The 144,179-nt window shown below is 38.9% G+C and overlaps 2 protein-coding genes and 1 long non-coding RNA gene across 4 annotated transcripts in view; 1 reads left to right on the forward strand and 2 right to left on the reverse strand.

The window, feature by feature from the left end:
- Positions 1 to 4,160: 4,160 nt before the first annotated feature.
- On the reverse strand, positions 4,161 to 50,315 carry ASPG (asparaginase). 2 transcript variants are annotated; one of them, XM_071557414.1, is made up of 16 exons: positions 50,051 to 50,294; positions 44,433 to 44,562; positions 41,134 to 41,245; positions 38,346 to 38,471; positions 36,795 to 36,878; positions 35,574 to 35,700; positions 28,864 to 28,976; positions 27,202 to 27,387; positions 24,226 to 24,336; positions 21,262 to 21,381; positions 20,074 to 20,169; positions 19,076 to 19,239; positions 12,719 to 12,805; positions 6,451 to 6,550; positions 6,077 to 6,135; positions 4,161 to 4,657 (listed from the first exon to the last, which is right to left on the reverse strand). In XM_071557414.1, the coding sequence occupies exons 1-15, from the start codon at positions 50,223 to 50,225 to the stop codon at positions 6,082 to 6,084; spliced, it is 1,785 nt and encodes a 594-aa protein (XP_071413515.1). In that variant the 5' UTR covers positions 50,226 to 50,294; the 3' UTR covers positions 4,161 to 4,657; positions 6,077 to 6,081. The 2 variants fall into 2 exon arrangements, 1 of the variants encoding a protein (XP_071413515.1); XR_011697984.1 differs by lacking the exons at positions 4,161 to 4,657; positions 6,077 to 6,135; positions 6,451 to 6,550 and adding an exon at positions 18,627 to 18,789 and having other exon boundaries at positions 12,721 to 12,805; positions 50,051 to 50,315.
- A 136-nt stretch (positions 50,316 to 50,451) lies between these two features.
- LOC139673607 (uncharacterized) lies at positions 50,452 to 63,505 on the forward strand. The gene is made up of 3 exons (XR_011698152.1): positions 50,452 to 50,604; positions 54,448 to 54,502; positions 62,568 to 63,505. It is a non-coding gene; the product is annotated as an uncharacterized lncRNA (long non-coding RNA).
- A 10,021-nt stretch (positions 63,506 to 73,526) lies between these two features.
- TDRD9 (tudor domain containing 9) overlaps positions 73,527 to 144,179 on the reverse strand; it is a 79,411-nt gene continuing 8,758 nt past the window's right edge. The window contains exons 2-36 of the mRNA XM_071559380.1: positions 136,015 to 136,121; positions 120,426 to 120,523; positions 119,788 to 120,009; positions 117,916 to 118,038; positions 115,678 to 115,758; positions 113,768 to 113,932; positions 108,841 to 108,938; positions 107,261 to 107,319; positions 103,049 to 103,100; positions 102,810 to 102,894; positions 102,038 to 102,095; positions 101,288 to 101,392; positions 99,070 to 99,167; positions 98,545 to 98,676; positions 97,776 to 97,935; positions 97,629 to 97,692; positions 97,091 to 97,154; positions 94,737 to 94,781; positions 93,222 to 93,275; positions 91,605 to 91,721; positions 90,704 to 90,811; positions 88,565 to 88,665; positions 87,795 to 87,968; positions 86,432 to 86,543; positions 84,888 to 85,100; positions 83,130 to 83,219; positions 81,940 to 82,200; positions 81,340 to 81,489; positions 80,221 to 80,291; positions 79,739 to 79,848; positions 79,480 to 79,576; positions 78,725 to 78,863; positions 77,498 to 77,607; positions 75,097 to 75,164; positions 73,527 to 73,849 (exon numbers count right to left, since the gene is read on the reverse strand). Of these exons, the coding sequence (XP_071415481.1) occupies positions 75,119 to 75,164; positions 77,498 to 77,607; positions 78,725 to 78,863; positions 79,480 to 79,576; positions 79,739 to 79,848; positions 80,221 to 80,291; positions 81,340 to 81,489; positions 81,940 to 82,200; positions 83,130 to 83,219; positions 84,888 to 85,100; positions 86,432 to 86,543; positions 87,795 to 87,968; positions 88,565 to 88,665; positions 90,704 to 90,811; positions 91,605 to 91,721; positions 93,222 to 93,275; positions 94,737 to 94,781; positions 97,091 to 97,154; positions 97,629 to 97,692; positions 97,776 to 97,935; positions 98,545 to 98,676; positions 99,070 to 99,167; positions 101,288 to 101,392; positions 102,038 to 102,095; positions 102,810 to 102,894; positions 103,049 to 103,100; positions 107,261 to 107,319; positions 108,841 to 108,938; positions 113,768 to 113,932; positions 115,678 to 115,758; positions 117,916 to 118,038; positions 119,788 to 120,009; positions 120,426 to 120,523; positions 136,015 to 136,121 (3,769 nt within the window). The 3' untranslated portion in view covers positions 73,527 to 73,849; positions 75,097 to 75,118. The remainder of the gene's footprint in view (positions 73,850 to 75,096; positions 75,165 to 77,497; positions 77,608 to 78,724; positions 78,864 to 79,479; positions 79,577 to 79,738; positions 79,849 to 80,220; positions 80,292 to 81,339; positions 81,490 to 81,939; positions 82,201 to 83,129; positions 83,220 to 84,887; positions 85,101 to 86,431; positions 86,544 to 87,794; positions 87,969 to 88,564; positions 88,666 to 90,703; positions 90,812 to 91,604; positions 91,722 to 93,221; positions 93,276 to 94,736; positions 94,782 to 97,090; positions 97,155 to 97,628; positions 97,693 to 97,775; positions 97,936 to 98,544; positions 98,677 to 99,069; positions 99,168 to 101,287; positions 101,393 to 102,037; positions 102,096 to 102,809; positions 102,895 to 103,048; positions 103,101 to 107,260; positions 107,320 to 108,840; positions 108,939 to 113,767; positions 113,933 to 115,677; positions 115,759 to 117,915; positions 118,039 to 119,787; positions 120,010 to 120,425; positions 120,524 to 136,014; positions 136,122 to 144,179) is intronic.

Consider the following 144,179-nt stretch of genomic DNA (forward strand, 5'->3'; position numbering starts at 1 on the left):
TTAAAGAATCATGGAAAGACTAGTCTTACTAGTCTAGAACATGATTATACTGCTGATAGAGTCCACTTGGAAGAGACAAAAACATATCAGCAATGCTTGTGATAGCATATGCTGTGCACATTGATCAGTTCTTTATAAATTTCTTGTCTTCACCCATCATACAATTACTTCAGGTTTATCTCAGTGAATAACAAATTGTGTTGCAGGAAACTAAAAGCATTTTGTTTCTTAACTGTTGTAATAGGTCCTATCCAAGACTCAGCATAGGTACCTGGAGAAGGGGATCACGCCCGTGGCTACATTTGATCATGCTCTGGGTCCATTAATACTTTGTGACTAAGTGGAACTGGGTGCACTTTGTCTTCTATGCACAAGAGATATATTTCTCTCCTCAGCTCATCTCACTACTTGAACAAGCCTTAAAAATGGAGGAATCTTCCAAATAGATCACAATCCTTTTGGAACCATCTCAGTGGATCACACCATTCAGAAGACTGCAAATGAAGAAATTCTGATTCCAGGAGGGGTTTAGTTCAGATGAGAGATTTCATTATCACTCACTGCTGAACAGTAAAATCCTTGAATGAGACAACTGAATCATGCTACAGTATAGTAATTCTAAGTTAAGATGTGAAGAACTGGAGTTCAGCAATTTAAGAAGAAGATACTGAAGCTTGCAGAACAGCTAATTTAATTCAGCAAGTACTGATCAGACACAGTCAATCTGCCAGGGGGTCAGCCAGCTATGTCAGATGTTAAGAGTTTACCATGAGGATATGCAATAAGAGAGAAAGGACAAGCTGATTTTTTAAATAATTAAGAACGCCCTTCCATGAAAAAAAAGCTTTATAGCAGAATCCCCAAACAAAAACTTAGTATTTTCAGCCATCGGTAAAAAAGAAAGTGCTTGCATTCAGGAAAGGAAAGCTGTAGCTCATATCAGACAGGAACTTGGACATGTTAATTGTGCAAATCTCTGCTTTCTGCAGTTTTAGAGAAGTGCTGACATAGGCCAAGTAGTCCTTATCCCTTGGCAGTATTAGCTGGATCATTAGGAAAAAGAAACAAAGTGGAAGCTGGGTCTTGTCTTTCAAGTGAAGAAAGCTGTAGATTGATGTAATGTTTGACTTTCAGCGAAGGCATTCATAGTGTCTCCTCTATGGAGAGGCAGCAGAGGTTCCAGCACCACCATCCATTCCCAGAACATCCCTTCAACTTAAAAGATTCAACACTGGAAATAAATCCAACATTTGTGCAGCAGTTACGAGTCTCACATTATTGATTATGCCTTTATGTTGTTCTTTAGCCACTGCTGAAATTGCGTCCAACGGGACGGTCCCAGACCCGCAGGAGCCTCTCTGATGCTCTCACAGGTGCAGGCTGTCTCTGGAGCTTGTGCAGTTTTCTGGCATGGCATTTCACCTGATGGTGATTCTGCAGGGCAAGGAAACTACAGCCTGACCACTTGCATGATTAGATTGAGGCTTGAAAAAAAATGTGAGCCACTGCCATAGCAGAAATTAAAATGTCATCTTGATGTTCCAATTAAGACTGATACTAAAAAATATCACAAGCTTTTATGCATTAAAAAACAAAAAGCTAAAGTAACTATCCAGCTTCCACCATGCCATTCCATTGTGTATGAAATACCAAGCACAGATCTGCAGATGATCCTCACAGTATGTGCTAGATCTCCCAAACTAATTGGATGTAGATATGGAAGGGTAGGTGGACCTTGTGGGTGACTGGAGTTAAAGCTGTTCGACAAGTTATGAAATGGACCCAGAGTTAATCCTGGCAATGGAATGAGTGTGTTTGCATTAATAATGGCCCTGTACAGCTGCTTAATCTGCAGCCCTTTACCGAGCAGAAGATTGCTGGATAAAAAGATCTTTTCAAGATTGATCTGAAGGAGCAAAATTAGGATACTTTAAAAAATTAAAAGCTGCCTCTGGAATGTCTAGCATACTTTAACTAATGAAAGACACTCTGCTGCTTACAGAAACTGAAACAAATAAGTAGAAACAAATAGGAACACTTTCCATTCCTTACTAATATTAAGATTTTACTTTTGAGCAATACCTATGCAAAGCTTAAAGGTTACTACATACAAATAGATTCATCATAAGACTGAGAGTTATCACAGAGTATAATTATGATTATTAAATTTACTGCATGAAGCAAAGGGTGTTGTAGACGAACAAAACAAACACAGGTTCTCCAAAGTGTTACTGAAGTTCGTCCACAACAGTGAATCAAGAGGTGAAGTTTTTGGCCTTGGGTGGGTGATTCTTGCCGCTTTTTAAGTCACAACACTCTATACACAGTTTCTCTTAACACTTGTAGACTGTTCACAGTTCTTGAACGAAATTTTGACATATATAAAAGAGATCCAGTCTTCCTCAAATAAACATTAAATTAGCGTTCCTATGTCTACCATTAAAACACATTTATCTATTTATAAGGCAAATTACAAATTTTCTAGAAAGTTGCAGGAACTTAGCCAAGATGACATATTAATAGGATACATGTTTCTGTAAAGGTTTGTCAAGAAGAAGGTAATACTGCTTTTTCCGTACTGTAAACATGACACAAGCAATTTCATTTTAGCATTATGACCTAAATAAAAGTTGTCTTACTGGATCACATCTGGAAATGTCTTTTGTGTCTTTATCTGGCTTATATGCAGGACCAAAATGGTTGGCCATTTCCTTCTCTCTCTTCAGTTTTACTCTTGAGTCCTATTATTTCAGAAATTCACACCAGAATATCATTCTTTGTTCAAAAGAAAAAGAAACTATGTTTTGTACGTTAGATGGGTATTGTATTTTAGAAATATAAGAAGTTCATGTTTTAGAAAGTTTTCTGTAGATCAGATAAGCCTGTATTGAAAAGTATGAGGAAGATACTGATGCTTCTGTATATGCTACAGTCAGTCATTTTGGTACAGAAAGAATGGGTGCTGTTTGTGAACAAATGATTGCATCTGAGAATTGTTAAAAACCAGAAAATATTCCAATGCCAAGAAAGTCACTTGCAGAGAAGTCTGTCAAGAGATTGACTAGTTCAGTGCATCAACATCTAGACCACTGACAAGGCCAGAGTTGAGAGAATAGGTCTGAACACCACAGGAGGAAGAAGGACTCCTGATCGTAAGAATTTTCACTTACATTAGTTTGATACATACCTAACCTCTATGTATTTACAGATAAGACACCAAAAAGATGATAAATTTGATGCCTGATTTTGGATGGTAGATCTCATTTACTTAATTCTGTATTCATTTTATTCAATCTAAAGCGTGTTTATTATGATGTAATGTCAATTATTTAATGATGAGATAGCATAGTTATAACTTTTGTGACTGTAGTGAAGAGGTGCACTACTCTTCACATTAATCAAACATTTTTATGGTTTGGTTTTGTTTTTAGCTGGGGTGTATACATCATTTTCTCAGACTACATGCACAGTTACCTTTATTTTAGTGAGCTCTGACATGCAACATACCCTGGGAATCTTTTAATACTAACAGGCTCAGCAAGTAGTCCATGCAGCTTTTCTCCATGATAAGAATAGCTGTGGGAAGATTGAATATTATAAAGAGGAAAAAGAAAAAACTATCTGCACTTCAAAGATTGCCTTCAGATGAAGCAGATAGAAAATCCACATAGATTACTGCAGAAGCTGTAGGTGAAATTAAAAGTTGCCATCTCCAGTATATGCATTTGCCTGAAGTATTCTCTATGTTTACATATTCTAGGGCCGAAACAGCTGTTAAGGATATGTATTGCCTTCTTTCCTTAGTCTGAAAGTGTTGGGACTTTAAACTTGAGGTCTGTTAATACTGAGATCCTTTTTACAGTCCAAAGAATTATGTGTCCAGCATGTAGCAATCTTGATTATATTCCGGTCAGGATGTGGGAAAGATGCTATTAGAAACAAAACAATCAATTCACTTAGGCAGTCCCACAAACATGCTTTATGGCATCTGCCTCCTACTCATTTCAAGTGAGGTTTTATAGTGACACATTGGTGAAGATTAGTACACAACTGCAGGCAGATGCCCATGACTGATTCAATTGTTTGCACTGACACTCACAATTGCTTTAATTGCAACTGAAGTGATACAAGTCATTGAAAAAAACAGACAAAGTCAAATCAACATTGTTCCTCAGAGATTTTATTTGTTGAAACTCAGAAATGGACAATCCACTGTTTTTTCTTGGTATGAATTCCCAGTATTTCCATTTGCTATGCCTGCAATGCTGTTAGTGATCTAACACAAGAATATTCAGAAAGCCTCTTTAAAAACAGAACTTGTACAGGAATGGCAATATATTCCAGCCTCACTTATTTAAAAGAACTTATCAAAAAAGTCATAAAAGATTACAGAACTTGTACAGGAATGGCAATATATTCCAGCCTCACTTGTTTAAAAGAATTTCTTCTCAAAAAGAGTGATTAAAAGATAAAGCAGCAAATAATTATTTGCAAATCAATGTGATCCTAAATAAAGAATAATTCTAAGTGCTAGCTTTCCTGTATGCCTCAAGCACAGTTACCATTGTTCCTTTCCTCTTTTTCTCCCATAACAGCTTAACACCATCAATGTTTCAAGCTGGTATTCCTGATGAGGATTGACCATCTTCTGCAGCCTCTGCAGAAAGAGAAAATGGATGCTTAGAATTAGGCAGTATCCAAAACGTTCCTGAGAGCAGATTACCTTGTAGCCTGTCAAGCCAGTTCTTGTGCGGTACTGAAGACTTCCTTCAGTCCGCCTACACTACTGGTGGCTCAGTCCAAAGAATTATGAGGTGATCCATGGTAGAGTTGAAGATTTAACACATTCACTCTCCACTTACAAAAGAAAAGTAATTTTTACAGACCTATTCCAAAATAGGTCTGTAAAATGGAATGGAAAATGGAAATGCCTTAGCAACATAACTTATATTCTGAAGGCATTTTAGCATAGTCATCCTGAACACTGGAAAGCTTACGTTTAAATGCTTGAGACTGTGATTATATCTAATCCTTCTATATCAGCTAAAACAAAACACCAAAACTTTAAAGGAAAGCAAAAAAACCCTGCCTGATTGCGTGTGATGTTCATTTAGGCCAGTACACAGTAAATAAAAATGCTGTTGTTCCAGTTGCAGTCCCCACTAACATCTTTCAAATGGGGCACACAAGTGGTCAGATAGCCATTGATGCAGCAAAAACCTTTAACTACATTTTGTGTTAATTTTAATAAATACAGGATATCATCTCTGCCCAATATTTGAATTTGGATTACACTTGCCAATATATTTTAGGAGAGATACCTAAATCAAAAATGTTGCACTAGAAGGTAGCTCTGAGAAATGAAAGGCAAATATTTTAAATGCTTCCAGTTACAGTACAGCACTGGAGAAGGTCAAATGCCCAAACCAAGTCTCTGTAGAGATATTTGTCAGATATGATGCTTTGAACATGAGGCACACACCAGCCTCACATGTACATAGCGAGGGAAACCTACCTTGGGTTGAGAGCAGCACAAAAGAGATCACTGCTGTGAGTCCATGCCAGAGACAACCAGGCAGTTGCATCCAAGGCCTGAGTAAGAGGGAGACCTTGGCACTGCCCTGTGCTGTACCTGGAGCTGTGACCTCCTTACAGCTGTACTAGGGAAGGGAATGCTTTTTTTTTTGCACTGGGGGCACAGCACCCTGAGACCCAGGACTGGCAAAGTGCCTGATAAAAGGCATTTCCTCTCTAATGCAGGCAGGACAGAAGAGCAATTTATTGCAACAGGCCAATGGGACAACTATTCTTGTCCTCAGTAGTTTTATTTTGGTAGCTTTTACATTCCCAACCAAGTTCAGAACCACACTGTGGAATGCAAAAAAAGCACTTCCAGGTTCAGGTGGAAACATCAGCCCCACCACAAGGAAGGACTGAAGTACTGAGAGTCCTATCAGAAACCAAGACAGCAGCTGAACCCCGATGTCCCAGGATGAACTAGGGTGAATCCCTCTTTGTACATGTGTATGTTGATCCGTACACTTTGGAGGTCTAGCACTTGAGAACAAGATCTTACCTTCTTTATTGCTTTTGTCTAAGGAACTCAAGAACCTCCTTCTGTCCTGTAGCCTCTGCCTGTAAGCAGAAACACAAGTAAGTCTTGCCATCCTGTGCACCAGGACATGCAAATACTTATTTGTGGGAAGTAAGAAGATGTTACCACAAAATAATTAAAATCCAATTTAAATTTTAATTCCTCTGACACTGGTGAGAAAATTCTGGCTCCAGCCATTTATTACTTCACAACAGCACCAGATCTGAGTTTGTAACAAATTCTAATCCAGTTTATAGTCCACAAAGCAACATTTACTTTTCCCAAATTAGTATTATCCGTCAGTGTGTGTTATTACTCATTCAGCTAGCACACCATACAGAGTACAGCACACTTACTACTTCTAGGGGACTCCTGCCATCATAACCAGGTTGCTCCAGGTCTGCACCAGCGAGGTACCAGGCATACAGCCCATCCACATCACCTTTAGCTGTAAGGCTGGAAAAAGAATAAATAATATTGGTTCTAAATCTTTCCACTTTGGTGAATTCCTGGGTCCTGTCAATTAACTCAGCAGGCAAATGCTGAACCAGAACTGGCTCAACATGGCTGCCAGGGTAGAGAGGTAAGGAACACTATTACAACAGCTTTGAATAGCTGAGCAAGCAACACAGCTTGATGAATCAGTTCCTTAAATTAATAGGGCTGTGCTATAAGTACTTACAACAGGCTAGTTTCACAGTGGGTGTGACTATGACCAAAGGGGAAAAAAAAGTCATGCAGTTTCATATTTCACAACACAATATCTCATGAAATGAGTTGGGGGGAGGGCAACAGCTAACTCAAGATGCAGCTGAGTGAGAGCACAAGCAGATAGGCCTACGATCCACAGGACTTATTTAAAAGCACTAAAAAAACCCCATAAGTTTGCATAACTGTGTTTGCTATCAGAAGTTATGACAGTAGATTTATATGATACCATCTGGACAGTAACACAGTTACATGTTTTGAGTTTTACAAGATAATTTGTAAGGTTTAAATGGGCAGCAAGCAAAAAAGAAGGCATTTTGATGATGACCTCTATCTGCCACATATAACAAGCAATAGAAAGGATCAAAATGGGTTGTATAAAAATAACCGAGTTCAAGTTTTCAGAGGAATCTACACCAGATTATTTCTTCGCACATTTGCTGGGAGTCTAATCCATAATAATTAAGGTTACTTTTTAACTTTCATTTTGGTAAAAGGGCTAACAGCCTGTTCAGATATAAAAGCATGACAGTCTGTACCAAGCTGAAGATAGGCTGAACTGATGGGGGAAGGCTGGGAGGAGAGCCTTCAGTCCTCTCAGGATACCAGCATCTGTGAGGCTTCAGACCTGAGCTTGCTGTAAGCTTGCACAATGTTTCAGCAGGACCACGCTGATAATCATCAAGTGAGGTTGAATCTCATTAGGAGAGGGGGAGCCCTCCTCAGCCTTATTAAGTTCAGAGTTTGCTTTCTTAGACAGTGCTCACTGGGGCTGAAAGGCACTGTGCTGGCAGTAGGGATGGAGGTGGTGTTGGGCTCTTGGGTATAATAACCAAGCCAGGCAGACCTGGTGAAGAGTGGAGATGGCTCAAAGATGCAAGGGGCAGACAGGTGAAGTCATGGAAGAAACCATGAAAGCCGAGCTGCAACATTCACTTCTCTGCTAGGTTGAAATCACTTCTGTTGTTGATTAGATCTCTCAAGTACCTGAAAATATGTTTTCAGGGAAGTGGAAGCCTCTAACTGCAGAAGTCTGACCAGAAAGTCTGAGAGAGGCTTTTTCTTGCAGCAGTCCAAGAGGCTGGGCATGAAAAGGGAAAGCAAATAGTCTCTGTGTTCCTCCATGCAACCCTCCAGATGACCTACAGCCAGGGCCTTTGGGGGACGGCGGAGGGGTAGTAAGAGGTTTAACAGTGCTCCAGTCTGGCATCATGAAAGGGTCAATAAGTCATTAATGAAAACTGCTATCACAAAAAACGGCCCCGCTCAGAAGCAATAAGAAAACAGAGGAATGCAAAGGAGGTCCAACAGGAAGCTCAGTGGGAGGTTGGTAAGGAAACTGCAGGAAAGAAGTATTGATAAAAAAAAAAGTGTAAGCATTAGTAAACCAAAGAAATTGCTCAGCAGCCACTTCTGGAACACATGAATTACCTTTATTTACAATAACTAGTCTCTCGCTGTTAACACTATAAGGCCACAGATTAAGGAATTATCAAAAAACAACAAAAAGCCTACCTAGAGAGTCACGAGCATCACCAACACTGGACAGGAAAGTACTCTATTTACTAAACAGAATCTCATCATTCAGTCACATACGAAGCAGAAACCCCTTTGGACAATGATCAACACTTTCAGAAATTTTACCACTGTAAGCAACAAACAAGGACTGCTGCACTTACTTGAAAATTAACTGCCTAATAGCACGTGTTCTGAAGGAGCAATTTGACCCACACTGCCATAGATCAGACCTGTGAAGTGGTCTCCTGGCATGACATTAGAGCAATCCAAACACATAGAAGTATCTTCAATTTTGCAGCAGCCATTTACTGATCAAGTGAGAACTGTATTCTATGAGGACTGTGACCCAGAGAACAAAAGGTGATGTAGCTTGTGAGAAAATTTACATACCACTCTAAATAGAAGATACGTACTATTTACCAAATTGATAATCACCACAAAACATTTTTTCCAATTCCAGAATTCCATAGTCAAGGCATACACATCTGTATTTCCTTTACACACTGTAAATGTACTTCATGTACTCAAACATATACAGAGGACTTCTCAATTTACACTATAGGGACCACTGCTTTGTATTTTTCTCAAAAGATATTTATGCCAGCAATTCCAACTACAAGTGCAACCTCTAAGCAGCAAGTCCTTCACTTTTATATCATGAAATGGAATAAAGATAACTTCAATATACACTTACCAGGATGTCTAAAACTTGCTTTGTTGATAAAGAACTACCTAACACATTTTACTAAACTCTGACTGATACTTTTTACAGCAGATAATCCCAGGCGTGCTGCCTATCATACTCTCACATTCAGAAAAAATTATGTATGCATTTCACAATTTCAGCACAGCTAATGCAGCCATGATGATTACAGAGCTGAGATATGAGGCATTGTGACAGTGCAATTACCCTCTCTGATTCTGCTCCTCACACCGTGTCAGCATCAAACTGCAGATTAAGGGGTGGTCTGTTACTGTCAAGGTTCCAGGAGTGAAGCTGATCAGTTTTCAGAGGGTTTATAAGGATAAGGGCCAATGCAGTTCTAGATATGGGAAATAATAAATACAGTGAAATGCCACCTTGGGGTTCCCTCCTGCCTCCTCAGGTTCTAGGATTTCATCTTTCCCAAGGACAAAAAGCTGTGATTTTCAGCAATTCTCCTTTATTAGTGTCAATATGAAGTGATTAGGAAATACTTTCTTTTCTTTGGGTGTATCATCACCCTGACAGAAGAGAATTTTTTTTAAGATGAAAATCCTTGAAAAAGAAGTTAAAAGTTCAGCACAAGGCATGGCTTGCCCTATTTTGAACACATTTGGGAGTACTGCTCTTAGCTAGTATCTCCACATATCTCTCATTTGAGACAGATAGATTTCTTTGACAACAGGCATTAGAAACTTGGTCCTAATTCCTGCAGAGGCATATTTATCCTTCTTTCCACAGTCTTACCCTTCAAATTTATGTCAAATTGAAGAGGTATCTTATTCTGAAAGGTGCTGATTTGAAAGGTGACATCCTTATATATAATTTTATGCAATCTAAGAATATGAAGGAAAAAGATTGTTTGGTTTTATGCCCCTGTTTAATTTTTTATACTACAGACTTGAACAGTGTGTCTCAATTCTATACAAGCTTTTTCCCTTTAAAAAACAAACACTAAGCAACTGTTTAGCAACTCTAAAACTCCACCAGCTTTCAGAATAAGTCTGAATGTTCCAATTTATCTCATCATGGTTTGGTTTTGCAGAGAGATGACAATACTACTGCAACATGAGAAGATATTCTGACATTTTTAATAGATTACTAACACTGAGATCTCATTTCGAAACAAAGCCATGAACCAGATACCAAACATCAATCAAGTGATTCTAAAACCAGACAAACACCTCTCACTGAAAAAAAAGACACCAGCAAATGAAACCATGAAAGAATTAATAACTAGATCATGTTGGCTGCACCTAAGTACGTCTCCTCTTCCTACACAAGAGTTCCCACTGATACTGTCCAACTCTTAGTTCTGGCTGGTACTCCTTTCTCTCTCAAACATCACCAATGCCAAAGGAACACATTTATTTTTATCTCTGCAATCTTCCAACTGAACTATTCTATTCTATTCTATTATAAAATCGTGAGTCTAAACAGAAGGAAGCTGAGAAGACACAAAATCACTGTTGGTCTTCTGTGAAAGTCAGTTTGATTGAGGAGTGCTCAGTAACAAAGTGGAAAAACATTTTTATAGTTTCTGATTCAGACAAAACTGTAGGGACAAAAAGTTAAGTTAGCTAAGTGCAGGAACCCACAGCTTATCAGAAAGAAAGTAACTTTTTCCTTCTAAACACCAAGAAGCTGAAATATTGCCTTGGTGACATATTCAGACTGGTAAAAATTGCCGATTAGGGCACATTACAAGATAGAAGAGATGTAGGAAAACAGTTCAAATCAGACAGGGGAAAGATGTTATAAACAGTTTGTTCTTTAAGTAGCCTGACCATGTGAACATGTTGACTGTCATGAAGGTGCAAGCACCTGCAAAGAAAGGGCTTAAGGAGGTAAGAGGTAGGAGAGAGGTGAGCCTGAGCATGTGGGAAAAATGAGTGTATCAGTAAGGTCATCTGAGGATATTGCAGAAGTATCAGAGACATTTTGTTAAGAGAACACCAGTATCTCAGATTTAATTACTTTTAGGCATCTGAATCAAGTTATGTGGAAAAAGTCCATTTTGGTGGACACGACTATGCCAGGCTCTCTAAAAGAGTAAGAGCAAAGGAAGCACTTAAGTTCTGCAGGAGTGGTGTAGGGAAGAGAGACTGTTCATAGACTGCCTCTAAGCCTGATCAGTGCCTGGCTGTGCTCCCGGTACAAGCCATGTGGTGATGCCTGTCCATGGACATGCCTCTGGCCATGGCCACTACTCCAGCTGCCAACCAGGAAAGAACCACAGCCCTAGCTCCTGATGCACACCAATGTGGGAGAGTCTTTTCCTCTCTCATCCTGAGTATGGCACTCTGTGCTGAGTCCTCATTCAGCCTCTGCACATGTGCACTCCCACCCTCTGTTTGGAAGAGTTACATTATTTTATACTAAACTTACCACAACCAATGCAAGTTCAAAATATCTGTAGTGTTGATTACCAAAATATCAGCTTTGAAGAACAGGAGATTGTACGATGTTCCCTAAATGCTGTAAGAAACTCTAGCAGAACCACGCTTTGTTTAAAGTACCCTTTTTCTCTTCCTTTTCTTTTTGGATGTATACTGCCAGGTCAGCTAGCCAAACTGGTTCTGCATGTGGCATCAGGTCCAAGTAAGGTGCCAATTTATTTGCAGAGGAATATCATTCCCTAAACCACTCCTCTCGCCTTTTGGCAGATGGAAACTACACAAACCAAGGGTTTAGTTCTGTGCTATCACTTGCAGTGCTCTGGTAAGTGCATATTTTAACTTCCTGGTAAAAGGCCTATTACCCAGTCTCCTCTGAGCATGTTATGACAATGGACACACTCCAGCTAGTGTTTCTTAATTCCAGGATTACTCAAAGGACAGAGTCCAGTCTCCACATAGAATGTACATAAGCTTTACCTTGACCTTGTGTTGTAGACATTATACAGCACTGGCTGCTCCCTGCAAATCTCATGGTTTCCTGCCAAGTCTCGATACAAAGGCCAGTACTGTGGGGGATTTGTTTTTGTTTCAAAAATAGAAGAAGAAATGAAGTAAAAACTGTATTTTAGGAAATAAGTGAAACTTTCTCATGATTTTCAGAGTAATTTGTAATTCCGAACAAGTACTGGAAAAAATTGAATCTAACATATATTTGTTTTTATAATACATATACACATTGTTATATATTAAAAGCAACTTTAACAGAGAATTAAATCATCTTAAAATTAAATACAGTGACAGTGAGCAGTTGTTCACAAGTTTTGGGATTAAATCTATTTGTCCATTTGATTTAGTTATTTTTAAGAACAGTATTATATACAAGTTAGAACAGAAGCCGCTCTCATAGAAGTGAAAAGTAGATTTTAAGGCAATAGCACTGTGTGCAGCTTTATTTTTAAACAGAGATGTTATTAAGTCACACCTTAAATAGCTTCCTTCTCACCCTTCCTCAGCAAAACACCCTGGAAAAAATGGGGTATATATTTGCTTTCAGTTCACTGATATTCACAATACTCTACTTTGGAGGTCTCTTGAGTTACCAGTGCTTTCACACAGAGTCAAGTCTTAATTTCATCACCTCACTTTGCTTCTTTATTATTTGTCCAGCAGAGAAATAGCCACCTCATGTGCCAGGGACCCAACTTTTCTTGAAAGTTCTCCATTCAGGAGTCTGCTCTGAAAAAACATCCCACTCCATCCCAGTTTTCGGGCCACCTCACCTTGTATCACATTTACCTGCAGAGTGTTGTTCCGATGTTCTCCAAGTCCTGGCTTGAAAGGTGTGCTCCCGTTTCCCGCAACAAATTAATCACTTGTATGTGCCTTTATGAGAGAAATAGAAGAAACAGAGAAAGTATCTTGATTGGTAGGTTTTTTCCACCTAAATTCAGCATTGCCATATACACAAAGAGTCAGCTAAAGGTCTTACATCATATTTTTCACAATTACAGAACCAATGAATCTTCTCCAAGGTGACAGAAGTAGTAAACAGAGCTTCCCTCCCTCTCAAAATTCATTCATATACCAAGCTCATGGAAGTGTTAAGTTCAGCTCCAAAAACTTAAAGGGATGCATATTCTTCTCTTTTAAGAATTCTTAGTATCTTTACCTTAGTGGTAGCTTAATTTAACAGTAGAAGTATTAGTGATTGAAACACATGCAAGTAGTGAAAATACTTATTGCAGAGCATCATTCCTGTATTTTAAAGAATACATTGCCCATATATATTGATTTTCAATAAAACATGTGTATTGCAGATAAACAATGAATCTTTACATTAATGTGGAAGCTAATCAGGTTTTTAGGGCTTCGATGGTAAGTATTCCTACGAACTTCCATCAAAAGCTCATCTTATTCTAACCCACTCCTCCCAATGCCTTTATTAATTATTTCCACCTGGAGGGTTTAGGAGGTCTTCCTTGTCCTTTCCTTTGAGATAAAGGGAGAAATAGCACTACCAGCCAATGCCTACACCTTAGTCAGATGCTTGAGAAATTCTGTGGGAAAGGTTGCTCTCTAAAGGTACTGTTGTGGGTAGAAAATAACATGACAGATGTAAAAATGTGTAAAATACTTTTTTCGTAAGTAACCTAGTGAAAGATTTAGAACTAGGTTTGAAAAGGACGCGACAGAGTGTTTCTCTGCTAAACAACTGATGTAGCTTATAAGTAAAATCACAGGGCTTTTTCCTCCAGAAAGAGCATGATGACCCAGTAGATCAGGAATAGTTTCATAGTTCCTAATTTAAGTAAGTTGCTACACTATAATACTTCAAAAGAAAGAGGTGGGCTTATCATTTAATAGGAAATATAGGAGCTTTTCCAACCCATTAGCTAAAAGCTCGCCTGTAGTAATTAAAAATAAAAAATAAGCTCACACACAATTTCTGCTTAATTACTTCCATTTTCTTGGTGATAACCATGAGCCTTTTCATTTTTGAACTGGATTAAACTGCCTATCTAATCCTGCTGCCTCCTTTTAGGAAACTCCATCTTCAATTAGAAGATCCCTTGCAGTTATCCATATAAAGCCTATGTAAGCTTGCATGTTTCACAGAAGATCTTTAGTTTATAAACTAACCAGAGAGTAATTTTGCTTTTCCAAACATATGTTATTGAACGTAGCAGACAATTATTTTTAAATTGTGCTTTGTTTCAATTGACAGCCAAAAAAAATTTAAAAATCTTCCTCTGTTTCATAGCAAAGCATTGCTGGAACAGCACATGCTTCAAGTTTGCTCAGTTATCTAAAATATTTTCTCAGGTGGGTGCCTTACGACATGGCCAGTCAACTATCTACAAGCATCTCCTTAAGCCAGCAAATAATGGCATGGTTTCCTATTTTTCAGTGTGTGGTGAAGAACAAATTCTACATGTATGGGCTTTTTAATTCTTAGTCTTAAGCAAAACAGTAATTAGCTGAAATGAAATTTGACCTAAAATATATTAAAGTAGAACATGTCTGTTCACTCAAGCTCTCATTGGGTACTACTGAACTGAACATGGGGAGTGTCTGTTTACTCTCCAACAACTGCCATAGAGTGTTTATCATTTCCCACCTTATATGGGAAATCACAACATGAAAACAGCACTTTTTAAAATAAAAGCTGTTATGGGACAGCAGTAGAAGATAAAAGGCAGCAAAGCATATAATGTTGTGTGGTATCTTCCCTTGGTGTGTCCCCCCTATGAGGTTCTGTATCTCTGGATTTCAGTGAAAAGCCAGGTTTTCTCTTCCTCTTATAGCTATTTAGTCCTCACTGGAAGTAAAATTCCCTCCAGAAAGCATTTCATATTATATTTAGACCACATAACCAGTACTAATCTAAGTGACTATAAATCTTTGGTGCAGACAGATTTGGGAGCATTTACCCTGCTTGTTTAATACAGCAAGTTTAAATAAGGAAAAAGAAAAGTGACTTGAAATAAAATAAATCTTTAAACATTGAAACTAACATTGTTAGCTAACAATAAATGCTTACAATAAAGTATTTCTAGATAGAAATACAATGTCCCATTGACTGGAAGTCATTCAGAATTATGTTTATTGGTATGGTGGGAAGAAGAGGAAGTGTTTTGCACTACTGCTTGTTAGAGAAAGTGTCCAGAAGAGGTAAAGAATAGGGACAAACAGTAATGCACAACTTAAAAGTGTTAAATTTAGTACTGTGTCTTTGAAGTGCAGATCTGTCCAAGAAAGCAAACAGACCACCTCTCACATTCCCATCACTCAACATGAAAACTATGCAGGAGGTGAGTTGCACTACAGCTTGTTCCTACTTGCACCCAAACACTATCTGCATTTTGAAGAATCTTAAGCCTTATCTACAGCACCACTTCTGCTGTCTTGTACCTACCACAAGGGCATTATTCATATTTCAAGAGGCTGGCTGTGAATTTTCTGATACTGTTATGTCTTAGGCACATGAGAGATATTTGTCTTTAGAAATTGTTTCTTTAAGTGCTGCTCTCCTATAGCATTACAACAGCCTCACAAGGGTCACAGTTTAGCTGATCTGAAGTTCAGGTCATGTCATGAACCATGAACTTCTTGGGAACAACTCAAAGGCAATCCCTGTTCCAAGGTGACAGCACAAAACCAAGAGCAGAGGAATTGCTGGACAATGAAAGTTCACGGTGTAGAGGGAATGCCAACATCACTCTGTCAGCCTGGGGTGCACGGCTGCATGTCCAGTCTAGCTCCCCCTGGCACCAAACTATGGTTCTTGGTCAGACACAGGCTATTGATACAATGCTATTCTGCACATGTTACTTTAGTTGGCCTTTTGATAGTACTACCACTGTCATCATCCCTCTCTAAAGGAAAAAACAAATAGAGAAAAGATGTTTCTAGTGTCTCCTCTCTGCTAGGTTCCATTATTGATAACAGTGGGCATAAAAACTGCAATGTATACTCTTTCTTAAGGTATTAATAACAAAATATATGATTTGCTGCAGTCTTGAACACTTAGTGCTATGAGTGAAGTTTGAGTTCCAGGTAAAGAAATCTGAACCCTTACCAGTTTGTGAGGGCTCTAGATTGACAGCAATCAAGGTTCTGTACAGTATGTATCATCTCAGGCCCTCACTTGGCAGACACATATTAAGGCGAATCAACTTCAAAAGGGATGAATCATACATGTGAAATTAACACACATGTGAGAGTTTGCAGCATTGGGGCCTTAGGGTGCACACCTTCCACCAACTCTCTTTAACAAAATGCAGGTGTAATGTATATCCAAACTTGACTGGCTTCATTCTTTTTCATGCTTGCTCCCCATGCAACCGGAATGGTTATGGCAGGATCAGCTTGGTTTCACTGGTTCACTTTTCTCCATGGTATCACTGGGAATTTAGGCTCAGGGACAGGCTTCAGTGTACTTCTGGAGTCAGTGGTGGTTAGATTTTCACTCTGCCTTAGATTTCCTGAAGTAATGTAAATGTAACCTTGCAAAATATCAAGCATTTAAATTCATATTTACGTGGGAGGTAATTTTACTGCCTCTAATCTGATGTTCTCACAGCACTGTATGAACAACTCCCCATTTTCAACCTTTTACCACTGCTCTACACGTAAATGGAAGTGCTTTTACTACTTAAAATATACGCCATTTTTATTCAAGACATTTTCCTGCTTGGAGAGTTTCTCTTATTAAAAAAGTATTATTCTATTGTTTTGAAAATGAATTATCCCTTGAGGGCGCTGTAGGAAATTAAAGGAATGCTACTTATTTTGATATGTCAAGCAACTGGCCTAAATTCAGAGTGTTCTGTTTAGCTTCATGCATAAAGTGAATAAGACTACAAGCAAATTGCAGAGTTACAAATGAAAAAGCGGAAAAGCAGTAGTTTATTTCTTATTTAGAAAGAAACAAAGAAAGAGTCACTTAAAGCAAAAAAATTTTAAGAGACTGTCATTGACATAGATCAAGTTGTTGGTGTATCAGCTGACAGTGCTATGTTAAGAAGCTTTTAAGAAGAGACATAACTCCTGATCATTACAAATTATTAAGTGGAAAAAAGAAATCAGTCATCTTTATATAGGTTTGCATGCTGAATAAAAGGCAAGCCACTGAGAAATGTAACATAAAAGACTGGAAGAAAGCTATTTTTAAGATGAGTGGATCCTGTATTGCAGTTAAATGCCAATTAAACAAATACTAATTCTCAGAAAATGGGATTAAGCTGATGCAATATTCAGTAAAATTGAGAAAGTTACAATATTAAACAGCTTAAAGCATTGACTACTCATTAACATCAGTTTTCCCCCTTCCCTCTCTGCCACTTTGTATGCTGCATCAGGATAATCTCTCCACTTTCAGCTTGAAACTGTTTAATAAATGGAATTTAAATATTTCTGTAGCAGAAATCTTTTTAGTGGGTATCTAATTACACACATATACAGCTGTCTGCTCTTTAGCATTCTCCTTTATATGCTTACCAGTGTGAAATGCAGTGTGAGTACACAGCAGATCATAAATACACATTTATGAGATTAGTTCTAAGTCAACTCTTCCTCTCATTCCAACAGTAGAAACAAAAAGAGAAACTGAAAATGGTTATGGTGCAGTTTCCTTTTACAACTCCCTGCATCAAAATGGGTGTGCAGTTTTAAAGAGCTTAAGAGTCATAGTAGGAGTCTAATATAGGAGTGGCAAAGCTAAGGAATCCAAACAACAAGCTCATGTGAAATTCCTCAGGCGGTAGATGGGTGCGGTAAAAAAAGTAGGTGCCTGATTTGCAGGAACATCTAATAGTATCTAATGCTTTAGCATTTTCTCACATTGGACCAGAGCCACCTGTATTCAGCTGCAAGGTTATTTGTTTGATTTGCTGTTGGGCTTGTTTTTGCTTTAAGACTTTAAGGGTTTTCCAGTGAAGGGCTTATATATTCATGAGGTAAAGCAACAACTACAAAGCGGTAAGGGACCATGAAGTAGGTATGGCAATAGCATAGTGTGGCCATGCAGGACTTCAAGTCCTACATTAATAGAGCCCTTTAAGTTTTCTACACCTGAGTTTTGAGACAGAAGAAGCCTTCAAGTTACTCCTGCAGCCAGTGGTAATCCTGGCCTGTCAGACCTCCCAGGAAGGTAACTCCAGCTTGACAAACCAGGTGAACCTGTCAACATTAGAAAGCTGTAGGAATATTTGGGGACATTCATCCATGAAGACCATAAAAATTCAATCATTCCAAGCTCCTCTACAGAAAAAAAAGACTTCTCAGCTGCCACGATACAGTGTGAATATGAGATAAGGAGCTGAAAGTGGATCAAAGAACCAAGGAGAGATTATGTTATGCAGCTTCTAACACGTTAGAAGACCAATGGCTCTATGAATCCCCAGGCTATACAAACTGTTTTAAAATTAAATTTTGATTACTGATAACTATTATACTCTGGCTATGGCCATTCCTTAGGACTATACAACATGGAACAGACTGGTAAATCACAAGTCCATGGCTACCATTCCAGAACTGCTGACACTCCTAACAGCAGGAAGAGGAAATCCACAAAGCAGGCAGGGCCATGCAGCCATCCCATATAATTATGAGTGGGTGGAAGGAAAAATCAAAAAACCAGTCATCCAGCAAGAGAGTCAGGAAAGCACTGGTGGAAGGGAAAGATTAAAACATGTCAACCTACCGGTATACTTTGTGCCAATTGAAACAGTCTGGTCTTGATGAGAAAGGGAAGGGTAGAAAGAAAACAGACAGCCCATGGTCCCGCACTCTCACTTCTGACAGTCAAAAGGAGGGATCAGTTTGACTCTGTTTTATAAGGAAGCCTCAGAATAAAGAGCGGAGCCCTGAAATTATGGACAAAGTCTTGGCAGGAAGACAGCAATAGGTTATCTTATGCTAAAATTTTGCATGCATACCAAGCAGTTTGCTTTCATTTCATATTATTTTAAAAAAACTTTTCATTTAGGCTAGTCACAGCCTTTGAAATAAAGCTGGATGTGTTATTTTAACTGCTGTCATTTACACACGACTGCTGAGACAAAATAAGAGCAAGACACATGAATGGACTTGAAATTCAAAATGATAGAAAGTCTATACATTTTACATAGACTGGTATATATAAATTGTTACCTGAACTTGATGGCATTCATCAGTGGGGTAGATCCATATCTGTCTCGAGCATAAACAGTCGCACCAGACGTCAACAAATACTCAACTAATGGTAAATGCCCTTCAGAGGCTGCAATATGAAGTGGAGTTCGGCCATCATAGTCTCCACAGCTCAAGTTTCCACCCTATGAAAGGACATATCCTTCACATGCTAAAAAGATAATGGCTGCACATTAAGTTGTTGCACACGTCACACAGTAGCTGCATACTTCACATTTTAATTCTGCCACCAAATTGTTAGCTTGTCAAACTTAATTTTGTAGGATTGTTTCAGTGCCAATAAAGATATTTATTCCAGCTTCTGCATGTTTCCCCCTCAGATATGCTCTTTGTTTCAGTATGCCATACAGCAGCTTTGTGTCTACAGACTGCTAGTTTTACTTGTCTTAGTTTATTCTTACTTTTGAGATATATTTATCCTTTCTCAAGGCCCACTACCAAAGTCTCAAGAGTAGGGTGAACCAAGGCAAAGAGAGAAATAAAAGATAAGACAGGGAAATACCTGTTTCTTTTTCCAGATATAACCCAAGTCAGAGATATGGGGAGAGCCAGAAATCCTGAATTAGCACTGCACTGTGTTTTGCTTAAATATAATTTTCCAGTTCTTTTTTTTTTAATTTTGACAGATTTACATCCAAAAGCTGGATACTATGAATATTCATAAAGAAAGTTAAGTGAAAAGAAAGTAGCACAAACCATTTTAAAATGATCCAAAGTTAGCAGATAAGAACATGCATTTTAATCTACCTCTATTTTCACAGTTCAAAAGAAAATATAAACAGCTGAAAAACAAAGAGGGGAAAGAACACACCAGTCTTGAAAAGCAAAGACCTTGTAACAGTCAAAGCACCTTGAATCTAAGATCTAGGTAGCCAATTCCAGTGAGCATAGCTTCCTCCCTACAGTTACAGCTCTACTTAAAAATTAGTGTTTTGTACAAACTGTTAATTTTACATTACCATTTCTGCTATGGCTCTTAGTGCATCTCTGTCACCCAGTTTAGCTGCAGCACAAGCCAAAGTTGGAATTAATGCATCTCTTACGGCTTCTAATTCCTGAGAAACAAATAAAATTGAACATTTATTATCAGATTTGCCTTTAGTGGGATTGATAACCAAGTCATAAAAACACTGCCCTTGCTTTCATGTAAAGTTTCCAAATTAGTCATTTGGGTATTTAAAAATGATATAACTTAGTTCTTGGAAGGAAAGAAGTCTCATGTTTATTTTACGTTTTGTTAGTCTCATGTCCATAAGATTTATATTCCTCCCTGGCAACACGACAAGTACCTGATATCTATGTGTACCATTTAAGGTGCACACACTAATTACCATCTCTCTACTGCCATAGCTACACATCAGTGCAGTAAGAGAAACAGTGCTGGTGAGAGTTGGAAAAGGCCATATAGTCCAGTCTCCTCAAGTCTGGATCAACTTTGTTCCTATGATTCCTCAAATACTTGTGTAATGTGTACTTGCAAACCCACACCGATAAGCACCCTAGGCTCCCGGAATGTCCTCCCATTTCTCATGCTCACTAAAGAACCATACATTTTCATTAGTTTATAAAAATCCCATCTTTCCTGAAACCAAATAAAGAGAAAAGTGAGTATTTGTACAACCAATACTGCATTTTCTAATTTTCCAATTGGGAGGGACTAATACTAAGCACCACAAGTGTCTCTACACTTCTGTAGTGCTTCCTTAATATCATGCAATAATACAATTCTTCTATGACTGCGTGTACAGTTAAGCTGTTTTACCCATTATTATTTGGATGGCTCCAAACTGTCAATACATTTGACCACAAAAATAAAAAACACTTCTTCATATCACAGATACCCAGAATTACAGCATCTGTCTGAGGCTTGTTATTGCAACCAGCAAGCCAGGAAAATAAACCCAAGATGGTGCTACAAAGAAGGGGGGAGGAAAGTTAGTATGTTTTTAATTAAAAACATTTTAGTGTCATTGTGTCCTTTCTCCCTAACCCAACTGGTTAGCTGGGACACTCAGAACTAAAGAAAATAATATAAAAAGCTACAGTATTCCACTTTTCTTTCAGCTTTGCTGTTCATCTTTAATCTGGGTTCATTTAACTGATTTGCAGCTTTACATGATATCAATTCTAAATACTTAACTATGTACCTCCTTGCTGCTGATACTTAGAGATTTGGCAATCACTTGAATAAACGTGCTATCTCTCAGAGATATCTTGGCTCCTGTGGGTACAACAGTCATTTCTCCTCTTAGATTCTCACTCAGCATCTGAAAAGCAAGCAATCAAACCCTTTGTTAGCAGAGGAAAAATATGGTGGTAGTCTAATGAAAAACCTTAGGATCAAGTTAGAAAATTGTTTGCAGGAATTATGGAAAGTAATTAAATGCAGACAAAAGATTAAAGAAATAGTTACTGTCCCATGAAGATTGCACGTTTAGAAAGACAAAGGAGGGAGAGAGACAGGGAAACAAAACTTTCTTCCAAAGCAAAGAAACCAAAATAAGCACATAACAAAACACCCCCATTTTCAGAGCATGCAGACAAAAATTCCCTAGTGGGGTAAGCTGCAGCCTACTTAAAAACACAAAGATAGTGAGTAATGAGCAGAGTGAGGCTTGAAGACCAGAATATTCTGAAATGCTGCCTTTTGCCAGCATTCACAAACCTCAGGACTCCGACACACTCTGTGTACACAGGCCTCAAAACAAAGCCCAGTGCTGTCTGTGGACAGTCGTGTATTTCCATGGGTTTCCAAACTGCCCCATTAGCCCTGATTTTGTTAAAATTTGGCCACAGATCCAGCTCTGAATGCAGAGGGTCTACAGTAGTACTAGTCATTCAGTATCCAAACAGACATGTAGCAGTTTGCAGGATGGGTGCATCGAATATAACTTGGGAAAAAAACCCAAATCAAAATGTAGAAAGGTCAGCCAATTCATGTGTAGAAAGTACTGGAATACAGCAATAAAGAAATGAAAAAACTCCAAAAGACAGATTCTGGGAAATCTGGAAAACACAGATAGAAGCCAGTCAATAAGAAAAAGCAACTGGTTTCCTCAATTCTGACAATTTTACATACTGGCACTCTTTCATGAAAGGTTGCTGATGCAGCTATAAAGCATATAGTTATTTCAATTAGAATTTTAAAAAGCAGGATTGTGAAAGTTTGCAAGAAACAGATGTGATGCTGGAAGGAGGAATGCCCCAGGTTTACTTATGTCTAGGCATGCCCTTTATTAAAAAAAACCTCCAAGAGCTGACAGCACCATAGCTGTCTGCTGGAAGAGTCCCATCTGCGTGTAACTCAGAGGATACCAACAGCTTTGGCACACTTTTAGAATTTGACAGGTTGAGATCATTGCTTTACACAGGTAACCTTAGCAATTGGCACCTGTGCTAAATGCACCCAGTGCAAAGCCCTACATGCCTTACTCAGTCCCACCAGCTCTTCACACATTTGTATGTGTCTGGGGGCACATTCCTTCCTTCTTCATGTTGAAAGAGAATCCTAAAATAACCACGCCAGCTTCAGGAAAGCTTCCGTCTCTTGGGAGACTATTGTTTGGTGATATGTTTAGCTGAAGATATTGCCACAGACAACATATTTCCAGGCTTTCCTTCTTCTCCTAGTCTTTACCACTCATTCCTGCCCAGGCAATGCAGCATGCTGCTCCCACAGTTGTGCCAACACAATTGTTTGTGGGTCTGTACAATGAGTCAAATGGGGAAACCAATCCTGCATAACTCAAAGACATTACATAAGTAATTTTGTTTTTCAAATCATATAAAGGAGGTCCAGCACATCACCACACAAAAACTTTGTAGCACATTCCAAAGGGCAGCACATGAAGATGTAGAAATACTGTGTGCCAGTGGTACTAAACTATAACACCTGTAACACCTTATCATCAAATCCTCACCTGAGTAAGTCAGCTATCTCACCTCAGCAAACTGGATCTCAAATTAAGTTTTAACTCACACACCTGGGCAGGAAGCCAGTTGGGAAAGTTTCTCCTGTTCCAGGTCAAATAATCCTTTGTGTTAGAAGATTAAAGTCTGCATTAAAAAAACCCAAGCTGGTGCATGTATTTTGCAGGGTCAATGAATGTGCCAAAGGGCACCAGTGAAGAGCTGGTTTCTAAAGTCTATATGCACAAATACATGCGATACCACCACTTCACACAGCACTGTGTTGGCTGCCAAGCATGTTCTTGCACAGAGTATGTTCCTGACATCCTCACTGAAGGCACACATAGCTCCTCCTCCTCCCGTTTTTCAGAGCCAGTGCTTTAGCAAACAACTGAAAGCTCCAAAGCTGAAACTGTTCCTAAGCACAGTAAGTGGTACTTCCAGCCACCAGGTATGATCACAGGTATCCAGATATGTTTGTCTAAACAGCTGCTACTGGTTGGAAGATATGGAGCATGAAATAATGATCAAATTTGTTTCAGTTTAAATAAAAAGAGAGCACCATGGTGAGATACACATGTGCATGCAGTGTTAAGTCTGGAGAGTGACTCATCATGATGTCAGCTCCCAAAGTGTCAGGATTATGATCTCACTGCATGCAAGCACAGAAACTCAGGCATTCCTGCAGACTGCTCCTCTCTTATCTAATTCATAGCTACATGTTTCTTGTACAAAAGGAACGTAATAAATAGCTATATAACTTGCAGAAAAAAGCCTTGATTAAGCAACCAGTCAACAGAAAGAATACTGTTAAACGAGTTCTGAATTTCAAAAGCAGGTGGTTCTTAGAATAAACCTTTATTTTTTTATGTATTTTAAAGTGTTATCTCCTCTTAGAGAACTAAAATTTAACATTCTAGACTACTACCACTTAAAGATGGCTTTTTTATGGCTTGGTTCCAATCTTCACCTGACTTATGCAGAGAATTTTTTTCTCCTTGAATCTACAAACATTTAGTTGTCTAATAGTATTTTCCTTAAAAAAGCCCACACAACTTGGGGTTTTTACATTATGGCTCTTTATGGCTCTGGAAACTATTGCTTTTAAATGCAAGAGAGAAGCTCAGGGCATGAAGCTATGCAGAAGTTAGCACAGTGGATGAGAAGCTTAAAGTCTTTCAAGGTCACACTGAAATATTTACCTGCTTCTTCTCCTCCCAGCTGTTTCCCTTGCTGAGTGTGTATGATAGTTTAGTTAGGGCTGCCTCTGGTGTCATATCACCTCCAGAAATTACTCCAGCATCAGCAAGAGTCTGAATAAAGAGGAATAATGATTCCAATTAGCACAGCACTCAGAAATACCTGTATGTACAGAAAAGGCATATAAATGATGAGCAGCTACAGAGAATACGGCCACTGTAATTTTTGTAATTTTAGTTATCAAATACCAAGCAAATACTAGAGCAAGCAGAATAAAGATGACTTTTACTTTAAATTCCTTTTCATGCAGTAACACTGAAGAATTCCACCAAATGCTTGCCACGGTCAGTTACTATGCTAAAAGGGAAAGGTTACAGGTCCGTATCAGCTATCTGCAGAGTTGTCAGATTCCCTTTATTGAAAAGCTGCAGTTACTACGTTTTAACCCAGTGGCATTTTGAACATTGCCAAGTAGGCTGTTCTCACACAGACATATTTACCATTCTTTTATGGGGCATTGCTTTGGATGAATTCCAGCACTACAGTGTGCTCACAGCGGGAGTGCTTTCAGATCCTTTTAGGCTGCAGGAGCAATATATGATTTAGGAGATGCAACTAAAATATGTAATTTACACAGTTCTGACAACAACAACTGAAAAAGATGACCTTTTAAACTTATCTTTCTGGTAGTTAAAAAAACTTCCACAATCTGAACAGAAGCAAAAAGAAGGATCTTTGCTTTGATCAGCAAGCCTCATAAGTGTACAAAACAGTAAAGACAAAGCAGATTTCAGATCTCTTGTCACTAAACTATACCTGGGCAAATCATGGATCATCCTCTTTGCTATAATGTGATGCCTCACATTTAAGCATCTTAAACTAGGTTCTTGCACTGCATTTTACTGTTAAGTACCTTGTGTATAAACTTCAGCTTGAAAACTTCTTGCAACTTAACTAATATTTTCAGCAAGATACAGCGCCTTAATTAGCTCATTAACCATCTCCAAGAGACCCAGACTAACATTTTTTGAAGTCCCATGGGAAAACATACAGAGAAGGTGAGAAATACTTTCTGTACTGCAGAACTAACCAAAGAACAGTTAGGGCTTTTTCAGCAGGTTTTAGAAAGAGGAGGAGGAAGTGATTTCCCAGCTTACTTCCTATACCTAAAGTCCCCTCAGTTATAAGTTTCTACTGCGTAGATGGATCAGAGGCCAGACATTCAGTTAACTAAAACAAACACTTCGGGGAAACCAGGGACTCAGCTGACCAACCTGGCCAGCTTGTATGAGTGCAAACTGGACCAGCCATGTGCAAAGACCTTTGAAATAATTAATTTAAAGAAAAATCAAAGTTAACATTACAGCAACTTTACAGCATTCACCCATGAAACTCTTTCCATTGAGTGGTTCCTCATGAAAAGAAGGCAATGAAAGAACAAGCATGAAGTAATTTTGTAGGACTTGGCTCAGTCAGTGTTGTCCTCAAAAGATGCCAAGAAAACAGGGCAGCCTCCATCAGTTGATGCTGAAGCAACATAGTACATACTCCATATAAAAAGTGGAAAACAGAAGAGAACACATTTCCACACAGCCTTACAGTAGTTCAGCACAACCTAAGCAGAATCTTTCAATTCAGTGTATCAACAGGCTGGATCAGACTGCAAAAAGCCATTTTAGAGGTGTCTACTTGGAGAATCTTTCAACCACAGCATAGAAAAGGAGTTTTCTTCCTTCCATACATTTTACTAGTTTATTTCAAGCAGAAGATCAAATAAAAGCTAGGCTTTATTTCCATGTTCTTTTTCAAATATAAATTTCATGTCTTTTATTGACTTTACTGCTTTCTTTCTTCCAGATGAACTGTTCTATCTAATCCACGTATTCCTGCAGTATTTGTTACAGAGCACAGCATCTTTGCAAAAATCATTAATTCTCAAAACATCTTCATTAACTTACGGAAAAGTTTTACCAACATCAAATAACTGCCTATATCAGAAAATAAAAAGTTTGGATACCAGGGAGGTGTGTATTTGCAAGTATAATCCATGTCAAAACCAAAGTTAAAAGAGACAGGTTTCAGCACCAGACTAGAGTATTTAGGTTTGCCATGCATTCAGGGAAGAGGCTGGCTCTGCCAGACGGGTGGTTGCTCCCAACAAAACCAGGTGTCTAACGCAGCAGGATGAGTCACTCTCTGGTAGAGCTTCTTGGCTATTTAATGGCTGGTCTTTTTCTAAAGGCCAGCTAAACCAGCTTCCTTCACACTACCACATGCCAACACATACTCTTATATGGTTTTGAGCTCTTCTTAGTCCCAGTGTTGTTGTATTTTAATACAACATTGAGAAACAGTTGAGAAACTCATTATAAAATGCCCTGAACATTAACAGCATGTACACAAAGCCTGCTTTAAACTAGCGCTCATGGGTTAAACTAAACTGATTTCCATTCTTCAAGACAAACATTTCCTTACATACTTTTCTCCAATCTTGCACTGAATTCAGTTGTGCTTCCAGTCAAATAGAGATCTGGGATTTGGAATATTGCTTGCATGTGCAGGCTTTCTTGATGCTCCCACATTGTAGCTAAGGAATCGTTATCCTGTCAAGTACTACTTTATTTGATCATCTGACCCCTAAACTACCTTTTAGCTTAGTGGAATCCCTTTGAGAGAGATACTACCAATCTAATGCAAAGTATCCTGGAGTGCTGCACCTGACAGGAGTAAGTAATCACTAATTTGGGATCTGAGCTGACTCTTTCCACCATTCCAACCAGGAGTGACAGGATCTTGTTTGTAGATATGCATTTAAATGCTTCTGGATTAAGATTTTTCGGATGCAGTTATTTTATGAGCAATAACCTTACAGTTAATAAACCTGGTTTTATACATTGGGACTACTAGCAGTTTACAATCAAGTTGTATCAGTTTCTTTTACACAGCAGTGAAGTCTGAAGTCATTGCAGAGTCCTCACCTGCCCTGTTGCATAGACAGTTTTAACAGACCCCCTTAAGCACTGGGTGCAGTTTAGAATCACTACTTTTCGTTCAGCTGCTTTCTTCAGTTCTTCCAGCAGGTCCTCTCTGTTGTTTGGGGCATTGCCACTTCCATAGGTTTCAAGGACAATGCCCTCAATTGGAGGTTGAAGAAATGCTTTTACCTGTTTAAAAACAAGATAGGGAAGAGAGACAGAAGGTATGTTTAAGTCACCATAAAATTTTCATGTATGGCACAGCAGTTTTAAAAATTATCTATTCCTGCTATAATCCTACAGGCTCTCATACCTTCCAATCTTCTTATGCCCTTCTGTGCTCTCCATTTGCAATAACTGCGACTGTAGAATAAGCTTTAAAAAAATGAGAATTTCCTTCTCTAGCTTCCATTAAAATTTCTAGAGGAATAGATTTGAAAATAAACTATTTTGTACAGTCATTACCTGAATGTGAAGAAGGATGCTATTGTTCAAGTGCCATTAACAGGCTATACTGTTGCACCACTGTTTGGCAGAACAAAAATGTAGATTTATGCTCATGAAATAAAGGTAGAATTATTGAGATTAGAACTCCCCACTCCTGCCCTGATTTTTTTGCTTTAGCAGAGATTTTTTTAACTAATCTCTGCCTAAGAGAGAGAGTGTTTAACCTTTCAGGAAATAACTTTCTAACGAAGCCTGGAGTTTTTTAACCCAAAACTCAAGCGATTTAACTCAAGGAGTTAAAAAAAAAAAGACACTAATATATTCAGGGCCAGTTGATATTGAGTTAGATATTTTGCCTCAGTATAAGAGAATGCCTAGCAAAGTCCTTTTCCTAGAAAGATGTATTCTAAATAACCTAGATGTTTCCTTGCTGATCACATATGCTAAATGCAATACACTGTAAACCCCCATGAGGCTAACTATGCAGTTGGAATTTTATTGCAAATATACCACCCCTCTGTCTTTCCATCTGTTCACATTCACCTAAAAGAATGGTGATATAATTGAGGAGTGCTGTTTAAACTACTGGATTCAATTTAAGATGGTAAGAGCCACAAAAGACCTGTCAGTTTAATGGAACTGATATTAGACAAGAATTTAAAGACTAATCTACCTAAACCACAGTCTGTCAAACAGTTTCTAAAGGAAAGAAAAAATCCCACTTCTCACTTTCAGCTCTCTGTGAACATTAGAGGGTCATGTTAACTACCAGTGTGAGACAAAATGAACCTTAAAAAAGAAGCATGAGCTGTAGAAATAATCACACTCCACCCACCGTATATTGTATTCTTTGACAAGATATCTATTAATATGCCTCAATATGCAGCAAGAGAGGATTTGCCTGGTCATTGTAGCCTACACCTGTCTACAAAACCACACTTGACCTATTTATGAGACCTGATAACAAATTAATTTTAAGTTTCAGAGCTCAGTTTATACAAAAGATATTTGAAAAGATTTTATCAATAGTTTATGGCATATAAAAATAGTCTTTGAATGACTTGATATTTTTAAAAAAAATTATCAGAAGAAGAGAGATCCCTTTTCCTCCCAAACCCCAATCACTGCTGCAAACAATGCAGCTTTCCTACTTTGGGTAACTAATCAGGTATTTGAGTGTCACTTCACCCACTTCCAAAATGAAGTGGGAACACTTACAGCAGCAGCAGTGATCCCTGGGAAGATTCGCAGAAGTCCCACATTCCTGTTCATATTGGTGTGAACTCGAAATTTCTTTTTGGTATTGGCTCTCCACACTGTTTCCCAGTTTACTATGAAGAGAAATGGTCTTTTTAATTTAATATTAGACATACTATTAAGTACATTTGTAGTACTTCATGATTGCAACATGGTTTTTAAAACTGTTATTATGTAGGGAATTCTCAAAAGACAATGTATTTTTAAAGAGGAAATGAAAGCCCATTTAAGACAGCAGAAATAGCAGCTGATTTAATACACCTTATTTATTAGGTGCCACAAATTTTATGTTCAGGACCACATCCAAGTCAGGCTCATCTGTTTTATATTTTAGCTTTAATTCCAAAATAATCTAGATTCCGAGCTGTATCAGTATTACTAGTCAATATTCTTAAGGTAGTGCCATTCAAGGCTTGCTTCAATTAATAGCATTTTATAGCAAAGACTTCCAAAATTGATATTTATTCAATGGCCACTGGTGAACAGGATCACCTGTCACACACAAAGCTGTATACCTCTACTACAACCTCTTCAAAAGAGAAATCTGGCTGCTGTGAAAAGCATATGAGTGCTAAACCTCATGGCTACTTCATGCTGAATGTGTCCTGTTAGTGCCACCTCTCTCAGTTCAGAGTGCTCAGAAAGCCTCAACCAGCAGAACATCATGCAGGTCTAGCACAGCTGAGATATTTACTTGTCATGCACTGACCTGAACTCCATTGTTATATACCTGGCCTGATACCAGCCTGGATTCATATTTAGAAAACAGACCTTGATCTCCTCAGACATGAGAGATGACAAATACCGTTACTGTTGCTTCTAATCACCTCCAGAGTTTATTAGGTAGTTACTAACGATTAAATAAAATAGCAAGGATTCAATTAACTCCGATTATATATTTAGAGCCAGAAGCCAGCTGTTTAACTAATAGTTTGTTTGTGTTGCATTGTCAGAATCCAAGTCATGCATTATTGATTTCAAAATTTTCCTACTTCAGTGTAGGAGCACAGCATCAGTAGCTCTGACGGCTCCTACAAGGCAGTGGAAGAGGTTTAACAAACAGCAGCCAACAGCTCAGAGGTCATGCTTCAATGAAAAGATACCATGCTGTAAAGCTGCTGTTTCTCCATCATGAGTTAAGCTTTTTAGATTTTGGAGAAACTCCCAAGCAGCGAGACAGATAAAAGATCTGCATGCATAATACTGGCTTGCTGTCAGCCATGTGGAGAATTACTCACACCAATTACTCGCAATCAGCAGACAGGCACTTGCAAAAAAAAAAGCCATCAGAGTATATTTAAAGGCCTCCATTGAAGCCTTCTCTATCGCCCCATTACCAGAAATACTAAACACTACACAATCCATTAAGTCAGGACAGAAAATAGTAGTCTCCTACAAGATTTTATGAACTTTCCTTTCCTGTTGTGGTGCCCTGTCAGCAACTAGAGCCTGTGTTTGTGCTTTCTAAAAAATACCACACATCATTAAGCAGGTCACAAGCAGTTGGCTTGGCTTCATGTTGGTCCAACCAGTCCCAATTCCTAATGGATTCCTAATGCCCTGGGACTGGGAGAATGGAAATATAGATAACTTCTACATTTTTTTCTTTGTGCTAAGCTTTCCAGCACAATTCTAAAACCACCTTGCTGGTCTTAGCAGTTAGCCAAGAAGCTCTCAAAGGCCTTCATCTTTCCAGAGTGAGTTAGAAACCTGCAGGTTAAGTGCAGAAGCCATGCATTTGTTCTGTGTGAGGTTCATAGGCCTGGTTAACCATGTTAAGAAGCACCAGTGTTTAGCAATAAGCCCATTCCTCTCAACCTTCTAACGCACAAGTTAATTCTTTCAAAGCAGCCTCCTCTATAAGCAGCAATGGCAATAAAATTGTATCACAGCTTGCTTTCTTTCATCCTCCATAAGGTAGGAGTCCCTGCCAAAACTTCTCAAATGCATACTACTACGTTTGGCAACTGTCAGCATCCCTAATGCCTGTAATGAACTTGAAGAATGAACTGAGGAAACCTGCCTTGGCATGGATCACTAAGATATTGCCAAAAGCAGAAGACCAAGGAAAGAGATCAGAGGATAGGTTCAGAAGTCAGACCTATACCAGGCCTATACCTGTACTCTTGGAGTACACTCTACCAAATTATATATCATCTCCAAGATAAATTTAATGCATGCAGACATAGTATAGTGATGTAATTCCAAATTATATTAAAAAAAATAAAGATTGCCTCTGAGTTAACATTGGCTTGGTCATGAACCTCGTCAGCCTACATAACGTGTTTGGTGCTGCAGACTCCACAGATGTCAGTTTTCCATTAGCCAAACAAGTCTAAAAGGCAGAACAAAAGGCAAATGTGATGCAAGAGCTGAAGACAAACAAATATACATAAAACCCCGGCTTCATCTCACATTTATTCACTTATATTGAGTAAGTGAGGCAGAGCACCATGCAGGGGAAAAGAAATCTAAAACACACCTTTTGTGCAACCTCCATCTCAAAAATTACATCCCCTAAAAGGAACAGTATTTATGTCCCATAATTTCAAGCATCCCATAAGTTTAAGCATCTTCATGATACTGAATAAACCAACTGTCCCGCAGCCTATGGTCATACCACACAGCAATCTCTTTTTTTTGTTAAGTTAAAAAAAGAAACAAAAAAACCAGTCTAAGAATCATTAAAAATTCTTAAGTAAAAAATTCATGTACAAGCAAGTGAAACAAAAAAAGCATCTATTGGTGGTTGTAACAGCTTTTTTTCTTATGGATAACAGAGACTAATTAGGGATACTCAATTTTAGCACTGCACAGAAAATAGTAACCTGTTCTGACTTGGATGGACTGTGCTTGTAAAGAGTTTAACTGATACAGCGTACTGCATTATGTAAACCTCGATGCAAAGCTGAGGTACAAAGGTAAGGTAGTTACTGGTGTGGTACAGCAGAAAGAAAGTTTTTAAAGCAATGCACATAAAATAAAGATGTAATGGCTATATAGTGTATCCCAAATGGCTTGGGATAGATTGCATTATTCAAGGAGATTGCATTCAAGATATTAAGACCTTTTGTTTACTCTTCCAAACCATCTCATAAACAATAGTCTGATATTTCCAACCTCTCTCTCCCTACCAAACACTGTAACCTTTAAAATTTCAGTCAAAAAATCACAACCTTATCGCATGCAGCTTTATTATCAAACACACACACACACACATGGAGAAATATGGTGATAGGGTTAGTGCACAAAAAACATCAACCTGGAAAAACAGAATAACAAAGAGAAGCAGCTCAACACAGATCAGAAAGCAGCAAGCCCCCCAGTTGTTTAAGGGTGCCTATGCCACAATGCAGTTTTTAATGGGAGAGCAGCAACTCAGAGCGACACCTCCCTTAGGAGTGGTGACTGAATTCCAAGTTATGAAATCAAACAAGAAATACAGCTTTTCTTGATTGCAGAGCTCCAGACAAACAGCAGCAAGGCTTTCTTCTCATCCTTCTCTGCAGGGCTACGGGCAAGTCCTACCATTATATAAGCTGCCCCAGCACTCATTACAATTCATGGTGCAGCCAAGGGGTGGGGAGCACAGACCAGCCTATGGCTGCAAACTCCTGAAGGAGAAAAACAAGCATAGTCCCCTTTTTTGGAAGTTTGTTAAAAAAAGAAAAAATCAACATACATCCTTTGAAATGAATATTTAAATGGACCGGTGTCGTTGCAACAATCAGTCTACCCATTTAGAATGGAGCAGGGACAAGGATCAAAAGCACTCCAGTGAAGAGAGCTGGCACTTCCTTTAATACATACATGACCTGGGCTTTTTATATAAATTACCAGAACTGCTAACCAAGATGCAGACTTGGCCAGTATAGCTTTTCTCTCATGAGACTGCTGGGTAGATGAGCCCAAAAGGGCCTTCTAATGTTCTGCTGCTGTACCACATCTGCACACACAGTCACATGGGCTGCTTGGACCCCGCACAAGTTGTTTCTCATCATATTGTCCTGTACATGTGCACCACTCCCAGAAGTTACATGCATCTGTGATGAAGAAAGTCCAGCCACAGTAACCAAGCAAGTTTCATGTGTGCTTCATTAGGACAATCAAGTATAGAGGAGAGTCATCAGTTATAAAATATACTGAGAATCTTTACATATTTCAAGTTAAATAGTCCTTCTTGTCTCTCCTGTTTCCAAAACATGGGAGAAATAAGGCAAGGTCTGTTATTTGATAGGCTTTGAGATTTTAGAAATATTTTTGGTTATTTCTATATGTACCACACCTGAAATGTTTCTGTGATTCGGTGGTTTCTGATTCTACTGCAAAAGTGTTTCCCATTTGCATTGGGTTTCTTGCTCAGTCCAGGAGTAACCTAGAATTTTTCACTTCTTACAGGAGTTTCTTGTGCTAGGTTGAAAGTCTTGAGGAAGCTGACACGCTTGCCCATCTAACACTGGGTAATGGGACTCTTAGGTGTTGCTAACATAGCTAAGGATACAGCCAAGAACACAGCCAATTACAGGATTAGAAATCCACTGAGAACCTCACCTGAAGAGGCAACAGGGTTAAAAATGGATATAAAAAGTGAAAAGAGTTGCAAGGGTAAGGGAGGGAAGAAGATTTAGCTTCTTTCTCTCATCTCTAGCTCTGAAGTAGATTGTTGCTTTTGTATGCTATGCCCAGCCATGAACAGCATGTCTTCTCATTCCTGTGTACCAATCCATGATCCCACAGTTCCCACTTCCTCCATCCTGCCATTTCTCCCCTTCTGCTTCTCTGGAATTTTCATTCCCAGCTTTGTTAGAATTGGGAAGCCCGAGGAAGGGTTTCTGCACATGGCCTACTCCTTCTGGCATCCTCAGGCTGTTCTCCATAGTGCTGAATAAGCAAGAGTCAGCCCTGTCTACAGGAGGATTAAGACATATTATACAAAATCATTTGGGGAAAAAAAAGAAGTTAAAAGATGCTAGATTTGTTTTGTTTGTTTTTAAAAGCCCAAGTGGTTCCTTGTCTCCACGAAAGCTTTACACAAGGACTGTACAAGCAAACTCAAGAGAGACAGCAATGTTTCAAATAATTACTTTGAACAAAATAAAGCAGCACTAGTAGACTGCCCATACTATAAATTATGTTCTTTCAAAACAAAACAATCCTTCAGTAGTGACACCATCATCTTGGATAAATGATGCTACTCTAACTGGGTAATCAACTGAAGCAAATAAGACTAGAGCCTATCACACCATCAGTTTTTAAATCAGAAATCCCCACTGATCCCAATGAGGCATTTACTGAAGACATAATGGGACCCAACATGGGCCAAGGGAAGCGCTTAATAACTTTCTCATTTTTCTACTCTAGACAAGGAATCACAAAACAGTTTGTTCAAATCCAAGAGAGAAATGGTGTGCAATTTGCAGCTTGATTTCATTATTGATTAGTCAGTAAACAGAATTTATTTATATCCTATTTGATGCAGTTCATAAAAACCTTAGAAAGAAAATTCTCCCCAGTTCACTGCAATCAACTGACACCATTTCCGTTGATTTCAGGTACATCCTGTTTGACACAGCACAGGAACAAAACAGCTGCAGACTCTCTACCTAAGAGATCTCTTACAGACACCTAGAGTATTTCACAAGCTTCCTCAGTTTGTATCTGGCTGCTACAAACACAGCACTTTGATCCTGAAACTTTGTTAAGCTACTCCCACACGTTAGGTGGAAAGGCTAAAGTTTATTTTTCCAAATTGCAAAATGTCTTTCTCTAGTAGCAGAAACCGTTCATAATGGCACATTGCATGGCACAGGGCTAGACCTCCTAGTGCTGCTGACAGCAGCTCCCAAAAGAATTCAGGAACATCCTCCTGTTCCCATTTTTTTGTAATAATGAATATTTTCATCAAGTCCTGCTCCTATTTAATACCTAGTCTATCCAATAGCGTGTTATAATTTTTAAAACTGTCCTTTAGCATGTTTTTTGGCAGCTCCTCATGTGGCTAAATTCCAAATGTGTCTCTGTTCTCCCCTCTCCATCAATGTGTTAATGACTTTGCAAATGGATACTGAAACCTTCACGAAGTTTTTCACTTCCTTAAGAAACAGATCCACAGAAATTACAGGGAGTCTGAGTAAGTCTAGGGGAAAAACTTCACACAATGTGTATTTTAGGTCTGTTGTTTTCTATGTGCTTGCAGTTCAGACAGGTCTTAAATATCCAGTAAAACATCTTACACAATGACATGCATCAAACAGAGAATCTGTTGAAGTTGGAAGTACTCTACAATGACTTCTTTGCCTGATTTCAGAGCCCATCGTGGTCATTAATGAGATTAAACTCTTTGTTCTTTCAGTCCTCACTCCCTCATTTTTATCTTTAGACAAAGTATTTTCATGACACAGGGGCAACATTCCCTCTGGTTAGTCTGGATCTTCAGTCAAAGTCAGTCTAGCTCACATCTATATTCAATAGATAAATACAGTTGAGTCACAAAATCTCAGTGTTACTAATATTTAAACAGATACATGGCAGATGGAGTCAAGCTACAGGGCTTTCAAAGATATTTTTGAGTTTGAAAACAACATTTCGACTACATAGACACAGCTTCTTTTCAGCTACAGTTCTATTGCATGTGGCATAAATTACACAGCTTAAGAGATGATGTTGCTTACTTGTAATATCAACCTCAGCATTTGCAAGTGGAGGCAGGTTAGGTGAGGAAAAGGCATTGAAACTCCCAGCATCCACCTTAGTCACCCTATTTCCCCTGTACAGTTTATTATAAAAATACAGGCACACCTGCAAGACAAGTAAAGAAACAGGTCTATGAATAAGGCAGTAATTAAAAGATGCAGTAGATAAATACTGTAGTCCGTCCTTTATAAAGTGTTTTCTAAATGTTTAAAGCAACTCAGAGGCTAGTGGATGTTTACAGGTCTAACCCTTTCAAAAAGAGTTGGCACATCTGTCACACGCTGGTTTAAGAATTTAACAAAACAAGTTAAGAGCTAACTAGTTTCATAATCCTCTCATGAGGCATAGTCAAGGAGACAGAAATTTGCCTGCATACTCTTCAGAGACAGAGGAAAGAAACAGTGTGGAGTTTTTATTAAAGTTATCAGTATGTATAAATTCAGAGTCCAAAACACAACAAAAGGCCTGGTGAAAATGAGGATAACTTTCAAAAGAGTTACCATACATAAATAATCACGTTCCTTCTCAAATCTCCTAAAGTTTGTCAAATGGAACGTGAAGGAAAAGAGATACCTCAAAGCTATTATCTGTTATTAAGATCTGGGCCAGTCAGCTATTGTTGTCTTACAAGAACTGGCTTTGGGAGCATGGCAGAAGTGAAATGATGTGTAACCTGACCCATTTTCTCTCTGATTTTTGGGCTGCACAGCACAAATATCTTTAAAGGCAGGGTGCTGAGACTATGGAGATAGGGTGCTGAGACTATGGAGATACTTCCATGTCCATTAGATGTATCTTTCTCGACACTTAAAATCTTCAGAAGCTAGAGCTAGAAGACACTACTACCAGTTCTAGATCAACTATAGAACTTCAAAGCAACATTCAGTTAAAAAACTGACTTACAAGTGTTTCAGATCCCACATATTTGCAAGAGAACCTTCAGTTTCAAGTCTATTGCAATATATATTGTATATTGTAATGTATAGTCTTTATAGATGGTATATGGGCAAATGGAATATTTCCATGTGAAAAAAAGCACATGCTTTGCCATGCAAGCACTGTTACCTTAGTGGAATCCATTCATCTTCCTGTTTAAATGCAATTCCTTACTGCCTACCAGATATTTTGTGTACATAAGTATGTGTCCTGACTAGAGGGAGAAATGCAGCTCCTGAGATGATCTTCCCAGGCAAACAGACCTCAGGAATCACGAACTGCCCAGCCAACAGCAATGCCCCCAGAAGGTTGTCTCGGCCGTCATTCTGCAACTCGTATATGGGCACCTGAAGAGCAGAGACTGAAATTACACCCTGGCTCTTATGTAAAGCCTACAGAGCAGAAAAAATCAGTCCAACTTATGCAATACAAATACATGAATAATTTATGTAAGAATGATTTATGACAAAAAAACTTTTCTTCATCCAAACTATTTTAAACTGCAGCAGATGGCAAGATTTCTCTCTGTGCTTAAGAGATTTTTATAATTTAACTACTTAAAAACTAATACAGAGATGACTCTAGTGTGATTAAGAATATTAAGACTGGCTCAGGAAAAATATAAAACTGGAAAGCAGTCACAGTTAAAGTGACTGAGCATGAGAAAAGTGATGATACAGAGAAAAAGCAACAGCCCCAACCATGCAGACCTGTGACTATGGGCTTCACAACAGCTCTCTTGCACCACCTTTCCTCACAGTATAGAGAAACTGAGCCAGCAGGTTATTACTGCCAGAAAAGGGCAAGATTAAAAAGAAGAAATTTGGTCTGCTCACTGATGACATCCATGCCTTTTCAGATTGCCTCTTTATTAATGGGGATTCAGAGCTTCTGTCAGCAATGAAAAAAAAAAATCACATGCTCCCTTGCTAGATCACATGTCAGGCAGATCTCCAAGCAATAAAGCCAAAAAGAAAGCAAAACCTTGACTGTGATGTATCACGACTAGACTGCCCCATGTCAAGATGGTAAGTGGGAGCCTACTCCTTCCTAGACTTTGGTATTTTGACTTCAAATAGACCACATGTGAAAGGGAAGTTATGAGACTGGGGAGGGGAATTTTACAGTGTGATGTTTCATCTCTCCTTTGTGATTAGAGCTGTATTTTACACTCAAGCAAGCTATTCTAGTAAGGCAACCCCTCCCCCTCAGACAATATGCAAAGGGCTGATCTCCAGCTAAGAGAATGAAAATTAATAAATGTAGTCTTCAGAGGAAAGGAAAAAGACCATATTAGATGCTTTGTGGAACAGAAATTATCAAAAATGCATCTAATGCTTAGAGTTTATTGCAAAAAATTATAAAAATGCAACAATGAGTAACACAAGTCAGGATAACAACTGATGAAGTAAAAAGCAAGAAGATCCAGGGCTTTAAAAGAAAAAAAAAAACCAGCTAACAACCAGTGGCCACCTGAGGCTAGAAAGATGCTTCTCATATAAACCGATTAATACACAATGGCCAATGACAGGCTCTTATATCTTTTTCTGAAGCATCTAGCCCCAGCCATAATGAACTACTGGTCTGATTTGGTACAGAGTTGTAAAGTCATTAATGATAAAATTATGGGGCAGATGCTCAGCTGGTGAGCCCATTAGTTCTCACTGATTTCTATCAGCACTGTGACCATTCACCTTGGCATGGGGCCTGCCCAGACTACTAAGCTGGTCAGTGATAATCAGGATACAACCAAGTTTTGCACATAAAACCTGAAAATGAGGCTTCCTGCTTCAACTTCAAATTAACTCCATTACCTGCGATCCTGTCAGAACAACAGTTTTACCCAGGTTCTCACACATGAAGGATAAGGCTGAAGCTGTATATGCCATAGTATCAGTACCATGAAGGATCACAAAACCATCGTACTTTTCATAGTGCTCCTGGAGATGGAGAGACAATTTTCACAATGTTAGAGCAATACACTGGCACCAGCAAGTGAGGTACACAGGGCATTAATTTCACTGATACAGGCAACAGCATAATACTTCGAAGGGTACAGCATTCATAATTCCTCCTAAAGTCATCCTGTTTCCAGTTTAAATACAATTAAGGGTTAATAGGACACTAAGCGCTAGAGCCAGTAATTCTAATTACAGAACAGTCAAAGAGATTCTTCCATGTATACATATTAATGCAGCATTTTTAAACCAGAAGACTGCTAATTAGGAAAAGCTTAGCAATGGCTTTAAACAGGAATGTTAACATATGCAAATTAGTCATATAGTCTGATTTCTTGTTGCTGCTTTTACTTTAGGGATTACACCATTTACAGGAACAGATTAGGCAAACCAAGGCTATCATAACATACAGAAAAAAACAGTCCATTTAATCCAAGTGGCAGACAGGCAAACTGCCAGTGTCAGAGTGCCCTCTTCTGATGGAAAGTCATCCTGTCTATAGCAGAAAGCAGTGAGGAGGCTTCTTGTTCATTAATGTATGTTCATTTGCTGGTTTCTGAGAAGCCCCTTAAGACTATGAGGCACATGCAGATGTAAAAGAAAAATTATAATAATTTTAATCTACATGCAACTGCACACAGAACGTTTTTTTAATGCAAAGCCATGAATCTCACAGCTCATCCTGTTAGAAAAATGTCACCTATTGGCTTTTGGAGGGAAAAGGAATTGGTTCTTCTATTTTAAGAGTGATGGGACATAATAAATGCTGTAGTGAGAAACATTGATTTGGTAACCTGGGAAAGATTACATGGAACTCTTAAGCAGTTGCATGAAATGCCAGTGTGGTGGGAAAACAAGATTTCTTCTTATTTACACTTCTTATATTACAATAGGAACACATGCTTGGCATGTCCTGATAACAGGTCATCTCCAAACTCATGTCTACCTGTTGCTACCTACTGGAAGTTTCAGGGGATTTCTGCTCATCTCTAACAACTGAGCCAGCAGAACAACTGCCAGTGTTGCAAGATCTTCCTGTAGACCCAACTACAGCCTGATGCAGAAAGCCTGCTGCAGCTACTCACCAGCACAGTAACAAGGACAGCAGGTTTCAAGAAAGGCCAAGCTCACAGAAATAGCCACTTGTCCCTCTAAATCGGTATGCTCACAAATATTTTCAGCCTTATAAACCTTATTAGATGCAAAAGAACATAGTTTGGTTTAAGCTTCCTAATGTAAAAGATCAGACCAGTAGTTAAGGGGATATCCCACAGAAACATCTTGGAATATTTCAGTGTGGAAAGTCATCAGCACATTACAGCTGGCCAAGCACATCATATCCATGATGAACACAAAGTGGCAGTGTCTATACACAAGCCAGAAAGTTGAAGTTTCTTTTTTTTCCTTCTCAGCACTTTTAACTTGGAATACACAAACTGGGCCTTTCTACATAAAAGAGGATCTGTGTTCTGTGCACAAGAAATAAACACTTTTTTTTAAATAAAAACTAATATGCCTGTATGGAAGAAAGGTAAGTTCTTTCCTGTTCAGCATGGGATTGCTTCCTTCTCTTGGCTCTAGGCTTTTCCCAGTTGCACCCTGCTCCATCCTAGAGGCTTTCCATTTACACACCAGCTCCATCTTTTCTTTGCCCTGGCAAGATCCATTTCATAGAAGCAACCTCTCCAGTTTGATAGTTTCAGGATTAGAGAGCCTAAAGGTGAAAGACTGTTTCCTGGATCTTCAGTATTATTCCCTGCATTATTAAACTATTCACGTGCATTGCTAATGTGTGGTCAAGGAAGGGAATTTACAGTGTAAATTCCCACTATCACAGAGAGAGCAGGAGGGGAAGAGCAGTATCTTCCTAGCCCCATGCTTATTTATATCTAACAGCTATGTATGAATTCATGGTGTGAAGCATTTGAAGTGGTTTGCTTTTTTGCTTTCTTAAAAGCACACAGCTAAGTTCAGACACAGGGACAGGAACAGAGAACTGCAGATTTTTTTTAATTCAGAGAAGGATGTAATGAATTTATCCATATATGCAGAACTATCTAGGGCTTTAAACATCTCCCACTGTGGAAAAGCCTAACATTCTTTCTACTAGTTGCAAAGCCAAAGCCACTCAAGTCCATATGAGTCCAGTGTAATAAAGGCATAAAGACATGAAATTATTTTCTATGTCAATAACCAACTATGAGGCTATTTGAACACTCAAATGATGGGTAACTAAGCAACCTTCAATTAAGTTACCAACACTTAAGGATTTTATTCAACATTTTTGGACAGTGAATTTGAGTCAACATTTTAAAATACATCAACCTAGACGTTACATACTTTATTCAATTATAGCTGCAATTTTTCTATTTATTTTATTGTATTAAATTATGGCATGGCTTATCATTGGAAGAACTATATAACTTTCAGAGGTTTGCAACATTTTCAAAAGAAAAAAAATGGCAAACCTTGCAAGCACGGTACTTTGTTATTTTGCAAGTAACTAAGTAGGGCACTTAACATTTACATTTAAAGAAACAAATATATACATATAGCACTATTGAATTGTTTTATCTTGTTAGATAGAGATATACTGCTGGCTTTGTTTAATTGACGAACCAATTCTTATTCCAAACCATAGTACCTCAAGCTTCTTTGCAATGTTGCCCCAGTCATTTGGTGTCATGTTGGAAGAATCAAGCAGTGGTGAGAGCTCAAGGATTGTGTAGAAGATTCTTTTGTTTTGCTTAGAGACACTACGAAGAAAGAGAAGTAGAAAATCAATTCTGAGAACTAGTATCATCTCATCATTTCTTTTTTCTTTAAATCGGTAGTTTTCACCCTTTTCCTCCCCATCCCCTAAATCTAGGCAAAAAAAGTCTTAGATTTGGTAATTAAATTCCAAGTTTAGAAGTTCATGGCTTTATGTGGTTTACAGCACAAACACCTAAATTTAATTTAACAATAAATACAATTTGTGAGGCAGAAAGAAGCTGTCAAAACTAAAGTTAGAAAAGAAGAACCCAGACCTACACTGTTTCAGTTCGGAACTGACTTCTAGCAGAAGTCAATACAAAGTCTTAAGCTATTGAGAGAAATCTGTAAAGCTCCCCATGTATACAGGGGGTCAACTGAGGAGTTGCAACAACTTTTTCATCCTTTGATAAGTGTAAATAGATACTCCTTCCTGACACAAAGGGTATCTTTAAAGACTTATGACTAAGATCCATTTTTGTCGCTTTTAGAAGATCCATTAATTTTCTCTGACCTCAAATTTCAGAATAAAACTCTTTTAGTTCTTCAAGTGAACTGTTGCCTTTGCTAGCAATGTGATAACTTTGTAAAAGCCCAGTTCTAGGCTATTAGACCCGCTGTCACCTTATTATGGAAGTCTGCTCTGTGGTGCCAGGTGTACCTTGTTATGTGGAGTTTAAAGATGGGATAATAGCAAAGATCCTAAAATGCTGGCATAGGCTGAAGACAGACCACTGAACAAGTGCAACCTTGACAGCTGAGAAATGACTGCTCCCAGTGTAATAAAAATAAGCCTTAGCAACTACGCATGGGGAAAAAAAACCCAAACCAACCAAATCCAGTCAATGGGATAAAAGACCTGTGGGACTGAGGAATATGACACACTCAAACACCATGCAGTGTGTATGCAGCAGATAGAGACCGAAGATTAAAAAGTGTCTAGATACTTGAACATTTTACAAAAGTACACAATCCCAGACTTGGAAAGGTCTTATCAAAGGCAGTGATGGCTATAGAATCACAGTGGGATTGTCCTAGCAGCTGTCTGCTCTCCCTGCCTCCAAGCTCTGATCCCTGAGGGACACCATTTGTTTCTGATGTCCATCATAACTTTGAGCTGTTGATCACTACCCTCTGGATGTAACCATCCAATCAATTCCTCATCCACTAAACAGTCCACCTACCAAACCCCTCTCCAGTTTAGAGAAGGATATTGTAGGGGACCATATCCAAGACCTTACAGAAGTCCAGATAAATGACATCTGTAGCCCTTCCCTTGTACTCTGATACAGTCACTCCCTCATAGAAGGCCATTGGGTTGGTCAAGTAGGACTTGCCCTTGGTGAAGCCATGCAGGCTGTCCCAAATCACCTTCCTGTTCTCCATGTGCTTTAACATAACTTCTAGGAGGACCTGTTTCATGACCTTCCCAGACACAGAGGCTGGGACAGGTCTGTAGTGTAGTGTACTGACAGGTCAGTAGTGTTCACAGTACTCCTTTCTACCCATTTTAAAGATGGGCACAATATTTCCCTTTTTCCAGTTACCCGAGACTTCTAATAAATTCTGTAGACCCACTCCCCTTGTGAAGCCAGTGTGTTACATACAGCAGAGAAAGAATTTAAACAATGTGTTTAAACTGAGATACTGTACCTAAGAAGTTAGATAATGACATGAAAAATTGCCTTGCTAGATATCACATTTACACATGCTAAGAGTAAATTGGAAGTCAGATTGAAAAGAAAGCTCTCCTGAGAATGCACTGTTTAAATAAAACACAACATACCAACACAAGAAACCAGCCCTGTCTATGACTTTTGATGCCTTTCTCTAAAAAGAAATCATATAATTCCTCTTACATTGACGTTACACACAGATATACAAAGTTCACAAAATACTCCTATTTTCTCCCTTGGGAACTCACAATATTTCTCAACCGCCTAGTTAAAATATCACTTGGCTAACACAAAAGACAAAATGGCAAATTGCCATGACTAACCTCCAGAAACAGCACTCAGCAGTGCCAGAAAAACAGGACAAGATTGGTTTTTAAACATCAGGGGTATTATGTGAATGATTGTTTTAAACTTTTCTGTTCTTCATGTAAAAGATGTGCCAGAAGTATATTTAGGACTCAAATGGGTATATTAGTGCAGTTTTGGTCTGTTTCTAATCCCTTAAAGGATTTAAAAGTTATTCAAGTACAGAATCATAACAGACTTCTATCTTTCTTAGTGTAACACAAACTGTATGTTCATATAAATACTACTGCACCAGGAGTCCATCAGTTTTCCCTTTACTCCTTTTCCTGCTATCTGCCTTTTAAGTGGTTACTTTTAAAAGCTTCACATACACACCTCAACATAAAGTAAAAAGAAATTACTAAACCTTACATTTTCTTTTAATATCTGGTTTTCTCTTTAAAGATTAATGAATATCCACTTTTACTCCTATAGCAAACCAGCTATAGTCTCATTTATTTTTGAATGACTGTGTAAAATCATCCTTTGTGCAAAGCTAACATGTTTACAGGGGTACAGTCATTCATCACAGCTGGGGAATATTTCAAATTAGCATACTGCCCTCTAAATAAAACCTATAAGCTTATTAATCATTGTCTAATAGTTAAGAAGAAATGCAGATTAATTATAAACCCATCACTTATTATCATAATGTTGCATAAATTTGGGAAAAACAATCAGCTTTTAGGGCTTTTAAAAACAGAAGGCCTGCAGAATTAATGCATGAGGTCTATTCACAGATGCATTAATTACATGCTACTTTTTCAGACATATGCTGAAGATAATTCACACTGAGCTGTATATAGTTTTCTTAGTTTCTGCAGAATATCTGTATGTTTGCACAGCAGCAAATTAATATGAAAAACAAGGACAAAAAGCAGGACCAAGCTGCCCAGAATGGTTACTTGTTGACCAATTTAAAAGTTATTTCTCAGGCAGTTTTAAGGCACTTCATTGCAAATATATCAAAACACACATTTTCTATCACATCAGACATGGAGGACTTTTTCTTTTTAAGCCAATAGAAGCATTTTTGCTAATCTCATCATGGATTCCTCACATTAAATGTCTGGAGATGTAATTATCTGAAAATTATCTGAGATGTAAATATCTGAAAATTAACACAATACTTCCTAACCCTCCCTCTCCCCAAGGAAATTGTACTTACGGGAGCACCAATGTGTTTTCTGGAAGTTCACCGGAGTTGTTCAGTTTTGCTTCCTTGGCATATGCCCTATCATGCAGCATTGGCATTTTTTTCAAGCTGTGTACTAATTTATTGGCCTCAGGAGCAAGTCCTTAAAGATAAAAAATAAAGGAAATAAATAAAGGAGCAGGGATGGAAGGAAGCAAGTGGCACAGGAAGGAAGGAAGAAGTCAAGTTACACAGCAGTTTGCCCATCCTTCCAAATTAAATTTAAATAGTCTACTGCCAGTTTAAAAATATGAAAACTGAATATAACTAATAAATCTCCATGCAGTTGTTTCTTGAAACAAATGAATCCTTTATTTAAGAAAAACAATGTTTCAAATCTCCTCCTTATCAAATATTTATGCTTTACCTATTTTTTATTGTTGCTTGTCTGCAAATACTGATCAGCAGCAGACACAGGGAGTCAATTTTTGCAACTGTTGCAGAAAGCTCCACTCTCTTAGACATGCCATAGCTATTACTACTATTACTTCTTAGTGTCAGAAGACTTAGAAAGCACCGAGCATTATTTTCTACTATCAAGTTATGATACATACTAGAGACTTTCCACTAGCAAATTTAGGACTGAACAGGTAAAACTTGGTTGTAATAATGCCAAGGTCATGAGTTCAATCCCCTATGTGGGCCATTGGCTTAAGAGTTGGTCTTGATGACCCCTGTGGGTCCCTTCCAACTCAGAATAATCTGTGTGAAATCCATGTGAAATCTGAACTGACAAGATGTAGAGAAGGTGCACAAACTGCTGAAAGGAAAAAGTTAAAAACAGGGATGCAACTCAAGCTCTGCTCATCCTCTCCCTGAATGTGATGGGGTCTGTCTATCTCTGGCAGGGGCCCTAAAACAGCTGCAGTTCAAACAAGCCTAAGAGTCCATTTGATGCATGGTGGGCCTGCAGATATTCTGGCTACAACCAGGTATTTCAAAGGGACTCTGCATGCCATTCTCTACTAGCCGGAAAGGCACCTAATTTTCTGATATTACAATCCTCAGCATCATAGAACTGAGTTCACTTGTGAATCTAACCTGCAACTGATCTCCCAATACCCTGTTTCAGGAATGACAGCAACAGTCCTGGCATCAGAATCAGAAGCCACCCTGTTTTTCTGAAGTCTGACTTTTAGAGACGTTTTTCATTCAAGGAACTTCCATAAGAGGTACTTCCCGTTAGACTTCAAGATTCCAGTGGCGTTACTGTCAAGCTCAGTTCAGTCTCGCTGGATGAGTTTCATTACCACCTGTTCAGATGGCAAATGAACTACCAAGCCTCATCTGAGGCCATGCAATTCTCTCCTGCTTCCCAGTTCTGTTTCTTTAAATGTGCCTCTCATCCAAGTTAGCATCTGTAAATTTTTTGCCTCACTTTCAAACAGCAAAGTTTATTTAAATTCTCCAAAACTCAGAGAGTATTTCCAGTAGTATTTCTACATTTTTCCATTTATTTTCCAAGCTGATGGAAAAATCTTTAGGAACTCCCTAATCTCCCTCTTGGCTTTCCTTAAATGAAGTAGCAGGCCTCTTCATAGCCAACTTCCTCACAGGACAGCAACAGCATTTGAGTGGATTTGTTTGGATTCCTACCAGAACACTTTGTTTTACAAAATATACTTAACACACTGTCAAGCTTCGGATGTTTCATTCATTCAGCTATAATCCCTGCTTTTCCTATTAAAGATGTTCCTAGCTTAGTCACAAATGGCCACTTCTGCTGTGCGTGGGCATTGAGTCATTTTGGCTCAGAAATGCAGCCCACTTTCAAGTGGTTCCTGGGTGTTTCTGATTATTCTTCCAGTATTATCTTGCTCTGAATATTGACAATGGATTAGACTGTTTATTTTTTGTATTTGTCACAACAACTGGAGAGCTGATGCACCTTAAAATTCTTTAATCCCTTCTGTATAAATGGCAGTGCCTCATCTCCTAAACACTAATCTGTCAGGATTTTTCTCTAATTGCAGGCACTAAATGTAAACGTTTTTTTAAGATGTTCTAGAGATGTATCCAAGATGACCCACTTACAGCCTACATAGTTGCCTACAAGCGTTCCACATCTAGCAGTGCTCTCTGTTTAACAGCTTCAAGAAGCAAACATGGGGGAACTCAAGTGCAACTGTTTTAAGAACACTTCTGCTTTATTATGCATGAAAACCAACTTTTGTGAGCCAAGTTTGTTAACCAAGTACTTGAAGCAACTTCACCCCTGCAGAGAAGAGACAGGCTGTGTGACTTGTCCAAATAGTCCCATCAACTTCTGTCCTTTCCCTCTTTAGCTGGCCAGCCCCAGCATCAGAAACCAGGCAGAGGCAGAACAGCAAAAAAGCACCTCTGGCCCAGGAAAACAATCATGGTTCTGTCCCACTTAGAGCTGAGGACTCTGCTTTTCACCCTGGTGCTATGGAAAACACAGTTAAACATCTGCCAAACAACCTGTGCTGCTTCAGAGGAAAGGAAGCTGAAAAAGTCTGCTACAGTGGGGCTCTGCACCCAAGAAGCTGCAGGTGCCTGGGGGGAAGTACCATCCTGTACATCAGCATGATGAATTTACCATTCCCAATCCTAACAAACTTGACAGGCTGAGGAACACAAAGGATGCTAAGCCAGTTTTGACCTATCTAATATCAATACAAATGGCACATACATCTATGGTGCCACACCCCAAAATTAACAACTATGTCTTGCAGCAGAAAGCATTCTCCAAAATATCCATTTCAGCTGCTGTAGTCCTTGGAGCTTTCAGAAATGAGGTGCATTGATTTCAGACAGAAAAATGCTTGGACTACAGCAGCCCACGCTTTGGCAATCTAGAAAAGATAATTAAATAACTAAGTTACCTAGGCAAACTCTATTTCAAGCTCAGTAATCTTTCTAAAGGTATTTAGCTTAGTTCTACTTGGATTTGCTGAGTGGTTTTTTCCTTAGTATCAGGTAAAAGTCAGGAAAGAGATCCAACCCACACACCCAAGGAAAAGATCTCCATGAAGGCACCAGCCAGAAGGACCATGAGCACAAACCTTATGGAAAGATCAGTATCACAGTAACCTCACTATGAAGTGCAGTGAGATTGTCTTTTTGAAATGAGCTCCTGATAAGACAAAAGACACTGCTGGAGGAGGAAACAAGCAGGAGAAAGAATTTTTAACATGCACTGCAGTGGTTTGATACCAAAACCTGAACACTGAGAGAGCCTGCACCCGAGTGTGGTTGTCATCCAGCTCACACTAAGAGACACTGACTATTCATCCTCCGAAAATGACTCATGCGCAGGTAACCTGTAGGTGTGCAAAAAGTCCAACAGGTCCAACACATGCTGGAGTTGCCAGATGTGCACAAGTCAACTGCAGAAACTCTGCAGGAGGTTTACAATCAGATACCATGCTGATAAATAACTGCTCCATACATATACAATGAGGCCAAGGAATGTGATCATTATCAGTCTCATACATGGGGGCAGTTCTGCCCAGAAACACATTCCTTGCAGAACACATTAGGCCTATCAAACCTGCCCGATTTTAAAAATTAATCCATCTCCTCTCAGCAACTGGAAAGGCCACAGAAAACCTTGTAAGCCTAGACAGAAATTAGGTAGAAACCTAGCTGGATCCCTTGACTTGTAGCAGTTGCTGCTACGAAAGGCTTCAGGCAGCTCAAGGAAGCCACTTCTGTTCACTCTGCTGCAATAGACACTTGTAGCTCGTGGTAGGGTTGTAAATAGGCATTTCCCATCCACAGGTTAATAAAAGAAATGAGCATCTATCGTTTTTTTCCCTTAAAGCACGCTGCCTTTCCCATGCCCTTTCACCAGCCCCTGACCAAACACTAAAGACTGCCAAATATTCTGAAAGAGGTACTCTGGCTGCTCTGCAGCTAGATCAGTGTATGAAAAGCAGGTCAAAACCCTCACCAGGATACAGCAAGTCAGCATAATTGGATCATAACTGTTAGATTGTTTGCACATGCTTTAATGATTGACACTTGTTAAGCAAAAGAAAAAAAAACGCACACAAGATGAGAAGCAGTTATAGAGTTCATTTATAAAAGAATGATGTGATTATAATTTATTTGCTTAAAGAGTCATTTGGGAAGCTGAGGCAATAAAAGCAGGAAATTATTTTAGTATAAACAATGCAAACTGAGAAGGGAAAGTCACCACATGTCATTTCAAAGATGGATTTTTTTTAACAACTTTCATAGCTTAAATGCAAAGATGACAGCCATAAAACACCAAAGCAGAGCAACACCTTAAAGCATCTTTCCTACAATAATAATGATCAGCCAATCACCATCTTCTGAGAAGAAAGGACGTGTATGAGAAAAAAATCAAGTCCAGGATGCTCCAAGGTGAAGCCCAAATGTACTCATTCTGCAGATGAGTAGCAGAGACAGTATTTCAAGCAGGGATATGAAACTGTAGTAGGGATCACAAGTACCCACACTTCTGAATCTAGACAAACACAGGCTCTGGAAGCCCTGGGATACTCCACTGCCTTCCAAGTGAAAGAGGAAAAAATCTAAATAGATATTCATCAAAACTGGACTGATTCCCTCTCACTCCCACTCCTTACATCACATTGTTTCCCTTCAAAACAATGCTGGCAAAATGCACAGCCCTACAGCAAGTCAGACCTGACTGAAACCCATTCTTTTCCCTGGTCACAGTAGTTATTTGATACTTCTGGCATCCCTTAGAATCTGTGCCTACAGAGTGAGAGTCTAGGGGTGCTTAGGTACCACTCCAACAAGACTGGGGGCCCGGGAAGCTTTCAGGTGAGTTTGGGCACCCATTAGCTGGCATTTAGGGGCACCCGAAAACACACAGCATATACCTGTAGGTATCTAAGAAGCCTTCAGATAAAATGCCGGCAGTACACTGACACATCTGAGTTCAGCTTTGGATTTAAACGTGTTTCAGCTGGTGGGAGGGATGTTGGCACATCCAGCCTTTTCATCAATGTCAGTCTCTCCCTCCCTCGGTAAGGTAAGGCAGAACTGTTCAGTGATTTCCTGAAGGAAGACAAGAGCTGGTGGGAGAGCAGCAGAAACCTGCCTCAAGGCAGGTGAACACTGACGTTGCATCTGATCTCGCCCATTCTGACACTTGGCAGCATGTTCGCTGCCACGCTCGCATCGGCTGCTGCCAGGTCAGCGCCGGAAAATCCTTGTCACGGGCACGGGCTCCAGCGGCCCACGCTCTTCCCAACAGGAATGCCAGGCACATGCTCTTTGGGTGGCAAGAGACAGTGGCTCATTTAGAGCTAAAAACAGACTGCATGACTAGTTACGATTAGGTTGGTTTCATTTTCAGAGCGCGAAGCAGAGAAGAAAGTACTCGTGCTTCGGGAAGCACACTGTGTCCTGCCACAACCCGCTACAGCCAGCCGTGAGCGTCACAAGGATGCCCATGGACTGAGCTGCCGATTACCAGCTGCCGGGAGCAGGGGATTACAGGAAGCCTCGCACCTCTCTGGCACAGCCTCAGGAACGCCGGGATGCTGCCGTGCCGGGATGCTGTGCCCGCGGCCCCAGCCCAACCCCGCTGCCCTCGCCGCGCACCCCGCGGAGCCGCAGCCGCCCCTCACCCTTGACGTCCTGCACCATGCCGATGGTGCCGCCCGTGTTGATGACCAGCACCCGCGCCTTGGCCTTCTCGGAGGCAGCCGAGGGGCTGCCGCATCCCGCGGGGCGCTCCTGGGGGCGGGCGCCGGTCAGGGCTCTGCTCAGGGAGCGCGGTCGTGCCGCCGGTGCCGCCTCCATCCTCGGTCGCAGGAACCGCTACCTCCGTGCCCGGGCAGCGCGGAGTTATAGGGCGGGCGAGCGGCGGGGCCGCCCCTTCCCAGGGGCGGAGAGAGCGGCCGTGCCCGCCCGCCGGAGCTGCGGGGGCTCGGGCGGCCGTGCTGGGCCGCCGGGGAAAGGAGAGGGCACGGGGTAGCCCCGGCACCGCCCCCTGCACTTTGCGCCGGGGCAGCGTCCGAGCCCTTCGTGCCTGAAGGAGAAGCGAAGAGCGGCGGCTCTTTCCGGGCCGGGGGACACACAGGGCTCAGGGTCAGCCGCCGAGACCACCTGCGGCGTCCCGTTTTTTCCACGCCCCGGGGAAGAAGGTGCGACCTCTTCCCCTGTTTCCCTGGCCTCGGAGGTGAGTCGTGCCTCCCAAAGCGGTCAGCGAGGCGAGGGCAGCACTGCTGCTTTCCCTTTCAGGCTTCCTAATCTGCACTCGGCTTTCACCCAGATTTTCTCCTAAGAGAGGAAAGAGTTTCCACCTTCAGGCTGCGCATCCAGCCCTGGTCTAAAGTGTGGACAGGCAGGTGGCATAGTGCCTGCTAACACCTGTAACATGGAACATAAGTGTTGGGTGGAAAAGGTCTCATTGGGCAAAGATGAGAGACCCGGGTTTTTCTGGAGCCTGCAAAACCACAGCCTATTCAGACTGATCTCTTACTTAATCAAGCATCTATATGCAGTCCTCTCCCTTAATCTGGCCATATTCTCATAGGATGATAGAATGGTTTGGGTTGGAAGGGACCTTAAAAATCATCTAGTTCCAACCCCCCCGCCAAGGGCAGAGATGACCATCAGATCAGGTTGCTCAGCCCACAGACTCCTTCTGTCTGTTGAGGGACATTCCCCCTCAAGGGTTTTTATTTCTTGGAAACATAAGACCACAATGATTCTCGGTATAGCCAGATCCAGTCTGCCACTGTGAAAGTTAACTTCTGTTTCTCAACAGTCTTGCCAAAAGTGCTCAGGGTAAAAGAAGGTAACAGTCAGCAGAGATGAGTAGTGCATAGGATGATAACCATCACTACCTGTGTAGCTGGGACCTCTGAAAAAGAAATAAAAGAGTAGGGAGAGGCTTACTACACCAACCTCAGAAGCTCTGAATATTTGTCTGGTTTATCCTGATGATCACCTCTCCTGTCATTTTCCTCGTCTGCAAAAAGCTGGTTATCACTTTTTCCATGCAGCAGGGATACTTTAGAGCCTTTGCTGATGCAGAGAAGAACATAAAGGGACAGCTTTAGGAAACAGGGAGAAAGTATACACACCTACTTTATCTTAGTGCTCCATGAGTAAGGGCAGCAGTATTATCGCCCATAGCCCCGGTGATGGCAACAGTGTAGTAGCATCAACAAAATAGATGGAATAATGCTGACATTTGTATGGCTGTAGAAAATATTAATATCTTCTGATCTTACCACACCAGCAGTTCCTCCAGTCCTTAGCATCTATGCAGTTGAATGGGTGAGAGAAGTGTTTATTTGTAATAAATATCCTAACAGAGAGAGTGGTGAATGACCAGATGAGGGAGCAGGAGACTCATCTCCCTCCTATTTAAGACTATAGGCATAACTGAGCTCCAGTTTATATTTCACTTGTTTGTTACCAATGATGTGCTGGGCATTTCTCAAATCTTCCTCTCTCTCTTGTAACAGTCTTCCTAAGCTTTGAGACATACAAAGCAACAACCTTCAACTCAGGTGCTTCAAAACAGAAACATTAAATCTTCAAACTAAACACAAATTTAGGGTTTAGTGTCTAGGTAAGAATAGCAGATACATCTGGATTAGCAAGCAATTTTGCAGGTAAAGGAAGCAGGGAAGTGTGATGAAAAAGGTGATAAGTATTTTAGAAAAAGCTAGAAATGTGTACCTTATAGACTAGAACTTGAAGAGTTAATTATGGGAAGGGGGGCCGATTAAGGTCTGATAAAGAACAAACTGTATTAAGCCCTGTATTGGTGTCAAGTTCAGCTACTGGTTTTACTTCTAAGAGTCATGTTTGGAGAGTATTCGGTAGTTTCTTTTAAGGATCAAGTATTAGATCACATATAAGGAGGCTGAAGTTGTTTTCGAGGCACTCTGCTAAGTCTTGAGGTCTGTTGTCATGAGATTTGCTATTACTGGCCAACTATAAAGCAAAATTAGCAAAGAACTAGCTAAAACACAATGAACCAGTTACTAAGAACAGCAACTGCTGAGAAGCACAGTCTGCATGAGCTGAGAACTACCTGCCACACAAAAATCCTGAGGCTAAATGTGTCACTTAAGTGCCTGAGTTACTCAGTAAGTCAAAGGAAGGACATGCTTCCTGTAGGGAAGTGGCAGATATCTTTGGCTCCAGGTCATATGAACTTAATTTGTACCCTGTACTGCAACTTCTAAATAAAATTTAACTCAATTTCAAAGTAAAAATAGATATTATGGGATGGTCCAAGCAATTTCTTCTGCTTCCAATTTCTATGAGTTATTACTCTAACAGAAAAAAAATTTAGTTACTCCTTCCAAGCTGTTAATCTCTCTCAGACTGGGTGGCCCAAAACGTGGCACAGAATTCCAGCTGTTACCTTACTAGTTCTAGGTAGAGGGAAGTATTCATTCCCCTGTATCTGCTGGCTGTAATTGTCCTGCTAGTGCAGCCCAGCCTGTTGCTTTCATTGCTGTAAGGCCCTTTTCTTGCCCCATATTTGACTTGTCCATAGAACCACGAAGCCCTTTTTGCACAGCTGCTACTTAATTTTTCAGTCTCCAGCCCAAACTGATTTATGCAGCTGCTATGTCTCAGGTGCAGGATTGTGCATTTGGCTTTGCTGGATTTTACAATTTTTCAGTCAGCCCATTCCGCCAGCCTGCTGAGATCCTGCCTTGCATTTCAGGTTGGTCCATTACTCTGCTTTTAGTTTGTCCCTAATTATCAGGTTGCTCTCCTGGGCTCCTCTGCACTTCTGAACAGCTTCCCAAGATATCCTGACATTTAGACCACTAAGGAGGCCAAACTCTGCTCCTCAAAAGTCAGAGCCTTCAGCTCTACTCCATCTCTTCCTCACTTCTGCATTAGGAAGGCCTGTTAGTAAAGAACATCTTTTTTGGTTTGCCTCCAGATATATCACAGAACCACATGATTGCAAGTAGCAGATATTTTGTAATACCTGTTTGCTTTCCTTGGTTGCAAGAAGACTAAGAACTAAAGATGGCAGTAACTGTAGCCAACCACTCAGCATCAGTCCCATGGTATCATATGCCCAATACAGCTTGACTAATGTTTGATTAATGCTTAATTTTTAGTTAGTAACAGATGGATTACTTAGTAGCTTCAGCATAAATCAATGCTTGTTTATTTGAGTCACCTGCTGAGTCAGAAAAATCCCCATCATGGTAGTCCCTGCTTCCCCAACTAAGAACTGTACCTTTTCCTAGGGGACCCTAAGTGCTGCTATCTCAGCCACCACTGCCCTTGACTGTCATTCCCTGACCAACTGCCACTTGTTTGTGAGTGGCAGATCCAGGAGAGCATCTCCTGTATTCAGTCTGTCCAGCATCTGTGTGAAAATAATTGTCCTCAATGTCTGTAAAAATCTCATAGATTGCTCATCCCTTCTCCACATTGCCCTCTCAGATGCTGAGGTTGTAGAGTTCTCCAGGATAAGCAGGACCTGCAATCAGGAGATGGCTTCTCCCTAGCCTAAGGAGGCTTTACCCACCTCCTGTCCTCGATGAGTTGGCCTAGAATAGGCACAACTCATGATGTTACCCTCACAGTGATCCTGACGAGAAAGCTCTCAAAGTCTGTAAACAAAGTCCATAGCACTCAGTGCATTCCTTCACAGAGAGCACAAATCCAGCCCTCACCTTGCTATCTCTATGAAAACGCTCTTGTATCCATGCATTATAATACTTCCTTCACATGAACTCTCCCATCATGTCTCTGATACCCATAGCATCCCAACTCTTCAGCTGCACACAGACATCGAGTGTCTCCTGTTGGTTTTCCAACCTGAGTCCACTAGAATACAGGTACTTGAGGCAGGTCTTGGTTGTTCAACTTTCTTGGATGAGACAGAATCTCCTCTGTTGCCCTCTCCAGTGTATGCTTCCACTAATAGACCTGATTTAAAGGCTCCCTCAATAATTTTGCAAGCCCACTGACAGAGATGGGTCTGTCTGTCTCATGGAACCCATCTCTGCTAGTTCTGTTTCCCCAGGTACTGTCTTCTGGCTACAGACACCAGAGTCCTGCCAGCAACACCTGCCACACAGGTGAGTGTTAATCTGCAGAAGGTTTGCCCTAGCCCAGGTCATTCTCTCTGCACAGGAGGAACAAGAAAAATGTCATCCAGGCTCCCATCGCTGCTGCTGATCCTAAGAAAGCTAAAGGAATTTGGGGTGGTTTAACTATGACAAAGGAAAAAAAAAAGGGGTTAATGCAATATACAGGATAAAATATGTCTGTAAATGTAAACTGGGGGCTCAGTTCCCCCTGGGTATCACTACAATCATGCTGAAACTGAATTTTAGAAGTGAAGATTAACACAATTGCAAATAGATGGCTTTAGGACACTATATATTTGCAATAAATTCCAGTATACAGAACCCTTTCGAAAACACTTCATGTGAAACATGTATTTCCCAGATGTTTTATATATTTAAATGAGTACATTCCACCAATACATTCCAAATCATGTCTCTCATAGAGCTCTCAATGAGCTTTAGCATGAGAAATTTACAAAACCATAACTAAGGGTACTATTAGGATATCTGAAATTTAGCTTCTGCTCAAGAAGCAAGGATAGTTCTAGCATAAAATAATTGCCTTTTTCACTGGATAAGAATTCACAGAATTCCTAATAATTTAGGAAAAGGATATTACAAAAAGGGGGCAACAGCATCTATCTCATGAAAAAATCCAGTCATCTATTTGGAATGGTTTACATGAAATAAGTACCTGGTAGTCTTAAGTCACTGCTGTTCTCACTCTTCTTCTTGTTCATCATTTGACAGCTGAACTTCCACCTCAGCCCCCTAGTTATTCACATGTTGCCCCTTAGGACATGGTTCCCTTGGAAGTAGTGCTTAATTAAACAGGTTATGGACCTCCCACTTTACCCCCACCTCTTCATGCACATCCCACTTCATCTGCAGCTATCCAGATGGCTGAACACTGAATGGTAATTAAAATTAGTGGAGTTTAAAAAATAATCCTGGGGGAAAAATGTTGAAGTGCAGAGTGTTTTCAACTGGGCTAGTTTTATCATCCAGCTTAGTGCAAAGGCCCGGCACTTGTTATATAGGAAAATCAAAAGCGGCAAGAATAGAGGTGAAAGCAAAAGGCTGAGGATGGGAAGGTCTTAACTCCTCCTCTGAGTGAGCTGCTGACAGAAATGTGGTCTTAATCCCAAGTCCTGGGAGAAACTGACTGGAGAAAAAGAAAGGGGAAAGTAAGGCATTTCTGGAAGGCAGAAACACTTTGTTTCCTTCTCCCTAGTACAGTATAATAGAATAAAGCTGTTTCCCCTCACATTGATATAGACATTTATCAAGATGCAACATTTGGTAATTTTTCAATACTGCCTCACCTGTGTCAGTGCAGAAAAGAAACGGCCCAGCCAGCAGTTTTCTGCCACATTTTACCTAAACTGTAGGCTATTGAAAAGAACCCAGCAATGTCTGAAGTCAGAAACAAACTATGTAGTAACTCCAGCTGCTGCTGTTCACTCTGTGTATGGACACATCCACTATGAAATTTTCTAAATAGACAAGCATTCTGGGTCTGTTGTAGAGAAACATTTTTTCAAAAGAATGAAAAATGTGCATCTAATTCTTGTTATGTATCAAAGAAACACATTTCCCTTCATTCATTTATTTCTATCATAGATCTCAAATCACCTTAATGGTTGTACTTTTTTCCCTGTACTACTCAGAGTAAAAAAAGTAGTGAAAATCACGTGAAAAGAATCATTAAACTCTACAGAAAGGTCATTTTAGGTTCTGCAGGACTCCCTCCATAAAGAAAAAAACCTGAAATTCCATTAGAGTTGGTTAGAAATTCAACACTTTCTTTCACAGAACAATCAGCTTTTGAAAACTATTCTGGCACAAAAAATGGTAATGTTTTTATCCTTTTTAAAAAAGAAAAAACATTCCACATTGCTTATTTACAGTCGTCTTTTCCATATAAAAATAAATTTCATTTTCAAAAATCAAAACTGAATGCTGTTAAGTGGATACAACTGATAATCCCTTCATATGTTGGAATACAGAATTCCAAATAACATCCCTGAATTAGAGAAGTAATATCAAGTAAGTTGCACAATGGTATCTAGGAATGACTCATTACACAAACAGAAGGTTGGAGGGCAGATGACTGTCTGGTACCAATTCTAGAGAAAGCACTAAAATAATTCACAGGAACAGAACTTACACATGAGCTACTAGTAATAGATAAAGAAACATAACAGATAAGCTCAGAAAGTCGCAACACATGCATTTCCCTGAAATGATTCTACAGGGTACAGAATATTACCTAGGAGGGTAGAGGACTCAAGCTAAAAACTTTCATCTCCAGGAAGAACTGATACCAGCATTTCTAAAAAGGCCCAGGCTGTGCATCTTGGAATGTAAGCCTGGAAGCAACAGAAGTACCTCAGAAAACTTAATTGGCAAGGCTACATCCAGTTAAGTGATTTTCTTGCAAACAGAGAGGAATGATGGCTTTGGATGACTTAATGGACATCAGTTCTCAATTTGTTGCAATTTTGAAGCTGGGAGTTTTGGAACCAGAATAGCAAAGTGGCATTTAATAGATGAAAATGGTATCTAATGTTCTGTATCTAACAGCATCTCATCCATGAGAAGGAATACGATGGCACTCACTAGTTGGAAGGAGCTTCTGCCATTGCAGCTGATTCGTTCAGTCTCCCACAGCCAGACACCAGCCATACAGTCTGTCAGCATGACCCTTAGCTGTAAGACTGAGGGAAAAAGTGTCTCACGACTGAAATTTCTGCCGACTAACACTGTCACAGTTGTTGTGAACATTGTGTATTAAACAGGACCAGAAGGACTGCAAAGTAGGTGTAAGTGGGAACTGAGTTAGAGAAACAAACAATCCAAATGCTCCAAACTCTGAATAAACAGGTGAAAAACACTGCCAAAATTTCATACTTGAATGACACAATGCTTTTTTAGCAACTATCAGCCAATTAATGAAGAAAGAATTTTATTACAATTTTCTCCCTAAAAATATGTTGCTCATGGAGGATTTTCATGGGTTACCTTATTCTGATAAGTAATACACAGTACACTGGTTTGTTACATGCCAGTTACAAGGTGGGGGTTTTTTCCTGATTTACACTCAAAAATATTTATGCAAAACTCCAAGATGTAATGCATGTCAGTATTTTATTTCTTGCACAGTTAAAATGCTTTTTACCTGCAAAGTTCTGTCTCAGGAGTCTCTACTATTGGAAGCTGAGTTCCACTTCCACAAAATCACTGTGTTGCTTTCGTGTGCCTTTATAAAAAACCTCCACTCTGTCAGCAGGGGAAAATGGTAATTTAAAAAAGGCAGGTAATGAGTTTGTAAACCTCAGCTTTTTTAGTGAAAAGGGAAAGACATGAAGAGAAACCTGTTGGTCTGGACTCTCCTTTCTACAAAGGTAAATCTAACAGTCAGGTTGTTTTGGGGACACTTTCACAAAGGAACGGCATCAGAGATCATAGGTTCTTAGAGTTATATTGGATTATTAAAAGCTGTGTTATTTGTGTTATTTGACTCACTCCAAAAGGCTATTTTCTTTAGAGGCAATTTTTTAAATTGGCCAAAGAATATTTACGCATATATGAAACTACAATACCTGAATTTGGTACTACCACTGTCCCACCTCTTCTTCACAAACTAGTGACCTGTGAAACTGAAACCTACACTTTGTCAATTTATTCTCCCTTCTGCAGTCTTGTAAATGGCAAAACAAACTAACCAAACCTAATTTTTTCAGAAGTTAGTTGGACTTCATTCCTCAGTGGGGTAGTGCCACATCTGCATTTCACGTAAAGTGTTGCTCCATACTTGACCAACTTTAAACATCCTTTTCAAAATGCAGTGGGACAATGAGTTCTATGATCTTAGGCTTGACAAGTCAATTTTCCAACCTAGAACATGAAGGCACTTTATTGACTAAGGAACACATAGCAATAGCAACAGCATACAAGCAAAGACCTCAGGAGTCAGTCTACATCAGGAGAAGGATAATATGAAGACATTTCTACTTTGTCAGCTTTTAAAGGGTAACTAAACTTCATTAACATCTGATGGCTGCTGACAGACTTAGATAAATTAAATAGGTGGTGTCAGTGAAACACTATTAAAGAGACATGGTTAGTCTTCACGACACTTAAAAGTATGATTTAATATGTATTGATGGAAAGATTAAGAAGTAATTTCTGTAATGGCAGAAACTGGCTGTGATGGCAGAAACTCCTTCCAATTCATGAGTGACACTGTATTTGTTCTAATGTATGGGATGCTGCTAGATACAGAACATTAGATAACCACTTTTCTCTATGGAATGCTGCTTTGCTATTCTGATTCCAAAACTCCCTGCTTCAAACCTGTAACACATCCAGAACTCATGTCTGGTAAGTCATCCAAAGCCATCATTCCCCTCTGCTTGCAAGAAGATCACTTCCTTGGATGTAGCCTGTCGTGGTTTAAACCCAGCTAGCAACTCAGCCCCACAGAGCTGCTTGCTCAGTCTCACTTGGTGGGGTAGGGGAGAAAAACAGAAGAATAGAAGTGAGAAAACTCAGAGGTTGAGATATTTTAACAGGTAAAGCAAAAACCATGCACACAAGCAAAGCAAAACAAGGAATTCATTCATGCCTTCCCAAAGGCAGGCACAGGAACCTTGTTCAGCCACCTCCAGCAAAGCAGGGCTCTGGCACCTCTAATGGTTAATGGGGAAGACAAATGCCATCACTCTGAATGTCCCCTCCATCTTTCTTCTTCCCCCTACTGTATATGCTGAGCAGATGCCATAAGGTATGTGGTTAGTTGGGGTCAGCTGTCCCACCTGTGTCCCTCCTCCTTGTGCACCCCCAGCCTCCTCGCTGGTGGGGTGGTGCGAGAGGCACAGAAAAGGCCTAAATGTTGTGCAAGCACTGCCCAGAAACAACTAAAAACATCCCTGTGGTATCAACACCGTTTCCAGCACAAATCCAAAGCAGCCCCATAGTAGCTACTGCAAAGGCAATGAACTATATCCAAGCCAAAACAAGGGCAGGTCTCACCAATTAAGGTTTCAGAGGTATGGAAAGGCTCCTAAGATGCAGAGCCTGGGCCTTTTGCTGAGCTATTAGAAATGCTGCACTAAGTTCTTCCTGCAAATGAAAGATTTTAGCTTATCTGCAATCTTAGGTTATCTAACTCTCAGATTATATACACTCTTCTCTAGTCTGTAGCAAGAAAAAGAAAATATCTGAGCTTCCTCATTTTTTTCTGTTGTTAACTTCTCTTATTTAGGTTCCTTTCCTATGAATTCTGTCAACAGTTTCTCTCTGGATCTGGTGCCACCTGATCTTCTGTCCTCCACCCTTCTGGTCACACAATGAGTCAATTTTCAAAGACTGAGTAGTCTTTGAAACAAAGTTTTGAATTTTTAACCAACTCACATTGAACTTCAGTTTTACTAAAACAAAGGTGTCTTGTTTTCTTTCACATTTTTGAATTTTATCTCTTCGATAAGAAACATGAAAGAAAATAGTATATGACACACACAACTTAGTATTGGCAACATTATAGGTCCTTTTAGTTTGGATCCCATCATCTACCAGAAAGGCAAAATCATATTCACTGCAATATCCGAAGTTCTTTCTCTTAAGGATTCCTGCAGAACAGAAATGATCTTTCTCTATAGTTCAAAAGTAATCATTCTTTTCATGTGAGTAGCACTCCAAAGGGAACAAAAATACAACAATCAAAAATGCTTTGAGATCTCTGTTAGAAGTATATGATGCAAAAATAGGGAGTTTGGTACATAGTAACAATTAGCTACAGAGGCTGTGGAGGCTTCACCCCTGAAAATACTCAAAATCCATCTGGAAATGCTCCTGGGTAGCAAAGGATGTTGGGGATGATGACCCTCCAGAGGCCCTTCCCACTTCAGTCTTTCTGTGATGACGGGATAGAGAGGCTTTACCAAAAGCACATGTAGACAAGACTGAGGCTGCCTGTTATCCCTTACCTGAGAGACTGGTGCCTGTAATGAGGGCAGGAGGATTTCACAAATGAGAAGGGCTTATGCCTCCAGCATTTAAGTGCTTGTCAAGAACTGAAGTAGCTTAATGTTCCAAAAGGTCTCAAGATGTGCTTCTGAATTTATCTAAATTTGTGGTGGTCTGTCCGTAGTGCACAATGTCCCCTACCTGTGAGGCGTGTTCAAGGCTGTCAGTGTGTTCTCCAATTTGGGGTGTCTGGTATTATTGGGACCATTTATAATCTTGAAATTCTGATGTATTTCACTAGTATTTATGAAGGTAATGGACTCTCCATACCTGGTGACTGAGCTTAGGCCTGCTTTAAAGAATTCACAGTGTCATAGTCTAGAACACTGAACAGGAGAAGCAGCAACAGGAGCAGACCCAAGGACTACATGTCCCCTCTTTGCCTGCTGCTGGTAGCATAATTCTGCTTTAAGAAAGACAAATCATGCACATGTACCAAAATAGGAGACAACCTTCTATACCTGGGAGAGGATTTGGGGAGCTGGAAAGGTTGTGGTTGTGTAGTAGGTAGATGGTGGCAGAAGATGATGTTTGAACAGGGAAGACTGTTGAAGACAAGGGAAAATGGTGAGAAACAAAGAAAGCAGGAAGAACTTGTCACTTTTATCCTGAGCTGGTGGTTGAAAAAGGGAAAGGGCAGAGGAACGGTCAGGATTGGGCAGAGACTGACCATGGAAGCTAAGCTTGAAGGCTCTGTTTAGGGGCTTCTGCATCCTTAAGGGCCACCCAAAAAGCATTTTGGAAGAGGGTGGTAGGGGAGCTGAGGAACAGAAATGGATCTGCTGTGGGTCTCAGGAGAGCGATGCCGATCAAAGCAGGTGGTGCCTGCCATGCCCAGACTAATTCCAAGATCCAGCCACTGTCTTTCCTTCTTTCCAAAGGGCAGGTGACCTACAACATAGAAGGTGCCTGTGAGCTGTGGCAGCTGACATCATGAGTGCAGAGGCTGCCAGAAAGGGAGGAAAATGTCACCTCTGGTTCTTAGACTGAGTCTTGAGATAGCTGGGGAGCACTTGCTCTGTTCTTTCCGTAGAATCACACTGTTTATGATGAACACCCTTGCACAGGGAAAGGGAAAAGGATGTAAGCACAGGTAGGAGTTTCACAGTTCCTTCCCCAAAAGGTTGTTTGTTGACATAAGAGTGGTTTGAATGACCCCAACAGATTCCAGCTGAGCCCATGACCACTTGCACAATGGCACAGTGCTCTCTGCAGGGAGTGTGAGTGGGAAAATTAAGGTGGGTGTGGATGCCAATGTAAAGTCATCCATTTCCAGAGAAAATAGGACTGTCCTTTTTTGGCTGCACAGGATTCAGGGAGGTACAGGTGAGCGCATGTAAGTCCTGTAGAGCTGTTGATCTTTCTTAGCAATTGTTCTGCTGTAGGAGCCTGAGCTATCTATTCCTAAAGCTTGCCCGTGGATTTTACAAGAGCTTTTGTTGGCAGAGAAAACAAAGGGAGAGTTGACAGTTACCAGGAAAAGAAAGGCTGGCAATGGAGTTTGAATAATGAAGGGATGGAAGCCTTAGAGTGACTTTATAGAGAACAGGGAGACTATGGAGTGTAGTTACAACAGGCTCTGCTTGGCTTAACCCTTGGTCAGGTGTCTCAGGTTTATTTACACTGACCACCTCCTTCTGCAGAACTCTTGACGTACCCAGACTGGTAACTGAGGGAGAGAAAAGGGCTGTTCAGGCACACAGACAATGGTCCAAGTGAGCAGAATTGCCTTGGAGAAACTACAGAATATCTGTAGCTTGCTGAGCAAAGGTGAGACTTTTCTCTAAAACACATTTGTGTATTTTATATAATCTTGGGAAAGAAAATCCCTGCTGTATGCTGTCAATAGTGAGATGTAAGTACGGGACAGCTAAATACTGCCTCAAAAGGGAGTCCAGCTAATAGTCTTCCTGCAGTCATTCTGTAAGCTCTGGTGAACCTTTATGTTGATTCACAACAGTTGAGATAATGGCTTAGCTAAATCATCCATCAAAAATAATGAAGCTCTTACGTAATCTTCACATGTTTTTGACCTGTTCTCAAGGATCGCCACCTGTGAGCACAAGAAGAGTCCATTCCATTGAGGAGGAAATCACGCAAAGGCAGAAGGAGGCCTGCAGGATGAACAAGGAACTCAAGATCAGATTCAAGCATAAAAAGAAAGTGTTCCAAGGAAGAAAGAAGGGACAGGTGACACACGAGGAATGTAGAGATACTGACACAGTATGCAGGGATATTATGAAAGGCAAAGACCAACTTGGAATTGAATATGAAGGTTTAACAAGACAGGTTTCTACAGGTCAATGAACAGCTAAAGCCTGACTGTGAAAAAGGTGGCTCCACTGGTGCCTTCCAGGGCATCTTGTGACAAAGGACATGTAGAAAAGCTGACAATGCCACCTTTGCCTCAGTCTTTAGTGGTAGTATTTAGATTTAGGAATCCCAGGCACCTGAGGACACAGGAAGATACAGGCAAAGGAAGACTCATTGTTGCTGGAGAAGGATCAGGTTAGGAAATACTTTAATAAACCAGACCCTGGGACTTGATGGGCTGCACCCACAAGTGCTCAGAGAACCAGCTGATAACATTTGATAATTTTCAAAAGGTCACAGAAATCAAGGGAAGATTCCTGAGGAGTGGAAGAAAGCAAACATCACTTCTACCTTCAAGAAGGGCAAGGAGGAAGAGGAGATGGGAAACCAGAGGCTGCACAGCCTCACCTCAGTCCCTGGAAAAATGGCAGAGCAAATAAACCTGGAAGCTATTTCTAGACATATGAAGGTAAAAAGGCAGTGTAGAGCAGTCACCACAGATTTGTCATGCTTAATCAACCTGACAGCCTTCTCTGAGTAGGTGATGAGCTCAGAAGTGCGAGCAGAGCAATGGATGCTGTTTGTTATTGACTTTATGATGGCTTTTGATCCCTGTAACATCCCAATAGACAAACTGGTCACATGTGGGCTAAGTAAATGGGCAGCAAGGTGGGCTGAAAACTGGCTGAACTGCCACAGTCATTGCCATTAATGAGCTGGATGATGGGACAGAGCATGACTGGCAGACAACACAAAACTCAGATGAGTAGTTGGTACATCCAATGGTTGTGCCACCATTTAGAGGGAGCTGGACAGGCTTCCCCAGTGAGTCCACAGAAAGCTCTGGGAGTTCCATGCAGGCAAGTGAATGCCAAGTCAAACTAGCAGCTCCTTAAAGAAACTCTAATTGATCAGAAAAAAAAAGATATGATGGAAATAATAATCATAGTAGCTAATCTCATTCAACATCTGATTTTGTATGTAATGCCAGCCCACTTAGAGCTGTCAGCCCTTACAGGATCTGAAGGCAGGTAAATTAAGTCTCTGGCAGGTCCTAGCTGAACCCAACTTCCTATTATATGGCCTAACACACTTCATAGTCCGAATGAAATCCTAGGGAGATTGTCTTATCAAGTGCTCTGATCCAGATATTATGTCTTTGTACTGGAAAAAAACTCAAGCACCACACTACTTGAAACACTCAACTAAATGATTGTCTTTTTTTCCTCTTTGTGGACAGTTACAGTCAATATACCTCAGAGATTGGATTCATGCTCTTACTGAATTCAGTAGTCTAGAAGAGAGGCATTTAATCTTAACTAATTAGTTTAATTGTTAATAATTTAATAGTAACCAGAATTTTCTGAGAGGCATAGTACACATCCAACATTCAGAATGGTGGACCATGAGCTAAAAAAATATGGTTTTGTTTGGATTTTTTTTTTAGTTCTTCTGTGTTTGATCTGCTGACAGAGAATACCCAGGTCAGAGATCATGCTGTGCCATCAATTCTTCTCAGCCTGCAGCCCCATGATTCACAGATTACAATGACAAGGGACATGAGGATGGGAAGCAGATGCTGTGGGGCTGTGTACTGGACTGTGCAAGTTTAAACCCCCCTTTCTTTGAGGGGTGGATGGGACCAAAACTTTTCAGCCAAAGTGGAGTGCCCGCTGAGATAACAATGTCATTGAAGTATTTCCATGTGAAAAGGTGGTGAATCCACTGGAACTGCATGTTTGCCATAGGTGTCAAGTCTCAGAAACACTCAGTTGCTAAAATACCAGTGTAAGTGTTAAGACAAATCCTGATATGACATTAAATAGCAACAGAACTAGTAAGTGGACTGCTCTGCAAGAGGGGCTGCACACCCCTGGGTTTTTTCAGGCTTCAGATTAATTCTTGCCTTTTTTTGGTTCTGGGAGAAGGCAGAAGTGTTGGGCTCTGTACAGCACTGATCACCATTCCAAGAACAGGGAAATCCCATCTCGAAGCTGGCTGTGTTGGCAAAGGCACTGGGAAGGTCAGTGACTGTCTGACCAAGAAACTCTTCTCTCTCAGCCTTGGAACTGCAGCTCAAGAAAAACCATCAACAGCACAAAACATGCCAATCCAGACACAGTAACTCAAGAGCAACACTCCAGTGACTCAGTAGGAGAAAATTCTGCAGTTACCTCTCCTTCACCTCTGGAATGAGCTGGCAACAGATCCTGCACCTGGTGCTCAGCACAGTCTGGCACTGGGCTGTAGGCATTGGCAAGGACAAGTTGAATACAGCCTTAGGCAAAGTCAGAGAAGTGACCTGGCATCAAGAAGGAAAACAGCACTGGAAGAAGGCAGGCAGGGTGCATGAGCACCAAAGTGCAGCACAAGTCTCAGGCCTCACAGAGGCTGCAAGCAAGATTAAATACTGATGTTTTTTAAGGCTTTAGAAAATGAAACAAAACTAATAAAACCCATCCTGACACACAGGAAGGAAAAGGGAACAAATGCCAGGATGAGTTAATAAAGCTTGAGCTGTGATCAGCCCCACCAAGGCTGCTGTGATGCATGCCCCAACTTGTCAGCAGGAGGTGAAGGCAAAGGGCAGAAACCTGGGTACTGATGAGGTCAAAAGTCCTCCATCTGGAGTACTTGTGGCACAAAAAAATGCTATAGCCTGTGGCTTGTTTCCTTAGTTCTGCAGCCTGCCCACCTCAGGCTTCACAGAGTCCCACCAGCTCCAAAAGCCCCTTGCCTGCTGTGCCCTGAGGCACAGCGACCTCACATTGCAGATGTTCTTCCTCCCTTCTCTGGGGAAAGCACTTCCAAGGAACTGTCTGAAAGCAGTGTTCCTTTTCTTCTATTCATAGCTGTCTTAATCACACATTCTATTTTTCCCTGTGTGGTGCTCATTATGCTGGCTCACGAGTTTCTTAGCTCATCAATTCTGCACTCTGTTCAAACTCAGTCAAAATGCCAACATAACTCAATGTACTGGCTGAGCTTAAGTTACAATAACAATTATTAGAACAAAATGACAGTCATCACACCAAAGTGTTACTAACTGGGAGATGGGAGACATAAAAATAACTTTGTTGCTCTAAAATCTTGTTTGTTTAGCAAGTAATTTTTCAACCTTATTGTATTTCAGAAATTCTCTGAAACAGAAGGGGTGTGTTGTCAAATGTGGCTTCTTTGCTGTAACCAAGGGAATAAGATCCTTCCTAAGAACTGCAATAAAAGCAGCATTGTTAAATTCAAGCTCCTTCCTACCTTTCTGAGGAGCAAGAACTACTGAAAAGTTTAGTGAGGGAGACAGAAATCATGCAAGTGCCAAATAACGCAACCTGCCTTCTGAGCTGCTTGGTGTCCAGCAGTGTCAGAGCCTTACACGGCACCATGGACAGCCTTAAATGTGCAGCCAGGCGTTCTGTGGGAGTTCACAATTCCTTATTTTGCCCAGAGTTAGAAAGGACCAATCAGCTCTTCACGGAGGCCCTTCAAATATTGTACTTTAAAAACTAGCTGGGTTCTATATTGGTCAGAGCTCTTAAAAATTATGTTCAACTGCAATTGTTAGGATGTTTGCTACAGCCCTCAGTATTATGTGTTTCTAGCTGGAACTCAAACTTTTATTTTTACTATTGGGTATTTTACTAGGTACTGACAATTCAGAGTTGCATAAGTTAAAGACCACAGCCCTTGCTGGAGGATCCCCATATTCTTCTGTCAGATATCACAGGAACCTGGACCACATCGTCCAAATTCATGTACACTGAGCCATGTCTGTTTGAATCACAAATGTTCTAGCCAAAATCTCCTTTTATTGATATATATTTATTTATAAACCATACTGCAGCCACTTTTACAGTGCAGCCCTAGATAAATTTCCCTTGGCCTCTAACATCCTTTCAGTATCTATGAGCGAACAAGACAAGCCAAAGGTTGTTTTTCTCTAAGTGTCTGCTAGAGCTAACAGCCTCTCCAGCCCAAAAGGTCCTTTTTATTTCAATCCCATAAGTCACTAATCCACAAAAAGATAAAATACACAAGATATCCCCCTTTAGCCCCCAGCACCAAATAAAACGAGAACTGAAGACCATGTGCAGTATGTCAGGTCACTTGGCTATTTTAGCCAAGTCTTCTACTGTCACATTATATGGATCAAGCAGTGATGCATATTCTGGGATTACACAGATCATCCTTCTTGTATTTAGAGAGACTATAAAGAACAAATTTATATAATAAAAAAATTCATTGTAAACTACTGCAATTTAACTGCTTCTTACAGCAGAGAATGTGGGCCCTAAGTTATAATATTCCTATGTTTCAGAACAGTTTGTGGTAGCTTTTTTCATTTGCTTCAGACAAAAGATACTTCAGATTACATTAAAACTAGTTATTGGAACTGGGAAAGCTTTTATCAAAAGGTAGACAGCTCAAGTTGACTGTACATCAGCATGAGATAAATATAAGAGTTGTGTGATATTATGCTAGAAGATCTAAATGAAATATTACTGGATTTCTAGTTGTCAAGCAATCACATGAAACTATATTGTTATAGCAGAAAAGCAGAGAAAAAATTAAGAACTGTTTCAGTTCAATTAAATTGAACAAAAACTTAATGAAATGTCAGCAGTAAAATTAATACAAAAACTTACATTTTAATGGGAAAATAAAAATCATAGCATCATCAGTGAATGCTTTCTTGCATATAAGCACAGAGGAAGTATGCAAGAAGTCCTTTCCATCCTGATTCCAGTTTGTGGCACAAAGGTTCACAACAGTGTTACAAAACATCCATCTCTCACGGATCATTTTGCTGTTGTTCCTATCCTTCAGCTCAAAGAATCTATTTAGGATGTGTGAAATCTTCCTTCCAGAAGCACTCTGAAAGCTCCCTAGGCTCATAGACTGTGCTTCCCTGTGTAGATTCCTCATCCTGCAGCCCTGACATCCTATGGAACATCTCTACTAATGTATTAGCTTCAGTAGCTATTCTAATTTTAGGACTTGCTGTCAGCAGTAATCACTTTGTTTTTTTCCCGGTGTGTTTTCTACCTCCTTCTCCTTCATAAATAAAATCGAAGCAATATCTGTTCCTTAGAGAACATGTCAAATTATCTATTGTAATGTGTGTCTCTTCAATTCCCATCTTACCTGGCACATGGGCAGGAGGAGACTGTTTGCACAATTGCTGCTGAGACCAAGTGAAACTAGTTCAAGACAGAGCTAACATTTTAAACTACAGAGAGCAGAGGAACTCCCTGCAGCAGTGTTCTGTGATCTCCTGAAATGTGTGCTGTGGAAGATATTGTCTGTATAGAGAAGTTTAATAAAATCGTATCTATTTTCCTGTCGTTTAAATTTGGCCTTTCTGTCCTTATTAAAGATAGACCAAGAAAGCCCCAGAGACACATATGCCTTCCTCTGTGCTGTTCATTTCCTGATTATGCACTCCAGATTTTTGTTACTGACAGACCAAAAAGAGAAAAAAGAGCTTTGTGAATGTTGAAATATTGCCAACAGATCTACTGTTCCTTTTTCAATCACAGGTATCCAGGGAGAAAGGTATCCCTGGGTGTTTTATTCGCAGTTCAGGAAGAAAACAAAATAAGAGAAGTGAAATATTTAAAACCCCTCCATGGAGTACATGAAGAACAAATACAGGAGGGGAAAAGGAAACCCTCATAGTGGTGTGTCTGTGGAGCACCTGGGGCTCATCGCTCTGACTGGCACAGAGACAAGTTTCATTAGCATTGCATGCAAGAGACATGAACTCATCTAACCATGAGTGAAGAAGTTTTGATTGCAGTTTTTTGGAGGAAAAAGCAGCCTCTGCACTTTTAGAAGGGCAAGAGGAAATGAACACCAGCATTTCAAGCATCCTGTTTACCTCCCTTCTTTCCCTGAACCACTTCTCTCTGTCCCTAGGGTGATCCAATGTGAGGAAGGGAAGGCCATAACTCATGAGGGAGGCATATGGTGTGTGCAGCTCACTCCTGCCCTGCTCACCAGTCTGATCGACAGCAATACAGTGAGCACCAGTACCCACCCTCACTGAGCACCAGCACCCAGGCTCAGCTCTCTGCTCCCTTGCAAAAGGCTTCAGGGTGCCCCACTGGCTCAAGAAACAGCCAAGAGTTGCCAGGACTTCCCCAGCACGGACCTGTGAAGTCAACAATCGGGTGGCTCTCCTGTAAGAGGGGACCTCAGGGAAGGGGTCCTGTCCTTGTCCTAAAGGAGAAAAGAGCTCCCTAAGCAAAAGGAGCAACACCATACCCTCTGTTTCCCAAAGGGATCAAAGTTGTAGCTTCTGCCAGACCAGACAGACATGCCTGGAGCTTGAGTGAAAGCTAAATTTAGGAGCATCACACAGTGATGACAGAAACACCTACCCATGGGGCTGTGCTCAGGGACTGAGAAAAGAGCAGTCTATCCTCCTACAGATTCACCAGGTAAGCTCAGAGGTTGCCTCTTTCTTCAACACTCCACTGGAGGATTAAAATATATCCAAGGAGTAGAAAGGTGTATCTCTTTGCCTCAAGTTTCTGTTATTTATTAACCACTTTGGAGTTTCACCTTCTTTTTTCCATGTATTTTACAGAAGGGAAACTACAAATCAAACTACGCAATGATGGTAGAGTTTTTATTTGTTTTTCTATTCAGTTCTATCACTTTTTAAAGGCTAAGGTAGACAATCCCACTGCAAACCTCTATATTACTCTGGCCCTTGAAAAATCTACTTATGATTTTAAGCATGGAATGTTGCTTTTGGGAGAAAGATAGAGGGGAACAGAAGTTTCAAGGACCAAGTCAGAGATCTCCAAAGCTACAGTTCTAAATTTACCCAGAGATGCTTCCCCTTCCCTATCTGCATTTCAGTGAAGACTAACTACTACTTATTCAATGAACTGGAAGAAGAAGATTGAAAAAATCCCACCACTGATTGCACAGGGTTTTTCTTTCCCAAAATGGTACAAAATCCACAGATCTCTTTTAGAGAAAAGTCTCATCTTTGCTCAACAAGCTACAGATATTCTGTAGTTTCTCCAAGGCAATTCTGCTCACTTGGACCATTGGCTGAACAGCCCTTTTTTCTCCCCCAGTTCTCATTCAGGGCATGTCAAGAGTTCTGCAGAAGGAGGTGGTCAGTGTAAATAAACCTGAGACACCCAAGTGAGAGTTAAGCAAGGCAGAGCCTGTTGTAACTACACTCCCTGTTCTCTATAAAGTCACCCTAGGGCAAAGCCTCCCTTCATTATTCAAACTCCATTGCCAGCCTTTCTTTTCCTGGTAACTGTCAACTCTCCCTTTGTTTGCTCTGCCAGTAAAAGCTCTTGTAAAACCCATGGGCAAGCTTTAGGAATAGATAGCTCAGGCTCCTACAGCAGAACAATTGCTAGGAAGGATCAACAGCTCTACAGGACTTACATGCGCTCACCTGTACCTCCCTGAATCCTGTGCAGCCAAAAAAGGACAGTCCTATTTTCTCTGGAAATGGATGACTTTACATTGGTATCCACACCCACCTTAATTTTCCCACTCACACTCCCTGCAGAGAGCACAGTGCCATTGTGCAAGTGGCCATGGGCTCAGCTGGAATCTGTTGGGGTCATTCAAACCACTCTTATGTCAACAAACAACCTTTTGGGGAAGGAACTGTGAAACTCCTACCTGTGCTTACATCCTTTTCCCTTTCCCTGTGCAAGGGTGTTCATCATAAACAGTGTGATTCTACGGAAAGAACAGAGCAAGTGCTTCCCAGCTATCTCAAGACTCAGTCTAAGAACCAGAGGTGACATTTTCCTCCCTTTCTGGCAGCCTCTGCACTCACGATGTCAGCTGCCACAGCTCACAGGCACCTTCTATGTTGTAGGTCACCTGCCCTTTGGAAAGAAGGAAAGACAGTGGCTGGATCTTGCAATTAGTCTGGGCATGGCAGGCACCACCTGCTTTGATCGGCATCGCTCTCCTGAGACCCACAGCAGATCCATTTCTATTCCTCAGCTCCCCTACCACCCTCTTCCAAAATGCTTTTTGGGTGGCCCTTAAGGATGCAGAAGCCCCTAAACAGAGCCTTCAAGCTTAGCTTCCATGGTCAGTCTCTGCCCAATCCTGACCGTTCCTCTGCCCTTTCCCTTTTTCAACCACCAGCTCAGGATAAAAGTGACAAGTTCTTCCCACTTTCTTTGTTTCTCATCATTTTCCCTTGTCTTCAACAGTCTTCCCTGTTCAAACATCATCTTCTGCCACCATCTACCTACTACACAACCAAAACCATTCCAGCTCCCCAAATCCTCTCCCAGGTATAGAAGGTTGTCTCCTATTTTGGTATCTGTGCATGATTTGTCTTTCTTAAAGCAGAATTATGCTACCAGCAGCAGGCAGAGGAAAAGAAGGAACAATTCTTCTTCCAGCTTGCTCCTGTTGCTGCTTCTCCTGTTCAGTGTTCTAGACTATGACACTGTGAAATTTTAAAGCAATCCCTTCAGCAGATATGGAGAGTCCATTACCTTCATAAATACTAGTGAAATACATCAGAATTTAAAGAGTAGAAAAGGTTATTCTGGTACTATTAGGTGAACCAGATACCACAAACTGGATAAAAATAGGCATTATTTTAGTCTGTTTTCTGAGTTTGTGGCATTCAGTAGGGTAGGCTGTTCAAGTTCCTCAATTTTAACAGTTATTGAAGGATTTGCCTTCCCTGGAGTTTCAATTCATTTTTCTATTTGTTTAATATATTTGATTTCTAGCACAGCCTGTGGCAGTAAATTTAAAAATTAATTACATGCAATGGCTAAAAAGCTCCTTTTGATTTAAAAAAATCAGATTTCATTGTAGCTGTGGGATGAATTATGAATAATAGTCATTGCACATTGTTTTGGACTTCAGAAACACCTATCAATTCAATAAGAGCATTAATCTGACCACTTACAGATTGAAATATTTTTACATTGGGCTCACTGATGAAGCACATAAATGCAGATCATCAGTAATAAATTGCATTGAATCTCACACTGCTTGATGTTGATGTGCATCTGAAGATAAAAGGAAACCTGACAAGCAGTAATGGTCCTTTTTCTTATTGCATGAATTTCCAAAAGGCACCAGACTTACTTGCACCATGTTGATAGCCACAGAGACACTGCTATTTACAATGCTTCTTTCTCCAGTGCAACATACTATTACTGTTGAAGGTGGAAATCCTGAAGCTGCTTATCTTGTTTAAATGGCTTTGCAGTTCTGCTGAAACCTAAAACAACACAATACAACAGCTGCTCTTTAAATATTAGTACTATATATTCACCTGGCAATAAATACAACCCAGCCTTGCTGAGAGATGTTAAGATGATGTTTCCTTCAAGGGTCTTCTGTCACATATCACATCTGCAGGCGCTTTATGCACCCAGGACTAAACTGGGAGCTCCTGAGAGTTCTCAATACACAGTTCTCATTTCTAAACTGACCAAGGGCAGGTTATGGGTTATGGACTGGGGTGTGAGTTGGCATTATCCACTCGTCTTGCCATAAGGAAACCTTTCAGCTGTGCAACTGAAGGAGTCAAAGTACAGCAGCAGCACAGCAGCCCCCGCCTGGTGGCAGCACTTGCACATGGGACAGACCCAAACACAGGAGAAACAGTTTAAAAAAATTTAAATTTCAGTGTTGCTTATGTGGAATGAGTTCCATTACTTATATCATGTTTTTTTGTATTGTCAAGTTTCCTTTTTCCAGCAGAAACTCCCATCTTAACAGGTAAAGCAAAGACTTGAAATCCTACGTGTTTCATTTACCCCTAAAAATGTTCAACTACAACACATAAACAGTGTAAAACACTCATCTGAAAAATCCTCCTGTCTAAACCACTCGAGATGCAGTTTTTCTGTTAGACCTGTCTCACTACGTATTATGTTTATAACTCCCAAGGATCAGTAAAATGGGTCTAAAGGAGTAATGCTCTAATAAAACTAAAATTGCCTGTTATACAGTCATCCCTCTGTTCAAGTACAGCTTAAAGTAATTTCTTAGTTTAAGCATTCCCTTACTTTCCCCAAATCTGCCCCTTCTTTATGGTGACCAGTTTTGCTGTCCTTCAGAGGATGACTGGATATTACACAACCTTCAAACAGTGAAGATGAATACTTTTCCATATACTGTTTTTGTATTCATGTATTTTGTGAATGCAATCATATACCATTAATAACTAAATTTAGCTTTTATTAAGCACGACTGCACAACAGAAGAGACAAAAACATTTTATTTCACTTCTGCATTTTATTCTGAAACCACTGACCTCATTCTCAGAGCTAAAGATCTAAAGGTAAAACAAAGAGGAAAGGATGAAACAAAGTGCCATGAATCAGTAATCCAAAAGCATTCTTCTGCAATACAGGAAAATACATCAGGTTATGTTTTGCTGTATGAAAAGTTAATGAAAAAATTGTATCCTACATATCAAGTTATAGTTTGGATCAGAACATAATCGAGATCATCAGTTTCCTCTGATTTCTAGTTTTTGCTTAAGGAAAACCCCAAGTGCCTTTGTTGCATATTTTTTGGAAAAGCTAAGGACAAAGAAAACAGGAAAATGAAACTTGCAGTTAAAGAAAGGAAAAAAAAGTCATGCTCCTTGACTTATGAGCTCTTAGACAGAAAATGAACAACTAAACCTAGATTTGCTTCATCTTTCAAGTACCTTGTGATAAACCTGCTCAAAATATTGTTAAAATGAACATTTTATCTTGCTTTACACCAGTTTGTTTAAAGAATAAACTTGTCTGTTCTAGACCAGCAAACCTTAACTTTTTCCAAACACACAAACGCATTCCAAACTGTATTTCAGTACACTTATACTGATCTTAAGGAACAGCCTTGCAAATCATGCATCCAAGACAGAAGCAATTTTTAGACTAGTTGTAATACCTCATCCTCTGAAAGACTTCTAGAAATACTTAGTCATTCAACAAAACAAGCTTGTGGAGTTGATAAAAGACCATTTCCTCTTTCATGATGCTGAGAATCCACCTAATCAAAAGAAGCAAGATGAAAGTCAGAACTCGTTCCCAGTAATATTTTCCTATATAACACAGTTATGAAAAAGTCTTGAAGAGTTTTGATTTTCAAAACCTACAGGAATTTCAGTTCCATGACACACATTGCAAGAGAAGAGCCAGTACAACAAAATGCCGTATCCCATGGTTTGCCCAGAATACAAATCCATAACCAATTTCAAAGCATTACAGGTAGCATTTTATGTGATGACAAAAAAAAGATGTCCTGAGATTCTTCAGATGCAGTGGGGAAAATCCTGATCCAATGCCTATACTTTACCTTATTATAAAAGCTAAACACCAATAAAAGTGTAAAAATAAAATGTTCCTAACACCAAGGATAATTGAATTTGAAATATGAAAATAGAAGCATGTTGGCCTAAGGCAATATATCACAACACACTAAAAAAATAATGCCTTCAATAAACAAGTGCCCTTGGAGCTCATTCTCTGTGGTCTCTCTTTTCAAGACAGACCCAAACCCCTCCTTTATACCCCCCAGAGTGGAAGAGGCACAGGGACAGTGTGTATAGAAGTCTTAGTCCTGCACTTGGTAACTCCTCATTCCCTTTATTTAGGAAACTGCACCTGTTCTTCAGGAGGTCTAGTGGCTTGCAGAGGCCCTTACAGAAAGAAAGGTAAGATTTCTAGCAGAGGAGGAAGGTAGTGGAGTTTTCAGCTTTAGGAAACCCTCCCAGGCCTCAAGAAAACTGCCCTCCTGCCTGATCCTACCACATTTGTCCTAAAACAAGCCACATTTCTGCCTTTCCAGAAGGGAAAAGCCACCTGAAAGCACAGCAACCCAAACCAAAATTAAAACACTCTGCATTCAGACAGACCCTATACAAGGAAAATGTAGCAATGGCTACTGAAAACAAAATTTTAACTTCTAATGAGCGTAGTCTTTACAATTTCTCTCAACTTAAAATCCATAGAGACTTCGGTTTGAAAAAACTAAGTATTTATATACACAAAATTAAAAACCAAACCACTGAACTACTAAATAGACTACAAAAACAGAGTATCAGTAAAGACTGATGTATACACAAAAGGTCTCATGCGTTAAATGTGATTCTACAGTGCCTTCATTTTCAAATTCAATAATCAAAAAAAGACACTCCTCCAAAGGAAATTCTCCTTTTTAACATTCTTAACTAACTGTACTGGGGTAGTCTAACTCCTCAAGAACAAAAGTTGAAAAAAGTATCTTTATACCCTTACCTGATTCCGTGCATACAGGTTCTCACATCATGTAGGAACAATTTCGAGCCCTTGGCTTGCAAATTAAACTGAAATTACATAAAAATAGCCTTAAGAAACACACTTGCATTTGATTAATTATGAAGACAAAGGATTTTTTACACTAGATACAACTAAGTGTTTACGAGGTGTCTGTGCTGAAGGGAATCTTAAATATCTTTGTTAATCTAGTCTGAATTGTTCTCTTCTCTGTACTTTGCCCCTCTAGTGTAAGAAGTCAAAATACAAATTTTCAGAGACATTAAGTGTATCAGAGTGCATTTTCTTCTAAAGAAAATGAGATTTTTCTTTATTACAAATTAGTAGAATTTGCAACTATGATTTATTCCATAAGTTTTATGTATGCTTACTCACTAGAATGCATAATACAGCTATTTTTAGGGTATTTTGTTTTGCATGACAACTCAATTACTATAGATTGTCTGTCTGCTCCAGTTATTTCCTCAAGCTGTGCAAAGTAGAACAGTAGTAGACATTAATTAATTCCGTCTAGATGTGTTTTTCAAACACTGATTTTAGTCTTAAATAGTGGTGACATGTTGTAAATACATTTAGCTTTTGAAAAATGAAAAAAAAGTTATGAGAGACTGTTCAGGCTAAATTTCTACCTATATACTCTTACTAATAAATGTTAGGGTTTTTCCCCCCCAATACTTAGAAAGTACAATTGGGAAAAAATATTCAAAACCAAGAAAGATTTGAGACACGGGGGAAAAAAGAAACCATTACAATAATCAGACTGTTTATTCCTTCCAATATCAACATATAATAATTTTAATAAAAATAGCTATAGGATTGTTGGAAGACAACCAGTAAAAGCACAAAAGAGAGAAAACGCTACCACAGAAAGGTATAAAATCCAGAAAAAAAAAGGCCAACGGGCTGATGGGAATGACCAGGCAGTGGGTGCTGCCTGAGCTGCAGAACACGTCAGTGCTGAGGACCTGAGCCAAGGAGCTGCACAGGCTGCCCCTTCCCCTCCCAGCTGGCTGGAGATGTCTGAACAATCAGTCCCAAATAGGTGCTGAAACGGTAGCAAGTGTTCACATGTCTGAAGAAATAGCAGCGACATTTTAGTGCCTTGAATTTCACATGGAGGTGTTGATGACCGAGCATGAGCTGTTACTGTCACAGTCACCTCCAGAGAGAGTTTGTAACTTTGCTTCCTTCTGCTTATCCACATTCCTTGACTCCTCTACTGTTTATGTTCTTTTAATTTCATTTCCAGTGGTTCAAAAGGTAAGGCTGACCCTGCATTTGTTAATTATGCAATGCACATGAATTTTGAGTTTTGAAAATAGGAAGTATGGGTACTTTTACAGATAAGACACAAGGGAAAATAATTCAACTGAGCAGGTACATTCAAAACCAAGAAACGCCTGGAAAAGCAGCATAAACAGCTGCTCTGATAATAATTTTGATAACCCTGGCTAAGAACAGCTAAGCTTAAAAGCTTCTGATCTTTATCAGCATGAGGAACTGCCTCACTCTGGCATCATATACTTACTTTCAAAAAGCTCTATTGGCAAAAAAGGTCATATTTCCTAAAGATGAGGCTAATGCTAGAGTCCATAACCTAACTCTGAATTCATGCCTAAACCAGAGCTCTTTTTAAACACTGCTTTAGTAGAGAGCCAGGTCAGGATGAGAAAATTCTCCTGATGACACAGACAGCACTAAAATGCACACTGTGTGTACAAACAAAGATGTTTCACAGTATGCTCAGCAGTGGCAAACATTAGAAGGAGCTGTTACAGGGATACCTCATTGCTCTAATTCCACCAAACTACAAGCTGAAAAAATTCTCAAGGCTGGCTGCATTGCCTCACAATGGTCTTTTCAGAACCACTGCTTCAGTTGTAAGAAGCAGCAAAGCTTGCTGGGAAAAAAGGCTGGTGGCCTTGTTTCAGTTCCTAAATTAGCCTGGGACTTCCAATTAACTTGGCCAACACCCCTTCTGCACAGGTCTACAGAGGGAGGAAAGGCACCAGATATGATTCAAATTTAATACACAGGGAGAAAGATTTCTAAATCTTCCTTCACTCTAATGCCATAGAACTTCATTAGCTTTGTCCTGGATGAAAAAAAAACCAAAAAACATAAGAACTGGTATCCTGCAAAACAGGTTTTACAGTCTAGGTTTTGTGACTCTCAAGCCATTGGGCTTCCCTGAAGAACCAGTGCTTCCACAAGAAGTCTAAAGTTGTTTAGTATACTGCTTTATAAATAAACAAAGTTAATGAAATGCATCATTAAATGAGAGCATACATTATTTTTCCAAAGCCTAATTTGAGCTACATTTTAAGCAATTGTTTTTACTGAGACTGTGAAAGAAAAGGTCTTATTTCTACAAAATTATTACCACAGAAGCTTCTGACGAATATTTTCCTGCAGCTGCGTCATTTGCTCTTGTCCAGAACATACTGCACCTTCACAGAGCAGCTTACTAATGGCTGCCCTTAGGTTGTTTATCTGTAAAACAGCAGTCACAGAACACAAAGCACTCAAAACCAGCACCAGGACTGTACTGTATTACACTGTCGTGAAGGTGGGCATGGCACCCGTACCAACCAACTTCAAATGGAATATTATTTGCATAAGCAAAAACATCTGAAGCTTTAGCAACACTTCTTCCTCCAGTTGCATCTCTGCTGTTCAAAGATGTTAAAATTCAGCTACTTGATAGCACAGATTTCAACATTGCTCAGATGTACAGAGGCTACCACTTGCCTGGACTTTTTCCAACACAGAATTCCTTCTGTAGAAGTTTTAAGAATTTTCTCTATCTGTCCATACTTTTAACATGTACAACAGCTTGGTGTTACCATTCTGGCTAGAGCATCATGAATACAGACATCACACCAAGTCAGTGCTTTCAGAAAACAGCAGCTCACAGGTATGTGCACCAGCACTCCACTGTGTCCTTAAAAAACCTCTAGAAACCACTGGTCATCCCCTCCCCTACTTGCTCTGCACACAGAATAGACCAGGGCATGTGAGGTCCTTCACTGTCTGAGGCACATATCAAATCTGAAGCACATGTCAAACAGCCACTGTCCTGCACGCATTGCCCTCTGACAGATCTCAATCTATGAGTTGCAAAAGGCTGTAACGAGGAACGTGGGGGCTTTATTGTTTGTTTGGTTGATCTGCTCTAAGAGGAGCAGCTCAATGCAGATGACTTATCAGAGCTGTAAAATCAAACTGAAGCCTGCAAAGCAGCAATGCCAGACATGTCAGTAGAAGCCACAATGACCTTATGAACAAGACTAACAAGTATTGACATCTGGTTAGAGCAAAATTGATGTGTTGGGGTTTTTTTTGCAAAGTGTATAACATTCTATAATATTGCATTTGCTCAAAGTGTAATGAGGGGGCAACTGTTCCTCCTGATAAGAATCCAAGGTTATAAACAGGCAGTGTATTAAAAAAATCCAAACAAAAATAAAGAAAAACCCAAACAACAAACAAAACCCCCAAAGCCTCAGGTCCAAACAAGTTTTTCTATTCATTTTGAGAGTTAACAAGTTCTAATGCACTGACTTCTACTGAATTCTTACCGCAGTGAACATTCTTATGCAAGTTTTACCTCTGTTATGTCTTCCACTCCAAAATGCACATCAAATTCCAGGTCTATATCATTTTCTGGAAGCAGGGGAGCCCCAGATGTCTGACTCGAACCCAAACCACACAGAACACCAGTAAAATACTTTTCAGTTTTATCAACCCTACATGAAAAAGAAAGAAAACAGCCTCACCTAGAGATGAAGAAATTAAACTCATGAAGACAAACTGAAATGCATTTGCCTAAGCCATGCCAAGTGAGACACATTTTAAAGAAGCTAAAACAACTGAGAGCCATTCACATCTAGTCATACTGGTTTTTAAAACACAGTGATGAAACAAAACTGAAGTTCTGTTTATGAACGTATATAAAAGTTAAAAAAAGAGTCATACATAAGTAAAATTAAGGAAAGCTAGCTTCACATTGTTGAAATGACCATCTACAAATACCTGGATTTAAAGAAAAGACAACAATAATGCAACTGCCAGCACTCAACTTTTAAAAAAATTACTGAAGCTCCTTTCCTCATGTAGATTTACAACAGCCAGTTCTACACTCCATTTTCCCAGGCTTCCAGCATGACTGTCAGGAACTGTACTGCCTTATCACAAGGGCAGAATCTGTAGCACCAATTCATATGTATATGAACAAGACTTTAGCTACATGCAACACTAAAACTCATAAAAAATACCAGGAAGAGAATATTTAAAAAAGATTTCTAAGGGTCCTAGAAACAAGTAATAATAAAAGAACCACTACTTTTTAATATGCATGACTACCTGAGTTCTATTGTAGGAGCAAACAGCATACTGAGGAGAGCAAGCAGGCCAGGGATAGGAGGCATCAAAGATGTTTCCCTTAAACACACAGTAGATCCTAGCACCAAAAGAAAAATAATTAAAATAAATCTAAGGAGCATCTAAAAAATGAAACCTCAAAAAGATGTAACATGGAACTACAGTGCCATATTTACTAAGAGAACTACTCACAAAACCATAAGTCTAGAGAAACCATTCTAACATTTTTATTGGGCATTACCATTTGCACTTAGTAATACATCAGCAGCAACCAACAACTGCTCAAAGGGATCTTCTGCAGGATCATGGACAATAACAGAGTTTATGCTGTCCTTACATATGAAAGTATTTCTAGGGAAGAAATAAGAAATATTTTCAACATTAAAAAAACCCAAACCCCATACAAACATATAAACGAAAGAATGACTTGAAATTCACAACATAAACTCAAAATAGCTTTTACTGGTTATTCAGGTTACCCGAATACTATTTAGCAGATTTGTATGGCCGTTAATAAATAATCTCTCTGTGAGACAATAACGCACCTTTGATAAAACTATTCTTAAGATTGTAAATAGCAATAGTGTGTACATTAATACAATTCAAGCCTGTGGCTTCAGTCTTTTCAATGAATAAAAACTCAAAAAATCTGACAGTTTTGGCCCATTTATTAAAAATCACAGGTAAGAACATGATTATACTTCACATTAAGTCCTCTCATACCTGAGCTGGGATCTCTTAGTCAGACTGTAGCATTTCAGCTCATAAGGACTGAGTGGGCCCCAAACTGTTACCTTCAAAAACAGGGAGAGAAAAATAACATTCTAGTTAGCCAGGACCTGGACATCTCCAAATGAAAATTCATTATAAATGCAAGTCAAAACACATTTAAGTATTTAGTGAGCAACACTGGTTTGATAAACTGATAAACAGTTTTGTTGAGGCACCTAAACAAAAATAATCTATTTTCACAAGTACTGGGGATTCATGACTTTCCTCTGGCTTAAAAAACACAACTTCAGAATTCACAGATCACTTAAAATCAGGTTGGTTTTGCTTACACGAGCAGGTCTTTAATCTTGAAAATATCTCATTTTATCAAAGTGATTAGTTAAATAGGATTATTCCTGTGGGTAACCAGAGCATGATTATGCACTTGAAAGACTGAAATGTTGTCAGGTCTGAAAAGGGGAAAAGAATTAGACTATAGATGAGGCCTACCTTATAATCAGAATGCAGAACAGGACACACATTCTCATGTTTTATATTCCAGCTTAGCAGTGACTAGATATTTCAGAATATGTAAGTAAGAATGAATTCTGAGTTTGGAACTGGCAGAGGAAAAGCATCCGCTTTTTTGTTACTATCAGTTACTGGAGCACTCACTGCATCACCTGTTCCAGCTGCTAACCTAGCACTAGTTGAGGGAGAACGAAACACTGTGTATAGTGAAAACCATGTTTATTTTTTTGAGAAATTGATAGGCTTCTAAACTTGCTTTTTACTGTAGCTTGTATGAAGACTACCATGTATAGAAACACTGGGTTCAGTTTTTCAATTTTATCTCGATTCTGCACAGGTTCAAAGTGCTGCCTTAGAATGTGCCAGAAGAGCTGGTTAACTTGGCTCCAGGGCTATACTTCAAAACTCTGTTAAAAGCTGCAGCAGACTAGTCTGAAATGGTGGTCACACTATGGCTTTCTACCAAAAGAAAGTAGAATGCCCTGTGAAAGGCATCAAATATTGCTTGGTTGTTTCAGGTACTTTCAGTCCTCATCTCCGTTCTAACAATAGGAGAAGCAGAGTCATGTAATGACAGGCCAAAACCACCACTCGAGATACCTTATGGGTTGGTGCATCAGATTTATTGTCAGAAAAGTAGTCTAACAAGCTGTCAATGAGGTGCTTTTCTTCCTGTCTTGAAGATAGAGACGTTTGCTCTACTTTCTTTACTTCATCCCCAAGTACGTCCTTGTGCAAATCATGGCTTTGCTACACAACAATGGAAGAGTGTTAAAACTCTTTAACAGTGATGTTTGTAAAAATATTACACAAAGAAATACTCATATGAAATACTCATATACAATTGCAAAAAAACCTTTTCTAATGACCTATCAGATTATGAGAAACATAAAAATGGAAGACAGTTAAAAAAAGAAACAGCTACGGTTTTTCAAACTTTCAAGTAACAGTGGAGCAGTTCAATTGATGAAATAATTCCTGGGAAACATCTCTTCCAAAAGGGGTCTCAAAACAGCAATGGTTTTGGCCAACAGCTCAATATGGATTATGCACACAAACAAAAACACACTGTCCTGTTCAAGTGTTAACCTTGCCTACTCTCAAGCCACTAGTCAAGGCTTCAGCTCAGTTTCTCAGGACTTCAGAAAGAATGATCTGAAATAGAGTAAGAACAGTAGAAGCAGCTTAGTCAATACATACTCGTGATTCATATGACTCCTCTGCTGGTTCAGCATAACATTCCTCAATAAGCACATCTCGAATATTCACAAGGTCTTTGCACCTTGAGTAACGGAAAAGATCCACGTGCAGGACACCGTGCACCACTGAATACACCTCCACCAGCAGGGTGTAGCCACTGACCAGCGAGGCAAATCTCTGGCTGGCGCTGTAACTCCACCGCTCCCCGCACACAATCGATCTGGCAGACGGACGCATCTTGCATATCTTGAATTCCAAAGCCTACAGGAAAAAACATTGAAAACACTTGCCTGAGTAGAGATACGTTCGTGCTGGTTTTCATTTCCTCAATAAACTGCTTGAATTAATAACTATAAATTACTTGATAATTATTGCAGCAGCTTATGTTAATTCCTAGGACTGCTTTAAAGCTACTGGCATTATTCCTATTTCATCAGTGACAATGCGGCTACACATGACATCTTGTATCTCTTCAATACAGTACACAGCTGCTAAGAAATCAGAGCAAACAGTGCATAAAGGATAACTTGGAATTAATTCGCTATTCACATTGAAATCTTAGGTGTGTAGAGATGTTTTCTCTGGAAGAAACTTCACAGCGTACAATTATTTTCAACTGAGGTAACAGAAAACTTGGCAAGACCACTGCAGCTCTTCTGTCCTTGGCAAGAGAAATTATGTTCTCATTTAACCCATTTCCACAGTTACTATGTGCAATCATGTCTTTGAATGAATTTACAACAGCAACCATTTTTTTTTTCCAACTAGTCATTAAAAGACTAAGCCTGAAGCAGAAATACATTTCCATTAAATGCATATGTAGAAAACACAAAAAAAGGATGCTTCATACGATAATTATTTCCACTTATTTTTTACATCAATCATAAAAGAAAACCAAAGAAAATTAACCCTGTCAAGAGGAAGGGCCCCTGAAAACATGAGGCTGGATTAACATTTCTCTACAATTAAATACAACATCGTTCAGTTCTGCACAGGAATTCCTGCTCTGTGAATACATATCTGTGGAAAACACCTGACTATTAGTGAAGGTAATTTGTAGGTACTTGCATCAGCAAAATGCATATTATTTAATTATTATTCTGAAAAGTATTCTGATTTGAAGTATGCTCCTGTTTGCCAGGCCAGACATGAAAATATCCAGTAAGCAGCAGCAAAAAGCATCACCCTACCTGGAAAGGAAGCCCTTGAAGAGAGCTTGGAATCTCTTTTAATTTATTTAAAGGCACTTCTGATCTATTGCCATAATCCACAAAAAAAACCTGGAAAAAGAACCAAGAGTATCTTGCAAAGGCTCCACAACATTAAAAGTGCTACTTTTAGTGACAAGAAAAGTCACAGCTTTATAATTACAGTACAACACAACCTTATCAAGTCACATGGAAGCAAATTCAAAGTCTGGAAAACATGCAAATGAAGTCATGTCAAAAAGAACAGGTCAAATTTTATCGTCTATCATTTGATCCCTTGGCTTAAGTAATGCAAGTAATCCACTAAAACTAGAAAAGGCAAATTTCTCTGAAAGGCTCTAAATTGTCTTGCCACAATTAAAGCTATTTAACCTTAAATAATCTTAACAGTGAGTGATATCTACCTACCTAATTTAGTACCTAACAACTGCTTTTAGATATGCAAATGTGAACATGCATCCGGTGCCTTTTAATAAATTGCAAAGAGAAAGTGGTGAGATGAGCACTCCTATTCACTAGTTTTCCATGACTTTAAACAGATGGCAAAGTTCAGCATTAACTCCAGAGTGGTGATGTCCAGCTAGGTTAAGAAATAAAATAAATTCAACAGAGGAATGGGCTGTGCAAGGGCGAATGTCACAAAAAATAAGAAAATCTGTTCTTAATTTTTCAGGCCAATACTTTTCAGCAGTTTAGTATCAATCTTGAACTGTGGCATTAATTTCCATTACTGATCTCAGTACAAAAAGCCAAAATCTTCTGATGAATTTCTCTCTATGGAACTCAAAAGAATAAACGCTGTTCCAAAAAAATCACCATGAATGGACCCAAGAGCATGGAAAAAAAAAACAAATGGTGTGAAGTAAAAAATTACATATTTTGAAATTTTAACAATTTCTGCTATAAACAGTCCTGTAAATTCTATGTATAATTTACTATGTATAAATTTTAATTATTTGAAAATTACCAAGGAGTTAGAACTAAGATGAAAAGAGGTGGGTCATGCAAAGAAAGCCATGAAAAGGCAAATGTGGCATGTGCCCCATGAAATAATTTTGAATGCAGAGGAGAAACACTGTGTTGGAAGATGAATTTCTGCACTATGCATTGTTGCTAAGCAAAGGCAATACTATAAGTATGGCAGCATGTGTAGTTCTGCTTCAGAAAACTGAGGTCAAAACAGAAACTGAGGAGTGAGACAGAGACCAGGAGAGTCAATGTAGGATGTGAGATGAGAAAGGGTGCAGCTTGCTTCAATTAGCAAAAGGGAGCCCAGGAGGAAAGAGAGACAAGAAACTGGAAGAGAGAAGGAAGAACCGTGTTGCAAACCAGGGCCAGAAACACTGGTAGAAAAAGCTTAGATGAATTTGCCATAAGTGACTGAAAACTGCCAATACAATGAGGGCCAGAATTTACTTTTCAGATGGATCTCAATATTTTTATGAAGAGGAAGTGATGGGGCTGCTGCCAGCAATGTACCACTTTATCTAAGCACTCCTTGCCACACTTTCAGATTTACTGGAAGTTTTAGTTTATTTTGTTTTGCTTTGCTTCAGCACACAACAACCTTTACGGTATCAAACAAGAGCTTCTCAATTTAATAACTAAAAATTCCCATGTTCTGGAAAAAAAACTAATTAATCTACTCTAACCAGTGATTTGTAGAAAAAAAGAAAAGCAAAGCTCCAAGATTGTTAACCCAATTACATCCTACCAATTCAATATGACATAGCATATTACCTCAGCAAAATCTCCATGAACATACAGAACACAAGCTCTGTAGTATCCTCTGTTTTCCAGATAAGTGAATGGTGCCAGACAAAGCAGATCTGGACGTGGAGGCACTGATAAATCCATCAGGTTCTGATAGTTAATTTCAGCAGTCAGAGCCTGGAGTACAGTCCTATTTTTTTCATCTATTCTGTAACCCCAGAAGTGTCCAACTTCTACTATCTGAAAGTAGAAAAGTTAGACAGTAACAGATTTCACATTGTTTTATACTTCTACATCAAATACAAACCACATCTGAGCAAAATACATGAAAACACTCCTGACACACACAGTTCACATACTGTAATAATGCAGATAAGCATTTCTGTCTCAGATGTTATCTGAAAATGTTAATTTTCTGTGCTGTTGCAATATGCTTTTCAGTTGAACAGATTCTGATATAACTACTAATAGAGAAAATTAATCCAAGACTGCTTCCATTTTTCTCAACTGAATTAACATACAGAAAATACAAGGTAGACATTTGATTAGACACATGTATACAGATTTAGTGCACTTTTCTTTAGTAACAGAATAACGGCTTGCTACAACTATCAGCAAATTAGCATTCTCACTGGGATGATTAGCCATACTTAGGAAACTGATAAGAACATACACTCATCTAAATCAAACTGAATAAAATAAGTCATCTTTTCAAATGGCTCACTAAACTCATATAACCACTTCAGATCTTCTATCAAACGCTTATGATAAAAAACAAACTTTATTTTCAGTAATTAAAACTGACACGTTCAAACAAAAGTAGCCTAAGCTAAGTGATTGCAATAGGTCTGATCAAATTCATTAACATCTTTTAATCAAGACACTTAGCTGAATAAAAGGAAAAAAATATTCTTTCCTGCACTTGCAAAACATGCCACTAATATCAAGAGCTGTTTTAATATTTGATCCTATAATCTCCCCAGCTCAGTGGTTTGAATGTTTTCATTATTATTTCTATTTTAGCAGAATATATATTGCTATTACTCAACTTGAGAAGATGAGTTAACACGAGACGTAAAAAATTCTCAGCTTCAGATTTCAGAAATATTTATATATACATATGATTTTCCCATAATACACTTCTATGCATATTTTCAAAATGAGCATATGCTACCATTAATTCATCTCATTTCTCATATGTATAGCTTCTGAAGAGAACTGGCAGTTAATAATAACAAGGTAAATGGCCCAAATACCTCCTAATTCTCATTTATGTAGTTTACACAAGCATTTTACCTCTTTTCCATTAATCCTCTTGACATTTATGCCTACTTCCAGCTAACATTCACTGCCAGCAAATTTTGTCAAGTGCAAACATGTGAGTACTGTTTAACAAAGAACTACTAAAAATTAAACCAAGAATATTCTCCATGCATCTTAAAGATATCTCTGTGCTATAAACATTATCAGTACCATTTTTTTAATTAAAGCTTGTCAGATATTAATCTCTACTAAGCTATCTAGGTACCAATTATCAGATATGACCTATTTCAGATGTAGAACGTCCCTACCTCTGTTATCTTGATGCACAAAAACCGACTTGGAATCATCTTTGACATTTCTGAAGCACCAAATGAGATTTCCACAGGCTCCACTGTCTGCTTCTGACAGTCTACACTTACTCTAAAAAAATTTATGGAATAAAGATGCTAAATACTTCACTCACAAGAGAAAACTCAAGACATCGATTTTTACACTTTTATTTGCTTCCCCGGGTAGCCCTAAGGCACATTATGTACTTAATGACTTTTATTTAGGAATACATTAATTCAATTAGAACATAAAATCACCACACAGAACCAAATTGCTACTGAGTTAACATAGGAAGATACATAAGAGGACACAACTGTGCCATCAGTTTATTAAACATGCAAAGAATTAAGGTTAAATAGTGAGGCTTTTTGCTATGCATGCCTTCTAAACTTATTTTTAAGAAACAGAATAGACAGCAACACAAAGATAAATTCAGCAAATTTTTACATATAAGTTTCTGTATTTATATATATATATATGTATAAAGTACTCCTTTTATTGACAAAAGTTAAGAACTCCAAAATTAAGTCTTTCAGCCTAAAAGATTTAAGTTTCTCAAAAACTAATTTTCGAAAAGATTCTAAGTGCTGTTTTGGGCACAGTGAAGCTGCTACAATCCTTTATTATAAATTAAGCACAATCAATTGGATGTGAAATATTCACCTGAACTTGAACCTTCCCAGTTCATTCCTGCCTTCTTATTTTAGATTTCTTATTTTAAAGTACTACCATGGCTGCAGCCCCATCAGCAGCTAGGCAGATTACAGTTTTACCAAGTTACCTGTATGACCCAAAGCTCAGAATCACAGCCTATGCTAACAGTGAAACCCACAGGCCAGATTTCCCCAGCAAAGGCAGGTGTGGATCACAGAGCCTCACCACACTGCACTCCTCGGCAGTATTTTCTATCATGTTTTTACGCCTTATGTTGGTACATTTCCCCACAGTTTCTGTTTTTATGTTCCACCTCCCTTCCCTTCTTTTGTCCCCAAATGCCACTCATTTGTTTTTGTTATAGCAATCCTCATGTTGTCTCTAGCATGAACAGGAATTACAGTGTACATCCACATTTCCATATGCCAAAGGCAAATGGAGTAAAATCTTGAGGGAGAAAAAAGAAGAATGTGTATTTGGAGTTCTCTTAAACAGCAAAACACTTTTAGCTATAAAGAAATATTTAAAACAACCATGTTATTTCTAGCCCTGGAAAAGCATTCTGCTTACACAAAGTTTACATCTGTTTTTTGAACCTATCTTCCTTGGTGATGCTTCCAAGGAAATTCCCACTGAATCTAGCAAACCTCATTTCACTGCAAAGAAACATTTTCCATATACAATTACCTTAGAGACTGCAAACTTGCAGCTTCCACACCTCCCAGTTGTTTTCTGATATCATCTGGATAATGAACCTCCAGCTCCAAAGGAATCTTCAGCTGTAACATCTTGATTGCCAGGTACACTTCAGGAAGAACCTTAAAGGCCTCTTTTGGATTACGGGAAAACTCCACAAATGCCCTGTTCACACACACCCCAAAAAACCAAACAACACCCCAACAACAAACAAACTTGAATTATCCTGATGATTGTAAGAAAACTTTCTAACATTCTTAAAAGCACATACCAAATTTAATGAGTGTATTTAATAAAAATAAAAAGGATGTGAAAATATAAGTCAGTAAGAAAAGAACTGAAGATTGGAAAAGGAGTAAGAAGGGCTACATGAACTCAACTTTGGGCAGCTATAGGCCAAAATCTGCCAGATGATTAGGTAAAAAAAAAAGTCATTGGACTTTAAAAATGAGCTCAACTCAGTATGAAATTTAGAAATAAACACCGACAGATTACTTGCAATTAAGGTCCACTGTTAGAGAACACTAAAGACAAAACAGAAGTCTCTACCTCAGCTAGTTTATTGTTATTCCAACAAATATACACCAAAGTTCAAAACCACCTTTTTAACTCTAGCCAATGCACTAAACAGAAATTACTAATTTCAAAGAGGGAAGAAATAAACTAATTTTGTCGGTACACCATTGACAAGGAAATTCATTACTGGATTCATAACTGAGAACATGAGAAAGGCAGAATCCTTAAAAGTATTTCATACTTACTTGGACCCATTATAGGCAATAGATTTTACTTGCCCACACGGTCTGAGTAGTGACTGCAACTGTTTATGGTACAGATATCCATAAGGAGGAATATTCTTCAGCTGTGAAGAAAAAGATGCTACATTTGGACACATTCAATTGTTTTAATGCATTTTTAAGTTCACCTCAATAGTTTGCTTTGTCCTTAACTTGACCTGCAATAATGCACAATCTAAACTCCAAAAAATTACAAAAAATATATATGCTATAATACATTCAAAAATTTCAAAGGCAGTTAAAAAAACAGTTATGCTCGTAGTGATGCTCTACTGCTTCAAACCTGTGGATAAATGCTCTAACTATAAATGAAGTAGATTTGTAATCACATATATTAACTTGGTATTTTTCCCAAAAATCTGTCTAGTGTCTCTGGTTTTGCTTGTAAAGAAACCCAGTGGATTGCTATGATTCCTTGTTCATGATTGGTAAACATATCCTAGGCAGTATATGCAGTCTGGGAAACAGGAGGACCTACAGCTTGTGCATATCCTTGCAAAACTATGACATATTGAATTACTGAGGTATGGTGGGACAGCTTGCAAAACTGGAAAGCACTTACAGATGGACACATGCTTCTTAGGGATGACAAAGAGCAATCTCCTGGTCTTCCCTGTGTAGAGGAGTAACTCAAATGTAATGTTCTACAACTATTAACATGCAACAGTAGTCAGATATACATTTCTCTAACTTTTCCTTACTTAATAATCTCCCATAGGAGACCTTGATTTAATACAGAATCATGAAATCCTTATTAGCAAGTTCCAATTTGGCAATTTCTAACTACTTTTCAGGGGCTATGCAACTGTCTATTCTTTTCTTTGGCTGTTACAACCTTAAACAGAGCAGGTTAGATATAGAAATTCTTCCTTTGCCTTGGAATTACACTACTAAGGTCAGCTGCCGGTTAAAAACATGGTCTAGGTTAGACTACAGAAACTGCCTTAAGGCAAGATGATTTCAAGAGACCAGAGAGTGGGAGGAATAATTGTCTTTTATATCTTCAGGACACACCATTAGGAGCAGCATACAGCTGTAAGAATCACTCAAATTGTGAGCTTCAGGAACTCACAGCATTTGTGCCCAAGATGATCATTCAAACTGATGAAGACACAGCAGCTACTTCTTCCTTCTTCAAGGTAACAAGCAGTTAATGTATGAGCAGATCAAGAGTTACATACATTAACAGAAAGTAGCTCCTTAAAACTACCAGTTTAATCTTAATCAATGCTGCTATGGCAATACTTGCCTTTATTCCACAATATTGAGCTAGTCTGGTATTTTGCTTCACTATGCTAAAATATGGTAAAAGCTTCAAAAGCATACATAAATATGACTGCACACACATATTGCCATGACAGCATCTCCTTCAGTACAGAACCAGCCCCTCTTCTTGGGTTAGCAGTGAAGCACAAAAACACTCCTTAGCACTAAGATTTTCTGAGTTTCTCCACCTTTTATCTATCTTCTCTTGTGCCAATAAAAGTATATTCTTTGAGGCTGCCTGGTTTGTAGGTTTGCTTTCTTTAAGCAAAGGTCATGGTTATTTGACCAGTTCAGATACACCAAATGCTTTCCCAGTTTAGACTGCACCATTTTGCATAAATCAGCAGAGCCATTTTAAACTCGCACTTATGAAATCAGAGGAAAAGTAATTTTAGAAGATGAAAAGCACAGTGAAATGCCTGAGTAATCTTAAAGCAACAAGAATGAATGCCATGTACTATCAAGCAGGGGATGACTAAAAAACTAACACTGAAGTTGTGACAACACATTTCATGAGTACTCATTAAAAAGTACCCTTGACAGTGCTGTTCTGTTTTTCCAAATATTTAGTTAGTTTGATGGAAGTTGTTTCCCTGTGCTAGACGAGCAATCAAATGAATAGAGACAGTTCTCAAGAATTCTTCTAAAATTGCCCACCCACACAATATTTATTGTATTGAAAGAAAGGGAGATGGGAGAGGAGAGAGTTTACCAAGCAAGGATCAGAGCAGGTAATTATTTCTGCCCCGCCCAAGACAGAACAGAACTTGAAAATACCAACCAAACACCACATATTTCTATTACTTGATAATTAATTCATTCACCTTCTTAACATACCATTACAGTGGTTTTTGGATCCTTGCCAGCAAGCTCTTTCGCAGCAATTCCTTCACTATATTTTCCTAAAGTAAAGTAGTTTGGATAGAAAGCACCAGCTATTACAACCTGAAATCAAGAAAGTATTTTGTAAAATGCAGCACATTGTATTCAGTTTCTTGAAAAGAAATACACTGGCAACATGAAGAGACTGCAACAGCTCTGCAGATGAATATTTTTTCCTGTCTCCAGGAACTACTGAAACTGCCAAATAAACATTAATTCATGCAAATCCTTAAAAACGTACTTTTATGAAAAGAGTTCAGTATCTGGAACAGTTCCAGAACATTTTAATATTTCTGTATGCAGACTTGCTCTATGAAGATCATAACTGTTAATCCTGATTTCAAGAAGAGCCTCAATTTTAATAAATTCACACAAAATAGCCACAGGAAAATTGGTCAATTTTCAGGCTACATCCTACAGTATTTAACAATTCAGCTTCAAGAAGTTCACTGCTTACACAGTTAAACCAACTGCTACGGAAAAGATGAACATGTCTGTGAACATAAAATCACTGTGAATCAGTCCAAATAAGAAATTTAACTGAAAATTTGACAAAGTCAAAATAGCTAAAACACACCTAATTCCCAGCAACCCCTCCCCACTAACTATCCAAGACAGCACACATTCCAATAGAAGTGATAATATAATTAAAAACAAACAAAAACCCCCTAACATTAGTTGTCCTTCTACATTGTCAATACACTGTTAAAAAGAATTACATCCTTTTCTACCCAAAATCTCAAGATCCATAGAGAATTTTCAAACATGAGTGTAATACCAGTTCATCAGTAATAGTATATAAAAATCTAGCCGTAAGTTTTGTAAATAATATCTCTTCATGACAATAAAGCATTACCTGCAAAATGAAGCGTTGTTTGTACACATATTCCTGGTCCATAGTAGGTGGTTGAGCATTAACATACATTTTAAATGCTTTGACTCGCCTTTTCAAGTTGTAAAATAACTCTGCCACCTGAAATTTGATCTCTAAGTTACATTTTACACAGATCAAAACCATCCACATAGGAAAATAAAATCTGTTAGTAAAAGTCTAAAATAATTGGACAAACTCCCTTCCCTTTTTAGGTGACTAGTATGCATTTCACCAATACACTGCTTAGCACTCCTGTGTTGGAAAATAATTTCAGCGCTGTGACTCCAGCAGTTTTCTTGACATCTTATAAAGAACTTGGTAGTCACAAAGCATATTTTGCATATATGATATAGAACAAAATTAAGAAATAAGAGGATATTCTCCATTTAAATAATTTCAGATTTGCATCTTAAAAAGTAAAAATCACACTAACAACCTGGACTTCTGCACCTAACTGCAGCAGTGACCATGCTGCACCCTCAGTTCAGGAGGCAACTGTGATTACTGTATGTGAGATCAAACGTGTGTTCTACAGCAGAACATATCAAGCTTTCCATCTTCAGCATTTCCAAGAAGCTTCCACAAGCAGCCACTGGTCCTCTGACCACACAGTAAATGCTTTTACTCTCCCAACTGATTCTGGAGCAAATGTAGCAGAGTCTGCTCAACTTGTTTGTATCTACATTTTCTGCCTTTCTGCTGCTGCCAGTTTTAGGATACTACTACAAAAACTACCATAACCAGAAAGCAACCCATGGGACTGACTTAGTTCTGCAAATTCACCTCCACACAAAGTATTATTAAAATAGTATCTTAAAGTGTGGCAAACAAAATCCCCCAAACCCTTAGTAAGCCATGGTGCAGGTGTCCATTCTAAACTCCTTATATATCATGTCATGTACAAACTCTTCTTCTAATATCTGAACTGAACTAGGAGAGGCTACCATGTAAGACTAATCATTCCACAGCCCAGTTCTACAGAATTTTCTCTCACCTTTTTGTTATCACATATACAAGCCAAAAAACTGTTGGCATTTCTTATCCAGATGGCTGTTTGTTATCAAATGCTTTTTATATTTCCTGTGCTTTTTGAACATAGGCCCTACATTGCTCATGCCTAAGTTATGAAGCACTGGAATAATGGGCAAGGCCATTCTGCCAATCACAGGTACTCAGGAGTTTTACTTACTTCCCCCTCAACATATCATATTCAACTGGAAGCCCATTACAAAGCAGAGTTTTCATTAATTGCTGCACAAATTTTCAAGTCCAGTTCTCATGATATAACTGTATTTGCTTAGAAGTTATCCTAACCAGAAGACAGAAGTTATGTAACAGACAGCAGTCACACCACAAGTGATTTTAGGAACCTATAAAATTAGCAAATAATACTGGAAGTCTCTTAAAAATATTAAAAATATGTTCAACAGTTAATAATTTAAAAACACTCTGTTCATCCTAACAAAAACTGCTTTCATCTATATTTATACATCATTTCAAGAAAATAAATACATATAGACAGAGTAGCCTTCTCCAAGATTCACAGGTAAAAAACCAAAGTCCTTCTGCTTATTACAGAGATTCCCTGTTTAGTCTTACCTCTTTGATCTTTTTGATATGAACACAATTTGATTGACCCCACTCTAACTCTTCCTGAAAAAGAAAGTTAGAAACTTGTTTCTTCTGCTAGTAAGCTTTGTCTCATACACTGCTGTGTGGATACAAATAATTATTACATATAGCAACAGAAGAATTTAATGTAATTTCACAGCTTTCTTTGCATTCACATTTAGTATTATGACAAGTATGAAAATGTAAGACAGTTATATATTTGACTAAAACTATACTTTGGTTATGGCCAGTGCAGTTGTGGGTCATCTAAACTTTTCATATAAACCTACAAGTACAACTCTGTGTTGCTACTACTACAAAAACCTACTTTGATGGACACCAAGAGAACCATAGGAATGCTAAGGTTTGAGAAAAGACCTCGAAGATCACTGAGTCCAACCATTAACCCACCACTGGCATGTTCAGCACTTAACCATATCCACAAGTGCCACATCCCTGTGCCTTTTGAACAACTCTGCAGATGGTGACTCCACCACTTCTCTGGGGAGCCTGTTCCAATGCTTTTAGCAAAACGTTTTTCCTAATATCAAACCTAAACCTTCCCTGGCACAACTTGAGGCCATTTCCTCTCCTTTTATCACTTGGGAGAAGCAGTCAACACCCACCTCACTACAGCTTCCTTTCAGGTAGTTGTAGAGAGCGACAAGGACCACCTTGAGCCGCCTTTTCTCCAGATTAAACACCCCCAGCTACCCCAGACAGTCCTTGTAAGGCTTGTGCTCCAGACCCTTCTCCAGTTCAGTTGCCTTTTTCTGGACACTCCAGCACCTCAATGTCTTACAGTACTTTCTACACAGGATTCGAGGTGTGGCCTTACCAGGACAGGGATGTAAACCACCCTACTGGCCACAATATTGCTGATACAAGCCAGGTGGCCTTCTTGGTCACCCAGGCACAATTCCAAAAAACCCAGAGCTTCTTTATCTGAATGTACAACTTTGTCAGACAGATTCTGGCCATCCTGGCTACTCATTATGACTCAGTGTATGTTACATATTGGTGCTCATAAAAGATGCTATGCTCTGAAAGAAGCAGGGAAATAGCAAAGGTTTTATCTTATACACACAAAGGAAAGACTGGAGGCAGTTATTGTCTGCATTTTTGTGACTGATGCACATAAACATCTTTCATCTTTCAGGGTTTTTTAAGAGGGTAGAAATCTGTGTGTTTAAAAAAAATAGGCATTTCTGTGTGTTACATTTCTTTCAACTACAGCTCAATTTCCCTTTTTAGCTTGGATTTCAAACCCTCTGGCCACTGTTGATCCATCTGTGAAAGGGACTACATAAGGGACTGTCTACAAATAACCCTGCACTGGATTCAAAGACTCATTTTCTCTCAAAGCCCATGCTTCTGTTTACTTATGAAAAACCATAATTATTATAAATAAGGCTTGCTAGCAAAAATTCCTTACTAAGAACATCAAATACTCCAGCACTGAAAGCACCAACATTGAACAGAAAAAAAGAAAACACAACTAACCTTGGGATCTCTCAGCTTCCCCTTTTGTTTGCAGGCCTGCCATGCCTAAGAAAGAAGTGGTGAAGTATTCAGACATAAAATGCAGCGTTTTAGTAATAATTACTGTAAATACTAATGTGCAACTTAAAACCATGAAGGTTTTTCCATATCAATACTGAAGATAATTTTTAACACCATTTTAAAAACCAAACTTCCCCCAGACTAACACAAACCATAAATATTACAGCACAAAAAAAGGTATAAGGAAATCTGAGTCATAGTATTTTAGGTTGGAGGAGACTTCTTCAGATCATTTGTTCCAAAACCTTACACAGCAGGGCCAACTTAGATCAGGTTTTTGAGGACCTTGTCTAAAAGACCCTGAGTAACTTTGACAGATCTCATGGATGAAACTGCTCTTAGTGGGAGACTGGACTACACACCTCCTGAGGTCCTTCCAGCCTAATTATTTAATTTTAGTCTAATATGATGGTTGTCTGGTTGGTTCCTAAGCAGATATAAATAATTCTCGTTCTTATGAACAGTCTTACTCTATTTTTTTGAGGATGGGCAAGAACTCTGAGACTTCCACTGCTTGTATCAGAGCCCACAAAGTGGTGTGACAGGACTATAAATGTTTTGTGACACACGAAAGAACAAGAACTTCTGAAGGAAGGTAACTGTTCTACCTTCAAATTGGACTGAAAAGGAGTTTAAGCACTGGTGGATGAACTGTAATTACATTTATTGCCTCAAACCTTTCATCAGGTCCTGCAGCTAAACTGGAAACACAGCATTTAAGTCACTGAATTTCTGGACATAGCTTAGAAGTTCTGGATCTTGGCGCATTACAAAAGAAGACTGAACATGTTACGTTCCAAGGTTTTAAAGAAGTAAGCCCTGACTTGCGTGGGGAGAGGTACAACACAGCCACAATGTAACAGGCTCTCCACTCACTTTTCTGAGAGGAAATGGAGGGAGCATTAAAGCACACGAAAACATTGATAAATTAAGTAGAACAATTTGGATGTTTTAATGTGTTATAATAAAGCAGGCTACTTTCAGAACCTTTTTTTACCTCCCAGCTTTGGGAAAAAAGTGAACTGATTTTGATACAGTTCTGATGCAAATGCCTCCCAGAAAACAAGGCTGGAAGAGAAACTAACATACCCCACATACTAATGAAAATAACTTCATTGTTAGGCAGGAAATCTATGACAGATGCCTGCAGAATGCGTTTCTTCTAGTTTGACAGCAAGTCACCTCATAATGCAATTTTCCAGCTTACTGTGGACACTGACTATTACCACAGTTGAATAGCTAGACTGCATTTCCCTACCCTGACAGAGGCTACCCTGAAAGAAATATAACCTGAACTAGCGAGTTGGAAAACAAACTTACCTGACCTTACCTGTTCTTTTCTGATACTCAGCCATTCATCAAAACAAAGCATTCACATCACTGACACACAGAGATACTGCTCTGGAAGCTCTGTCTGAATGTTTGCATTTATTCTCCAGGACAACATACTGATTTATACTATCATTTTCAGATTAACAGCTGATAATTACCAGGTGACACAAAGGAAATATATTATATATAATATGTAAGGGGAATTCAGAAAAGATTATTTTTGAGCCCCAGCATCAGTGGATACATGTGGCATAAATGCCCACGTTTGCTTCATAAAATTCTGACAGCAGAGTAGAGAAAAACAAATCAGTTTTCGCTGAAGGACAACATATTTAAAAATGTGAATAAATGACAGAATCACAGAATCAACTAGGTTGGAAAGACCTCTGAGATGATCAAGTCCAACCAAATTAAGTCTGCAGCTGACGATTTTGGAGTCTCCAGATTACAGAACGTGCCAGAGCATGCATAATGCAAAATGTTGGATTTTTAACAGTAAGTTCCTCTAGCTTTAATAGTCTTTGCTACACTGTACCAGCTCTGTCTGTACCTGGAAGGATCGACCCCTGTCCATGGTACTGTGCTACCAAACAGTCAAGCATACCAAAATATGCCATTTACACAACATAAAACATCACAAAGTCAAAGCTAGAAACTCTAGAGAAAGGTCACCAAACTCATTCTGCACTAGTGTGTCCACCAGCTGTCCTTGGTTAAAGGGGATCTGCAAATATCACCATATCTCTGGTATTTTATTTTTGGCTATTATAACATAGACAATCAGAACTAGGAGTGTTACAGCAGGACACAGACTGCAAAAAGCATCAGTTAAGTAGCTGGCAGTAATGTGAAGTTTTTAGCAACTTCAAAGCACAAATGCTGCACTGATCTTACAAAGATGAGAATCTCTGCCTTGGTCTATCAGATTTCACTGTAATCTAAACTGGAAGAAAAAGACTTACCTTAAATGCATTCACAATTGCAATACAGTCACTATTACTATTCCCAGCAAAAAACATTTTTTTCCTGACAATACAAACAAAAGTATTATTAACAATATTGCATGTATTATGCAGCATAGAATACTACATTAGTAATAAATTCCAGGTCTTGAACATAAACGAGATTAACACAGTTACTGTAATTACTTGTACTTATTTACATCTCCCTGTTGAAGGAGATGCTCTCTATGGGGCAGTAATAAAAAAAACATGTCCTTACTATTTCAAAAAACATTTTAATAGACACTGCCATATGTTTATATCAGAAAGGCAAAGCTGAAGAATCAGGCCTTATGATCAGTAAAGAATGAGTTGCCTTAGTGATTTATGTTAACACATAAAAAGATTTCAGTATCGCATCTACCTGGAAAAGCTTTTTTGCACAGCTTGGCAATTTGACAGAAAATAAGACTCATTACATGGAATATTATATTGAGTGATCAACTTTGCCCTCTGCTCCCCAGTGTGGATAAAAGCTGTAAAACTTCTGGGTTACTACCTGAATCCATCAACATCGTTTTTGAAAGATGCTGCAAAAAAATTCCGCAAAGACAGTGCAGCAGCTACAATAAAAACAAATTAAAATTAAAACCTGCAAATCGTTTTTTTTTAGAGACACGTTCTCACATGTTCTTCTTTCAGTTACCTATAATAAGGCACTCCTCTAAGCATCCAAAGACATGCCCAAGGAATATTAATTTTCCAAAATACAGGTCCACTGGCAACTGTATCAACACCTTTCCCAAGAAAGTCAGCTCACCATCTTGCAGATTTTCTTCTCTTTGCACACAGGTAAGTGCTCCCAGCTAGAGAAATTAAAATTTGGTAAAAGCTAACTTAGCAAACCCAGGACAATTTTTAAAGCCTAGTACTTTTCAAACCAAAGCTACTACCTACACTGAATATAAAAGCAAGGTACAAACGATACAAATAGTATTTCTTATGCAGTTTGGAAAAAATGTAACGTAATGAAGATTCTACCCCTTATCAACTTTATAACTGAAAAGCAAAATAACCAACTTCCTTGTACAAGTGAGAAGGGTAAACCTCAGGCTGATTCCTGCCCACCATAAGGTATAACAGTCTCATTTATTACTTACTAATAAACCGTAACACTCACAGAGTTCAAGTTATCTCATTTTTTTTCTAATTTTCTCTTTTTTCTCACCATACATGCTAGTCCTCAAAGAGTATCGTTACTCCCCGATGAAATTGTAATCCTGTTTTAATGAAGTAAACTACAGAAATTAGGCTCAAGGAGATGGGGACCAAATAACAGTCCAATGTGTGAAAAAATTCTCTAGACACAGCTGAGGTTCCAATTAAGGTTACTATTACCTTAAACACCAAGAAAACCATTTCTATGGTACATTTCTATTATCCTGATTTGACCACACTAAAAAAAGGAAGCCTACCTCTTTCAGCTGGTCTATGGTACGCTCAATGTCATCTACATTGGGTGGAGAAAGGGCTGTTGCCAGCAAGGTTTTTGGATTCCCCATATCAAGCTTTTTTAATTTTAAGAGTGTAGCTCCCAATGGACAACGCTGAAGGGAAGATGACATCATTTTTACTTTCCCCACCATGGGAAGTGTGACAAAGCATTTCATATGAAAACTAAGTCGAAAAATGTACAATTTAACAAAGGCTGAAATTAATTTTGTGTAACTGAGGTTATTTTTCTTTTGAGCAGATTGCTTATCTCTAATTCACATCAATTTTACTGGCATAACGCATCTCTTTTTATAAGAAAACTCTATGGAATGGCCTTTGTCAATTACTTACGAAGTTGAATTCTAGTCATTCTTACAGGTATTAGTAACTATTCCAATTGTACACTGTCGTCAGGAAAAGTAAAGCAAAACTTTTTCTTCTCTGCTTTGACAACACACATTAAAAAACCATCTTAATATACCTAACCCTACACCAAAAGGTCTTACCACTATCTCAGGTTCTGACTTCTCTGGAATACAGTTTGTCCAGAAAGCCTTGTGTACCAGCCTGTAACAATACCCTTTGGAAACTCGTCCAGCACGACCTTCAGATAAAAAAACCCAAATCACCAATTTGTAAAGTGCCCAAGTTTTTTCCAAACCCATCCATCTACAAACCCTCTGGGCAGCTGAGCAGCACAGGACAGCTGATGCTGCAGGCTGAGCAGTGTTCTGCTCCCTTGCAGCAGACGGGCCCAGTGGTCAGATAAGGGCAGGGATGAAAACATTTTCCTTTCATAGCAGCAGTAACTAACAAAAGAGTTATGTAAGTATTTCACTCAAATACCTCCTTTCACATAACTACCCTGAAATCAACATCCATTTTTCTCAGTTGAACAGGCATTTCCTATTTGATCCTACAGCTAGGAAAAATATCTTCTATATAAACAACTCTTAAGATACAATGACAAACAGCAAAATATCTTTATGATCTACTATTTACAGAAAACACAATTCAGAAGTCGGTCTTCACAAATCCAAACACCATCCACTTCAACAAACTAAAGGGTATTCCTCAGCAGGACAATCCATTAGAGAATTAGGCCATATTTTTAAGTCACATGTTTAACAAGCCCAAGTCTTCTACACAAAATGCTGCTTCTACTGTTTATATATTGGCTGGTTGTCATGACCTATAATGACCCTGAACCAAATGGAAATAAAGCCGTGTATTGGGTTTCACAACAAATAAGGGGTGGTCTTACGTGAGAAGCTCTTGGAAGATTTCCTCATTCCCAATAAAGACAATGCCAGCCAGATCCAGGATGGACCCACTGCTGGCCAAGGCCAAGCCCACCAGTGATGGTGGCAGCACCTCTGGGATAATGGATTTAAGAAGGGATAAAAATCCTACTGCACAGTAGCAACTGGAAGGGAGTGAGAATATAAAAAGAAACAACTCTGCAGACCTCAAGGTCAGTGCAAAAGGAGGGGGAAGTACTCTAGACTCTAGAGTAGTGATTCCCCTGCAGCCCATGGTGAAGACCATGGTGAGGGAGCTGAAGGATCCCACCTCAGAGCAGGTGGATGCCTGAAGGAGGCTGTGACCTTGCAGGGAACACACTGGATCAGGCTCCTGGCAGGACACGTGGACCCATGGATAGAGGAGCCTACTCTGGAGCAGTTTTGCTGGCAGGACTTACAGCTCCATGGGAATCCACAACGGAGCAGTTTGTGAAGAACCACAGCTCTAGGGAAGGACTCATGTTGAAGAAGTTCATGGAGGAAGCAGCAGCAGAGCGAATGTGTAATGAAATGACAAGGACCCCCATTTCTCATCGCCTTGTACCATTTGGGGGAAGACGGTAGAGAAACTGGGAGTGAAGTCAACCCACATTCAGGATGTGGGTTTATTTCTCATTACTCCAGACTGATTTGATTGGTAATAAAATTAAACTAATTTCCTTAAGCTGAGTCTGCTTTGCCTGTGAAGGCAGTTGCTAAGTGATCTCTCTGTCTTCATCTCTCAAACCTTGAGCCTTTTGTCATCATTTTTATCCCTCTGTCCAGCTGAGGACAGAGGATACCTTGGTGGGTACCTGACACACAGCTGTAATTGTGAAGTCCTCATAATGTTTAAGAATGATGGTATTTTTGCATCTGAAAATGTCACTTATTAATTCATTTAGTACTCTTTTTGACTGAAACTAAAATACTTTGGTATTTAAGAGTATTGTCTTAGTAGAAGAGTCAATATAAAATCTTATTTAAATTCATGCTATGAACATTGGTCTAAACTAAAGACACTGCTACAGACATTTCAACTACGTAAGAGACATATAGACATGAAAGTTTCTTTTACTGTTGAAACTCACAAGCAGTTAATAAATACCTAGCAGTACCTATTTCCCCTTTTTAGAAATGGCCCATAATAAAAAAACTACTGTTAAATAACAAAGAATCCATGGTTCATTTATGATCATGAATTTTAATATTTTTTCAATAAAATACAAAACACTCCCCTGGAAAAAATACTTGAGTAAAATAACACATTCATGCATAATTGTTTAATCCCATTTTTACATCCTGACACGGTAAAGAACTATCAACTATTAAGGGCAAAAATAGTCTGTTCTTTTTACTGTTAATAAAATGAAAAGCAACATAGAATTTTCCATGAAGGTCAGCTTCTAAAATTCCTTTGCATTACCCATTTTCATCTTACCTTTTCTTTGATTACAGTTAGTTTTAGATGCCCAGCAATGTCTCAAACTTTGGTAATTAGTTTCCTTATCACAAATCAAAGCTTTAGCTAAGCAGAAATCTATCACTGCAAGTAAGAAAAAAATAGTATATGATGAAACAATTTATCCCGATGGCAATGGAAAGAAATACTTGTTGACTTTGTATTATCAGAAAAGGCAAGTTTCAGTAACTTGAATAAAGAGAAGACCAGATTTATAAAAAAAACAGACCAAGGATACTCTGAATACTAACTGAACTGCTAAAAGATGTTAATATAAATATAGTAAACAATTAGCGTAGATGAAAGTCATTAAAAGGAAATAATTTCTGCCTTTCGATATTCTCTATCAGAATTAAACTGACGCAATTATTTCAAAATATAGTTAGAATGTGATTAAAAAGAATCAGAATTATTTCAAAATATAGTCAGAATGTGATTAACTTGTGACATGAGGTCTGATTCTGCTAGTTAGTAGTTTAAAATTACCCCTCCATTGAAGATTAAAACCAACCCCCAACTCAGTAGCTCTATTTGTTTGTATATTCAGATTTCTCTGTTGGAAAAGCAAGAATTCAACAACTGTCAAAATCCCACTCCAACAGCAATGCTCTGTAAAGCAATGATGTGCTGTATAAGTAGGAAAAACACAAGAAAGTATACTTACAAGTATATGCATAAGTAAGAAAAATATTATAGGGTATACAGAATTACAAGATTTAGATGACTTACCATACTTAACATCAGGAACTGTTACAGAGCTCTCTGCTATATTGGTAGCTAGAATAATCTGAATTTTGAAGCAAAAATGAGCAATTAATGCATAAATTAAAAATACACTGGTGTTTCTACATGAAAAATCCAACTTGCTATGAATATAAATGCAACAGCAACACAGCATTTCTACTCTATATATTAAAAAAGGCAATATTACACAAGGCACTACAATATAAGAAAATTTGCATTTCCTTGTTCTAAGCTCAGAAAAACATAAAAAAGTAGTATAGCATAGGACAACATAGAGGAAGAATGGAAATATTTCCTTATGCCTTTGCCATAATAAAACATCACACTATGAGCAGTGATACTCTATTAGTGACAGTAGATGAAGAAAACCAAGGCCACAGCCCAAATGTGGGTACAACGCAGGTGACAGTCCCTCCCATACTGGGGAACTGCTTCGCGATTTGGTCCCACCAGCACCACGGTACTTCCATGCAGGTGCAAGAATCAATATGCACAAGCTACTCTGAAGGATAAAATCAGTATCATGCAAAACTTCCTGTTACTGCACTTGTCTTGAGGTCTAAATAACAGCTAAAACAACAGCTTGTTAAGAAAGGCAACAAGTTTACACACTGAAAACCAAAACTGCTTTGTCTTCACAAAATTATCTCAGTTAGAACAGCTAATAGTTCTTCTATAGATTATTATTATTTGCTATTACTACTCAAGCAAAAGGTTTTACATGCTTTACAAAAAGTAATCGTTCAACAATATTTACCTTTCTGTAGCCAGGAACTGGAGCCATAAATATTTTATTTTGTTCTTCTAATGTCACGCATGAGTGAAGTGGGTACACTTGCCACCTAAAGAAAACACATTAGTGACATATTTACTCATGCAAGAATATAAATGTTGATTGCATTTCCATGCTAAATCCTATTAAGTACTTAGAACTTGTACAGCTGAAAAGCTCATGTTCAAGTTTAACTGAACTGAAACGAATTTGGTGCAACTTACCTTTTAAACTTATCTGAGAGGCATGAGAACATGTATTTTATTTCAGCCAAACCTAGGGAAAGAGTAATCATGAGTTTGTTTGCATTTTAGTTATCACTAACAATTCTAAAACATCTATTTCAATTCTTAACTGACTTTCATTATTACCTCCCTGTCACTGTATAATAAAACAGTACAAGAGTTAAACAGTAAATGCAATGAGTCACTGAAACACAGTGAGTCAATTTTTCAAGAGCCATTTTGCATTAATCTTATACCTACTAAAGTAAAATTGCAATAACAGATATAAAGGCCATCTGACAACATCTCATTATTACTCCTTGTTTCAGTTTCTTACAATTGACAAGGCTCACCAAATGCTCAATGCTTTAGGCTAAAATTGGGTACCTTCAGCCAAAACAAGTTCTTTCAAAGACCAGGGTCAAGGGAAAAAAATTAGCTATTTCTGTCTTAGCCATTTTACCTTTGGCAGCTCCAGTGCCCATTCTCTGGGGCATGGATTGCAGGTCTGCCAAGGGAAATCTTATGACTAAGGAATTTTTGCTACCCTTCTGAATACCTCCCCAGACAAATACTTCTGAGAAGCCTAGTTTACTTCTTATTGAGACTTCAATTCCAAAAGCCCCATTTTCAAAATCTGTTCAATACTGTATTTCCCTTGTTGGATATTAAAAACGAAACTGTTCTGTAACTGCAGTACAGGATTACTGCAATTTACAGCAAAGGCAAAATGTAGTTTGAGCAAGAGGATGTGAAAGTTCTTGCACTCTTTACGACTGTTACCTGACTTCAGATGTGGGAAGGAAACGTAATGCACGAGAAAGAAGTAGTATTTTCAGGAAAGATAAGAGAGAAGCATAAATAAATCAGAAATTACGGGAAAGAACATGTGACAGATTACACGTGATAGAAATCATGATCAAATTAAGGTTAGCAAGGAAAAAATGCCAGAAAGCAAGAAACCAAGGGGGAAAATAGCAGATTCAACAACAAACCAACAAGGTCATAATACAAGGTTGGCTGGGAAAAGAAATTAGAGAACATTGAGATTAGTCAACTAGTGGAGTTAAGAAAGACTGAAACTGGAAAACGAGGGGAAATGACTATATTTACAGAAGGTAAAAAGACGTCTCAGCTGAGAGGAGAGAAGGCGATTTGGAGGAAAAAAAAAGCTGGTGGCAGGACAATCAGAGGAAAATTTGAAAGTTTCAGAGATACCTTTTGTGTGAGGTTACCAGAGGAGAAAGCAACATCATTAGAACCTAAAAATGACAGCCAGGAAGCCTAATTTACATCACAGCTCAAATGAACTAAGAGTACTCAAGAATGCAAATAACTGGCGAAATAGCAAACTAATGACTAGCACAGTGATGAAGCAATTAAAGCTCCAAGCAAAACACCTTCAGCACTACAGAGAAAAACATGCAGAGTGGGAAATACAAAAACAGCATCACTTTTAAAGATTATTATAATATAGAAAAAATTAACTAGAGCATGTAATTAAAGATACAGAGAAAACACACAGACACCATGATATGGTCTATTTGGACACAACACACCAGACCTACCCCATCCCACTATGTACTGCTTGACTACATGCCAGTCTAATGCTCCCTACTTGCCATACTGGCTGGTGACATATCTTGATATGACATCAAGGCTTGAATTCAATTTATGATTAAAAACAACTAAAAGAAGTCTGATTCATCTTTTGCAGAGCAGACTCTGCGTAATCACTGCTAATAGTCATTATTAATCAGTTTAGTAGTTACTAACCTAAAAAGCAGGCAGGATCTCCTGCTCAGTTCTAAAAGTGACAGGAGTTGACAATTGGTGCCTACAGAACAAAAGGTTCCCACCAGGGGAGACAGGTCTTGGTACTAAATGGGAACTACAAAATCTGTCTCGCAAACATACCAAGACAGTAAAGAGAGTGGGGCATGAAGAAGTGCAAAAGAAAAATATGAAAGAGAGAAAGAGATCAACACAAGCAGAACAGAGGCTTAAGAGAGTAAGAGCACAAGAGAGCAGCTGAGACAGAGCTTTGGGTAAAAATAACCTACACATTTAGGACACTCATTTTAGATGTTTAGATTTTTTTGAGTGCTTACAATTAAATACCATTGTGTGCATTAAAAATAACTCTCTCATTGACTGCTCAAGTTGAGTGTGCAGCAGCAGCCAGAAAGAGCAGTGCCGTGCTGGTGATTTTTTTGCCCACTGTCTTTGTGGAACTCAGTGATGGAGCAGAATCTACTTCCAGAAAGGAGCTGCAGCTGTCTCAAGTAGGATGCCGTGTTTTCCCTTCTTGTAATTGCCTGTCTTGTTCAGTACTTAATCTTTTTTGGTTTTGTAATGTTACAGCATCTGATTCTTTACACATAAATGTCCTTCAGTACTCAGGCCTCCTTTGGCATCCAGAGATGTCGTCTCTCTGTAGGTAACAGGTGATATAAAGTGCCATGTTAACTGCAGAGCCATCTTTTTTTTTTAACATATATGCATGAATATATTCCCAGTGATCTACGTTAAGTTTGCACAACCAGTATTAATTCTGGCATTTTTTCATTTTTGTGCCTGACATCAGCAAGCAGATGAGGCCATGCCTTGCAGGCTCCCAAAGAGAATTACAACCTGCTTTCATTTAGCCCCTCACCTTGTGTGGCGAAGCATGTTCTGCATCTGAAGGCGTAGCTTAGTCATGGTTCAGTCAACACAGTTTGACCTCTTTTTCCAAATTGTTCTTTAAAAACTCTCAAGAATATACATCAATATATATGCTCAAGAAACATTAAGGTTGCCATATCAGGCACAGAAACAAAAAAAAAAAGCCAGATTTAAGACTGGTTGTGAACACAATGGAGATCACTGGGAATATATTCATGCATGTACGTTAAAAAAACAAACAAACCAAAACCAAAAAAACACAAACACTCTACAGTCAACATGGCATTTTGTATCACCTGTTACCTACAGAGACAAGATCTGAAGCCAAAGGAGACTTGAGTACTGAAGAACATTTACGTGTAAAGAATCAGAAGCTGTAACATTACAAAAACAAAAATAAAAATTAAGCACTGAACAAGACAGGCAACTACAAGAAGGGAAACTGTGAAATCCTACTCAAGACAACTGCAGCTTCTTTCTGGAAGTTGATTCTGCCCCATCACTGAGTTCCACAAAGACAGTGGGCAAAAAATCACTTACCAGCACTCCCCCCAGCACAGCTCTTTCTGGCTGCTGCTGCACACTCAACCTGAGAAGTCAATGGGAATGTTATTTTTAATGTACAAAATGCTATATAATTGTAAGCACTCAAAAAATTTAAACATCTCAAATTACTGTCCTAAATGTGTAGGCTATTTTTACCCAAAGCTCTGTCTCAGCTGCCCTCTTGTAAGCTAAGGGCTCTCCTCCTCTCTTCTCCAGTTCTGTATAAAGTCCATTCATGAGGAAAATTTCAAGAGGTATTTGCTGTCCTTGTTCAAGATGAGTCTTGAGTACCCAGTTTAAAATCAGCCAAGGCTAAACACTAAAACAACAACAATAAAACACAAACCTGAGTACCAGCCCATTCAGAAAGCATGACCTGTACAGGTTTCCATGAATTTACCAAAAGTATTTAAACAAAAAGTTTCATTATATCACTTGCAGTTATAAGCCATCAGGGACAGAAGCACTAATAAAAACAAAAGCATACAACCATTTTTTTGCAAGACAACAGGTTTATTCCTTACAGGAGACTATATATCAGTTCTCTAATCATTAATTGCTGTGTCCTTGTGTGTGCTTTTGAGCATGACAACTACATTAGCCAATGTACATGGAAAGAAAAAAGTGAATCTTTTACAACAAGAATCTAAGTAAAGACTACACTATATGCAGATAAGAAAATATCTCTAAAAGAATCCTAGGAACTCTGTAATTCAATAATGCATAACTACATTAAAACATTAAGCAACTACATTTCTGTGCATTAACTGCAAAATTAATTTTATTAATTTATTTTTAAAACACAACAATAACTCCTAATTTTTGACTCACAGCTTTTCCAATTATCATCACCCTGAAACAAGTTTTCTAACAAAATGCCCACTTATACCAGTCAACCTCAGTTAAGTATGTGTTTAATAAATCCATAAAAGAAGTGCTAGGAAAAAGATCATCAGATGACACATGACAAAAAAGAAAGTTACTAAAACATATACTCACCTGGTAAAAATACTAGCACACTGCCACGTTCCAATATATCACTCAGGTTGCTTTTCTCCCTAACACGAACACACAGTTTTATTAGTTTTACAACCTCAATCTACTTCATTATCACAAGCTATTTTATTCTGAAACAACAAGCAGAACTGTATACTTTTTGTAATATGCTTTATTTAAACTTCCTGAAGAAATTAAATTTAAACCATTATTTGCAACTATGTTTTCTGAAAAACACAGTATATAAACACTACATCTAGGGCATTAGGTTTAATTTTTTCCTCAAAACCATGTCAAAACAGAAACAGTCAGCAATTAAGTTAATCAGAATTTGGTTACCAAAGATCTTGAACTCAGAACATAGTGTACCTATTCAGTAATTTTTTAAGTATCTGTAATGTCCTTGTATTCTAAAGATACCACTAGACACCTTTAACAGAAGCTGAACATGCATAAATCCCAACCACTATAACAACCAAAGGCCATGACAAACTTGAAGGGAGGCATCTTTAATGGAACTGTTGCGAGTCAAAATCACCTTGAGAGAATCTAGAACTCATTTTTCTGCTGTATTCATTCCTGATGTAAGATTTTTTACAAGTATGCTTCAGCCTCTAAAACTATAGTAAACAGAAAGCATAATTTTTAATGGAAGGTACACAACACTGTGCATGTTAGTCCTTCGTGTATTTGAAGGCTGAAATGCTAATTCCTTCATGTTTCCTTATTAAAGGTGGCTTATGAGTAAAAGGAAGCATAATTTGCCTATTCCAAACTACAGTAAAACAGCTCAATTGATCAAATCAAAAGAAATAACTAAGAAAAAAGCTTACGAGTCATCATATGTTGTAAAACAGTTAAAACCAATTAGAATAGTTACTGTATTTATGTACCTCCATCAATAGTTGTACTTCAGTGGTTCACCCAGTAACTGCCCAGATGAGTTAATTAACATTTTCTTAAAATGTGAAAGTTGACATAACACTAACTTTGAAAAGAAAATATTAAACTTACACAACGAGATTACTTCAACATACTTTTATAGATTATTAGAATATATGAGAACAAAAATCATTCCTAAACTTAATACAAACTGTTAGACCAAAGCTGTAGAAGCATCTTTGTTACCTTCTCAGATACTGGACATCAATTTAGAAAACACGGAGAGCAACACAAATCAGTATTTACTTATTTCAAATGACATTAAGGCATTAAACAGCTAGTGAAAATTAATGCCTAGCTTTTATTCTTTTTTTTCTGTGGATTAATGTATGTTTCAGTTTATAATACAAAATAGTAGCTCCAGTTTTATTCTTCATATAAACAACATTTAGCTGTGGTCTACAGCAAAGAATAGAGTTTCCATACGACAAGGCTGTCTTGAATGATCACTTACATTCCAGGGCATGAAGTGCATTTCAAGAATACATGGTAGAAATCAAACAAATATATAAAATAAAAGCAGAGATACATGCAAAATTAAGTTACCACTAGTAACTATACTATAAGGGCTGCTGCTGTTACTTAGTTAATGTCTCATTTCACCAAGAACCACTGATTCCAGGTCTTGATCTGGGCCTTACCTCATCATCTCAAACTCATCAAACGACTCAATCAGAGACACTGCTACTTCATACATTTTCTTTTTTATCACTGGTTCCTCAATGCTTTGAGAAAGAAGCTGTTTAGAGAAGAAGGTATTGAAGTTAACACAGTGTAACAGGTCAAAAGACTGCAGCTCATGGATGTATTTCCATTTGTCAAGGGCTTTTCAATTAAACTGATCCCGTACAGAAGCTTGCACAAAGAAGTTACTTCATCTGATGCACTCATTATCTGCTAAACAGACATTTTTCTTCAGGCATCCAACCATTCTAATGCTAAAGAAACACTTCTGGTATTTACCTACCAAAGATAAGCATTAGGCCAAACTCCACTCATTTGCATGACATATTCCTATCAAGGAGTTTTAAGCACATGACACTGATCACAACCCATGGGAACAGGATGACACAGAGAGGAATTTGTGTAAGGAAGGTGCAATGCTTCTCACAGCTACTGCAATGCAGGTCTCCACCTGACTGCATACAAATCACACACCTTACTCAAATTGTTTTTGCATTTAATGGATCTTGTGTTTTGGCCTGTCATAGGATTACTGTTCTGTGGTTCACAACAGAACCATGATGATTCTGTCTGCATTGTTTTTAGCATTCTGTGACATACTCAAGGCTGAAACATTTAAGAACATAAATAATCAAGTCTTCAGAGCAAAGACTGTAACTTAATCACTTTTCAGTTTTAAAATAAAATGTTAAATGAACTAAACATGTTTTGGAATAGGTCTACAATATCACAAAATTTTGCTGCGGGAAAGTGGTTTTTCATCATTGCTCACCTTCCATGCTCAGGTTTCTCCTCATTCTAGTGCAAACTCTTTACCAGACCAAGAGTTTCAGAGCTAAAAGTCACAGAGAACTGAGCTATCTAAACTATTAAAATGAAATTACCTATTTTTCTACCAGTTTCCATTCTGAAAGAGTTCATGACAGAATCACCAAAGCATTGCTACTACCATTGATCCAGCAACACTGACTTAGATCAGCTTTTGCTACTGCAACCTCTGTCCTCAGCTTTCCAACCCTTACATCAGGAGACCTTGGCATCTTCAGAAAGACTCCCTTCTGAAAACCCTGAGAAAATTATCCTGCTGTCTTCCGGCACAGGATGGACTGGGGGATAAAAAAGTGCCATCTATAAAAAAGGGGCAATATTCTTTCCACTTCTCTGACTCCCCTGAAATCAACCACCCAGGCAGACTTTCCAGGTGTACAACTCTGTCAGTCCCAGGGCTTCCACACTTCATTTTACACTGGTTATAGTAACACTTTTCCAGAGAAGCTCGATTAGTGCATGAGAAAACACAGAATCACAGACTATTCTGAGTTGGAAGGGACCCACAAGGATCATCGAGTCCAACTCTTAAGTCAATGGCCCACACAGGGGATTGAACCCCTGACCTTGGCATTATTACAACCGAGTTTTAACCAACTGAGCTAATCTCAGGGTCACAAAACATTACTTCTTGAAAGTACCTAAATACTTTTTTTTCCCACCCCAAGATATGTGAAAATCCAAGTGATTTATCTCTTCTGGGCTGCTCGAACATAAGATTTTTGGGTTTTATCATCCCTGCCCAAATAACTGTCAAATTTGTCTTTGCAATTTTGCTACCAATTGTACCTTTAGTGTTCTTTTAACATGACAAGGTTTCCAGGTACCTCCTAATAAAAGGTAACAATGTGACAAACAGCAAATCCAAAAGCCAGTCAGACCTGACTGAAATAATATAAAGCAGTCAAAATAGCTTTTGACAGCAGCTCACTACCTTCATCAGGACTCCAAGTCCAGTACCAGGGATTTGGAGTTTGCAAGCCAAAAATGACTTGCAGTTATGCACTTCATTTTTTAAATCTGCTCACTGAATAAACTACACAATTAATTTGGATTTCATTTCTCCAATACTCTCCATAACAGTAGGTAAGCATTTACACAGCCAGCTTTAAAATTGCCTGTAGACAGAGCCCTCATGCATTTTTTCATGAAGTGTTTTGATGATTCCTTGGGCCTTAGGGGTGTTGTTGATATGACAAAAATCACAATCCTGTTAAACACCAAAAACAATGTGCATAGAAAGCCTATTATGCCAAAAGAAACTACCTTCTGTAAGCCCATGCTCACAATTTAAACAGTACCACCTAGAAATGATCCATTATCTGGGCAAGGATAAACCAGTGTCACACTGAAGAGTGTTTCTTGCCTTCTTTCACTTATTTTTATTCTTTCCTACAAATGAAGTAATTCAAGTGGAAAGCTTTTTTCTTTGATTCAGTTAGATGTCCGTATAGCCACAGCAAATTGTTTACTGCAAACAGGCATACAGAAGTAAAAACAATGACTGGCATTTTTATTTATCTTCCAAATCACAACTGATATCAATGAATTCACAAATTGTCCAAGTCAGAACTACACAAAGAATTTTTTTATTTTCAAGCATAGTTTTAAAGCATTATCACATGGAGAAATAAATGATGTATTTAAAGCCAAGAGCTCCATAGGATTCATTAAAGAATTCTATATTTATATAGGGACATTGAATTATTTTAACTTTTTTTTTTTAGAAGGGTCAAAGGTTCACACCTCACAGCAAAGAGACAGGTACAAGGGACTAACCTGATTTCAACTGAGATGCTTTAACGAATGAGCTAAGATATATGTAATCTGGGTTTACAGTTATTAATTTTAAAATCAAAAGGAAACCTGGAAAAAATTCTGTTTATCTCAAGAGCAAAGACTGTGCTTTCTTTTAATTGCTGTATCCTTTTATGTGAATTTTACAGGCTTTTATAGGTGAAAACAAAACATCAAGAACTAAAGCCTGAAGCCTGTACCTCAGGCAGTTATCCAACTGATTTTGATTTTAGCATGATGAAAGATGTGCCCCTGCTTCCATATGGCAGTGTTAGCTCAGTAACTGTCTTAACACTCACATTCTACTTTCTTTTTAAGATGTTACACAAATCATCTTAGACCTTTCATGTTTTTAAGTAGATTTTAATTGTAACTAGTGTTCAGAGAAAATCTTCACAGAAAGCACCATAAGAAACAAGATAGAGACCAAGCATCAGTGCTTTATTATTCAGTGTGTCCATTTTTTTTCATATATATAAATAAGGAAAATCCAAAGCACTTATGTGCTTCTATTGGTGCCCTAAAGCACAAGTAACTACTTGGACAAACACACTCTCCTGAATGGCTATAGACAGGACAATACAAGACAACACAGGACGTAGAATTGGATGAAAACTTGAAAAAAGAAAGCCACAGAGAAAATTAAAAAGGATAAAAAGGCCTAAGCACTGAAAGCCATTCCTTTTGCTCATGATCCCCGAGGTGAAAGGTGTGGAACCTGACATTCAGCTCCAAGTGCAGCTATGACAAATCCAACATGACTAAATTAATCTCCTCGCTGAATTTCTTGGTTATCTTTTTGTTGTCATCATCAGAAACCTTTTACAAAAAACAACATATATTACATAATCTGCACCATATAATCTATCTGACCAGCCATACTAAGATACGAATACAGATGGACCAACTGCTACAAGCACAGAGTTTATTTTTTTGGGTTGTTGCATTAAACTTCAACAGTTGACAGCCTTTGATTTTAGCTTGTCTGTTTTGAGGCATACCAATGCCTGTGCTGTGTGCAGCATTAATTATTAGCTTTTGGGTTTCTCAAATGACTGGGTTCTCAAGCAGTTTTATTTCACTGTTTTATTTTCTGTAGAATTGAGGGATGAAAGCTAAATAGTAAAAGGATGTTCACACAATGCTCCTTTTTAAGTGCATCCTTAATGTTCTTCATTGCAGTAACAGTATTCTGACTTATGAAAACTGAACAATAACTACTCCCATGTCCCAGTTATTTTTGGAGTGGGTGTCACAATTAAAGCCTGAGTGCATTTGTTGTACTTTGCTTTAACCTGTTTATTTTGCCTTGAACCATAATACTGGAAGAGTTCACTCGAGTTAATTCCTACTTAGCTGTTTTTCAAATGTAAAACAACCTCCTATTATAAAACCACAGAAAACAAAGTCATTCATATTTCCATTTATTCCTTCATTATCTGCTGTCTACACAGATACTTGCTATAAAATAGCATGTCAGAAGCTGTACAAACAAAACATTCAAAATTAAATCCATGCAGTTTATAAGCTAAAGACTGATACAGCAAACAAATCTTCAGCCACTGCTACCCTCCTTAGGCACCAGAGCAGCAGCTCTCCAGTGCACTCATAACACTGCCAAGAGCCCACCAGGGATCTGAGAGGTATCTGTTTTTCTAACATATTTTCATTATTCAAAATTACATATTTGCTACAGGGGCCTATGTAGCTACAACTGAAATATTTTCAGAACTGCTGCATAACATCTCTGGGGCTATTAAGAAAAAAAAAATTAAAGAAAAGGCAAAGAAAAATTTTAAAGCCTCAGTTGCCAAGAGAAGCCAACTTGGCAACATCAAGCTACTAATCACAAACAGTTGTTTTCTGATAACTCTTTTATAGCACTTTCTGCCTCTGATACATAACACTAACATGAATCAACCCAGGAAATACTCCCTGATTTTCTCTGCTATATTCAAAGAGATCTGTAAAATCTTCATATATTACTTTCTGCACAGAATTTTATATCGTTCACCTTAAATGACATATCGAACAAAACGCCTCAAACTGCTTAAAATGCCCAGCATTTGACATTCCATTTCTGTTACATGAAAGAAACTAGTCTGATGGTGCGAAGACTCCCATTTTATCATCATGTATTAATTCTTATCTAGAACTATAATGTAAAATTCATCATCTGTATTTTATTCCACAGTTGTCTATTGACTGTTCTATTTTTTCTTTACTCTACCCAAAGAAATGAAATTATATTTACACTACCTTAAAATCAACAGTCTCCTTCAAATCATCAAGATAATATTCTTCAACTGCAAAAGGTTTGCCTTCCACCTTAAATACACAGACTGGATTTGGCCCATTAGGAACCGGAAGAGTAAAGTAATCTGCAAATTCTTTAGAGCTGATGGAAGCAGACATCAGTATTACCTGTTAAAAAATGCATAGCAAATGTAAAACAATTTTAACACAAAATGCCCCACTCCATAGGAATCTCCACTTACTCTTCATGCTACAACAGTCTAACTTTAGTTACTATAAGTACGTAACACAAGTACATTTAGGACAATCAAGGCTAAATGCTTAAGATAGCCCAGCTAGCACATGAAGAAAGGTAAGCACCTGTAAGAGAATGGCTCAGGCTAGATGCCTAGGGTGGACAACACTGTAGAAGTTCAACCAAACCTATACAGGACTCCTGATAAAATGCCAAATCAAAAATGCCATAAAATACAAGAGCATTGCCCTCACAAACTGACATGAAGGCAAGACAATGAAGTGGGTGTTGTACCACAGTGCTCAGCTACAAAGTAAAGATAACAGCACAAGGAACACACGCAGAGGGCAGACTAAACCATGAAGTTATTTAGTTTGATCCTGAAAGGACATAATTCTGCCAATATTACATGAAACCTGTCCCACTACAGCATGAACTGCCTCATGCACCAACAGACAGTGGCTCACCTATGCCAGGACAATAAGCAAAATATAATCTCCCCTGAAGGCTACTGAAAAAATCCAATCTAAATTATCATAACTGCAATTATAGGCAAGGAATAATAAACTACCCTTTCTTGTAAACCACTCTTTGCAATTTGGACGATGTAATCTGTGTGGGGTCTTCCAAAATGAAAGGAAATGACAGATTCTTAACAGAGTGCCTGAAAGATCATGTGAGTGAGTAAAGAGTTTCATTTACTCCTAAAGCAGAAATTCAAAAAGCTTGTATCCCCAACAGAACAGACAAACACACTCAAATAGAGGATAACCAGAGCACACAGTTCTTCAAGATTAAGCAGTCCAAAACCACTTTTACAGCATGGAGATGTCTAAAGACCCACCAGATGATACCAAAAACCGCTATTAGTCATTACTGGAAACTGCACTGTTTGGTCTCACCCAACAGAACCCCTCTTACAGGGAGTTCAAATCAATGCAATGGATTGCATATAAGAACAGATTCCCTTCCAATGACAACAAAACCAGTCAACCTACAAATCGACTTATGTCTGCTTTGAACAGAAAAAATCACATTAAACAACTAAACTGAAGCACTGAAGAGACAGTGTCATAAAATATCTGTAGTTTCGAATAGTTGCACAAAAAGATACTGAGTTAGCCCAACTCCATCCTTGTAATTAATTTCTCACAATTCAAGAGCTCCTGACTGAGACCCCAAAGACTAAAAAGGTCATGCTAAAAGTCTGTACACTGCTTTAGTACAAAGCACAAGTGCCTAAAGTGCAGAGAAAATTCTCAGCCACATTTAACTACCAGTTCTGCCCAGAAATTACAACACAGCATTTCTTGTCTTTTGCTATTTTTCCTACTTTAAGAAAAAAAGCTCAGTATTTCCAGTGCTACCATATTTAAGCAAGGATAAGCACTGCCCTCAATATCCAATACGTAATTCCAGTCAAATATCCATCTTGCATTTTTTAGCCTTAAGCAGGCTTTAGAAACTAATGCATTTTAACATGAGTGGAAAAAAAAAGGTCTCTCAGAATACATTACAGCAGCCTGGAAAATAGTGCCCTTTCGCTTGCTTACTTATGAAGAGCAACAAACTAAATAATATTTTAGTGCAAAACAGTAACACAATAAATTTGTGGTAAATTCATTAAATACACAAAAATACGCTTGTGAGAAAAAAGCAGAATTCCATTTGAACCCACCTTTACAGACTGGGAATTTGTATACAACAGTTTACGGGTCACCAAGAGCAAGAAATCCATTTCTTCTGTACGCTCATGCACCTGGAAGGCATAATGCACAAATTATTTGTAATTAATTTATGACCACCTTTTTGACAATCGCTTGGTTTCCTACTCAATTTTATGGTTTATTTTTGTAATTTGGAATAAAAATACATTTTCATAAAAGAAAACACACTTTTCAAGACTATGCATGTTAATCACACTTTAAAATCCCAACAAGGGTGTTCAGATGACTACAGCACCTTTTGTGAAAAATCATATGTCACTATTAAGTCATAAAAATCATAGGATAATGATTAAAAAGCAAATTATGAGCTCCAGCCACTGGTTCTACTCCAGTTGACAATAAAAGCTAAAGTGATACTGATGCTGGGTGAATCAACTGTACCACTAAGATCACAAATGATCCAGGAAGGGACTATGTTGGTTTGCCTGAAAACCAACCAAGTTGAATAGATGTGCCCCATTCCCAACAGCTTCTAGCTATGATCAAAATACACAACTCTTTTCTAAAATGAAAAAGATTTAAAAAAAATTTACACCCACTTCTTTTTATATCCTAGCACCTGAGTTTTCTGCCTGCTCCTTGCAGTTCAACAAATATTTCTCAACATTATCTATGATGATCATATCCCCTTCCTAAATTACAGTTTAATTAAATTAAGTGCAGCAGCTTTTTCTGGAAGTCAGTATTCAACTGCTGTAAGGTAATTAGCATATTCTAATATAATATAAATATAGCCTTATATTCATTACAAAAATAATTTAAATAAGGCAGTTTTCAGACTGTCAGTAAGGTCTTGCTGTAGGAAGTCAAGACTTTTGTTCTAGGTTTGTTTGGGTAGGCTTCTAAACGTCTGCAGTGCTCTAAGAGAGTTGAGACTTTGGCATATGGGGAACAGGAGGGACTAGAATTTTGCCTGGGGAAGCAAAACACACACAGTCTTGACAGCCAGATGCTGCTGAAAGAAATGGTACAAACTGATACCATCAGTTCAAATCACAGCACCCAGGCAGAGCTGGAAAAATCCGTTCTCCTGGTGTAATGGGCCAGAAAGTTTCACTATAACTTTTGTATCTGACTAATAATTTTTAAAACTAAATGAACAATCTAACACTTCTCTGTGTATGCATCTTCTATTGTTCATCTTTTGAATATACATCTACCCTGATTTCCTTATCTTTAAAACGTTAAGGTTGGCAAGACTACTAATACATTAGAGTGCTCTTTAGGATTTAGGTTCTTTTGTATGTTTGAATGAAGTCCTAAAAGTTTCTACATATGAAAATTTAACTATTTGCTCAATCTTTTCAAAGTTTCCAATTTCAAATTCCAATTTCAGGATTACAATTTCAAGTGCAGTCATGACACCCTTCCTTGTTACTCTAGGAATCTAATGGTATTTCAAGTACTATCTCCCTGCTTCTCAAATATCCAAGAACTGAAGTTGCTCTCAACTACAACAGCATTATGGAATAAAAATTAAAAAGACAACTTACAAAGCAAGCAAAACAAAAAACACCAACTCCAAGCAATAACAACAAAAAACACAAAACAAAAAAACCCAAACACCACCACCCCGCAAAAAAAACCCCAAACAAACCCTTAAGTCCTCTTCTGTATCACCACGTCCCACATCCATGGTTTGTGAAAGCACAGTCTCTCATCTATGATTAACAGTCAAATACTGCTTTTCACACAAAGTAAGCACAGAAACATGTAAAAATTATTCAAATTACAAAAAACCTACAAGTGTATTTTCTTTAGCTTTTTAGTGAAGTGACAGCAATAGCAATGAATCCATATGGGTGAACTGTAAATTCAGCCAAAAGATGGAACATGCAAAGGGGTATTTTTCAGGATATTCCTGAAGCATAAAGACTCTTTGTAATACCTAAGTGAACGAAAACTAGCTGCCTCTTCCTAATGACTCTAGCCAGGCAGGTTGTTGAATTCCATGAGGTGGATTAAAAAAACATATCAAAACATAAGCACTCACAAAACCCTCCCCACATGCTCAATTCTAAACTTGTTGCTCAAAGGAAGGCTGACACAAGCCTATTTCAGCAAATGTTAGCTCAGACAACTTATACAAAGCATCTTTACAAGTAGATGTCTGCTTTTCTCTTACATAGTAAGGGAGAAAAAAAGAGAAGGCTTTCTTAATATGAAACTTAACTTATTTAACAACTTACTTCATCAATGAAAATATGTGTGAATTCAGTTAGGCTCTTGGCAGAAACTACTTTCTGAAGAAGAACTCCAGTTGTCATATACAGCAGCCTTGTCTCCTTTGTTGAAATGTTCTCTAAACTTAACTAACAAATTTAAGAAAAACACATATAAGATGTATATAGTTAATATATTTACAGAAACATGCATTTGAAAGTACTCCAAAATGAAACAGTGCAAACCCACCAAAATTATTTACTCACACTTGTAAAAATCTCTGCACAGAAGTGTCCTCAAAGCCCAGATCCAGTTAATTGATTTTTCTTTGAGAGAAATTTAAAAAAACTAAAATTTAAAACTGTGAAGTTTATTATCAAAATTCCTTGCTAGGAGCTTTAACCTGAGAATTCTTTAAAGACTTCTAAAGGTATGGGCATGATCCTTTCCATTAATATGCAGAACATGAAAAATACTTTCCCAGAATGTACTAGACAGGAAAAGGAATGATCTGTAAGATACCACCAAGGCCAGGTAACTTATTCCTGAGAGGAAAGTTCTACAACCCTATGTTATGTAGTAGATTTTTGATTCCTGAAGTACTTCTGTAACTTCAGCTATGTCAGGTGCTGCCTATCCAGGCAGGCAGAGCTGTGACCATGTTTCACTTGCAGCTTTTACATTAGCCTAGAGCAGGCACATCCACACTCAGCTGTTTTACCTCCATTCCTACTCAGCTCACACAAGGGCTGCTGAAACAAGCACAGCACATCCACATACACTGTCCTGAAGACAGTTTGGAAGCACAGCTCCATTTTAGGTCTTCAAGACTCATTAGCCCAATGAATCAATTAAGCAATTTTTTGAATAATTAATTCAAGGTGTCAAATCACACCAAAGACTTTATGTGGAGCTTACTTTGGAAAAACCAATATACCTAACTGTCCTGGTATAGAGTTAATGTCTTCTTTGTAGCTGGTACAGTGCTGTGTTTTGGGGATTTAGGAAAACATTGATTACACACTGGTGTTTTGGTTGTTGCTGTCATGTTCATCCTAAGACAAGAAGGGTTTTATTGTGGTTTGTGCTCTGCCAGTAAGGAGATACACAAAAGAATTGTGAGGGAGCACTAGCTGGGACAGGTGACCTGAACTGGGCAAAGGGATACTCCACACCATAGCACTTCATGCCCAGTATGTAAACTGGGGATTTACCCTTTAAGGGGAACCAATCAGCAGTTTCAGGATGGGTCTGGCATCAATCAGCGGTTGGTGAGCAACTTTATAGTGCATCACCTGGGGGGTTTTGTTACTATTTTTTAATCATTACGTACTATTCTTATTATATTTTAAATTGTTTCAATTATTAAACTGCTCTTGTCTCAACCTACATGTTTTACTTTGATTCTCCTCCCCATTCCACCAGGTTTGGCAGGGGTGGGGTTAGTGAGTACCTGTGTGGTGCTCAGCTGCCAGCTGGGCTTAAACCACAACTACAGCCCATAGTAATGCTACCAATATGATAGCTGGAGGCTATTAATATTGGCTCAGTTAAAATTTGAGATAATGCCAGATCATAATCACAGAACTATCCTAAGCCTTCACCTCTCAGAACTGAAACTTGGTGATTAAGCATGAAGAGCCTTTTTACTTTGTTTTCCAATCTATCTGAAGAAAATTAAACTTTGTGTTTAAAACCAAAAAGAAAAAAGTATCTTTTCTATTACAGTATTTATTATAGATCCATCTGACATCTAGACAAAGAACAGCATTCAGAAAGGATGACAGTAAAAACCTTTAGATGGAAAAATGAAGCAATCAAGCCCCCAAAAAATCTCAGGTTAGCATAAAGCAAATAGCAAAATAAAAACATGCATTTTTAAATACAAATTTTTATACCTGGTATCCTACAAATCCACCCAGGGGCCATGATCGTTCCTTGCTAATCCACCTGGCAAGGCTGCTGGCACTGATTTTCCGAGGCTGGGTAACGGCAATGTTGCAGGGGAGAGATTGCTGCATGCAATAATCCAAAATATACTGTGGAATCTGTGTGCTCTTACCACTGCCAGTTGCTCCTTCTACAATCACAACTGGATTGTTCTGTATCAGAGACACTATCTGAAACAATTTTTCAAGAAAACTTGTCAGTCTGCAAAACAACTCAAAGCAGATTTCAAACAGGTTTGAAACATGAACAGCTTGCAGGCCACACATCAAATCTCTGCCGAACACTGTGCCATCTTTTCTAACATCTTCTAGGCATCTGGAGATAACTGGACTTGTGAAACACATCAGATCACAGAAAACAATATGGGAACATACTCACATATTTTTCACAAATACCAATAAAGTGTAATATCAATGATTTTTCCTCAAAGAATTTTTATACAGTGGTTTTGCACAAAGTTAAAAACATGAACAGAAGTTTCCTTCAAACAAACAACAACGAAAAAAGCCCAAAACCCCCACCCCCCAAACCACAACAAAACATTCTTTTCAGCTTTATTCCATGAGAGAAATGACATTGGCATTACCATTTCCCTGTGTTTAGCTGTAGGCATATCCAGATATTTATGTTTAATTTTTGGTATAGAAGTTGAACCACTTGATTCACACCGAGACATGGAAGTACCTAGGCATAAAAACAACCAAGAATAACTTACTTTGATAGAGAAAGAAAATTCAGCAGGAGACTATGATCACAATATTTGGAAACCTAACTTCTCTAAAATCGAATTGCACACTTGAGAGTATTAACAGAACAGCACTTTTAGTATTAGCAGACTGAAGATTTTCTATGTTTATTCAATTGGTGTTTTACTGAAAGCAACTCTGAAAAAACATTGCATCTGTATTTAAACCACCATCAGTGTAAGGTATGTAGAGAATTCTATACACTTTTCATTTAAAACACAGTATTTTTGCACAATTTGCTTTACAACTGCCAATTCTACCTATGCACCCAAGAATTCACAATACTGAAAAAATACACCTTTTTCATGTACTCATGTTTTTTCCTTTAAAGTCCATTGGATCCACAGTGCAAAATAACACATAATCTGAAAGGAAAGGCCATTACATTTCTACCACTTGGCAATCAAAACAAATCTGGAAAGCACAATGATGACCTTTCAGTGTGATACTGCATTCTGCAGTCTCTTGGCAGGAGTTAGTCACCATCATCACTGGGTAATACGGGACAAAAAAAAAATCTTACAGTGCCAGCATAAGTTTCTGCTCAGAGGTCTGCTGTCAGATTGACCATGAAAAACAAAAGTGCAGGTGTGAAGGCAAAAGTAGAAGGGGAAAACCTAAACAAGACTTTGCTAAGCAACAATTTTGCAAGTTACAATTAAACAATTTCAATTAAAAACCCCACTATGATGAAATGAAAACGAGGAATGCTCTGGAGGGGCGATGGGTGTCGGGGGCTCTGCAGGCACAAAGGGAGCAAGAAACTCTTGTCAGAGGGATCTCATTTCCACAGTGCATTTTTGCAGCAAGGCTGTCCCAAAATCTGTTGTAACCATCTTGGGTTGAGCTGGCAAAGTGCCAACTGCCCAATACAGAGTGTTCATCTCCCTGATGAGAAAAGGGAGAAAGGAAAAAACCTGGAAACTTAAACTAGGTTTATACTGAAACTAATTGTATATGTTTATACAGGAAAGAGAAAATTAAAAGAAAACTACAATGTGACACACACTAACACAAGTGGGATATAACAACAATTTTCTACCTCCCACTAAAACCAGATTTCATTACTCTAGATGCATAAACCACCCCAAAAGACACCCAGCCAAGAACAGAAAGAATAGCAACAAAATGTTTCTACTTCCCTGAACTAAAATAAAATGCAGAGTAGCAGTGACAGCAGCAAGGCCCAGGACAGCAGACATGATGCCAACCCCTCCTAGTCCGGCTTTTGTATTTGAGATGATGTTGGAATACAGTATGGAATACTATTGGCCATAGCAGGGATCTGTCAGCTGGCCCAGCCCAGCCCAAGTCAGCTGATAGTCTCAGGCCTGCTCTGAAATCTCACCTGTGCAGCAAGGCAGTCCCAAAATCAATTTCTCCTGTCATGTACCAAATCTTTTATAAGACTTTAATCTGACTCTGAAAAGAATTGGACTTATTTTTGGTGCTAAAAATTTAGCCCCATTCACTGGGGGTATTGGTGCAAATTCAGAAACATCTGCAGTAACCCCAAAGCAATTTCTGTTTACAATAAAACAAAAAAGTCACTTTTAAAAGATTAGAAGGCTGATACTTGTTCCCTCTTAAGTACATGAGCAATAGCACTCAATATAATACTGGAGGTTGAGGGGGGAGAGAGAAGTCTTAAATTAAGATAACCAAGTGCACTTAACATACTCCATGAATAAAAAGGCTTCACAATGGCCCCGTCTCTGCCCTGTGAGCTGGCACAGCAGAATATCCCAATGATTGTGGTACTGTGGTTCAGCCAAGTTCTAGTGCTTAACATGATGCAATTAGCAGGAAAACTCAAATCACTTGCTCATTTTCTGATTTTAACAAGCAAAATACAGGTTAAAAATAGGATGTAATTTCTAAGCAAAGCACTGACTGTTTGTCTGAGCAAATTTAAACCCTTGGGATCTTCTCATGACCAATCACACCCAGGATGCTGCCGGAACTGGCTTTAACTGGCGCTCTTGGTAGCTCAGAACTAAGAAAAAGGACTAAGAAAAAGTGACTCAACACCTCCTGTCGTGTTTGACTGCAAAGTTTGCTTAACTTCATGAGCAAAGGCACTCAAGGAAGTCTGCAGGAGACTTGAAGAGTGTCTGAATGTCTGAGAAGCAGCAGAGGAGGCAGGGACTTGGCTGCTGAGCATCACCTCTGCGAGACAAAGCAACTCAAGCTGATAAAAGACATCTCAGCAGCTCCCTTTGATGGGACTCCAAAAAATCCCCCAAAACAACCTACAGAGCTCTGGCTGCCTGCCTGATTTTTATTATTCCTCTTCCTCTCTCTGTCAGTGTGTAAGTAACACTTGTATACTGGGAACCACATGAATGGTGAACACCTCGTGGTTTGGGAAACCTGAGCCCAGTTGTGTAGGATTAGGAGCAATTCCCTGGATGTCTTCTGGCCTTCCCTCTGTCACACTCTAATGTGGTTTGCCCTCAGTCCAGAGGACACAGATTTGATTCTCTTGTGAAAATGAGGTGACAAAAGAGAAGATTTTTATCATGAGGGTGTTAAAATGCTGGCACAGGTTGCCCAGAGAAGCTGTGGCTGCCCCATCCCTGGAAGTGTCCAAGGTTGGACAGGGCTTTGAGCACCCTGGGCTATGGAAGGTGTCCCTGCCCATGGCAGGGGGTGGAACCAGAGGATCTTTGTGCTCCCTTTCAACCCAAACCATTCTGGGATCTCTGTCTTAGAAAAAGAAATCTATAAATTTAACAACAACTCAATAATTTAAAGTCCTGTGGAAGTTATTCTGAACTCCTCTTTTAAGGTGAGCCCTCAGAAAACCCAGAAAATTGTAAGAATGCAGGAGCCACAGAAATGTGGAAGAAAAAAATCTGAGCACCCCATGACAGGAAGAAGATTCTTGCAGGTTAACATCTGCTCAGTGAAGAAAGACAAACACACAGAAACCATTATTATACAAAATGATCCACTGAAATGTTATTTAACTCCATTTCCTCTGGCTAACTAATTACAAGAGCCACACCATCTCCCAGAGACTGACTGCAGGAGTTGTGTGTTGCACCTCTGGAAATAAAAGCAATCTGAATTTTAACTGCAGCACAACAAAAGCAGTGACACCAGCTGAGTTCTCTGTGCAATGTTTGTTTCTGCTTTTATCCTGCACTTTTCCCCTAATTCCTGCCAGAATCTCTTTGTGATATGAATTCCAAGCTGATTATGTTTTGACTTACTAAGGTGATTTCTGCAAGAAAATTGTTTTCAAGAAACACATGCAGAAACATTTTCATTAAAAATCAAATTACTATAAATCACAAGCAGCTTATTACTTGTTTCTTGGTGCAAGACAATTAAAAGATAGACTTGCTGATTTTTATTCCCAGTGCAAAAAATGACATCTTACAACTCACATCAGAGCTGAACACAAGATAAACGAAATATTAAAATTCATTCTCCTGGGCTGCAGACTTCAGTAGCAACGTGCTCCAGGTTGCTTTGGGATTTGATGGCAAGTTAGAAGAGATTTATGGGACTGAGCTTAATTAATAGAGCAGTTTATCCAGCTGAACAGACATGAAAATCTCATCTAGCAAGTTTAAAAACTACCATTGCCAAACTGATTTAAATTGAGATGTCACCCAGCATTACCATCTTCTCTATTTTAGTCCAAATCCAAACCTTCATCCCCTCCAAAAATTGTGATACCCTTCCACTAATTTTCCCCTCTCTGTACCATTTGAAAACCAGGTGCTATAAAATATTAAACAATCAGGAATTCAAACTGTTGCTCCGGTTTTCTGAATTTACAAAACTATAGTTATTCCTCAATTCTACCTCACTGAAAATAATGGATTTTTCTTACTGGCACCAACTGGAGAACAACCTTTTTTTTTTTTAATATCACTCTCTGCCAAATTACTACAAGTGATCTAAACAAGTTACCCATTACTCAGCAAAACTGGCACAGAAAAAAGGACCATTTTTTTGCCCTCTGTTACAAAACCTACTTGCCAGTTACAGATGACCAGCCTGATGTTACGAGCTCAGTGTTTTAATTAAAATCTCTCTGTGACCTTGATTAAATAAACATGATGACAGATTGGCCTTTTACATGTGTAATTGTGAACAACTATATTTTCAAGTCCCATTTCATCCCAACACTATTTCATATTACAAGCTTTGTCCTGCCTGTTGCTCCTTTTCAGTCACTCCCCAGGAACAAACACATCTGGAACTGGATTGCTGCACCTGGAATACCCACCCTGAATCCCAGACTTGGGAAGGACACAGAAAAATGTGGTTATGGATGCTCTTTTTCAAGTTAAAAAAGTATCTATTTAGTACAGGCTCAAATAAAGTGAGTTATTGACCACGAGGAGATTTTGTTGTCTGAGCAAAGCAGGTCCAGTTGTGCAGACACAGAGGGAATTTGGGATGTGCTGGAAAATACAGCCATTGCTGTCAGAGCTTCCACATGACAGGAATGTTAGTAATGCAAAGAGTGGGAGAAAACAAAACCAACAGCAGGGACAAAAACAGAGCACACAGAACCAGAGAGGATCTCGAGCTGGAAGGGACCCAGGAGCATCATCAAATCCAACTCCCTGCTCCTCACTGGAGCACCTGAAACTCAACAGTACAGAGTGACAGGACAAGGGGTGGTGGCTTTAAAGTGGCAGAGGGCAGGGTTAGATGGGATATTGGGAAGAAATCCTTCCCTATGAGGGTGGGCAGGCCCTGGCACAGGCTGGGCAGAGAAGCTGTGGCTGCCCCATCCCTGGAAGTGTCCAAGGTTGGACAGGGCTTGGAGCACCCTGGGCTAGTGGGAGGTGTCCCTGCCCATGGCAGGGGGTGGCACTGGATGAGTTTGAAGGTCCATTCCAACCCAAAGCATTCCATGATTCTACATGACTAAGAGCATCATCCAGACCCTTCCCAAACTCTGAAAGGCTTTGTGCCATGAACATTCTGCTTTTCAACTATTGTGGAAAAAACAGGTATTTCACACTTCGGCAAGTGCTCCCAAGTTTTTCTATTCTATCACAGGAATTTCTCTGTTTGACTATCCAAGCAAGGCAATTCTAAGCAATTGTTAGATGATGGAAGAAAAATGGGCTCTGTGAGTCCTTAAAATGCAACTGGGAAGACTGAAAAATTAAAGAAAAATCCCCAACAACTACCTCTGTCTCCTGTGAAATAACCCATTAAAAAAGGACACTATAGAAAATGTACTCAAAACAGCTGGATAAACCTCTTAAGCTATGGATTTTATATGAATAAAATTCAATTTTTTAAACTGACTTCCTTGTTCGTAACAAAACCATCTGATGAGCTGTGCAGCCAAGCTGACCATGAACCCTCCTTTGCATGGGATGGACTAGGGATGGTGTCAGACAGAAAGAACCCCCAATGCTGCCAAATTCTGGTATATGACCAAGTTCAACAATTGTGTCCCTGAAGTGCCACCCTGTGCTCCCTCATTCCATTTCTGTTTTGTTCTCTCACATGCACACAACATACAGCACAGGTCCTAAAAATAACATCAGAGGAGACAGAGTGGGGTTTGTGCTTTGGGGGTTGGAGAGGTGGGGATGGAGCTGCCATCCAAAGACATCTGCCTGACAAGCAGGATCAGTGTTTTCAAACATGATAGTGTTTATTCCCCTCCTAATGGGAATTGTAAGCTTTTCTCACCACGTCCCAAACCAGCAGCTGGGGACTGTGCCTGCCAAAGGGATAAGGATGGGACTGGAAGGCAAGGAAACCACATTCCAAGCTTCTCAAAACGCTTTTAAAGCAAAAAAAAACACAGAACAAAATGTATTTATAGAGCTTTGGACACAATAGCCAGACTGTCTGAGCAGCATCCTTGGGCATCCTTTCTAGTTTTACACCACAGCAATGAGCAGTCTGAGCTCTGAATGTGAGCATTTACACTGGTATCACTTATTAGCACACTCCCTACCACTGCCATAAATGCAGCAGGTTGAATCTTGTTTTCCAGTGCTTCTCCAGACTTCCAGTTCCATTTATTGCACAAAAAGATGACACATGGATTTTACAACATTTAACATGGGAGGATTTCACTGTGCTGACAGTGCCCTAATAGTTTTTGTCTCAGAGACACCCAGATCTGTCTCACAGTAATGTAGGAGGCTGACAGCACTGGCACATGCCAACAACGGTGAAAGGCTCTGCCAGAGCATCAATAAAATCTTTCATTAATTCACCTGGACAGGCAAATTGCACAAGTGAATGATGTGGTTTGTGCCCAAAGAAAAGTGCCCTGAACCAACACTTAGATGAACGCCTGTGCCAAATTACATGCACTAAATATCTAATACAGGTAATAGCAAATGCTATTATTTCCAAAGCATGGAAAATGAACTCCCTTTTCCCCATAAATTCTCAAAAGCAAGTTCTCCCTGCAACCAGTGATCAGAGATTGTTATTACCATCCCACCAAACAATCTGTATCATTCTAATTAAATAGCAAACCATCTGAAAATCTGCTCATTATGAATCTGCATCCTGTTTATTCTGAAACTGGTGCAAAGATTTTCTGTTCTTTCAGTATACACTGAATAGGGCCTATGGTAAAGGAACTGTATGAGTTAAAGAATTCTTAACACTGGAATCTTGGATGCTGTACCCGAGTTTTGTACTTAGATGCTGTGAGTCTGTTATGTGGGGTGATGGTTTGTGACAGGACTAAAAAAGAAAAAAAAAGTAAGAAAAAAGAAAAAGAAGACAAATGGAAAAAAAAGAGCAGTGCACTAGTCAGACAATCCCCTGCATCACACAGACCCTCTAAGAGATTACACCTGGCTCCCAGTGAATTGAAGGGATTTCAGGAGATTTCCACTGTTAAACAGCTGCCAAAGACTGAACATTCACATGGACAGTTACCAAGGCTCTGCTATTAAAGCTCACAAGGGGCTGAGCAATAGCCTTCATACTTCTTGCTTTTCCTGTGTGCTGCTTCATATCCCCATTTCATGTCTAGGTTGTTTTCTTGCATCAGTTCTGAGCAGCAATTTTGTCTCTGATTCCTCCAACATTTCCTTTTGTAAATCCTCCTCTGTCAGCATTTGTCTGTTCAATCATGGTCTTCTCCTGCCCTTTTTAAAATCTGGCCCGTCCCAACCTTGGCCATCTGCCCCAAAGCAGGTTCTCAGGTCATTCTTCTCTTGGAACTTCTTTCCTGTTAGGTTTGTCCATCTCAATCCTGCTAGTGAACCCTCCAGGATAAAGAAAAAATACCCTGTGAAGAAGAGGGTCACAGTCCAGGAAAATAAAAATTGGAATTTATATACTTCAAAATTCACTCCTGAAAGGTTGTGACAAATGCCTGAGTTCTCACTAGACCTGCAATATTCCCGAATCCTGGCAATTCCTTCAACATCACTAGAATCTGAATCTATCCCTTCTGAAACTTTCGTTCCTACGTTAGTCACTGCTTTTCCTCCATTCCTCAATATCCACCAACTTCACATTTATTAATTTTAGTGTTCCATCCTCACCAGAATGACCTTCCCCATTCCTCATTCTATCTATGCACTTGTTTACTCCTGCAGCCAAATTTATTTCAACAGAATTAAAATCAGTATTCATCTACTAAGAAGAAATCTCTTCTATTTCCCAGCTCCTGAGGCTTTTAAAGTTTTTCATGAGCAATGTTTTACTTTAGTGTGGCTGTACAATTCCCTAACTCAGCCCACAAACCAAAACCACTTGGCACCTGGACAGCACGTCCTAACAGAGCTGGAAATAACACATGAAAATACAGACTGTGTGATAAGATGTTGAGAGGCAGCAGCTGCTGCTGGAGACAAGAGGTGCTGAGAAAAATGAATGTTTCAGTGCTGAAACCACAGAGGAAAATCAGGTAGAACAGCAGCCTCCTTGTCCTCCTGTAATATTCCAGCAGAGCTTTGAAAGTGCCCCAACCCCACTAATGGGGATAATGGGAAGGTCCTGACAGCCACAAACAGCTCTGCTTCTGGCAGCTCTCACAGACAAGGGGCAGAGAGAGACTGACAACAGCTCAAATGTGCCGTTTAACACACCAAGAGCAGGAACTCCAGTGGTTCAATCCCTTCAGGGGCATTACAACACTTCTACAAGTCATTCTCTCAGATTCCTTTGAACCCTTTCTTTACAGCATGTGAGTTCAGAGGAGGCTGCACATCCCTGCTCAGCTGGATTCCTGCACCAAAGCACCACCGAAGTGGAAGGATGTTACTGCTGACTTCTCACAATTGGAACATGAGGACAAAATCTCTCTCACCTTTACCATGTGAATGACACAGTATTACAAGCTGAGATGTGATTTCCTTTCAGCAGAAGGCCTCTGGAGAGGTAAATGTTCTTAATTCAATCAACTCCTGCATCTTCAGTCATGGAATGAAAGTTAAGCAGTCAGCTAGCTAAGGGTGAGATACTTAATCATGGGCTTAGGTCATACAGTCCCTCACTGTCTCCCTTCCACCCAAAACTATTGCACCCAATACCCCCCAAAAAGGCTTCACTCGGTGTTAGAACACAGGAACACAACAGAGAAAGTATTTGCTGAGAATTGCTCTTAAGACTAAGTTGTTACCTTTCTGAAACCAATTCTGCGAAAAAGATTCAACTGCTCATGCTCTTCATTGATGACCTTCCCTGCCCGAAAAAGTCAAATTGTCTTCATGTGCAGGTAGGATTTAGCTACTGACAACTCAGACCTGATATGAGATGGGCAAAAAATATCAGTGACAACACATTCCTGTGAGGGACAGTTAAACCCGAGTGCTGCTTTGAGCTGTCACTGCACAGTGAGTTATGGGAACAGCTTGGGGTCTGGAGAAAATAAAACACAGCAATTGAAGGCTGTAGTGCAGAAAACGTTCCCTCTAGTTGCTTGCAAGGCGAAATTCTCCCAAAGCTACCTCCATAAACAGGTCAAAACAGCACACTTTCCTAGAAGTCTAAATATTGGCATGTACAGCCACTGAAATAAATCCACACCTATAAGAAAGAATCCCCAAACACAGACACGAAGCTCATGTATCTGCATAGCCCTGTAATATGGCATTGCTGTAGCAGACAGTTTGCAAGGCCTCAGGACTAAGGCATGTTGAAACTGCTCTCCTTGAACTTTTCTTCATTTGCCTTCACTTTTGCTTTACTTGGCCTAGTTGTGACAGGAATTCAGTGTAGTGTGGGGATATAGAGGTCTGGTACAGTAACAGAGACCTTGGGAAGCAGAGACATGAGAAGTGGCATGGAAGAAAGTGGATGTGGGGTAACAGATAAAGAAGTAACCTGAAGCTTCAGACCAATGAAGAAATGGAAAGCTCTAAATGCATGTTAGCAAACATATATACGTAATAGCCTAAGTGGAAGAAAGAAGGAAAAAGAATGAAGCAGAGAGGAAGCAGAACCCAACAAGTATTCCTCCCAGCAAAGGGTTCCAGAAGCAAATAACTCTCCATGAACATCCCCACCACTGCCACCGTCAGGGTGAACCCACCAGCCTCAGCACCCAAAGCAGCTCATCCAGAGACAGGTGTCAAACTAACAGTGAAACAACCATCACAGCAGCTTTTTGTGGGGACTGACAAAGAGCTGCCTAAAGCACCAGATCTGTGTCAAAAGAGCAAAGTGACATCCATTCTATAAATGAAAGGACAGAACTGAGTCTGAAGCAGAGTTGGACAAAGCAAAGGGAGGTGACAGATTTAAGAGGAAAAACTAGTTTTAGTTTTCACAAGCTAAGAAGAAACAACAGAAGGCTCACAAAACAATCTGGCCATAACTGCATGAAAGTTTTGACAGAGTTGGCAAGTAGAGGTAGTAAAGACAAACAGATAAAGTATGTTAATCAAGGAGTTTAAAGGAAATGACAGAATATAGTTCTCCTGCAACAATTTCAGTGATTAACAATGTAGACATGTCCAATGCACACAAGTATTTCTGTGAGAGTCCCATCCCTCTAGGATTTATAGTTGTTCAAATTTACAAGTTATTTAATTACAAACATTTAGCAGAAGACAGATAAAAAAATGCAATTTTATTACTTCAGTATGCTAGATCTGGTTAAAAGTAATTAAGATACAGTACTTCTTTTTATGACTTTATTTCTTCACAAAATAAACAGACTAGAAAGAAAGAAATCTAGTATTCTTTTTACAAAGCCAATAATTACTTTAAAATAAAGGCTATAACCTCAATAACTGACTGCAGTTATAGCTCCCTTTCATTGGAAAGGTTGTTAACAACCTGACACAGCAGTGAAGGAGCAGGCAGAACATCTTTTGTCTTTGTACTACACCTGACTGTGCTCCGAGCTCCCAGATTGTCTTAAAGCATCAGAGAATACAAATTAAGTTATTCTCACATTTAAACAAACCCTCACAACCTGAACAGTTCACCAGGACAGTTGCCTAAAGCACTAAAAACCAGTTCCGCCGAAGCCACACTCTGCAACAAGACAAGTCCTTTACCTGGACTCTCTAATGCAACACTTAAAGGTGGTCACTGCACAAGGATTTAATTGGCACTACTGAACACATACAAAACCAGAACTTAATAGCAGCATGCCTTAAAAATATTAACTGCCCTTCTGAAAATACTTTTGGTCAAGTTTCTAAATATATTCCCCAGAAAAATTCCTATCTAGCATTCTGTCACAGCAACACTGTACAGAGGCTGACTGGCTTCCCTTTGGCACAAACATGTCAGTTCTGAGACATCCATAGCTCTGTGTGATTTGGCCAATGCTGGGAGAAACCTCAAGCTGCTGCAGAACACACTCCATTGTCAGCAGATTCCTGCTAAACCAAAACAGCCTTCTCACCTCTACCAGGTTTTCCATGAAACAACTGCAATTTCGAGAAGTGTGTTAGAAGGATACAACAGAAAACAGCAATTTTTTTAAAAGTGGTTATAAATAAGGAGGGAGGGACAACAACTTTTAATGGTAGAAATCACACAATAAACCTCTGTAATTCAGTAAAAAGAGTGCATCAATAAGAAATCATTAACCTAAATTTCAAGTAAACAAATTATTTTAAAAATACAAAGGAACAAACCAGAAACAAAAAAACAGTCACCAATATTCATGCACCTGCTGAATAATCAGATCAATTTAATCAATTTTGTAGATACAGTCACTGATAAGATGTAACTGTTTTTATATCATAGTTCAAGGACAGCAACATCCTACCTTCCCCTAAACACAGAAGCTTGGGAAAAAATTATAACAGAAGTAAATGGTGATCCAGTGTTAAACACCATCAACATGCAGTTTGAGAACTGACAGCCATACAACCACACAGCACATGGTGAAAGTACTAAAAACTGTACGGTTTGTTTTTTCCTCTCTTCAAGACATGTACACTGCACTTAAACTGAAAGAAACATTACTGAGTTTGCCTGGGGGACTAATACCATGACAACTGTTAGACTTCTGTCTAGAGCAGACAGTAAAGACTTGGGCCTCAGTACACTGGCAAGTTCAGATGAACACTGACATGATCTAAAGCCATGACAATGCCCACCCTAACACAGTGACAGCACAAAATTAATCAGAAATCTGATTATCAGAGAAAGAAAAACCAAAACAGGGACATGGAACTTGCGTAACCATCTTAAAAGACCCTACAGGTTTCACTTTTATTTTTTAAAAATGAATGGTGGTGTTCTGATCTACAAACACTTGCTGCAGAATAGGAACACTTGAATATACAACCCTATGAAGACTTCCAAGGTTATTCCACTCATTTAAATAACATTCAACCATGAACTCTATTATACACATTGTAATTGCCTTCAACTGTTCAGTTTTGCCTGGGGTTTTTCTTTTGGATTTTTTGTATCTTACATACAATAAAAATTGCCAAAAGAGAACTGGTCTTCTCTAATACAGAGGCATCTACAGATTCAAGAAGCTAAAAGACTACAGATTAAGCAGCAGGAAAGTCATGAACTTTGTGGTACCCAAATATTTTGGTGTTCAAGAAGTATTAATGCCAATCCAAAATAAAAAAATGCCATTAAATTCTCTATTCAGAGTCAGTGCAAAAAGAAACAGAAAACTCAGTTATGGGGAAGATCAATTTGCCTGCTCACTTGCTTTTCAGTTATTGTGAAGGTTCTGCAGACATTTCTTGACTGCCATGACTAAAACACTCCAATTCCCATGGAAAGAGCCATTTTCCAGTATACTGTAGCCCATATAGCAGATGCATTCCCTCTAGTACCTGTTTCCTGAATTGAATTTGAAGAGATCCTTTTAACACAAGATTAGATTCTTGTATTCACCAGTTCTGGGAGAAGACATTACACAGCTGGATCTTGGTATCTGCCACTAAGCAAATTAAAATGAGATGATTAATTGAAATACACTTGGAAGTACTGTTTAGGTGAGTCAAATGAGATGCTTATTACATCACTGATCATTCTTCTGCCAAGCTACAAAGTGACTACAGTGAGCAAGGAAGCTCACAGGAAAGGCAACATACAGGTAACAACCAGGCTCCTACACTGAGTCACAAAGCATAAGGACTTCCCAGTACATCACACTACTGCAGTCATAATGCCGAGTACATGAAATTGCAGCTGACTGAGCCCTTAAGAGCTTAATCCAGAGCCTGGGCAAAGCAATTAAACTTCCTGAGTGCAGAAAATAGGCTAACAATTTTCTGCATCTTGAAGTACTGACTGCTGAAGGATGAGCACAGGTAATACCAAACTTCCTAAAGAAAACACTTTACTAGCGAGACTTCTCTGCTGCAACCCTCTTCAACTTGCATATACAAAACGTTTTGAGATGAAATCTGTACTATGATAATTTTTCTGGCATGCATCTGTTCCGAATCCCAAACACTTAAGGAACTCTAACTTCAGTCCTTTCATGGCAGAAATGATATTTAAATTACTTCTTCTCCGTACACAATTACTTTACATGGAACCTAGAAGGCCTCCAGGACAGATCCATTTAATGGTACGAAAATAATGCTGATTAAGAAAAAAAAATTGCCATCCACAAAGCTGCATGAAAATAATTATATAGGCATCCTTTACAAAATGGGAGGAGGGAGATTCATTAAGGATTTTAGAAGCTTTCTTAAGGGCAGTATCATTTACACCTTGTTCTGGAGAAGACAGAACTCAAAATGCCATTTCCCGATGATATGTTTTCCCAACAGACAAGCAGATCAGGCATTTCTGTTTGTCCTTTCAGTATAAAACCATATGCTCGTTCAGAGAAACTGGAAAGCACAAGATTTAAACTCAACAGGATTTCATAAAATAACAAGGCATAAGCAATACAAACAACAGTTTCAGTAACTCTGGAAGATTTAAAAGAGGCTGGCAATTGATACAGAAGGCATCATCTACAGTTAGAACAGCAACTCCAAAAGAAAGAAGCTACAAAAAGGGTAGCAATTCTGAACCTTCAGGGCAAATGAGCTTCTCATTTCCATGTTATGAAGGTTATTTCTTGACTACATTTGCATTCAACATAGGTTGTGGCCTTGATAAATCCTTGATCATTTATGACAATTCTCATGTTCTTAAAGAGAACATACACCTCAAGATCAATATAGCTGATAGCTACAATTAAGTCTTGGAGCTCTTGAAATCTGCACAACAAGCACATTACTATTTGAGAGCACCAGTCTCAAATGTGTAACAACATACACATTTATAACTTGTAAAATTAACAGCAGAAATCTTACGCTCACTCACTGAGCTTTTTTGCTCTATTATCTTAATATAACATTTCTTCATCTGCCTGTAAGTCAAAAGTGATACCAATAAGAACCAGGGTTCTCTGAAGTTTTTATGTTATTCTGCATCTAGGTGGGATTTGGCAGCTCAGTCTCAGAATGCCGCAGGAATGTTCCAGTCCTGTTACTATCCAGTTTGCTGAGAGTCTGCCACTGGATCGTACACAGCTGGGAGCAGAGCTGTGATGAGAGCGGGCAGGCATCACCACTGCACAGAACAGCTCCTGGAGCAACAAGGCTCCAGACAATGACACAGACAAAGACTAAAAGGGGGGAAAGGCGGTGGAAGGAACTAAGGTAAATATCTAACATAATAATAAGGGAGTATGTAATATGCCAGTATGTTACTTATTTTTTAGGCCTATTTGCTAATTAGATGCTGTCTAAGTCAGTTATAACTGGAAGGCAAGAATAATATTAGGAGGTATAAATTTCAAGGGAAAATATTTTAGAGTAGACCAAGAAAACAATAGGTATTTATAAAATAAAGTACCAGGATGACTACACAGAAATATTTCCTAAAAAGTCTAAGTTATAACTCCGTTTCTTTTACAGAAGGAACACTGCTAGCATCTGTTCCATTCAAAGTTATGTAGGCTACAAGTGATCCCAAATTAGGTTGCTAGCTTACTTTAGGCAGAATTCTGATTCAATAGGTGACATTAAGTGATCTGTGGGTATTTCACTGCATTAATCAGTACCACTACACTATTAAAGAAACATCTAAAGAACTTACACTTAGCTTGTTGCTGTCCTTTGGCTAGTAAAGCACACAAAAACTAAAGAACACCACATACCTTAACTAAAACACTGGAAGCTCTTTCCAGTCCCTTTATTCTCCCATTTTCACCTTTCAATTCCTCCTCTGCCACAAGCTTTATGCAATGTCAAGTGAAGAAGAGGCAGTATTTTGTGGTTAGGAGAGAAGATGAGGTGCACTGCACATGCTGAACAGGCCAACTGCACCTGCTGCCTCTCAGCTGGTGCCAGACACAGCAAATGGCTCCATCAGCCACATGATCTCCAGAAGCACTGAAGGACAGTAACTTAAGAAAATTTCTCAGTTTGCCAAATTTTGTATATCAGCAAAGGCACATAAAAAGTATTAACAGATTGACACAAAGAACAGACACAAAACACATAAACGTCCTTTTCTTGGGAAATCAGCTACATTAACAAATCTGGAAATTAAGAGGCACAGCAGAGTTTGAAGCTGAGTTGCCCTGACAAGTGAGTCAGCCTCAGACTGATTTTACCAGAGCTCCTAGGAAAGCAGTGCAATCAAATTGCTTTCTAAAGGCAGTTCAAAGCAATAATCAAGTACACACAAAAATAACATGGATAGAAAATGGGAAAGCAGAACAAAGACATTAATCTAATGAGTGTTATCTCTTCCTTGCAGACTTATTTCAATCACAGATCTACATTTATCAATACATTAAGCCAGACATATGCACATTTATCTATGCAACTGCAATATATGTTGTAGTTTCCAGAAAATAAGGTCTTTTTAATACCATGCCTTGATATATAAAACTAATACACATACATCATTAAACAAACGAGAAATACACAGTAGGGTTTTATAGTTTTGAATAGTGGAGATTGGGGAAAAGACTGCAGGACGATAAAAGACAAGTGCATCTGATGATAATATTTTTTTTACCTGGTTTATAGACAAGCTGATTGTTTCCAGCTACATCTAGCTCTCGTTCCTCTGCTTGTTTGTATTTCTCAGCATGTTCAGTTCCAACACTCTCTGTGATGGGCAACCTGAAAAGAAATGATAAATCAGTGCTTCCTAAACCAAGTAATTTATATCTCTGAGAATAACAGCATTACACAGGAAGTTCAGAGTCTCCATGTCATGCAGTAACTACTTCAATGAACAAACTTCAGAAAAAAAATTTGTCTCTGCACTTTGATACTAGCCCGAGGAAAATGCCACATTAAATCTTTTTGTATACACTCAAAAACATTGAGCACCCAAAATATCATCCTTTAGGTTTTAATACCCAGGAATTTCTCTTCTGAGAAAGACTACTATTTCTTCTGAACAAAGATAAAACAGCTTTTGTTTCTCCAATTCTTTGCACAATACAATTAGGAAAATATAGGTTATTCTTGCACAATTTCCTGGAGACAGGGGAAGTAGACAGGAGCAAAAAGAATCTTCTCACTGTTTTGAGGGAAAAAATTTTGACTTTTAGTCAAGAGATGACAGTGGTCAGGGGAAAAAACCAACAATGTCCACATGAGCACCAGCTGCCAACTTTGAACAAGAAAACCACAACACCTGCATCGCTCAAACCCTCTGGAATGCCTGGAACATGGAACACCACTCAACATTGGCAGGAATCTGAGGTACAATATGGAAAAAAATCCTGTCAGACTGCTTATAACATAGGTCATTGCACTGAGCATACACTAAACACAAATTAAACCCAAAAAGTCAACAATGGTATTGAAGTCAGGCACTCAGTAGCTGAAAATGCCACAATGAAGCTTGGATGCACAACCTCACTTTGGCAGCATCATATGCACATACTATATATATATATTTTAGTGATACAGCCAATTACTTTTCCACTTCCATAAACCTGCAGCCTCACTGAGTGCACTGGACACACATCTTCGGAACACGCACAAAAAAAAAGGAGTTATGCAGCAAAAACAACTTGTCCTTTGGTTCTCTGTGAGGAAGAAAAGCCATCCAACCCAGGCAGCCAATGCTATCACAGAAGAGCAGGTCTTGTTTGACTGTCAGAGCCCTGAGCAAGAGCAAATAAATCACTTCAAGAGAAAAGTCCCATTGAGGGGCAGAGGCTAAGGGTGAGAAAAGAGAACTGCACTCCGTGTTTGCAGTCAAGACCTTGCAGACACATCAGTATTTAAGCAGCAGCTGAAATCACCTAACAAAGCGGGGGGGATGTTATATATATACGTGTGTGTGTGTGTGTGTATATATATAAATAAATATAAAATGTAGTTATTTACTATCTCCTGGATATGGAGCATCAAGCATTTCAAAACAGGCTCCCAGAAGGATATATGTACTTTGAAACTTCCCCTGCACAGTTCCAGGAAAATAAGGACAATATTACCTCAGTGATTTGTGAGACTACATTAATTTTTTTTGTTGTTGTTGCTGTTTGGATATCTGAATGTTTTATTTCAGAAATTAGGTTTTCTGTCTTCAGAAGGCAGCACGCAGTAAATAAACCCCAGGCTACACAATGAATAAACAAAATATTTAATAGCCAGTCATTAGGAATGAACATTGTGCACTTGATGTACCAAATCAGGTTGCAGTCTTGGGAAAAATCATATGCAACTGGAAAATTGCATATGGGAATATAAAATGAACAAACAAGCTTCATTATATCATTTCTTGATGTTTTAATGCTGAACTTTGCAGCATTAGTAAATTTAAAAGCTTATAGAAGAATGAAAGGCTTTAGGCAAAATGAAAAGAAATCACTACAAAGCCCTCTGGAACTCTCCTAAATCATCCCAACAATACAATCCTTTCAAATAACCATTAATAAGCCAGTATCATCCTATATATACCTGGATAAACAGAAAGAGATTTCCATTAGGTCGTAATCCAGTGATTTTCAACAAAATTTGCTGAAATCAGAGGAATAAGAAGATTCAGAAACTCATATCCCTTCCAGGCTAGGAAATGGCAACGCTAATGAAGGGACTTCTCTGGATTCTACACACAAAGCACATGTCTGTCTGATACACCAGTTATCTTCCTCCCACTTCTATTCCCTCAGACAGAGTGGAAAACTGCCATGTGGTACACCTGCCCTGTTATAGTATATATTCCTTGGGCTTTCCAAATTCCAGCCTTTTCAGCTGCATGTACAAAACACAGTTAAAATTCTACCACATTAAGAAGCAGTAAAAAGTATTTTTGTGACTAACGTGATCAATGAAAATTTGAAGTCATCAACTGAAGTAAATGCAGGAGATTTTAGATTGTTCTGTTTTTATTTCCTTCTCTCTCATTTAAAAAAGTAGGTGAAATCAATCTTATTCAAATCAAGGGCACATTTCATTCTCAAAATCAGCCAGATTTCTATGGCTGAGCCTGCAAACGTGACATTATGTCCACCCCAAGCAGACAAATGCAGGCAAAATTATAAAGTTACTGAGAAAACAATTAATAATTTCACTCAACAAGTAACTCTTGCTACATTGTGCCATCTGTAAAAAACCACAGCAGCTGCTTATGAAGCAGCAAAGAGAACTTTGAGCCTGACAGCAGTGTCCAGCAAGAGCCCTTCTACCAAGGCAAAAAGGTACACAGCATTCCTCCTCTTGGTGAAGAATTAACACTGCTACTTATGAGATAAGAGAATACTTCCCTTATTCCATTTCACATAGTTTAACTACTACAACATTTTTCTGAAGTCTGATTGATCTCAATACCTATGTCCAGTCAAACTAATTTGAGCATTTGATTGAAATAAAACTTTTAAACATAAATTAAGTACAGCCACCACTTTGGGGGAATTACTAGAAGGGAAACAGTTTAAGACCAGCAACTATTGACACATTCAGATGTAAATGATTTCAGATACACTGAGGGTGCCTTCCTTCAAATAAATTCAAATAGAGAAAGGTCTTTCTTTTCTTCAAGCTACAGAATGACCTCTAATAAGTCAACAAGGCTATCATAACCAAGTACACTGGGTAAATTTTTGTATTTGAGTATATGAAATATGAACCAAAGCATTTTTACATATACTTAGTTACCAAAAATAGAACCAGCTGCCCAATCTCAAACATAACTGTGACAGGTAATTTGTTTGGTATTGTAGTACGTGGCACTTGGAAGGGCCAATGCCTACACTGAACACAGTTCATGACACAAGAAGCAATGCTTTAAAAAAATCTTTATTAAACTAATAAGATATATACAGTCTTATTCCATGAAAAAATAGCACTGCTCAGGCAGCACACCTGAATGTGAAAACATCCAAGTATGTAACGAAATTCCAAGGATTAAGATGCTTGCTTGTTCAATTTCAAATGATTTCCTATTAACTATTTTTGGAGTAGCAGCTCCTCTTCAAGGCCATATAACTTCAGGAATACATTCATCTTAGAGACAAAATTGGGGGGAAAAATAAAAAAATCAAAGTCTTCTCTATGGTTGTGTTTTTAAAAAATCTTAGACATGTACTTTCTGCTTATTTATGTTCTGCCTCATTTAACAGAAAAAACCCTGCGCACATGGGACTGGAAGTTGAACATAAAACTAGTGTCACCCATTTCACAGATCACAAGAGAAGGACTGCCCCAAGTCATGGCTTCTGTCACGCACACAAACTGCCCACCTACTTACAGATCTTTGGAGGGGGGAGAAATCACTTAGCCTTATAACATATAGAGCCATATTTTGCTGCACAATTTTAGTAAGATATATACAGTGGACTGTTTCAAAGCCTCTTTTCTGAAACTAAAGTAATGTGACACTTTACATAACTGAACATTTGCCATGACAGTGAATAACCTTCCACTAGGTTTACTGAAGGACATACTAAAAATTACTTTCCCTTTAGCTGGAAGTTTGCTTTCCATACAAAAGATGGTCTTACCTGCAGAAATGCACTAACTTTAATGAAATCACGTACTGTCATTCAAACCCCATAATGTTTTCAGAAAAAAAAAATACTATTAACAGAATACAGAGTAAGTGTAATCTATTAAATACTAAAAAAAGAGATTTTACAAAGTCATTTAATTATTTTAAGAATCTAAGAATCAGTGAGGTGGATGCTTTTTTCCACTAAGAGAGCTGTTCTAAAATGTAATTAGCTAGATTGAGTGATAAAGTCTTCATATATATATATAGGCATTTTAAAGGCTTGCACTGCTCTTCCTCCCAGCAGTCATTCAGATCTCCTGTTTTAAAACCTTAAACAGCTGGGGAGTGAGACAGGGAGTGCATTACAACAACTTTGCAAAATCCTGAAAAACTCAAATGCAAATGTTTGGATTTAGATAGACTATGTAAACTTAATATCTCAGAGATATTTCATGTATATCAAGCTAATAGGTCTACAAGACCTTCCATCTGCCACCTCACTCAGAGTTAAAATCCAAGAAAAACAACAACCACAAATGTCAGGATGAAACAGACCAAATCCTCACATTCACTGTCTACTACTCTGGGATTTTATGCCAGTGGGGGAGACTGGGATGAACTGCTGGGCTTCAAAGAATTGCACCCTTCTTAGAGATGAGGTGTTGAACTCCTATTTCTGCAGCCATGGCTCCAACAGGGATGCTCTGAGGAGGGCAGCTGGTACCTGTAGCGGATGGTGACAAGCCACACAGCAACTACCACACATGAAACAGTTAATTTTGCAAATTAAAGTTGTTAGAATTAATTATTAATTAAATGTTAGGCAGGTGTTCATATTTGTTACCTGCAACTGAAAGCACAGTTTTTCTACCAAGCATTGTTTCTGATCCTTTAGCACCATTCACAAGCAGCTACATTCCTTAAAACTTCAGAATTCATCCCTCCCCTCTGAACACCAAGACAAAGAACTTGCCCAAAAAGGAAAAAAAAATTCCCATCAAAAGAAAACCCAAACAAAAACATTTGGTTACCAATTTGGTAAAATCCAGATTAAATAAATCTCTGAAAAAATAAAATGCAAGCAAGAGACAGCTCTTAATTTAAAAGAATGCCTATGGAGATTAGCATTGAAAGCAAGATCCTCTCAGTTTCCAGTTGACACCTGTAACTCCCCTGCCTAGTAGTGAAGTGTCACCAGCGCTAGAGACATTAAAGCTACAGACAGTCCAACTGGAAGAAATCAGCTTCAGCCATGCCCTGATTTTATTCATCTCAGCACCAGGAGTACAGCGATAGCTTACACAAATTTCTGTCAGTTAATGCTGCTAACAGAGAATTATTCTGTTGTTCACTGTCACAGCAAAGGACCAAACAAGGAGTCTTACCAAGAGCCTCTTGTGCAGGCTCGTGGCAAATTTTGCTCACAGTTGTTAAAAAGCAGAAGCAGCACTCAAATGCTGTCTGAAGCGATCACAGGAGGTAGACTCACCATCTGTCTGCAGCCCAAAACAGTTAGAGAGTTGTTCTGTCAAATCAAAAGAAAAAAGCACTACGAAGTTAGTGATTAAATCCAAGGAGTGGGGCTGCATTCATAAATAGAAGGAAATGACCCAACCTGCTACCTATGGATAAAATATATTAAATATCTCTTTGCTCAGATGACTGATGGGCTTATTTTCTTCATAGCAGCTTTGTGATGCTGTGTTTTAGATTTATGACTGAATCAACACTTCCAAAACACAGTTTTAGTTATTGCTGAGCAGTATTTGCACAGCATCAAGACCTTCTCTGTTTCTCACACTGCACCCTTTCCTGCCCTTGTAAAAGACTGGGCTGTGTGCAAGGGTTGGGAGAGGGCATAACCAGGCAGGTAACACAAATCAATCAGAGATACAACATGCCATGTATTGTCATGCTCAGCATCAAAAAAGGAAAAGAGAATGGTTTCAGTTCTGTATGCCATCTATTCTTCAGAACCTGGCTTGGCATTGGTCTCTGCCCATAAGAGGTGATGTATGATGGCATCAATTTCTGTTTTCTTTCTCTCTTCTTCCCCTTCTTAAACAGCTTTTTATCTTGAACCCAAGGTTTTTTTCTTTTTCTCTTCCATTCCTCATCCCCTATCCTGCTGAGGGTGAGCAGGGAGTAGAGCCAGGGGCTGTGTGGTGCTTGGGTGCCCACTGGGCTTAACCCTCCACATTCATCAGCCCTTCACACAAAACTCACAAGCAGCAAATCAGAGCATGTGATTATTACCAACAGATACTAACAAAGAATTATGGAACATACACCACCACAGCAATGGGCTGAAATGTTAGCTTAGCTAGCTATGGTTATGACCTGCTATCAGCACATTTGGTCAAATAATTAGGCTGATCATTTCTCAGTGTGACATTAAGCCTCACTCACAGAGCGCTATACTTCTTGCCCCTTTCAATTGCAGAAGTAAGAGGAGCATCCCAGATGGTACAGAAGCCATAGCATTTTCCAAAGAAAAGAGTAAGAAGCTTCTCCTTCACCTATTCTCACCATTTACCACACCTTGTTACTCACATCAGTGCAGCGTTTGGTTAAATACAAGTGGTTTTCAATGAGCTGCTGTTCAGCATCAACTTCTCAAACTGCCCTTTCTGTCAGAAAAAAAGTGTGTTGTCCAACAGCACACTCCATCAGCACAAATAAGTACCGATTTTGTAGTCCTTACAGACAGGCACAGTAGCAGCCCCAGGTTTAACTAGACTGTCTTATTTAATAGAAGGCCTGGCTGTCAGTTTAGGAAGTTCCTTTATGTTTGTGATGTTAAGGCACATGTCTTAGGAGTAAAGGCTTCCTGCTGTACTCAGAGTTGACTTGGATTTGCAGCTTTTTTTTCTCCCAGAATACAGTTACAGAACAATACTTGTTCATAGGAAAACACTACAGTTGGAAAAACAAGCTGATCCCTAGAGAACATTTAATCTTTGTGAGAATTTCAGATTTTGCAAGAATGATAAGCCTATTTCAAGATATGCCTTCCACAGTACAGCAAATTATTTATTACTGCAGTGTTCAAAGGTCATAATCAGAATGTAAAATTTACTTAACCACATATCATGCAAATACCTAAATTTCCTGTGCTAAAGAGATTATTTTACTTAGTTGTTCTGTTTTGCTATCTTTTTAAAAAAGAAAGCTTTCAAGATATTTCAAAAAGCATCAGATGGTAAAATAAACATCATCTGTCATTTCTTTTTTGCCAAGAAACATTACCTTACCCTAAACAGCCACATCTTCTAAAGTAGTGGGTATTAACATTAGTTATGATGATTTTCAAGTAAGAATTCACTCATCTCTAATGCCACTGCTTATACAATAGGACATTTCCTGTGAATATTCACAAACCACTTCACTGTTACTCTTAAAGCACTCATTTGGAATCATGCTTTGCTATTGCAGCAAAAAAGCTAAAATATAGATATATTCAGCATCCTCAAAACATGCATCCCCTGTTTCTCTGTGGTAAGTTTCAATTACTTAAATCTGCATGTTGTCTGTTGTACTCATGTCATAGTGTACAGAAATATTCTTACTATGCTACGCCTTCAACACAGAACTTGGTCTGTTACCAACTACGAGCTTTAAGTGTATTGACAAGGAGAAATTCAGAAGTTTTAACTCTAAAAAATATTAAAAGCAAGCAATTCTTCTAACTTATGTCTTAATTGTCCTCTCAATTGCAGTGTCATACAGGAAGAGACCACACACCAGACCCTTGAGTACCTTTAGGCATTGCTGGATGGAATTCTAACTCTCCCCAAAGCTTCCAGGATTAAACATGGGCTACAAACTGTATGAAATACTGCTCTACTTTGAAGTTCCAGTTTTCAATGCCAGCCCTGCATGAGCAGTCATCTCTTCCTGAATCCATACCTGAAATGCCAGCAAAAGTAGATGCAATACAAACTGTCAGCTTTAATGCTCTTCTACCAAAGGAAAGATAAACGTAATTCTCAGTATCCTGCTTTGCATTTTCAATGATGCAATCAAACGTTAGGTTAAAAAATAAAAGTTGTAGGTTTCTCGTTTAATTACTTAGCAGACCTTCCAACATGCTCACTAATTTGCAAAGACACTATAACGGCTTTATACTGTACAGCAGTTTACTTGCAGATTGATACAGTGAAAAAAAGTGGTGACATGTTAACTGTACTGTAAAGGAGGTGGCAAGGAGCATTTTAATTTCATCTGAA

Source organism: Pithys albifrons, chromosome 6 (genome assembly GCF_047495875.1).
Source record: "Pithys albifrons albifrons isolate INPA30051 chromosome 6, PitAlb_v1, whole genome shotgun sequence".
Taxonomy (NCBI): domain Eukaryota; kingdom Metazoa; phylum Chordata; class Aves; order Passeriformes; family Thamnophilidae; genus Pithys; species Pithys albifrons.

Bases quoted from the DNA above. Each gene is read 5' to 3' on its own strand.
- ASPG (XM_071557414.1), bottom strand. From the start codon at position 50,225: ATGGAGGCGGCACCGGCGGCACGACCGCGCTCCCTGAGCAGAGCCCTG. The intron at 24,337-27,201 runs GTGAGGACTCTG...CTCTTTATTCAG, and splicing joins CTGTCTATGCAACAGGGCAG to ACTCTTGCTGATGCTGGAGT. The intron at 20,170-21,261 runs GTACATAGTTAA...TTTGTTTCTCAG, and splicing joins TAAGTATCAGCAGCAAGGAG to GAATTAGAAGCCGTAAGAGA.